At 37.4% G+C, this 121,896-nt stretch overlaps 1 protein-coding gene across 5 annotated transcripts; it reads left to right on the plus strand.

The window, feature by feature from the left end:
• The first annotated feature begins 12,791 nt into the window (after positions 1-12,791).
• LOC128514699 (1-phosphatidylinositol 4,5-bisphosphate phosphodiesterase beta-1) lies at positions 12,792-118,913 on the plus strand. 5 transcript variants are annotated; one of them, XM_053488517.1, is made up of 34 exons: positions 12,792-13,125; positions 18,690-18,767; positions 48,387-48,455; positions 67,317-67,457; positions 69,494-69,573; positions 72,798-72,851; positions 73,194-73,269; positions 74,958-75,058; positions 76,111-76,277; positions 79,232-79,378; positions 81,951-82,108; positions 83,820-83,902; positions 84,267-84,351; positions 85,848-86,022; positions 87,419-87,505; positions 87,954-88,021; positions 88,910-89,006; positions 89,160-89,244; positions 90,732-90,856; positions 91,403-91,557; positions 92,301-92,465; positions 92,586-92,685; positions 92,899-93,003; positions 94,492-94,607; positions 95,165-95,300; positions 96,072-96,125; positions 96,218-96,437; positions 96,677-96,848; positions 97,970-98,046; positions 98,162-98,251; positions 99,965-100,022; positions 100,133-100,219; positions 100,339-100,363; positions 115,684-115,914. In XM_053488517.1, exons 1-34 carry the CDS (start codon positions 13,027-13,029, stop codon positions 115,767-115,769), a joined length of 3,621 nt encoding a protein of 1,206 aa, XP_053344492.1. In that variant the 5' UTR covers positions 12,792-13,026; the 3' UTR covers positions 115,770-115,914. The 5 variants fall into 5 exon arrangements, with proteins under 5 accessions (XP_053344492.1, XP_053344493.1, XP_053344490.1 ...); XM_053488518.1 differs by lacking the exon at positions 115,684-115,914 and adding an exon at positions 100,577-100,708; XM_053488515.1 differs by lacking the exon at positions 100,339-100,363 and having other exon boundaries at positions 115,684-118,913.
• The last annotated feature ends 2,983 nt before the right edge of the window (positions 118,914-121,896 follow it).

The following is a 121,896-nucleotide window of genomic DNA, read 5'->3' on the forward strand; positions in this document are numbered from 1 at the left end:
GAGGAGTTCATCATCAAAATGAGGCAGCTTGGTTGATAGGGTGTTAAATAAGGTGTGAGGCTGGTGCAGGATGTGTCACACCAGAACTTGAGTTCCGCTCAGTGTTTGACCTAAAAAAGCAGTAAAGTGGACCTGCACTCAGATACGGTGTAAGGTCAGGTTCAAGCTACATTCATAAAAAAAGGGAAGGGGGAAAAAGCAGCAGCCCAGCTTTCATGAATGGAGCATTGTGATGTGTGGCAGTCTTGTCGGTAAATGTTTTCAATTGCATTTGATCCTGTAGTGAGGCTGCTAATTGGTGAAGCATGTTTCCCAGGTCAGCATAAGGTTTTGTCCGCTCATACACACACTCCACTGTAGATGGCCTTCAGGATCTGTAGTCAAATACAGAGTCATTCGGATTTTCACTGTAAGTTAATCTATCTCAGGTGGACAGCCTGGACATACATACATACATACATACATACATACACACACACACACACACACACACACACACAAACACACACACACACACACACACACACACACATACTGTACATACATAGATACTTACTTACTTACTTACGTACTTACTTAATCACTCACTTACTCACTCGCTCACTTACTTATAGGTGTCAAGGGTCCATATCAATACAGACGATATTAAATAACACTACCAAAATCATTTAATTACAAATTATCATCAAATTACCATTAAAAAACATAAAGTAATTTCTTAATTGTTTCCAAAAACCAGAAAAGTACCTTCCATTTATTATAGAGTCAGTTAAAGCATTTTTAAGTAAGTTTTTTTGAATTAGTTATTCAACATATGAATTTATACCATTCCTAAATTTATAACATTCCTTACCAGAATATAAAGCAGCCACACTGTTAGTCACAAATGTACACTTAACGTTTGTCAATCTTAAAAACATTAGCAATATCCTGAATTCAGCATTATGTGCCACCTTTAAGCTTACTTTATTGTATACAAGCATATTAATTTGTTTATATTATTTACAACATTGATGCTGCAGCTTATTAGCTTATTTACAGCCTATTATTGTTGTGGCTAGTTTGCAAAAAAATATCTTAGCATTTGAGAACATAATATTATCTACTGTTACTCATAAACCAAATATATTATTAATATGCCTATTTGTAAACAAATATGACATTTTTAAGCATTGCATTTTCTTACTCTCTTGACATAACATTTAGCTTCTTTCTAGAAATTATTACTTGAAATTAACAACATTATCTCCCATTTAATTAAAAACATTTAATGCTATAATTTTTCAGATTAATCAAATTGTTTTAATATAATTTTTAAATAAAAAGAAACCGTGGATAATTTTGAATAGACTTGCTAAGGTTTTTTTTTTTTTTGTAAAAAGGGGTTTTTGTAAACACTGTCCCTTGTGAACACTGGCGAGTTTACATACATTCATTAAGTTTAATGGACCACACGATCAAAGACTCATTGAGATTCATTGTTAAGAATATTACGCAGCAGTGGGGGAAAAAATCTGGCCTAGTATAGTTTAAGGAGATAGGATATAGTATGTAGTAGGAAGCACTTAATGTGGCAATAAGGTAAAGAATTAATACAAGTTGTTTGTTGTTTAATTAAATTGTTCAATTAAACTGACTTATAAAAAAAAAACTAAAATAAAGCTGCACTCAAAAACTCCATGAGTAACAGTTACAGTGGAGGAAGAAATTGGGCTCAGCTACTGTAACAGGCTTGGCTATGAAAATGTAGTGCAAGTTTTTATTTCAGTGCTTTCATGGGGTGCCATCCTATTTCATGGCACAAACACACACACACTCACATGGTTGGTCACACACACAAACACACACACACACTTGGTAATTTGGAGATGCCAGTCAACCTAGACCTGTCAGGGGCGGTCAGAGGTTTGATCTGGGAGACGTGAAATGAGGGGTTTATCCGACGCATAGTGGAGGGAAGACCGAGTCTGACCGTGCAGGGGTTGATGACTTTAATGATTGTGAATGGGCCAAGAAACCTGGGGGTCAGTTTCCGAGAGATGGTCTTGAGGGGGATATTACGAGCGGACAACATGACCCTTTGACCCACCCGATGTGGGTAAGGAGTTGTGGGCGTATTCGATCCACGGGAGCATTCGGCTCCAGGAACGTGACTCCTTTGAGATCATACAACAGAGGGCTGTCTCCAGGTCCTGGTTGGCCCGCTCCGTCTGGCCATTAGTCTGAGGATGATACCCTGAAGATAAACTGGGTGTGGCACCGATAAGTTTACAGAAGGCAGCCCAGAATTGAGCTGCAAACTGGGGCCCACAGTCCGATACCATATCCGTCGGGAGTCTGTGAAGCCAGAAAACATGAGTGACTAGTAGTTCTGCCGTTTCCTTGGCAGTGGGAAGACTGGGCAGGCGAACGAAGTGAGCCGCCTTGGAGAAACGGTCCAGTACTGTGAGAACACAGGTGTGACCATCGGACTCGGGGAGTCCGGTGATGAAATCAAGAGCAATGTGGGACCAGGGTCTATGCGGGATTGGAAGAGGTCTGAGATGGCCAGCGGGCGGCTTATTGCTGGTCTTATTCCTAGCGCAGACAGCGCAGGCACTCACAAAGCGGCGGATGTCGTCTCTCATGGTGGGCCACCAAAAGCGCTGCTGGACAAGGGCTAATGTGCGTGCTGCCCCCGGGTAGCAGGCCAGCCTCAAGCCATGCCCCCATTTCAGGACACCAGGTCGTTCTGCCCCTGGGACAAAGAGCTTGCCTGTTGGTGTCTCTGGGGGACCGGGTTCCTGGTTGAGCACCGTCCTGACTCGCGACTCGACATCTAGTAATGCGGCCCCTACCAGGCATCGAGGATGCAAAATGGTGGCTTCGGATACTTGGTTCTGGAATGGAGAGAACTGACGGGAGAGTGCATCTAGTTTAGTGTTCTTTGAGCCTGGGCGGTAGGACAGGGAAAAATTAAAACGCGAAAAGAATAGGCACCACCTCGCCTGTCGGGAATTGAGGCGTTTGGCTGTCCTGAGATACTCCAGGTTTTTGTGGTCTGTCCAGGGTCTCAGTCCCCTCTAGCCAGTGTCTCCACTCCTCTAATGCCAGTTTCACCGCCAGTAGTTCTCGATCACCAATGTCGTAGTTCCCTTCAGTGGGCCAAAGTCGGCGAGAGAAAAAACAGCAGGGGTGTAGCTTGTTGTCCTTGGGTGACCGTTAAGATAGTACCGCCCCTACTCCAGAATCTGAGGCGTCCACCTCGACAACAAACTGAAGGGAAGGATCGGGCTGTTGGAGAATGGGGGCCGAGGTAAAGCGCCTCTTTAGTTCCAGAAATGCTTCAGCGGCTTGTTCTGTCCAGACAAAAGGACTCTTTATTGACTTATTTATATAGGACTTATTTATTACAGGTGAGTGACATGGCTACCGAGCTATAGTTGCGGATAAATCGCCTGTAAAAATTTGCAAAACCCAAGAAGCGCTGGAGGTCTTTACGGGTGGTTGGGCGGGGCCAGTCAGTGACAGCTCGCAGCTTGGTGGGGTCCATTTGGATCTTTGAAGGGCCAATTATGAAGCCCAGAAAGGAAACTGTGTCGCGATGAAATTCGCACTTCTCAGCCTTGACGAAGAGCTGATTCTCTAGAAGCCTCTAAAGCACCTGGCGAAGGTGTCTGGAATGTTCCTCTAAGGAGCGGGAGAAGATTAAGATATCATCCAGGTAAACGAAAGCAAATACGTTGATGAAGTCCCGAAGGACGTCGTTGACCAAGGCTTGGAAGACCGCCGGGGCATTGGCTAGTCCGAACGGCATTACAAGATATTCATAATGTCCGGAAGGGGTGTTGAAGGCGGTCTTCCACTCATCTCCCTCCCTGATTCTAACCAGGTGGTAGGCACTGCGAAGGTCCAGCTTGGTAAAGATTTGGGCCCCCTGCAGGAGGTCAAAGGCGGTAGACATCAGGGGTAGGGGATACCGTTTTTTAACTGTAATGTCGTTAAGCCCACTATAATCAATACAGGGACGCAGGGACCCGTCTTTTTTGGCGACGAAGAAGAAGCCAGCCCCGGCGGGTGACGATGAAGGTCGGATGATGCCGGCGGCTAATGATTCGGAGATATACTTGTCCATGGCCACCCTTTTGTGTTGTGAGAGTGAGTAGAGGCGTCCCCGGGGTGGACTCGTGCCTGGAAGGAGGTTGATGACACAATCATAGGGTCGATGTGGTGGAAGAGAAGTCGCCCAGGACTTACTAAAGACTGTTCTGAGATCCGCGTAGTCATTTGGGACCGAGAAAATGTTAGGGAACTCCTCGGAGGGGATTGTTACTGAAGCGGGGCTGAACGCAGACTTGAGGCATGAGAAGCGTCCCATCGAGAGCTCGGACTGACATTGGCGGTCCCAGAGGAACGTTTGGTACGCGCAGTTCCTCCTCCTTAGAAGCACTAATTAAGTTCTGGTCTGAACCGGAGTCGACGAGGGCATGAAAAATGCGGGAACAATTCTCCCAGAAGTGCATGACGGGGAAAAGGGAGCGGCACGCCCCCTCCAGTGTGCCTAGGTTCACTGGGGGGGCCTTGCTTTTAACGGGCACTGGAGGCGTATATGTCCGAGCTGTCCGCAGTAAAGGCACGCGCACGCCTGAACCCGGCGTTGTCGCTCCTCCGGTGAGATCCGGGTTCGCCCGATCTGCATGGGTTCGGCCGGAGAGCCGGCGGAGGTGGTTGGAGCAGGAGAATTGTTGGTCCTGGGCTGAAGTTGGCTAGGGGCGCGGCGCCTTTGTCGGAGACGTGCATCCACCCACCCGGCTAGATCCATCAAGCCATTTAAGTCTTCAGGAAGCTGCTAAGAGACTAAATGGTCTTTGACAGCCTCATAAAGTCCATTCAAGAAGGTGTCATACAGGGCCTGGGTGTCCCATTCAGTAGCAGCCGCCAGGGTCCGGAACTCGATGGCATAGTCATAAGCAGACCTAGAACCCTGACGAAGCTCCAGCAGATGCCTCGCGGCCTTCCTTCCTGCGTGAGAACGATCAAAGACCCTCCTCATCTCCTTAGTGAAGGCGCTAAAGGTGGCACAGCAAGCGTCGTTAGCATCCCAGACTGCAGTCCCCCACTCACGAGGTCTGTCTGTGATGAGGGTGATCATGTAAACCACCTTAGAGCATTCGGTGGGAAAGGACGAGGGCTGGAGCTCCAGTGACAGTGAGCACTGAGACAGGAAGGAACGACATGTTCTGGGATCGCCATTGTACGGTTGGGGGTTGGGCAGACGAGGTTCGTGCGGAGTCAGGGGTGTCGAAGTAGAAGGGAAAGCAGTGCATGCCTGTTGAAATTGAGCTGACAACTGAGATAGCACCTGGGAGATCTGCTGGAGACTCTGCTGTTGAGAATTAATCAAGGCTCCTTGTTGAGCGACAGTCTGGTGCAAGCGGGCGTCAGAACGGGCACTAGACCTGAGCTGAAGTCTGGTTTGAGGGCTATGTCTGGGGCGAGAAGCGTCCGCTGGGTCCGTCATGGCTGCAGTATACTGTCAGGGGCGGTCAGAGGTGGCTGAACGGAAATGAACCCAATAGCAGACAAACGGTGATTAAATGATAGAAAATAGTGTATTAACCTTTTTTTTATAAACTGAGGCTTGGGTAGCAGCCGCAGCAGGAGCAGGGAAGAGAAGCAGTGGCTGTGTGTGCTTAGTGACTGGGAGAACGGGGAAGCCTTTAGTGACGAGAGAGGAGGCGGGGCTATGACGCGAGGGGATCTCCACAATCCCGGTGTATATCACAAAGTCAGACGCGGGGGATCCTCTCGGGTTCTTGCAAGCGATCCTTCGCTGTCAGTCCGCTTAGCATGTATAGGTTGGTGGAGGGGGTGCAGCGGTTTGTCCTCTTCGGCGAAAGTGAAGATCGCCGCGCGCCGCGAGCGTCGTTTCTCTGTGAATATGGAAATGCTCGAATGCGTAAGTGCTTGCGTCGGTGGGAAAGCCGAGAGGAAGTTGAAGTGGCGGCTGGAAGAATCGTCTTTGTCCAGGCAGAGGTCGATATCCGGAAATCCAGCAGCGAGAGCGAACGAATCCAAAAACGTTAGTGCAAATCCGTAATCCTGGGAACATGCGAGGTTATACACATTAATCAGTCCGATAACAACAGAAGTACCAGGAGGGGCGTAGACGGGAGAGAAGTCCGAAAAACAGACAGGGTCGATAACAGGCTAGATAACACTGAAAGCTGCTTGACAAAATAGACGTGAGGCACACGAGTAAGATACTGCGGCACTGAATTGAGTTCAGGTGTGCGTGAGTGGCAGGTGAGCTTGTAGGAAGAAAAAAACTGGAGTGGAGTTTAGGGTCTGGAGGTGCTGGGTTGGTCTGGCTGGCGTGTGACAAGACCACATGTCCTTAGAGTGTTGGAGAAACTGGAGTACCCAGCGTAAACCCACCAAGCACAGGGAGACCAAAAAAATGTCAACAACAACTTAGATCATTCCATTTTTAACTGCTTCTCCTACAGTACATGACATACATTTCATTGTTGACTGGATCTTCAAATGACTTATAAAAATGTTTTACAACCAGATTAAAAATGTGATGAGAGCATCATTCTGGTGAATTTTATTTTCTGAGCTCTTCTGGTATTTCCTCAAGGAATGAACACACAGATGTAGTGGATCACTGCTACTGCTGTATTCATCAACAATCAGGAAGGACTTGAGGTACTGATATTTTTGTGATAATATCCTCCACCTGAACACATACTTAGTCTTGTGTATAAATTGAATGACTGTCTAATAAAGGATTAGGATTTTAGTAATTCATACTGTAAGAACCAGCCTTACCCACAGCTCTATAACTCCATCGTGTGGTTTCACCATGAATAACATTCAAATATTAATATTCTTAAAGCAGCATTTACACACTCTTTTTCTCCTTCTGACATTTTTATGCACTGATTTCAGCATACCTGGAATGCACCTCATCATAGACATCGGCTCACCAGGACTGAGCTGTGGTGGATATCCCTGGAAATACATGTCCATGTCAAGATTGTTTAATCTCTCAACTAACCCCAAATGACAGTGCACTTACCGTTGGGGTGGTCTGCGGACAGTCTGATGCTTCACCTACTGCTGCTACAATCTCAGTCATGCAGACTTCTTCATTATAATATCAAGAGGATCCAGCCTTTCCTGTCAACAGAGGTCCCTTGTCATGTCAAGTCACAGCAACTCGCTGTGGGAACTTGCCCTACTGTACACCAGGCCGCTTCCACATAAGTTTGCCTCACGTTTGCCTGGAAAGTAAAAAACGCGCCAATACCTACCATATTAAGACATTTATCACACCACAGTTTGCACCACCTTCTACAGCATGGATTGTCCTTCAAGACACAAGGAAGACATGTTCTCAGTTCTAGTATTGAGTACGTTTTTAATTCAGAAGATGTAAATTCTAGTTTCTTAAAAATTATGACCTGATACAGCTCTCTGTTATGACAGAGATCTTTAATCCAGTCCGATATATTGTACAACACAGTGTTGTTCAGTGTATTTAAAGGTTTTTGTTTTGCTTTAGCTCTGCACATAGTACTTACATGTCACTAGGTGGCGATCATGTTTGTACAAGAAAGGGACACCAAACTATTAAGTGGCCTCATGCAGTTACTGCTGTGTGCGCTTAGTGATAACACTTCAGACTAATACTTCAGCCTCCTTGCAGTATCCACTTTATTTGGAACACTAGAGTAATATTAATTAGGGCTTCCCTTTTCTCTCATCCTCAGTTCTAGAAGACGGTGGAAACATTTCTTTGAGATTCTGGCCCATGTGGACATGACTGCATTATGCAACTCTGCTGATTTCTCAGGGTGTATTTTCATGCAAAAAATCCCAAAGATTTTTTTTTTTTAATCAAATCAAACAAACTGGTCATGTTTATGTTTGATGATCTAATCTTTTTTCATGTAACATGGTGTATTATTATCATACTAGAAGTAGCTAGTAGAAAATGAGAAAGAATTGCACATTTCAGCAACAATACTCAAATAGGCTGTGGTATTGAAGTGATGATTGATTAGTCTTTAAGGGCTTCAATGTTTGCCAAGAAAATATTCCGTACAGGCACGTTGAGACCATTGATTCATACCGTTGGTGCCAAAATCTGACCCTAACATTTGTAAACCTCAGCAGAAATTGAAATTCATCAGACCAGGCTATGTTTAACAAGTTTTCATCTGTCCAGTTTTGGTGCGTCTGTGTCCACCGCAGCCTCAGCAATCCATTCTTGGCTGTTGTACCTCATCCGCCTTAAGGTTTGATGTATTTAGACACTTTTCTTCTCAGCACAATTCTGCACAGTGATTATCTGACTTACTGTAGCCTTTATGTCAGCTCTAACCAGTCTGTCCATTCTTTGTTGACCTCTTTAATCAACAAGCCATTTCCACCCACAGAACTGTTTCTCAATGAATGTTTCTTTTATTACGCAATTCTGAGTAAACACTGGAGACTGTTGTGTGTGAAATATCCAGGAGATCTGCAGTGTTGAAAATACTATATCCAACTTACTTCCTCTTGCCTGCTACTGAATCCTAGTGCTTAAGTTTTTTCAGTTTGAAATTGTATCTACATTCAGAAAACGCACTTAATACAGAAAGTCTGTTTTTGCACCTAGCAGTTGATTAATGAAGGAAAATCGCATACTCGATCGATTTTTTTTATTATTGTGTGCTTGTTTGTGAACGACCACCTGTGCTGTGCAGAAATTTCTAATGAGCTTTACCAAGTACATCCTGGCACTTTAGCATCAGTCATTTAAAATTAATGATGATTTAATCATGTTTGTTTAAATGTAATTTAATTTGCATGTATTTTAGCCTGTGATCAGTCCTACACAACAGACATTTCTGGAGCAAATAAGCTTATTGTCTGAGATTATTGATTTGTTTTCTTTGACAAAATTTATAATAGATAGTCAATGAAATTATAAAAAGCAAACACATTTTTTTCCTGGTTTTGTTCCTGATTGTGTTACCATACAGACCTGGTGTCAGTATGCATGCTTATGCTGTGTCAAGGTACTGCATCGGGCTTTGTTAACACAATAAAATTAACAGTACAATTTTTAGTCAGTGTCCTGTAAACATATACTTAAGTTGTTCTTAATTTATCCTTGAATAATTGGATCACTTCTGTCCTCAAACAGACATTCAAAACAATCAAGAGCGTTAGAAACCTGTGTTTGATCCTGAGATTGTGTTATTATTGGTTTTGCGTTTCTGTGCATGCACATTGTCCTTGCGTCACCATTAATTTTCTTCTAGATTCTCTACTTCTCCTCCTCATAAACATGCCAGTTGGTAAAAGATGTCTAAGATAAACGTGTGCCCCAAGGTGTGACTGAGTGTGTGTCTACATGGTAACAGTAACCTGGGATACACCGCTACCCTCGTCTCCTGTAAGGGTCAAACCTGGAAGCCTGTTGCTATAAGAGGTATAAATTGTATTGTATAAATTCTATTTAAATAGCTACCACAAGCTATATGTAATAGATATATAAACTAGCAGACTATTATACAACTGAACTAGCAAGTCTCCAACCCTCCTATATGGCTTTACAGATGGTGACCCTAGCATTAGCGCTGCCATGTATAAGTAGCTTTAAAATAAAGTAAACTACCGCCCTCTAGTGTGTAACCAAGGGTAATGCACTCTGTTAGAGCACGCTTTAGTGAGCAAGCATAGTTATCCATGTGATGTAACTTTGCTGTTTTCGATTCACATACACTAAATCCTCACCCTTTGATAAAGGCCACTGCTTAAATTGGAACATGTAAATGCTCCACACCATGCGTTTTTTTACCCATGAGTCCTGACACTGAGGCAGCCACATGGGACAGAATATTTCCACTGAGCAGATTATAGCTGCCAAATATACTGTAAGTGTTCCGCTATGAAGTTAGAGTAAGGCCATTAGAATTTTTATTAAATCTTTTTATGTTGAAAATTTTCAAAATCTGACATTTAATTTAAAGCTGAAACTGAATTTAGTGTATTGCAAACAATATATATGTATATATATTTTTTTTATCAGATTTTTTTTAATTAACTCTTTTTTAAACTAAATTTATTAAAAAACATTTTTCTATTTCAGATGCTATGGTTCAATTAAAAAAATAATACTCTTCAAATTCTGTATTCAGATTTAAATTTTAATTTCTAGTGACACGGTTTTTTAATAACTCTTTTTTAATCAAATTTAGTGAAAACATTAAAATTTATTTGAAAATTCTATTTCAGATGCTATGGTTCAATTAAAACAATAATACATTTCAAATTCTGTATTCAGATTTAATTTTAAATTTCTAGTGACACGATAAAAAAAAATTTATTAACTCTTTTTTAATTAAATTTAGTGAAAACATTAAAATTAAGTTGGAAATTCTATTTCAGATGCTATGGTTCAATTAAAACAATAATACATTTCAAATTCTCTATTCAGATTTAATTTTTAATTTCTAATTACACAATTCCTTCTGCCTTCATCTTTACCGACTGAGGAAATTGGAGATGTAGAGTTTGCACTGTTCAGATTTTTCTTTACTGAAAGTTTTTTAATCAATCAATCAATCAATCAATCAATCAATCAAAATACTGTTTTCCTATCACCAAAATATTTTTTTGCTTCCAGTAGTCTTAAACTATATTTTGTATCTGTCTATTCACTTGTTTATCTGTTATATATATTTGTCAGATTATAATGCATAAACAACTACTATGCATTGGCAATAGTTAAACAGTAGAGGGCGATAATTCATTTCATAAGTTACATAATAGGGTTCATGCAAGGGTCACTGGAGTCTAGATTATGAGAAAATGCAGTAACCATTCCTTAAAAGAGAAATACCATATAAAATAGCACATTCCATATACTACACCATATGCAATCACTTTTAAGATAAACGTTTTTTTTCATGTTCGATTTGTGTTCTATATGTAATGGATTCCATGACTTCTTCCTATTTGCCTGGCTATTTCTCCATGTAATTTACTTATAATATGCTACTCACTTATCTTCATATACTGTACCTCGAGTGGGCAAGAATATATATATATATATATATATATATATATAAGGCAATTTAATTGACCTTTTACATCAACATGGTGATGGGGAGAGAGAAAAGGCAGATAGCCTGGAGGAAACACACAGTGACAGAACATTTTAAACTTCATACAGAAAATAATTCTAGCTCACAATTATTATATGCTTTGCAATTATAACAACTGAAGACTTCTGATGTTTTTCATGGCTTCAAGGATATATAAAAAAGGATGTATAAAAATAATGAAACTTTGTTTAAAGGATTGCTTTTATTGATTATCTATCAAAGCTGGAATAATCCATTGGAGGTCTTGACACTGAGGTTTAAGTCAATTATAAAGCAAAGGCAACATTTCAATAAAATTTCTTTCGGAGAAGGGAGAGTATAATATGTTAATTTGATTCTGAGAAAGACAAAGTGCGCTATTTTAACTCTGACAGTTGTGATGCCACAATAATCCATGACTGCTGTATTTGACCTTAATAATTGTTATAACTGTACTTACATGTAACATTTAAAGAAATAATAGTTATAACAATTAAACAATAAATGCCAATCACATCTTAGTAAATGTATTATAGGGAAATCCTTTGGCCTCACTAACATTTTATCAAGTTTTGTGGGCCATATGATCCCCCTTCTTAGACCTGCTACTAAGAAAAAATCCATCCATGTAGCCCTGATATTAACAAATAAATAAATAAATAAATAAATCAAAAGTATTTGTTTAAACCTGTTAATTATTAATTTCAGGTTTTTTAAACAGGCCCCCTCCCTCCCCAGTGAAGGGCAATCTTAATGCTTCATAGACATCTTGGACAATTCTATGCCTCCAGTTTTGTGGCAAGTTTGGGTAAGGCAATTTTTTATTTCAACATGACTGTGCCCTAGTGCACAAAGCAAGACTATAAAGACATGGTTTGATATGTTCAGTGTGGAGGAACTTGTGTGGCCCGCGCAGAGCCCTGATCTCAATCCCATCAAGCACCTTTGGGATGAACCGAAACAGAGATAGTGAGTCAGACCTTCTCATTCAACATTAGTGCCTGACTTCATAAATGCACTATAGAATGAATGGGCATGAATTCCCACAAAAACAAAATATTGTGGACAGACTGTAAAAGGGGGGCCAACTTCATATTGGAGGACATGTGTTTGGAGACAGTGTTATTGCAGGTTTGGCCAAATACTTTTGTCCATGTAGTGTATGTATATACAAAAATGTAATCATGATGTAAGAAAGCAAGCATGAGGAACATGAAATGAATTGCATTTAAAATGACACTTAATTGACAATATTTTACAAATATATAGCCAAGGACGTGTAGTAGGTTTGCATTATAATTGCAGAGAGCTTGAGAACCACCAGCAGGTATTATTTGGGCAGTGGATCTTTTGCGTGGTTCCTGGCTTTTAAGAAATAGGAACTGTTGTTAATATTCGGCTACAAATACAGTAGAAAAAAATAAAAACTTCCATATAATAAAGAAATAGCAGCATATATCTATGTGTGTAACACTTTGACAGTGAAATCATACATTTTTGAATAACATTGATTTTTCGGTTTGAGAATCTGGATATGCGTGGATACCTGCGTGACCAGGATGCGCGTGTTCACACGCGGGGCGGCGCCACATCTCAGAGCGCGCGAGCCTTCACGCTTCATAAATGGAGGCGCGCGCACTCTCTCAACAGTATAATGCTTTAGTTTGCTGCAGTCCGAAACAGCGGGACAGCGTGTGAACCACCATCCTCTCCCACTCCCGTCCAGGAGCACAACTAAAGCGCGCAGAGCGGATGAAGTATGGACACTAACGCGCTGTAGTTTCCTACGGACTGGCACTTAAATCCACTTCTTTTTTTTTTAAATGCCTTTAGAGTTTTTGTTTTTTTCCAGTGGACGGGAAATTGTCAGTAGTGCCATTGCTGTGAGAATCGGCGCGCTCAGATGGCGGGGCCACAGCCGGGAGTTCATGCGCTCCAGCTCAAGCCTGTGGCCGTACCGGAGAGTTTGAGGAAAGGGAACAAATTCATGAAATGGGAGGATGTAAGTATTAAACCTTGATTAATGCTCAGGGGAGGAATAGTGGATGCGGTGTCATCTGTTGCAACTGATAGTTAAACTCCGAAGCGTGCGTGCTGCTGCTCTGTGTCGGCTTTTTACGCAATCAGAGTGTTTACAATCCAAGAATCTAGGAGTACAAGGCGATATGCATTGTAGGCAATAAACGTAGAATTGTTTATCTAAGTATCTACAAGTTGGTCTGATGCTGGTCAGTAACTGGAAGGCATGCATTAAGTTTTTGTATATTTTTTTTGTTTGTATATTCGAGTCGCGTCTGTAGAAGGCTCAGCTTCATGAGAGGTCCTTATGTCATCTCCACCAAAATGAGCTATTGAGTATGAGGACTTTTGGGATGCTTAGAGTTTTAATGTCTCACCAACAGGTCTCCTGCAGTCCTACCTGTGCCCACTGGGATGTCTCATTTTACAAAACGTGAACATCTGGATTGGGAATCGAAAAATGAGAAGTGTTTTAATATTTTGTAACCACTTGTATTTGGCACTGTAACATTTTAAAATCAAAATCAATGTGCTGTAAATTGGAGATTAACAGATCGGTTTGTTGCATTAGCCTGGGCGTTAAAGTCAGGGTTACAGGAACATTTCTTCTAGCCTATGCCGAGAAACACATTCAGAGGACTGGCTTGTATTTTAATGTTTAAGTGAACAGAATGACCTTTCCCATCACATGTTCCCAAGGTGAACATAAATCAGACTAATCCTACAAGTTTTTTCTCTGTCGATGACTGATTGTTCAAGTTCACCGTGTACTGAATGTGAATTACTATCCAGTCGCAAACTAATCCGTCATGATTTGTTTGCTTAGCTTGCACATTTTTTATCTCACAGTATGTAATGGACGATCATACGAGGCCAGTATCTGCGACGCTCTGTAAACTCAGGCTATTTAGCAAATCATGGCGAACTGGAGATAAAGAGATGGAGATGCAGCATTGTGTCACTTACACACTTAATTTGGCAGCATTGTCTCGTGACTATAGATTTTGATTGTGTAGGAGGACATTAATAAGGGCACAGCCTCAAACAAAATTGAGTTGAGAGGAAGTCACTATTGATGTATGCTGTCGGGTACAACCTATGGAATTTTCACTGTAATCTCTTAATAGGGGTAACATTCATACAGCATCCAGTCTTGCTGCTAATTTTTGTACAGTTTTAGATGTAGAGTAGGTGTGTTTCTTATGCCAAGGCACTTACAGTAAAGGACCAGCAGAGATATGCAGCTTTGTGCACAGCATGTAAGCCAAATGGATTGATGTCTCAATATATGAAAAGCATAATTCTTTTGTTTTTAAAGAAATATGATAAAAAAGTGGAGAACAAAAAGGCAACCCAAGTGAAACTAAATTGTTCATCTTTTATTAGTACTGAAATTGTTCAGAGCTGGTTTGTGTAAGCTGGTTTATGAAACCTGACTACCTGGAGGAAAACACAACAAGCATGGGATGAATATGCAAACTTCATGCACATATACTGGGAGCAAGATTTAAATACTCAGCCCTGCAGGTGGGAGGCAACTGTGCGAACCCTCGAGTGATTTTGTGCTAAATATCAGCTCAGGCTGCACCCTCATGTCTACAACCACATCACAGCCATGCTGATGTTCATCACACAGCACTCCCTCCCATGTGATATTGCTTATACATTTCATGGCCAATGGTGCAATGACACAATTACACATTGGATGGCCAAAAAAATTCACACTCTGATATTTACTTTCACCACTATTTGCTTTGTTTATGGCATGCCTTCACCATGTCATTGTTTCGATAAGCTTATGCAATGTCACAATATTTATTACGACTCATTATTTGAGTTGCATTCATTTCTCTCTAAGATCTTCTAAATATTTTCAGTGGGGTTAAGGTCTGGTGCCCAATCCCTATGTGAAAATGTTGTCTCATGCTTAATAACCCACTTTCTCACAATTTGAGCCAGATGAATACTGGCATTGTCATCTTAGAATACACCGTCATCAGGGGGAAAAAAAATCCATTGATGTAAAAACCTGGTCTTTCTGTGTAGTTCTGACATTTTTCTTAAGCACATAACATTGCTGAACCCAAACCTGACCAACTGAAGCAAGCCCAGATCCTAACGCTACCTCCATAGACTTGTATCGTAGACACTAGGCATAATTGGTAGATCATTTCATCCACCTCTCTTCTTATCCGGATCACTTTGGAACAGGGTAAATCTGGACTCATCAGATCACTTGACCTTTTTTTTTTTTTGCTTCACAGTTCATTCTTTATTCCAACTACCAAATTTTTTTAGGACTACACAGCTGTTAAGTCCCAATCCCTTGAGTTCTCTTTGCATTGTACATGTGAAAATGCTCTCATTTTAGACACTTATTAACCCAATTTAGATAGTTTTAGCAATCTCCCTAGTTATTGTCTTTGCTTGATGCGCGGCAGTAAGGAAACAGAGTAACTTCTTTGCCACGCTCACAGGAAATATCTGACACAGTTGTTTAAGAAATGAGATGTTTGGGTTTAATAACTTGTTGCCAGCTGAAACATATTAATCACTTCAGTAATTATCCAGTAAGTAGGTCCACCTTATTCTGCCAAAATAGCTGACACGTTGAGGCACAGACTTTATAAGACCGCTGAAGGTGATTGTGGTATCCAGGACCAAGACGTTAGCAGCAGAACCTTTAAGAAGTAAGGATTGGAAGAGGTTGCATTATCAAGAAAGTCCTCAATTAATGGCTGTGCTGTGGTGTTGTTCTTTGTCAGTCTCCTTGAAACCAGTGTACACTCTAACACCTACATGAGTTGCAGCTTACTGGAGTGAAATGAGTAATAGTGTGATGGCAAACACCCTCACGAGCAGTAATCTCCCAAGTGTGGGAATATTTCGCTGGTAATTTGAGCAAAACAGCTGCTCGAATCAGAACTTTGTGCTGTTGGTGCATGAACGCTTTGTGACTGTCATAAGAGTCAAGTTAGTTAGAAAGAATTCACACCTGAAGAGGTGTATAATTAGTGAATGTGTGTTGCTGTGAGTTAGATTTATATTTCTAGTTTTCCTTAATCAACCCTTTTAAGTGAAATTCACCCTCACAAAATATTACTGGCTTTTCAGCGCTGCACGCACCTTCTCTGTCTCACGCTGTTTCACTCTTCTCTGTCTTCAGCTGCTGCACGTGTGTTTGCTCTTTCTCTGGCTGTTGTGGTCTCCACTTTTTTTCAGCTCACAGCAATACACACATAGGCATACACACATACTTATGTGTGTATTGTAGCAGAGGGCAACTTACATAACTGCCCTCTGCCATCTTTAATTTTAAGTTAATAATTGTATTGTATTGCTGCTACTTTGATTTTCCTTGGTTTTAGTTTTTGCTTCATCAGAAAAGTTCATTAAAAGACATATTTTACATTTTTATTATCTTCATTGTTAGTTACCAACTCAAATTTGAATTCAAATTTATAATATAATTCAAATACTCATTGATTACTAAAAGTATTTCAAATTGTATGGGTTTTTATATTTTTAATGTATTTTTTTTTTTACATTTCCTGTGTAAAAATAAATCATTCAGCAGGGATTCATCAAAACAGCACAAGGAAGTTGTACGTTGTTCTTTCCCACTGTCCTTTCCTGGATTTTTGTGTGTGTGTGTGTGCACGCAAGTGTGTGTAAAGCTGTCCATGTGTGCGTAGAGCCATCCATCAGCCTGTGGAGCTCGGGTGGTGGAGCTGCGTTGCCCTGTTCTGAGCCTTGGCACTCTTTCCCCTGTTTTCCCAGTATGCATCTGGGCGTGGGCCCTCCTACAGTGCCAGTCTAAACTACACATCCAGCAGCTTTGTCCAAAATTTCCTCTCTGTCGAACATTTGTCCAATGCACTTTTTACTCCTTTCCTTTTCACCAGCCACATTTTTTTTTTAATGTTTGCTTTTACTAGATTTTTACGGTAGTATCACATGTTCAGTTGATTGTACCACATAAAATGATTGTTGGTGTTTGATATTTGGACAATTGCTTGTTGTCAATTATGATAGTTAGATTACTGTATTAAAGAACCTAATAGGAGTGTGTTTTTTTTTTTTTTTTTTTGCAGTTTTCTTAGCCAGAACAGTCAGTTTTAGCTTAGAATATGAACTGCATCTGACACCATGGCACTCAATGTGCATCATAATCAGAGGACGTTAATAATTGGCCTATACTGTACATCCCTTCCAGCCTGTTCCCAAGAGCACGATTGTTCATTGCACTATGACACATTGTCTCTGGGGCTTTGGCTATTCAGTGCCTCCCCGATACGAAACGGCCCTTCTAATTAGCTAGTGCTCTGTTTTCAGATAGAGAGATTGATTTCCTATATAACTGTCTACATATTGAAACCCCTCTAGCAAAAACAACTGCAGCTCGCTTCTTTGAATTCCCGCACTGTATCACAAGGATCAGTTAACTCGACACTTGCTCCGTCGCCAACTTTATCTCTCCCTCCCCCGTGTCATTACGGATGTGTGTAACTGAACCTTGTTACCAGAAATAGAATCATTCAGTCTGTTGTAGGAAGGCTACACCCGAGCTTTGTTATCTGTGTTATAATGCAGGAAATTAAAATAAAATAAAAAAAGGATTGATTTGCTAATCTAGCCGGCTTACTTAGTCTGGTGTTTTGAAAGTACCAGTAAACGTCAGTGCACTTCTTCGCCGGTTTTTTATGGAGTGGTGGAATCATTTAATCAAAACCATGTTAGCCTCAAAATAGCAGTCTAGCCCCATCTACAGGTAATAAAGTTTTTTTAATAAATAAAAAAACACCCACAGAGCAGTTTTTATAGGCAGTATTCTCAGTTAAATAAAATTTGAACAATATCCGCTCACTATTTTAAACTATTTTTGATCACCTTCTAGTTTTTCTGTGTCAGAGATCCAAACATCCACATTAAATTGTCTGTAGCTGATCATTAGTGCTTAATCTGGGACAGAAATGATAAGAAGTGGTTATTTTTTCAATACAAGTATTCAGTGATGTCTTTGGTTGCTAGATAATGGAGCTTTAAGATTCACTGGCACAGCTATGTGGTATGTTATAATGTGCAGTCTCAGCTCTGATGTTTTTTTTATTTATAGGCTTGCACATGACAAAGTTCCTACTGGGGTGGTTTATTTCATTCAAAGCATGGTTCCTTCTGTGGAATCAAAACTGTATGTCCTCCCAAACCAAACATTTCACATCCACTTTATTTTTCAAGTACTGTAAATGAGGCAATTATTGCATTGCCTAAAATTGCATATGAAAACATAATTGACTCTAATATTTTATGGTACCATGATATGTGCCTGTCATAGACTCCAATACAAACTCCAGTGAGGCCTTTAGCTCACCCTTTAAAAAAAATATTAGTCTGCTCATTAAATTAAATTCCTTGAAGGTATTTCATAAAAAAGAGTGAGGGTGACATAATTTTTTCATAATTTTATCATTACTATTAAACCAATCCCTGTCGGGTTGTAATCTAATACAGTCTTTAAACTTTCTGTTTGTCTCTCTGTGCTTACAGGACTCTACCACCGTGACTCCTGTGACACTAAGGGTTGACCCTAAAGGCTTCTTCTTGTACTGGACTGATCAGAATAAGGTAAACATCTGAAAAGCACATTAACTTGAATGATGTTCACAGAAGTATAACTCAAGAATATTCAACAATAACATAAATTATTATGTCATTGTATTAACATTTATGTCATTGTATATTTCTGAGTTAAAATCTTACCATTGATAAGAAGAGCAATCTGTTCCTTAACCCAAATCACACTGTAGCAAGGGAGTCCCGGCAAGTCACTGAATCTGACGAGCCTATCTCCCTTGACAAAGTCTGATCCCATAAGCTATTCATCTCTCTAGAGGTAGTAATAGGACAGGTTGAACTAGATGAGTTGATCAGGTAGATCAGGTTGCTGAAACAGAGACCTAATAGAAGGCAGAAATTTGCTAATGGAAGTGCTTTGTCATGATAGATCCTAAACAGTTGTGTAAACTAGCTTTATTCATTCACCTGGTTTTTCCTTTGCAATAAGCACAGTATGTGGCTGGGACAAATAATGCTGACTAAAGTGTTAACTGTAATTTAATACTATAATGTCATCACTTTATTTCAGATTTATGGTGCCTTTAATCTTGTCTGGGAGAAATATCATAAATCAACACAATGTTTATTTTTCTGAGAATGGAGGTACTGGATAACCACACAGCTTGTAGAGGTTTTCTGGTTATGTTCATGTTGTCATTCCCACCATCACTGTGTATTTACATATATATTAGAGACCTAAGGTAAAATTTTTAGTGTTTCAGTTACTAGGTGATACTCAGTGTCCTTTGTCCTTTTGATTCCCAAACTTGAAGGGGTAGCTCAGTGGTTAAGGCATTGGCCCATGGTACAGAAGGTCCCAGGTTCAAACCCCACAACTGCCAAGTTACCACTCCTGGCCCCTTGAGCAAGGATCTTAACCCTCAAATGTATATTGTTTTTTTTTTTTAAGTAAGTCACTCTGGATAAGGGTGTCTGCTAAATGTAAATATATCCTGAGAGAGAATGGCTGATGCTGGATACTGTACCCCATACCTTTATGGTTCCCTATACTAAGCCTACCTAATTATGGATGGATGTTTTATGTTAGTTGTAGAACAGACCATGTTTGGAAAATTTCAGCACTCATTAACCTCTACCAGATAAGATCAATTGAAGATGTGGCAGTGTTTTTTGATTTGCTGTGCCTGGAATCACGAGAGCAATAGTCTGAAATGGTGGACCCATCTGGAGATCAAGACTCCCTTCCAGACATAATAAACTGTTTGCTTTTGCCAGTTGTTTGCGTAAACCTGTTGTTCTACACTATCCAAAGGATGTTGAGGACACCAACGTTTTTGACTGAACAGCTTGCTGAGTAAGTTAGGAGTGACAGTGCAGCAGAGTCATATTTTTGTCAATTTCCTCATAATAGCCTCTTGTTTTGTGTTGCTGTTGTGTTGCTAACTAGAAATAAATTGCCCTGTGGCTTTGAGCTGTACTGTGCAATTCTGTTGGATGATAGAAAGAAACAGCTGAGTCATTCTTTAACTTGGAGTTACATTTCACATAGGTAAAAAACTTACAAAAACAATGTTTTTTCTCAATAGAACAAATATTGGTGTAAGTTAGTAAATTTCTTCAGCGTAACATAAATGCTAATTGCAAAGCTTAAATGTTAACCATTATAATTGTTTGTTGGATTTTTAAAGACAACTTTGTCAACTATCTTACTAACAGTACTTCATCCTGCACATCAAAAGTGACTGGCATCACATGATGCCGTTTAGTTCTGTGGCAGTGAAAATGTACCCATATGAATAATGTGTGCTGTGACATACAGTATGTAGGCTAATAACGTTAACAATGTAGAAATGATGACTCATTATTTTCCTGGGTAAGATTTCAGTGTTAGGACATTGGGTAAGAGTTCAGTGTTAGGCTGACCAATTCTCATTTTCACGAAAAGCGATAAACCATTTCAGAACTTTTTCTTTGCTTTGGATCGTTGTCATGCTAAAAAAAATCAAGTATCTCTTCATCAAGGTTTTGTGCCAACATTGGTATTTGGGACAGTTTATAATTCCCTCCAGCTTGTCTAAGGCCCCAGTTCCAGCTAAAAAAAACAGCTGCAAAGAATGATGCTGCCACCACCATGCTTCACTGTGGTTATAGTGTTCTTTTGTGATGTGCAGTTTTGTTTTTGTGCCAAACTTTATTTCCGGTTAATCAAAATCACTTTAAATAATGACAGGTGTGTCAGACTGACTTCTATTTAACATGAGTTTGAACACAGCCCTATCCACAGTTACAGTATAAGAGTGTGTGGCAACTTGTGCAGCCACATTCATTTTATTTTTATTTCCCCTTCCCTAAAGGATTTCAGTTTGTTTTTCAGTAGATTTTTACAGGGTATATGCCACATTTAAGGTTAAAACAATATGAAATTATTGATTGTAATCTATTTTTTCTACATTACAAAAACCTTTTAACACAGGTGTATAGACTTATACAGTATCCACTGCATGTGAAACATAAGACATTCATGATGTTTGTGTGATAACATGCTTTCTCTTAATAGGTAAAATATTATATTTTTGAAGAACATTTTATACTAAATATATACTCATCATCGACAGACACGGAACATACCCTCTGCCATCAGAGTCTTCCACTTACAGGCAAATGTTCAGATGACAGAAATTACACACGCAGCTATCTAACACGTTGTTTGGCACCATAACAGATTTGACCATTTAACTAACATACAGATACAGCAGGAGCTACAAGGCCATCTTAAAAAATTAATTACATCTCCACTGATGTTGATTTTCAGTTACTTACTCACCTTCAGCTCTTTCCAGCAATTAAAAAAAAGCTTTACAGCTGTTTATTTTTGGGCTTTCATCCCACTTTTGCTCAGGGTCATGATGGATCCAGATCCTATTTTTGGGCAAAATCCTGGAGAAAATGACATGCCAGTCTATCACAGGTTAAAATGCATGCAGATAACAGAAAATTAGCCAATCTGCCACTTTATTTTATTTTTACCCATCCTTTTACTCAAAATTTAGTCTTAGTCACTTCCTACTTCCTAAGGTATCTGTCACATTACCCTGGACAGCAAACCATCTGGGAGGGAAAAGGTCAGCATATGCCTCCTTGTTTCATTTTCTTTTTCTAATCGTTCAGGGTTTTGGGTTTGAGAGAGTGTTGATAGCCTATTCTGTTTCACTCACTCATCATTTATACCGCTTTAACCTGTATTCAGGGTCGCGGGGGCCTGCCACCTATTCCATGAGGTTTTGGGCATGAGACAGGGAACAAATTGGACAGACTCACACGTACAGGCAATTTGGAAATGCCGATTAGCCTAATGTCTTTTGACCGTGAAAGGAAACCGAATTACCCGGTGGAAACCCACCAAGCACAGGGAGAACATGCACACAGAGGCGGGAATCGAACCTGGCTGGGAACCAAACCCAGAGCGTGGAGGTGCAAGGTGACAGTGCTAACCACTAAGCCATCGTGTTGTTATCACCCTAATCAAAGGTGGAGAGGGCACTGTAATCCCTCTGAGGCAGTGAGCAGCAGTGGTAATGTTCTTTTTAGTCTTGCAAGTCTGGTACATATTGACAGTAAACATGACCAAGAACTTTTGAGGAAGAGGCAATCTAAATGTCACAACAGATGACCAGTTATGCAGTTTTTTCCCCTGTAGCATGTAAGATTATCTTGTTTAGTCATCACTAAGTGCTTCACACATCAATCAATGGCCTATTTCAGTTGTACACGCGTATTTTTAAAATTGAGGTTTTTGTTCCTTCGGCTTAAAAAGCTTTGTTCCCATAAAAATGAAGGAAAAAAAACATGCTGTCAAGTGCATGCCAAACAATAAGAAGGAGATATAACTCTTAGCATAAAGCCATGGCAATTAGAAGCATAAAAATGTTGTTACTATGGCACGTTCTGACATCAAACAGAACATAATTATTTTCCTGTTCACACATCTAAATTTCAAGTTTCAAAAAACAAGTTTTTAAATATTTTTACCCTGAATATTTGTTCAATCAATATTTTAGTAAAAAGGTTAATTGTCAGTTGTTAAAGCTGTTAATTGTGTTTGTGAAAACTAATAGTGATCAAAAGTAACATACTTGAATGACTTAATAGACTTATATCTAGGGTGTGGAACCGAGACCATGTCATACAACAGAAAAAAAATATCCAAAAACATTTATGTTTAATATTCTGTAATATGTGGACGATATGCTTAGTAGAACTGAACTGGACAAACTTCTTTTGTTATCCTTGCTCATGATGGGTTTTACAGAATTAAGATATCTATATTAACTATTAAGATCTCTAAATTCCTGTGATTAAAAAAAATTTTTTTTTTAATAAAGTTTCAAGGTACTGCAGGATAACATGTTCATCATAAAAGAGTTTTCAACAATTAACAGTCATAACCAATACATCTAACACAATATGTTGTCAATATGTTACAAAATAACTTGCTCCTTCCCAAAGGGCTGTTACAGATAATTTAAACCCAGGCTTTTTTTTCTGACTTTTGATAGAAGTGCTTTGGGCCTCTTTGCTTTACACTAAAAATTTCAAGAGCATCTGTAGTGCAAAAGCACAAGTATTTAGTCATGATAGGATTCTGTTATTAAGAAAGAATATACTTGCACAGATTTACATGCACTAGTAAATATATTTATTTGCAGATATCCTTTGATTTACAGTGCAAGCATTTGTATGTATTTATATACATTTGTATACTTGTGGTGTGTGCATGTGTGTGCGTGTGTGTGCATCTGTGTGAGTGTATGTCTCTAAAGCAGCCCTATGTCCTTCAGAGCAGCTACATACCACAGATGCCTCAGAAGCACGGCTCAGTTCCATGCTCTCTAGGGTGTTCTCTAGGGTCTAGCCTGGCTCGCCCAATCACATTGTATTGCTCTTGAAACAGTCACAGCATGAATATCCTAAAACAAGTCACTGCTCCGAAAAAAACATTTAATCACTCTGTGGCACTGACTAACCGTGAATGCAATGGAAAATTTAGAGACAAAATATACGACAAAATAGGATAAATATGTTTTCCAGCATTTTAAGTGTTTGGCTCACAATCCTTTGGATTATATATCATTTTCTATTTGTTTATCTCTAAACTATGCTCTTAAACATACTCAATTTTAATTTTAAACATGTTCAGAAGTAATTCAAAGGGAGAGGAAATGTCTTATAATTAGAACCAGCAGAAAAACACAACTGTCATCACTGCCAGCTTTGTGTCGATGTTTTTTTTATGATTTAACACTGCTAAAAATCCTGTTAAATATAAGCTAAAAAGTCTTGTGCATCTGAGGTGGGCTGGTTGTACCACTGGTACAGACAGTCACTAAAACAGCATGGTGGAATGTAAACATCACATGTTTGAGCTGGTTTCCTAAGCGGGTACTGCTGTTGTGTTGTTGTATTTTTTTTTTTCGTGGTTATGAGATTTTTGAAAATGTTTTGTAACATCATCAGACAACTGCACAGCAACGCCTCATAAAATCATGAGGCAAATTTAAAATTTAAGCCACAGATGACTGCAGCTAATTATGTTTCCTATTTCAGCTTTTTAATTTAGATTGCATGGTGATGTAAGTGTACTATACAAGAACCAAACTATTTAATGATTCATCCCTAAGGCTGTAGAATGAATCAGATATTAATCAAAATTACAATTTGGTCCTTATGTAATCACTGAAAGCTCAGTGCATTCAGTGTATAGTTGTATGCTAAGTACTGACAATCAAGAAAAATATGTACACTATCTGGCCAAAAGTATTGGGCCAAACCTGCAACGACATTGTATCCAAATATACTGTATATACAATATCTTTTGTGAATTTGTGTACATTCATTTTGTAGAGCATTTATGAGGTCAGGCACTGATGTTGGATGAGAAGGGCTGGCTCACAATGTCCATTCCAGTTCATTCCTAAAGGTGCTTGAAGGGGGTTGAGGTCAGGGCTCTGTGTGCCTAGTCAAAATCTTCCACCACTAAACCTATCAATGCATGTCTTTATAGTCCTTGCTTTACTTGCACTGGGGCTCGGTCATGTTGAAATAGAAAGGGCCTTGCCCAAATTGTTGCCACAAAGTTGGAAGCATGACATTATCCAAGATGTCTTGTGATGCCAAAGCATTAAGGATGCCCTTCATCTAATTGAATCACCTGAATTCAATAATCAAAAAGTTTGGCCGAAACCGTTTTGTCCATATAGTGCCCTATTTTCTGTCTTTATTGTGTTGCCATAGCAAACAGCAGAAAGCAGTCCCCCCCTTTACAGTATGTGTAGAGTTTACTTTGGAAAGTTGAAGGCAAAAAAACAAAAAAATATTAAATCTCCATACAAATGTTCATGCATTTCTGCGTCATGGTGTTTTATGTGTACTTATCAGAAAAGTCTGACTAATACAATTTTGTTGGCAATACAGGAACAGTCAGTATATTTTAATTATATCAAATTCCATAACTGTAAGTATGGCAGCTTGTTCAGTGACTTGTATAAAGCAAACAGACCTTCCATTCTGTCTAAAACTGTCATTGAGGGGAATTTGCCTGAATCATTTACATAATGCAGAAGCAATAAACTGATAACTGCCACCACAGACAACAGTCAACAGAAGGCTTGTTCAAACACATAAATACCTTGATGGTTTCTCACAGAATCTTAATTTTAATGCACAGACTGCAATGAGCAGCTCAGGTGCTACACCGGTATGAAAAAGTTGCAGGTTAGAAAATGAAAGCAGTAATATACTGACATAAGTAAAGCTCAAACATAACTAGAGAGCTCTTGCATGTGACATCAGATCTGATGTAAAATGAAACCGGTCTCCATGTTCTCTTGCAATCGGTCTGTGATTATACAGTAATGGACCCTTGTTGTGCTTGGCACTGCCATATCGTACGGGATCGAAAACTTTCCCACTGACAAAAAAGTGGGTTTCAGCTATCCATAAGGCAGATGAGCAGAATTCTGGTCAAGAAAGTAATCACCATTTTATCTCGAGTAGCATAATCATGAAATAAATCTTTGGTAATTTTAACACAGTAAATATCCTATCTAACCGTAATTGTGTTGGTAATTTAAAGTGCTGGAGCTGTCGTTATGTTTTTGGTTAGAATCATCATACTCACTTGGCATTTACTTTATTTGTTATGCTAAATAATGTTTCCTAACTGCTTAATTTAGGTAGATTCTTTTCAATCTAGTCTTTTAATTGCACCGGTTTTATCATATACACAATGGCGAAATCCAGCAGTGTAAGTGCACGTGCCATGATCTAAGTTACTCCTCAGACAACACAGATCACAGTGTGAAAGATGGATGGCAAGGTAGAGAGAAAAATAAGTTTTAAAAAATGGCTTGTTTAATAACAGAATGTAAATTAAACTTCAATTGTGCTTTAACAGTGTTTCGGTTTTGCTAAATGATTTCTTAACAACAATAACTGTAAATATCATCATATACAGTAATAAACCTGCCAGTGGTTTTGACTTCAGTGACTGAAGTTTATCAACATATAGGTGACCTGTTAATTGTGTATTTAGTGAAATCTGCAGGAACAGATAAACCAGTGATTTGTTATTTTTAAACTGGTGTTTGAAATTGTTATTTTTTGAACTCTAGTTTTTTATTGGAGTTATTTTCACACTCACAAAGACTGAGATGAAAAAAAACATCCCTCATGGTCAAACTTAGTATACTGCACTAACTGTGAGCAAGTTAGCTCTAGACTTTTTTTTTTTCATTCAGTACCCTTACAGTTCAATTCAACATTGTAGTTGAACAATTGTATACAGCAAAAAGTTTTAAGAATGACATAAATATTAAACTTCACAAAGCCTGCTGCTTCATTGTTTTTAGATCTTTTGTCAGCCGTTACTGTAGTATACTAAAATATAATTACTGTACACGCCTATTATAAGTGTCAAAGACTTTTATTGAAAATTACATTAAGAGTCAATATTTGCATTTGTTTTGACCCTTCCCTTTCAAGACCTGATGGTAGCGCTTACCTTTCCCTTCTGGACAAGCTTTTTCCCGGATTCCGAATTGGAAAGGGGATTCATCAGAGAAAATAACTTTACCCCAGTTCCCTACAGTCCAATCCCTGTTCCTTTTGCAGAATATCAGTCTGTCCCTGATGTTTTTCCTGGAGAGAAGTGGCTTCTTAGCTGACCTTGTTGAAATGTATGAAGGTGAGCGCTACCATCAGTTCTCTGTCATGCCAACAGTAAAGCATCCTACATCCATTCATGTGTGGGGTTGCTTCTCAGCCAAGGAAGCAACCTTACACAACCCCATTCTTAAACAAGTTCACTTACAATTTTGCCAAAGCACACAGCCATGAATAAAAAATGGTACAAAAACTTCCCCCGAGAGCAACTTCTCCCAACCATCCATGAACAGTTTGGGGATGAACAATGCTTTTCTAGCATGATGGAGCACCTTGCCTTAAGGCAAAAGTGATGACTAAGCGGTTCGGGGAACAAAACATCGAATTTTTGTGTCCATGGCCAGGAAAATTCTCAGCCCTTAATCTAATTGAGAACTTGTTGTCAAGAGGCGGTTGGACAAAAAAAAAAAAAAATCTGACGAACTGCAAGAACTGATGCAAGAATGGGCTGCCATCAATCAGGATGTGGAGCAGAAGTTGATTGACAGCATGCCAGGGTGAATTGTAGAGGTATTAAAAAAGAAGGGTCAAATATTGACTCTGCATAAACTTGATGTAATTGTCAATAAAAGCCTTTGACACTTATAAATTGCTTGTAATTATACTTTAATATACAGAAGTAACATCTGACAAATAGATCTAAAAACACTGAAGCGGCAGACTTTGTGAAAACTAATATTTGTGTCATTCTCAAAACCTCGGTGATGGCTGTAGACTGGAAAAAACTTTAATAAGTGACATGTGACTTATTATTTTTATTCTTATTATTTACCACTTTTACCCTAACCTTTAGCATTCATGCATTCATGCCAGAAATAAATGCTTTTTAAAAAATCTGCTTTCTGTAGCTAAACAGAACTGATGGACTCGCCCAACCAGTCAAGCTGTGTAAAGCTTAAACTTTATATAATTGTGAATTGGTTGACATCAATATTGCTAACTAGTTAAAGGAGACAGGTTGGTCATAATTAGAATCAGGGGACAAGATATTTTATATATGATGATAGGAATTTTGAATTTGGACCATGAAGCAGAAAAATGAATTGTGCATATAAACCAGGCAGTTAGATAAAGAATATAAAGTGTTTCAAAGTGCTGCTTAACACTTAATACCTCTTATACATTACACGAATTTGGATACGAGCCTCCTTTCTCTTGGAACTAATGACTGTGCCCCAGCTTCCTCCTCCGCTTCATCCTTTCATTTCTTGGCCAGGAATTGAAAGAGCTGCATTTGCTCAGCTCTGCACTTTTTCTTTTGATTAGCCAGACAGGCCCCCCCTCAACTCACTCACTTTATTGGAGTGGACAAAGTGTAAATCCTTAGCCAATCTCCTAACATCGAATTGCACTCTATGCCAAGCGAGGACTGGTGATCACCTTTTCTTCAATGGAAAAGAAGTGACGGAGAAGTAATACCTACTTAACATGCATGGGATTTGACAAAAAAGACAGACCAAGAAGGAGAATAGAATAAATTAATAGGAATTGCGTCTAGTGCTGGATATACATTTGGAATTTCCATTGCCGTTTGTGTGCACTGGCCTGATGGCCTCAGATTTATCCCTTGATAGTAGTTCTTTTTCATTTTCTCTCTGCAGCATCAGACACCAGATGTGTCATGGTTCATTTGTTTAATGAAACCATCACACTGCATTACTTCAGCTGATGAATGAGAGGCACTGTGTTTTGATTGCTATTTGAAATCTGACCTTTCTTCACAGCTGATTATGGTGATCAGACAACATGAATAGAACATTTGATTGTCAGTTTTATAACCCCATTTCCACTTAATTTTAGATAACTTAAGTAAGATAAGGACAGGTATGTAGAAAACAACTACTGCTAAGATTCAGAAGCTGCAGGGTTTTCCCACAATGATACCGAGACTGGAAAAGTGTATCAGCGCCATAGCATGCTTCTTTTCACTGTCAGGGAGATGATTGGCTATATATGAATATTTTCAAGCTGGAAAGCATCAACTGTGACAATGTTCCAAACAAGTCTTTTCTTTCTATAGACTTTAACTCATTAATCCGTCAAGGACTGCCTGAACAGAACCCCTTAAAAGATTTTACTGTGCCTCTTCCTCTGGGACAAGAGTTTAGTGAGACACTTGGCTTCCAGCTTGCACTGCGCACTTGGGTATGGTTAAATGTGTTTAGAATGCAAGGCACACACTTTCCACCAGATCCTTCCTGTTAAGTTCAATGAAATGGATTATAAATAATTCTGTTATAAGCTGTGTCCGAATCTGTGCCGAGAGAGCTCTTGTTTGTACTTTCTCTGATAAAAGTGCGTAAAGCAGTGGAGTGTTGACCTAAAAGTTGGGTGACGTTTATGATTTCTTTTGCTCAGATACTCAGATCATGCCATTTACACAACATAACACAGTCTTCTTTTTTTTTTTTTTTGCCGTAAAAAATAATTCTATGTTCAATTCATGAAAAAGGAAAGAGAAACCTGAAAGTGAATACAGCTCTGGTGTACATGGTATCGAATTACTGTGTGATCTACAGTTTAGAGTTTCACACGGGGTAGCAAGTGAAAACGTTTCCCATGATATGTTCATAGAGGCAGTCCATTAAAGCATTGACGGTAAACTTAGTGGAGTATTGCTGTAAACTTAAATAAATTGAAGTGTGATGGAAATCAGTGGGAAGTAGTGCAGAAAATTGGAGCACATCTTATTTATCTAAGTTGGGGAGTGTTTAGATGTTTTGCAAGGGAATGAACCAGCATGATAAGATGTGGCTCAGGGTATGAGCTGTCTCTATTCTTCCCAAATCCTTCAAAGTTGTTGCATATTTTGGGCCTTGACTTCTGGGTCGGTTTAACAACATCCTTGAAATCATGATGTTCAGCGTACAGTAAGTGCAAAAGTTCGCATCTAACATGGCTTTTGTGTGGGAACAAAATAACTCAGTTTATCTACAGAAATGACTGCTTTGTTCTTGTGTTCTAATTGGAAGAAAATAGTGGACGATATCTGACACACATGTCAAAAATAACTGGCAATAATCTGTCACAAAACAGCTTATCGACATAAATTTAGTTTTAGGAGTATTTTTTAAGAGTTCTTTTGCACTAAACTGTTCTTGTTTCTACACTTTACTCATATTAACTCAAGTCACTCGAAACCTTTTTAGGAGCTGTTAGTTTTTTATGCTGTGGTTGAGAAATATCCCTCACTAAAGCATTTCATGGAGCTGAAATATAATTATCGATGTACTTTCTTCTGCTAAAGGCCTGGTGTGATGAAAATTTGTTGTGTGGTGTCTAGAAAACGCAGATTATTTTTTATCTGTATGGAACAGACTGGCTCATTATGCCACCTCATTTATTACGGCCTTGTCAGACTTTTTCCTCTACATCTACAGCTACAGTATGTGAATGAATGTGTATAAATGCACGTATGTGTGACACTTCAGAGATGTTTATATAGATAACTGGATTTTGACAATTTACTTCCTGAGTCTGACTTCATAAAATTAAATTTTATGAATTATGTGCATTATGTTTTTCATGGAGATTGTTAAGATATCAACTGACTAGACATTTCATTAGGACCATTTGTAGGACCCAATGTATGCCTCTATGCAATCCTATTTTTTGCAGTAATGCAGTACATAAAATCAAACATGGTTTGAAAGCTTCTAATCTTAACATCAAGCATCATATTGGGGTAATGCCTTAGGGGGTGGTTTGAGTTTTTCATAAACAGCTGGTCTCCTGAAAATTTTACACACTACAGTCTTTAATATTTACAAAGAATTGTGCAAAAAAAAACAAAAAACATAAAACATTTTCTTGGTGAGTAAGCACAACACCCACAAGTCACTGAGATCACATGACTTTGTACTACACCGATGGAGAGGCTGTCTCATTCTACTTCGACACAGGGACATTCACAAAAGTTCTCCATTTAAATAGATTCAAATGTGTGCGACAGTAAACGGAATGTGGCGAACACATATTTGCATATCATGCATACTGCTGACAGACACCATATTTGTTTATTGATTAATATAATGATTAGCAGTCTACAGTTGTAGTTACGGTTTAATGAAAATAAAAATAATTCTAAAAAGTTTGCATTTAAACAAAAAACGAAAATTGTTACATGGTAAAATTAAGTGAAACGTACAAACATTGATCCAAAAGCACTGACCAAACAGCCATCATTAAAAAAAATTCTGGCATTCAAGTCACTCAAGTTATCTCTTGTTGACTTTGTGCTATTAATAATAAATGTATTTTTCTTATTCTCTAACTAGCAATAACAAGTTAATACAAGCAATATTGGCTTTATAATAGGACATGGGTATTAAAAGAAATCTGATCTACATACAGTATTTAAATCATTACCTGGGAAATTTGTCTGTATAATATCAGTATTGTGAAAATATTTTCATATTAAGGAAATATCTTTTTTCTTCTTCTTTTTTTTTTTTAGAAAATGAAACCATATTCTAGATCTATTACACATTAAGTAAAATATTTATAGCTTTTTTATTTGAATAATTATGACATGCTGCTCATGAAAATCATAAATCCAGTTTCTCAAAATATTAGAATATTTCCTAGAATCAATCAAAAAAAGGATTTACAATACAGAAATGTCCAAATTCTAAAAAATGTATGTTAATTTATGCACTCTACTTTTTTGGGTATCTTAAACATGAATTTCTGCAAGGAGGCGATCACCCTGTGGCACTGCTGAGGCGTTATTGATAACAGCCTTAAGCTTGTCTGTATTGTTTTTCATCATCCTCTTGACAACAAACCCTAGATTCTTTATGGGGTTCAGGTGAGGCCAATCAAGCACAGTAATATCATAGCCAGCAAACAAGACAGTGGCAGTTTTGGCACTGTGGAGAGATGCTAGGCCCTGGTGAAAAAAAGAAATCATCATCTCCATATAGCTTGTGATCAGAAAGAAGGATGTAGTGCTCTAAAATCTCCTGGTAGACAGCTGCATTGACTTTGGACTTGATAAAACACAGTGGACCATCACCAGCAGATGACATGGCACCCTAAATCATCATCAACTGTGGAAACTGGACTTTAACATCCAGACCAGTGGACCTTGATTTCAATGACTTCCATCTGAAAAAAGAATCATTTGGACCATTTAGCAGTGGTCTAGTTCTTTGTCTCCTTAGCCGAGGCACAGTATAATGCTTCTGATGTTGGTTCTGGATCCGGAGTGGGTTGATACTAGGAATGCAACACCCGTTCCCTGAAGATTTTTGTTTGTGGTGGCTCTGGATGCTCTGACTCCAGTTGTTTGTGCACCTTTTCCTACTTCACGTTTCCGTTTCAGTCAAATTTCCATGATTATGCTTTGATACAGCACTCTGCAAACAGACAGCCCTTTCAGCAGTGACCTTCTGTATCTTGCACCCATTGTGGAGGCTGCTGACGATCATCTTCTGGACAGATATCAAGTCAGCCGTTTTCCCATGATTGTTGTGTACTGAACTAGACCAAAAGATACACTGTATTTATACTTTGTAAATAGAACAATTATTCTTTACATGAAATAGATTTAGGATATAGGAGAGTTTCACTGAATTATAAATAGAAATCTTTTCCACGATATAAATTTCTTTTTGTAACAACATCTTTTTTTTGTCACGTGTTTTTTTTTAATTTACAGTTAGAAACAGAATTTAAATGCAGTTAATTATATATGGATTTTAAGTGGTTAGCACTGTCGCATTGCACCTCCAGGTTCCGGGTTCGATTCCCGCTAAGCAATCTGTGTCTGTGTGAACGGAGTTTGCATCTTCTCTCCGTGCTTGGCAGGTTTCCTCCGGGTACTCTGGTTTCCTCCCACAGTCCAAAGACATGTACTGTACTGTGGATAAGGCTTAGTGGCGTTCCCAAAAGTGCAGATAGTGTGTATATGTGTCTGTGCCCTGCAATGAATTGGCACCCTGTTCAGGGTGACCCTGTCTCGTGCCTCTCCTTGGATAGTGACCAGGTCCCCCTGTTTACAGGATAAAGCGGTATAGATGGTGAGTGAGTAATACATTGTATCTTTCATTCTAGTTCAGTACACAAAACAACAATTATGGGTAAACTGCTGGATATTTGTTACACCAATACTTTGCAAATGTATGCAGTATCATGAGATAGAAATGTTTTAAAACATTAGATAAAATAATCATATGATATTTTTATCATCTCACCCAACCATACTATAAACAACATACTATGAATGTTAACTGTCAGAAATCTTACACACACACACACACATATATATATGAACTCAATAAAAAGTAAGAAACATTTTTGCATCTTGTCTAGGGGTGGGATGTACTATAAAAGTGCACTGAACACTTCTCAAAGTTGATGTGGAAATGGCAAGAGAAAGGATCTGAGCAACTTGGAAGAGGGCCAGATAGTGGTAGCTAGACAGAGTGTCTTTAAAATGACATATTAGTTAGTATCTACCAAAAGGGGTCCAAGAAAGGACAACCATTAAACCAGAAAAGCTCTCGTAAAAAAACTTGCATGATCACACAGAAGAGTTACTATTACACATACAGTATTGCTGAAAAACTTAATGCTGGCTATAAGAGGAAGATGTCAAACACACAGCGTATTACAGGATATTGCTGAGTATTGGGCTACATAACCACAGTCCAGTCAGTGCCCAAGCTGAACCATCTCCACCACTGAAAGCTCTTACAATGGGAATGTGAGCAACAGAACTAGACCATGGCTTAATAGAGGAAGGTGGTCTGGCCTATTGAATAATGCTTTCTATAATGTGGACAGCCAAGTGTGTGTGCACCACTTCCACTGGGGAAGAGGTGCCCCTGGGATGCATTGGGGGAAGAAGGCAAGCCAGCAGAGATAGTGTGATGCTCTGGTTATCGTTTTGCTGGGAAACCTTGGGTTCTGGTGTTTATGCGGATGTTACTTTGACACAAATCACCTCTCTAAACATTAGGAAGACCAAACACACCCCTTCAGTATTCCCAAATGGCAGTGGCTGTTTTCAACAGTTTCATGCGCAATGCACAATGCAAAAACTATTTGGGATTGTTTAGACGAACAAGACAAAGAGTCCAAGGTGTTGAGTTGACCTTTAAATTAATCAAATTTTAATCTGGGTAAACATCTGTGGATGTGTTGGACAACAAGTCAGATTTATGGACGCCTCATCTTGCAACTTCTTCTAAAAAATATTGGTGCCAGATACCACAGCAAACATTCAGAGGTCTAGTGGAATCCATGTCTCAATAAGTCACAGCAGATCTTTTTGCACACAAGGGCCACTTACAGTATTAGGCAGGTGGTTTTAATGTTATGGTTGATCAGTTCATATGTACTCGTTTGCATTGAAGTCGGATTAGCAGATTATCATACACACATGCTTTACCACTGTGTGTGATTAAATTAAGATTATTTGCCCAAATGAAACAAATAGTCTAACTAATACAGTTAGCGTGTTTGAGTGCAGAAAAATCATGTCAGTACACAGCTGGTATAAAAGGTAATGTTGGGTAACATACTCTAAGTGTTCTTTGCAAGCAGAACATTTTTTTCTTTTACTAGTAAAACAGAGTGCCACTGACTCGTGATTAACCATTGCCAACACACGAATATGCCCATTCATAGTACGCTGGATGTGAAATGTATGGAAAGATCAGCACAACATGCTGCTTAACTCAAAACAGTAAATATTAGGTGCATCTCTTTGTCCTCATGAGGTGTTAATTAAAAAAAAGTGGTTGTATAATTTTCTCAGTAGAGCAAGCATGGAAGGTGACCTTGTTATTACATGGTGATCACAGACTGGCGGCGTTGGGAGAGAAACATTAGCTCCTTCAGTAGCAGCGATAATTATGAACAAAGCATGCAGAACGCTGGCTCTCTTAGAACGATCATAGCAGACGGAAGGAGGATCAATACCTCTTTCAGAAAAAAAGTTTAATTGTGAAGGAGCACCACAGGGGAAAAAACATGCCTTGTTTGTGTTCGCTACATGTCCTTAATATTGCCCCTCGACAGTTACAGCTACTGGTGAGGACTTTTTACATAATGAAAGCAGCAGAAAAAAACAGATTTAGTAGACTTCTTTCATTTCCAGTACTATTGATGGATCATGAACTAAATTTACAGGAAAGGAAATACATTTCTGTGCTCTTGTGGATAGTGTTAGGTTTCTGGCTTTTTAATGTGAAAACATAAATGTTAATTCAAAATCATAGGTTCTTTCTGAAAACTAATACATGTCAAATGGTGGCAATTTATTAAGGGGTAAAAGTAATTAAAATTTTATTCAGCCCTGCATGATTTTTTTTATTTATCGCTTATTATTAAAGAATATGAGGTCATTTAGTTCATTTCATAATCAAAGAGGGTTCTTCCACTTTGGGAACCTGTGTAATACAACAGCTGCAAGTAACAGCAGGAGGTTGCTGTCACTGTGTGCATGGGTCTTCTCTTCTATTCAGCATAATAGTGTACAACTTGCTTGTGCTCTTATAGTGTTAAGTTATCATTTAGGCAGCATGCACAGACTCTTTCATGTTGCACAGCATCGTCTATGCTGCCAAGGTGATTATGATCTCTGCGGTGGTTGGCAGTGCTGTCAGCTTAGGTGCCGTGCGGTGGGATCGATGTGGATATGCAATAACAAAATCATACCAGTAAAGAAAAAAAAAAAAAAGTGTGATTTCATGCTACTGGTACGTATATTTAATGCTCACCAGTTATACTACTTTATAAATAGGTTAACATACTGTAAGTTTTAAAGGTCTCCAAAATATGCTGTAAAACAACTTAGGTGCATTCTGGCATGCTTGAGTTACTTGTCTTTAATTCATTTTTAAAACTGATTTACCATTTCAGTGGCCGTAGTTTTAAATGCACCACTGTTGAACGTCCCCTTTGCTGATGTGACATTTCGTAGCTAATCAGAATGCAGAAACCAGAAAAGTGAAAAATAGCGAGTGATCTAAACAAAAACAAAGAAATTTGCAAGTGACCCCAACCTTTTGAACGGTAGTGTATATTTAGGGATTTTTTTTCACCAATGGCATCTTCAGTGTTAAGAAAACAGATTAAAACAAAGGTTAATCGTTCAAGTTTAGCAACTAAGTTACCCATATTTTGTCATTTTTCCACCTTTAGCATGCAATACAAGCTTAACAAACAATAACTCACAGCTTTACTATTCATACCTTAACTTTTGTATTTTTTTGCAAAACAGTCTCAGAATTGTCCCTTATTGAGAAAACGGTCAGATGTGAGGTTTACAGTAACACAACCCCCATACAAGTTTCAGGAGAGCTGTCAGAACATTTCCACTATAAATAAATGATAACCACTGCTGCTTTTCTTAGAAAAAACATAAAATGGCGACTCCTCGGTGGAGCTGAGCACTGATTTAGAGGTTATTGCCACCTATTTTTCTCAGAAACATGATGAACATTACATTTAAAAGACCAATCAAAAGAGCAGGAATTTAAATCTTAGACTACCAAGAACAAGCGAATGAAGAGAAGAAACGGCATGTTTTTTTTACGCACAGTAGAGACCTATGTGACTGTAAAAAAAGTGAGTTATGCACAATAGGTTCATTTTGTGTTTGTGCCCTGAGATGGATTGGCATCATGTCTAGGGTTTACCCACTTACAGTATGCCCTGTACAGTATACAGTATCTCCTGGGATAGGCTCCAGGCCTTCCGTGACCCTGTATACTGTACAAGATAAAGCAGTATAGGCAATGTGAGAGTGAGCACAAGTCGGATCCATGGAGGTATCTGTGAAGTCATCTACACAGTAGAGTAGCAAATAATACCCCCCCAGCTCAGTAAAGCATTACTGTACAAGATCCACAAGCACCCTATTAAATTGGATCTAGCCAGTGTAGCAGAACTGGATTTGTTGCCCCTAATAAAACACTAAATGGCTAGCTCTGTGTGCATATTTTTTATTCTTTTAAACATGGGAAGAGGTTAGTAGTTAAATTTTTTCTCTCTGTTTATTCAGTGCTTATGAATATAGTGATAGCACTTTATGTAAGCAGTGTGGTTTGTCCATTTCTGTATCCCCTGCATGTCCTTCTGTTCAGCTCCATTTCTGACTTCATTATTAAGTATGTCAATGATGTAGGTCACTTGTCTTTTTTCCTGTCTGCAGCCAATTCAATTTTGGTAAAATGATAAAACAGTATCAAATTTAAACGCCGCTCAAGTGCTTTGAGACAAGGCAGAGACACAGGAGTCTGCCATACTTAAAATACCGGCTCCCCTGTGCCACTGTTCCTCGAGAGAGAGAGAGAGAGAGAGAGAGAGTGAGAACAGGAAGTACAAATAGGTTGCTGATAGATCAGGACAGTGAAGAAGGTAATGTTAGTTGACTTTGTTTAATTTGAAAAAAGGATTTATGGCATCATGCCACCTTCTTTTGTGACAATTTCTGGGATCATCACTTACTGGATTTACACATCTCAGTAAAGACAACCAGCACAATCGAAGAAAGGTCACCTGCAAAAAATGAAAAATTTTACCATTTAAGATCCAGCCAATGAGTGATTACACTGTACGTGATTAACTGCTATAGCTACGTTATTGTATGGACCGTCTGTTTTTCAAGTTATGTTGAGTGCTCTCTTTAATCTTATACACTGCAGTGCTCTGTCTAGGCCTGGACAATAAAACGATAACGATATATGCTGTGATAGACATTTCGTCAATAATGCTTTAAATACATAGCATTAGGAGACCACTGGTGTGCTCCACTTGGGGGGGCTGCATCTTTTGAATCATGCATTTGAAGGCCAATTATGTCAAACCGTCGAAAATTAGGCTGTCACATTTTAAAGGCTTCATCAAATGTGGCCTGTTTCCCCTGAAAATAAAGGTTGTAATGGTCTGTAATTTATGGGCCAACATATCTCAAGATTCTTTGCGAGCTGGGGAAGTGACTGAAAGACATGATGGTGGATGCAGGACCCAAGGATATTAAAAATGAATATATTGTTAAAAAAATAAAATATGACAGTTTTTGCAACAAACTAATTGTACAGTTACTTATACTGTTGTATTTACTGAGTTTATATTAATAGCATTTATTGTAGCTCATTGATGTTAGGTCAATTTACTTATTGATTTTACTTGCTTTTTTATTTAATGTAATTCAAGCTTAGATTCTTATACATTTTTATTTAAGGTGAGAACCTCTCCGTCCTTGTATAAAAAATGGTTTAATCAAACATGTTTTAATATATATATTGTGATAATTTATCTGTCATATCGCCCAATCTTAGCTCTGTCACAAAAGTTTTGTTCTGGTGCATCAGGGACATTTACTTACTACATTTACAGGGTTTTTTTTTTATCTGTAAATGTGAATCAGGCATCTGTTTTCATACACAAACAGATTTCATACACATGACTTAGATTTGATTTCCACTCTAGCAGTGGACTGAACAGTCTGTGAAATTGCTTTCTAGGTTCTTGCTGTTGTCCTAGTTTCCAGAGACCCTTGGATAAAAATATAATTAAAGCTGATACCTGGACAGTTTCTTTGATGAAACATCTTTTATCTAAAAACACAGTTGGAATTTTGCACCCTTTTGTTAAACCATTTTTGATATGTAGTTGCTGGATTTATGATGCTTTCGAGCTTAGATTGCTTTTTCCTCCTTTATAGCCACTCACTGACTTATTTTGTAAAAATTCTTAGAAAGATCTATTGGAGTGTGGTTTAATTTTTCTGTTCTCCTCAGCCAACACAATCAATATTTTCTGTGGATTATCAACCTGAGGCTCTTATCATCTACTTTGGTCTAGTTTAATGTCTGTAAGTGGCTTTGGATGCTAAATACCATAAATGTAAAGCCTGTTGCACATAGTCATGATTGTGCTTTAAGGTTTAAACTACATAAATCATGCATCAATTTGCGTGTATATGGGCCAGATGAATGAAGTATGCATCCATATTATGTATATGACTCAGAGTTGCACTAACTTCAAGGGAATGATTACGAATCTCTGTTGCCTAGGGAATAAAAAGACATGTCTCTCCTAGGCATCGTGTTTAAACTAGAAGATTGGTCTACAAAATGAAGTACCCGTCTCCAAGGAAAAGCTGTGCAGAGCAAGTGACTGACAAGGACATGCTTTCCAAGAGAGTGAAGACCACTTCTAGAAGCTTCTTGCCTCTTGAGAATTTTTGTCATGGATTGATGGTTTCAAGGCTTCATATTAGTGCTAAGCTGATTGTTAGTTGAAAAATGTCCAGGGTTATTATGTAGGTATCTGTTATTGGGATAGGTATCATGAGAACTGGTCCATGAGCTCTTTGACTGATGGTCTTGTACTTCAGTTGTATTGTACCATCAGTCGTCTGCATCACAGGCCTGTGAGCCAATCATAAAGGACGTGGTTCAGGCTTGCTTATCTTATTGTCTATGGCATAGTATCGTGTGGGCAGAGCTGATAGTCATTATCAGGACTGAAGCTTTCTTCCCATCTGTTGCTCTTGCCTGCATGAAGCCATGAAGCCATTGACACTAAACTCTTATCTGTCACAGCAACTCCACAAATGATAGAATCACACAGGTTTAAGGGTGCTATTGAACTGCACCCATGACATGACTGATCTTTCACAGTGCGACTGCAGTAGAGAGGATATCGACACGTGCAGTTACAGGATATGTGTTTATTTATTGCTCTGATTATCCAAACATGCAAATAATTTAACAAGAATACTCAGAATGCAAGTGCAATCTTCAGAATTGCTGTATTTACACATACCTGTTGCTCTTGTAAGCAACCATATCATGTTTGCCTTTTGGCTTGAGACATGGTAATTGTAGCAAAGGAAATCTGAGTGGATGCCTTCATTAGTGTTCATGAAGTTCCCCATGTCATCAGTATCAGTGTCCTTGCTTTTCTTGATAAACCCATTAATCTACTGATAAAACAGATGGAAGGCGTCACTTCACCCAAAGAGAATGAGCCATTCCTGGTTGTGTGTACAGTTTGTTAGAGCATAAACATTTACATTAATTGTAAATACAAGTCCAAAGCCTGACATTCGTTTTCTTCCATCTTGTTCATAATGTGAATGTAAGTGTCTTTTTTTGGCATTTTTCCTTATGATTTGTGAGAAAAGGGAGTATGACAATAAAGTCAACCCCCCGCCCGCCCCCCCTCGCTTGCTCTCTCTCTCAAAACATGTTATGGGGAGAGGCTCAGTGTGCGTGATACCCTGTTTGACAAGGTTTATTTTGGAACACTGGAGGGTGAGGATCAGGGTCATATGTCATACCTTTCAGGACTAATATAGACTTAGATACATGAAAACATCTGGTTTCTCTCTCTTGGTCCAAAGCCATCCTTATACAGAAAAGAACTCCAAAACACTCGTCAGCTACATTAGCTACTTCTGTTATGTAACAAGGGAGTCAGGGTTCCTGTAAAGTCTGGTTTGTGCTGCATCGGAGACACTTAAAAGAAAATGCAAGAAACAAACTTCTGTGAAAGCCTGGAACACTTGGGGTCTTTTAGAACAGAAGTTGTTTCTTGTCAATTTGCTGGCTGTGCTGGCATAAAGAAGGCAATAAGTAAAGAGCAATTTTTGCATTAAACTGCATGTAATTTAGTTAGATCTGGCATCCCATCCAGGGTGTATTCTTGCCTCATGCCCAGTGTTCGCTATATAGGAGATCAAGGAAATACTGAATGAGTGTGAGTGAGACAGTGAGTTTTTGATATGTAATCAACCGCTGAAGATGATGCAGAATTAGACTGTCTCGCCAGAGTTAGGTAAACTGCTTTGGAAATGTAGTGTACAGTAGTTAATCAAGTTAAAAGTTGCTTTAAAAAAGCAGTCTAATGGATACAATCGCTAAAAATATTGAGTAGATCAGGGCATTTTCTCACCTCCTAAATTTCTCAAATATTGTGTATCCACCTCCGACTACCATTTATCTTCCCAATGTCCACCTAATGACTAATGTTAATGCAGCTTTACAATTTTCTAAAGTTAATCCTAAAACTGCCCCTCCATAACTTGGGTTATTCATATAGTTGATATGACAGTCTAATATGTCTAATACATGTATGTCTTTTTATTTTGCTGCTACTTATAAGCAACGTTTATTGCCTACTGTTTCTACTCTTACTACCTCAACTCACTACCTACTATCATGTCATGTTGTCGCGTTGTCACTTTATCGCTCTTGTTTGCACATGCACTTTATGTTGTCTCTTTTGTATAGGACTTGGTTTTTTTCTGTTAAAGGACTTAGTTTTTTTGTTACCTTAAAATGTCAATCTGTCCTGTCTCAGCTAGACAGCTAAATAGGTCTCTTCATTAGCTAGTTAGTTTTTGTTAAATTATGTTGTTAATTTATGTTATATGAAGCACCTTGGTTCTGAAAGGAAAGTTGTTTCGTTTCACTGTGTACTAAACTGTTTACGGTTGAAATGACAATTAAAGCCTACTTGAACTTGAACTTATGACCAATCAGATTGTCTCTTGTGTCAGTACGTTGAACATTTAATATTTGACCACATGGACATACAATGATTTTTAAAGCGTGGAAATGGCAGTACTGAATGGCAATACAGTGGAACCTTGGATTATGAGCATAATTCTTTCCGGAAGTGGGCTCGTATTACAAAACACTCAGAAACTAAATTAAATTTTCCTCTAAGTAATAATGTAAACTTAAATTATTCGTTCCACAGCCCCCCCAAAAAAATTAACACAAAATATAAGTAAAAATAAAACAAATTAGTACATGCATGCACGGATGTTGATTATACTAGTGAGAGACGAGCACTAAGACCCAGCAGGGAAGACTATTACCCACAATTTCCCAGTGCAAGAGAGAGAAAAACCGTTTGCTCAGTTATGATCTCGTGATGCTTGGCGTCAAAGCAAGAAGTGCATGCGTGATACATGATATTTGGTGCTCGTAAACCAAGACTTGCTCATTTTTCAAGTCAAAATTTATTAAAAAACTTTGCTTGTCTTGCGGAACACTCGCAAAATGTGTTACTCGTAATCTGAGGTTTCACTGGACTGCTGGTGCTGCAAAAGACCTCAAAAATGAGGGGGGAGAAAAACAGCATAAAACTGTGTTGTAAGTTTTTATTTATATTAATATAGGGCTATCCAGGTAGTGATGTGATTTGATTTATGTCACTGGACAGGGTGACAATCCCTCACAGCGCACACACACTACAGGCAGTTTGGGAACGCCAATTAGTATAATCTTCATGTGTTTGGACTGTGTGAAGAAACCAGAGTACAGAGAGGAAAACCCACCAAACGCAGACAGAACATATGAACTCTCCACACACAGACCTGAGACGGGAATCGAACCCTCAACCAAGGAGGTGCGAGGGCACAGTGCGAACTACTATGTCACCATGCCATGACCATTTTTCTCAGTGAGCTCCATGACGGTCATTCTATACTGTCATTTTTTTATACTCTTCGTGCTTCATTAACTTCATGGACTTTAGTTATGTTTATTCCTCTCATGTTGTTGTTTTACATGAATTTCAGCTTCAATTATAAACAAATTCCTAAAAAAATAATAATGTTTTAACCGGTATGTTGTGGATAGCCTTACCCTGATCACATAATTCATAATTGACCCAATGTTGTTTTTTACCACTATATACTTGGGGTACGGTATACTATGAAAATTATTAATGTAGTTTTAGTAATTCTGCCCAGTCAATTAACTACAGTACCATACTTAATTCCAAAGGTTTAAATGCTTCCTTCAATATTTAAACTGCTTAAACATTGTGTTTTGAATAACATCATGTGTTTAAGATGTTTAACATGTATCGTCCCAGCAGCAGAGTTAAATTTACCAAATGTGTTAGCATACATTACTATTGGCCAGTCACTACAGTGATGGATGGCAGTGAGTATGGTGTTTGTCCTTAAGGCCATGTGCATGTATTCCATCCATCTGTAATGAGAATGGTGCTTTAAATAGACATTGGCTGACATTGATAAAGCAGTTAATGACCATTTTACTACTACTGTAATGGTGACTACTGCTCTTGCCGATGCTGGCTCAATCTCGCTACTGATAGTATCTGTGATGGCAGGTGATGATAGATAGTGGTGCTAATGAATCTTAATTGATTTGCATTAAGTTGTAGCACAGCTGGAGCAATCAATGCTTGCATTTCAATTTTGGGCCAGACACAAGGGAGACCAGCTACATGAATACAGTTTATCTCTTCTAACAAGGAGTAGTATTGTCCACTACAAGTGTTCTTTATTACACTGGGTAGAGAGTGATTAAATGGAATTGAGAGTCATTGAATGAAACAGGTTATTCATTTTCTGTATAAATAGCTTTGAAGACATGAAGATGATCCATGGTGGCTGATAAAAATGGACTAGCCATGCTGACCGGGTTAAACATATTCCTCCCACAGCCCTGTAACCAAGGCCCTTTCCCAACACTGTGTTTAGTATTTGAAAGAAACACAGCATGTAGAAACTGTATTGCAGCTCTAAAAAACTAAAGAATGCAGCTGCACATCTGTCTTTAAGTGTGCTACATTTTGCCCCAGATTACATGCAGTTGACGTTTCACTAATGATGTAGTGACACGGATACAGGAACTTCATACACATCTGAAAGTGAATGTAAAACAACACGAGAGGTCAGAGCCACTGCAGTAAAATTTTTTGCTCACACATAAAGCAAAAAAAATATTTTTTAGTTGGTTTTATTGTGAGAGTCTGATCTATAGTACAATTCAGGGTTAATGATTAGGAATGCAAAACCAGCAGTAACAAGGTTGTTGCTTTAAATGCAGAACATGTCTACGATAATGAGCGGGAGCATGTGATCTACACAGTAAGTGATTACTGCCTGAGGGGTACAGGCCTCACTGTGCTGCTCTTTCCTGAGGCTTCGCAGCTTTCGCTTCACACAGCGTGGCTTCTCTTTATACACACACTTCAAAGAGCGGCTTTCATATTGGAGCTGGAAATGCTAACCTTTGACTCAAAGCATCTCACACTGCAAACAGGGGAGTGTTAAATTGATTTGAGGAGAGAATGCACTTTACATGTTTTCAAATAAACAGCTTAAATCTATTCTACCTTATGTAGTTTTTAAACACTATCAAGAATTAAGAATACATTTTCCATATGTGAGCGACACCATCCAAAAAAGCCACTATTTATTTGCATGTTCTATTCCAATTTATGCTTTCATTGTAATCATGCTCAGTCATTTAACAGAGATGCATTCCTTTATATGCAAATAGCACTGATTGATTTGGGCATTAAAGTGTCACAAATGTGAGGAACACCACATCAACCGGAACACCACTGTTTTTTTTTTTTTCTCTCTCACACAATAACATTCTTCCTGCCTTCTTCCATACACTACTTATCACATTGCACATTTATGTACATTTGCACATGGCCTACACCTCTGGGACTTTGCACATTGTTCTGCTTGTGACTGGACATTGTTTATTTTTCACACAACCTGAGTAACTTATTCTGCATAACCTATACACATAACACTCTGGTACACTTCTCTTTCAATTCCACTTTATTACACTATTTTATTACACTATTTCAATTCAGTTTTCATTCTATTTTATTACTTGTACATATTGTAAATTTCACAGCTAATGTTTTCCATATTTTAATTATTTTCCCTTATTTCATGTTTTTTTGCTTTATTTGAATACTCTATTTCTTTCTTAGAAATAGAGTCACAGGTCACAGGCAGTTGTATAAGCATTTCACTGCATAACAATGTGTATGGCTCTGTATGTGACGAATAAAATTAAAGATTTGAAACAGCTAATTTTAGACCTTCATTATAGTGTACACCGATCATCCATAACATGGACATATTAGAATGTATCATCATTTATAAACTACTAAACTAGTGCCAGGATCATGGCATCCATTGCCAGTCTATGCAGGTGCCAAAAGCCATCCCATCTATTTCTGATCCCACTGAGAAGCCAATGCAGCACAAATCGCAACACCCTCAGAGGTCTTGTGAAGTCATGCCCTGGTGTTTTGCATTGTAATGTTATGGCTGATTCGTGTAAGTAGATCAGTGTCTACTGTTTTATGCGGTCTAGATTGAAGACTTGCATATGCAACATATGGTGATAAGAGAGAGGATAGAGTTCCATGTAGTGGTCAGGGGAGCATCTCTCTCTCTCTGTCTCTCTTTCTCTTTTATGCTTCTATTACTGGATTATAGGAGCTTGTTAATACCCAGCTTAATTGTATGTCAACGTCAATTTAACACAAGTGACTTCAACACCAGAAATACTGTTTTAAAAAGTAAATATTGCTGTTACGATGATGCTGGAAATGATGGATTGAGTTATAGCAACAGACTGTTATTGTCATGCCATAATATGTTTTTTTTTCTCATTCTTCAGTCTAACCTTCTTATGAATATATGTTGGTACCAGTGCAGCAAAGTCACAGACATGAGAATGCACATACAAGAAAGCACTGAACCATCTCTTCTGTTCTGTGTATCATTGCTTGTATATTTCATGTTCTGTTAAACAGTGGAGGTTATGATTATTCATACAATTCACTCTGATGACTGAGACATTTGTCAAGTGTCATTGTTTGAAGTCGTTTAAATGCATTTTTGCATGGCTAGATTGAAAATGAGCATAATTATTTCATCTGTTCAAAAAAGTTTTAGAAAAAAAAAGTCATATATTTGTCATATATAATTGAAAACATTTTCTTCGAATTGCAAATGCGAATTGGGATTATTCCACCGAATACTGATTTCTAAATGGTATTTACTATTAACACAAATCATTTGCATTTTGTTTTATTTAAGGTATTAAAGCTCTGCAAATACTGGATGATCTTGGGTTATTTTGATGGTGTTGTGATGTCATCATTTTCATTTAAATATACACTCTAAATTACAATAGTTATATTTTGAATTTAGGAGAAGTATTATCAGCAGTTCAGGAAAAATGAAAAAAAAAAGAACAATTTTTCATCATACCAATACATGCACCTGTAAGAAAAAACAACATAAGAAACTGATTATTTTTCAGTGGTTACTTATTTGGTCTCCAGAGCTGTGTATACAGTATGTATGTACAGTATATATACAGTATATAGATAATTGCCAGCTTGCAGCAGCTGCAGGGTTTCTGCTTTCATTCTGAGTTTGTGTTATTGTTTGTGTGGATTTTTTGTGCATTTTTTAAATCTTGTCTGTGTGCGTTTCCTCTTGTTCTCTAGTTTGCTCTCAGGAACTTGCTAGTAGGCGATTTAGCTTTGCTAAAATCCCCCTAGGTGCGAATGAATATGGTATACTGAGGGTATGCGTGGTAACCTGCACTGTGCAGGGTGTATTTCATATTTAAAGACTCACAACAGGAGTCATATCCCATGCAAAGACTGGAGCTTAGCAAATAATTTAACTGTCTCAGTGTGAACATTTCCAGTTGTGTCAGGACTCACGCTTTGAGAAAACACAGACATATATAAATATAGAACTGGATGTCAACATTTGTCTAATGAGAAAGATGGCTTTCTTAAAGTGATCCCTGGTGGGCTACTCACAATCTGTACACTATTACAGCAAGAGGAATCTTCTGAAAGTACTTAGAAGAAGGTTGCCTTTATACTGTAGCTGCATCCATTACCATTTCCTTCCTTCTTGTCACCTTATTCCTCATTCCAACACAACTTTATCTTCAACTCATATTCGTAGTTCCCACTTTCATCAAATTCTGCCAAGAACCAGGGGGTAACAGCTACAGTAGCTTGGCATTACAGCCCACAGTGCTGCAGATTTCCTCTATGCATTCTTTTGGCTTGTTCGGTTGCTAACCACCACAGATTGTATAAGACCTATCTGCCAGGTATTGGTTCCTTGGAATCAAAGTTTACTTTGGTTGACATTTCTGCGAACAAAGTAGTATTTACTATTCACAGGCAAAATTTACTGTGTTCAATATAAGAGACAGCCCTAGCCTTTTAAGGACACCATTGCGTAGTCACAAAGGGGTATGTTATAGAAACACAATTCAGAACAAAAGTATCCTAACAGAAAACAAAATCGATTCAGTACATTACCTCATTTTAATAAATTGCATTCTCTGACCTTTATATACTACATTAGGCCATTATTTATTCGAAAATCTCACAAAGGATAAAAGTAAAAAATGAGAAAAGTTTTCTAAAAGCTAACAGTTTTTTATTTTTTTACATTTGGTCAAAAAAACAACCTGGGAGAATGTGTGAGAATTGCGTTGCGATTCCATTTCAAAATTACACAAACAAAGACTAAACTTGCACTACTTGAACTTGATTCAATTATGGTACGCTGATGGATCAGTTTGTGACTGTTTGTAGCTTTTGTTACCGTTCAGACCTCAATGACCAGATCCCGGAATTGTATACTGCCTCCCTTTAAATTCATTGTGGTTAAAAGCATCAGCCAAATGAATAAATGTAAATGTTAATCCAGCAACATACTTATAAAAGGCCTCAATGTATTTCTACTGTCGCTTGCTGACTTTCCTCCCATTAGCGATAAAGCTTTAGATGACTTTAATGTATAGAGTGGTCTTATCTAAAATTTGGAGTCACTGTGGCATTTAAGAAGTAGCTTTATTGTGTCTAGTGTGGCTGGAACTCCAAGTAAATTGTCGGCCATTGCATCCTGCCATTGCAATATAATGCTTATGTTTTATTAGCGTATCCTCTTCTCTTGACTCTCCACCAGGGCTTTGTTGATTTTAGATTTACTTATGCTTTCAAGCATGAAGACGTAAAACCGATTGACATTTACAGACGTCGTCAAGCACCGTATGGTGAAGAGACTCTTATCCGCAGTAAAACATTTAAATGGTGACAATCCTTGCTGAGGTGGTTTGGAGCCCACTGCAGCCATTCCCGTTAACATTCTGAAAGTAGAATGCCTGATACTTGGATAACTTGTGGCCAACTTGCAGAAGAAACTCATCTGTTTGAGGGAACTGTACACACAATTAATCAGAAACACCACTTGCACATTACAGGAACTCAGCTTGAAGTTATTGTCATACCCTCTGTACAGTCCTGACCTCTCCCAAGTCATTTCCACATGTTTGGGCCATTAAAGGAGTTCCTGGGAGGCCAGCTTTTCCGACATGAAGCAGGCAGTCCAATCTTGGTTCTGGCATACTTTCTACTTTGAAAACTCTGGGATAAGTGCATTAGTGTAGCAGGGGATTATATAGAAAAATAAAGTTTTTACTCTCTTAACTGTGTTCTGTTATTCTGCACAATCAAATGTGATTGTGCAGAATGACATTGTGCACAATGTGTTTGACTTGAATGTCTCTCAGAATTATATTCACATGGCAAGGAAATGGCCAATTGTCTACATGTCATTAAAATTGTATATTTTTTCACTGTTAGGAGACAGACCTTCTGGACATTGCTTATATCAAGGATGCTAGAACTGGGAAATACTCCAGGACACCTAAGGTAAGCTGAAGTTTTAATCAAGTGTGGTTCAAATGGAGTTCCTCAAAAACTAAAATCTGTACAAACACTAACTTCACTGCTTTCCTGATAAAAAAGCTTTAGGATTTTTGAAGGTCACCAGACCTCTTTGCTCAAAAGTAAAACAAACAGCCATGTAAATTGTATCTAGATGGGACCATGTTGATGAAACCCACAGTCCCTTTCTGCTTTATTTGCCAGGAAATTTTTACTACCTCCACAAATTTATTTGCAAACTACACAGCTTTTAGTAAACCATGACAAAGTCAACATTGTGATTAACACAGATAGATACTTTTTTGACAGATTAATTCAAATAAAATAAACAAGCTACATTCATGGTAGGTGGTGTTAGTGTTGTTGGATCAAATATAGTTATGGTTATAATAAATTGTTAACATTTGTTACTCAACAAATGGTTCGTATCCTTAAACCATACGGGCTGGAAGCAGAACAAAACTATCAGAGGAACCTCTAACCTTGAATAGTGAGCTATCTGCACGGTAAGACATCTTTTACCCATTCTCTTCAAAGCTGCTGTGCATTTCATGTTAAAGGCCGTTATGAAAATATGACATGAAACCAGACCCATGCAGAACAAGCATCAGTAATGATCCAGCACCATTACAGCTTTCAAAAGGAAGACATGCATAAAACCACATCATTTGTTACGGGATGATTTCAGTACTTTGGCCATGCATAAGCTGTGCTGCGTGAGACCTTTCTAAATCAATATAAAAGATCAGCCTTCTGCTAAACACCGATTGAATACCGCATGGGCATGAAAATTCCAATGGCCAGAGCATCAGAAATGACAAATGACAACGGGATCCATAAACATGCCCAAATCTTTTTATTAAAATCAACAGGGCTCTGCCATAACATACAGTAGTTTTATCCTCAAAAGTAGAGTCAGGGATGAGCTCCATCTTCACTAAAAAACACTCTGTTTTTTGTAATCATCATTGTATTGTAATCATTTCAGCATTAAATACTCATTTAAGCAGAGTGCATAAAGTACTAATAAAATGTTCTTGAGATCAACTAGCAAGAAATTTGAATACAAATATTTTTAAACACATAATATGTATTTTTAAACACGTAATAACTGATATAATGTGATAACACAAACTATTCTTGTGGATGTTCCATAACATGTAACTATAAATGATTAAAAAGCACAACATGATACTCTTTTATGAAGAACATTTGTAAATTATGGCATGTTGCTATGGTAATAGAGGAATTATACACTTTGGGAAGTTATGATACAGAAATTAGCTTTGACATGTTAACAACTTATTACGCCCACCCCATCATTAACCGCGTTCCCATAGCAACGTTTTATTCATTACCTAATACCTAAGTTTTAAAAGGAACCAGTGCTGTATATGAAATAATATAGAGAGACTTAGGAAATTAGGAAAATGGCCAAAGAACACAAGCTCCCTTTGTCCTTAATCTTGTCCAGGTAAGCAAACCAGTCAATCTGACTTTGCATGCGTCTTCTCATTCATTTGAGTTTTTATCTGTGTTAAATTTCCATGATTTTTCATAACCTTTTGTGTGGAGGCTAGTACAGCAGTGAAATGGGATTAAATCTTTAATGGGATGTGTAAAAAGCACATATGGATGAATAGTCAGGTGTCCAAAAACCTTTGGCCATATTATGTAGAATTAATTGTTTTGAAATTCTTCTTTGTCAAACCTGTTTAAAAAAAATACAAAGGAAATTTGAAAATTAAAACTGATAATAATAATAATAATAATAATAATAATAATAATACCTGATCGAATTCCTGTACAACTAAATAGGAAGATTTTTTTTAAACCCTAAAGAAAATTAAATTGATCTTAAAGATCTTTTATTACCATGAAAACGTCAACATTGTGATTAACACAGATAGATACTTTTTTGACAGATTAATTCTAATAAAATAGACAAGCTACATTCTTGGTAGGTGGTGTTAGGTGTTAGGTCGCGTCAGTCTGAGAAGATTAAATAAAGAAATCAATTACTTATTTTAAAACAAGTGTAAATTATGGTATATATGGTAATTTAATTGAAATATTGCATCAAAGTGGTTTAAGCAATGTGATCACAAGCGCGCTTATGTGGACATCTCATCTCATTTTCTCCTAGCAGTCAATCAGTTTAATTGCACCTTATCTGTGTCAGGCTGAGCATCCAGGCTTTCTCTAGTGTCTTATCAAAGCAAAAAAGCAGGAGCTCAGTGGCAACGGATATAGGAGGACACCAGAGAGGGCTTCTAACCATGCTCCTCATCGTACTTATCTAGATGAAAATCTTTCCTCACATTCCACACAACACAGTAGCCCCTTGTTTAGGCTTAGCTCCTTGGCTGACTAGGTGCTGCCAGTTTGTCAGAGATGGTGTAACTTTAGAAATGGCTTTTGCCACTCCTGAAATAAGAATTGGTAAAAGAATTGGTAGAAGTCTGGATAACTATGTGTGTTCCCTGGTGTTTTCTTACCTCATCTAGATGCATTAACTTTTAGCTCTGGTTCAGGAGGTTGGGGATTGTGTATTCAGTCATGTTGAACTATGAATAGGTACAGTGCTGTCATCTTTTCAAACCAGTTCTTAGAGTACAGCATGTGTTCTGCGAGCCAAGTACTGACTTGTGTCAAAAGCTTTTATAGATGTGGTAATGTCATTTATTAAGTTCAAGTTAGTTGGAGTGAACTGTCACACTCAATCACATCACAAGTAACCTAAGTAATATTTTGCATATTTAATTACCTGCCATATGTATTTAATTAACCATTTACAGTAAATTGCTGTTAACGTTTAGTACACATCTTCAATAATCTGAAGGCATGCTTGTTAGACTACAGTAATTTACTTGAGTTACTTTTTCTTACTTTGCTACCTTCACAAACAAAATTTATACTTTTACACTAGTCCATTCCTTATACACCATCTAACAACGCTATACAGTCAATAAAATGGCTTCTTATATGCTTTCTTTATTAAAACCAGTGTGACTGGTGACCATGGTTGTGCTGGTTACAGGTTTTACCCTGCAATTTCACCTGGGAAGAGGAAAAGGAAGAAGGGGGATGTTTGCTCTTTTGGTTAGTTACTATAGAGATGAAGAGGGAGAAATGGTTTATTAAGTGATTAAATGTTGTACAATTTAAAGCTCAGAGTGTGCAGTACAGAGAAACATATACTTTTTTTCAGAATTTTCAAAATAGGCAATATGATGAACTGAGTTTTAGTTCATTTTAACAAACAACCCAAACATGACTGAGCAAAAATAATAATAATAAAAATAATAATAAAAATGAGTCACTTGGGCAAAGAAATAGCACCGATACTGTATATACAATGCATCCGGAAAGTTTGTAATTTTGTTATGTCATAGCCTTATTCTAAAATGGAATAAATTAATTTTTTTCCCTCAGAATTCTACACACAACACCCCATAATGACAACATAAAAAAGTTTACTTGAGATTTTTGCAAATTTATAAAAAAATAATAAAATTGAGAAAGCACATGTACACAAGTATTTACAGCGTTTGCAAAATTGAGCTCAGGCGCATCCTGTTTCCCCTGATCATCCTTGAGATGTTTCTGCAGCTTAATTGGAGTCCACTTGTGGTAAATTCAGTTGTTGTCAGATTCATGTCAGAGCACAAACCAAGCATGAAGTTGAAGAAATTGTCTGTAGACCTCTGAGACAGGATTGTCTTGAGGCACAAATCTGGGGAAGGTTACAGAAACATTTCTGCCGCTTTGAAGGTCCCAATTAGCACAGTGGCCTCAAATCCCCCTGGCCACATCTAAACTGAGCGATCGGGGGAGAAGGGCCTCTCTCCACAGAGGACCTCTGGAGCTCTGACAGAGTGACCATCAGGTTCTTGGTCACCTTAGTCAGGGAGGTGACCAAGAACCCGATGGTCACTCTGTCAGAGGACCTCTGGAGCTCTGGAGGAATTTGAGCCTTTTTTCTTGCAGAATAGTGGCCAGGTCACAATGTGATGGTGGTGGAGGAAAACGTTTCCTGACATTCTCCTCCAAAACACCCCAAAGTGGATCAATAATATTGAAATTTGGTGACTGTGCAGGCCATGGGAGATGTTCAAATTTACTTTTATAATTATCAAACTACTCTGTCACTAGTATTGATGCATTATCATCCTGATACTCGGCACTGCCTTCAGGATACAATGTTTGAACCATTGGGTGCACATGGTCCTCTAGAATGTGTGCGTTGCAATATTTTAAGCAAAATTGTGCTATTATTCTGCTAATTTAACCTTCACACTCTGCTCTTACTGATGGAATGTGCAGTCAATGAAAAATGGCCACCAGGCTGGTCAAATTTAGCCATTAGACCTCCAACACTTAATTTGCCAAAGTTTCATTTTCATTGTCCATCCCTGTAGTTGCGATGTTTTAGTGAACCTGCTGCTACATTTTTAGTATCTTTATAAGAAGGTATGTGCTACTTTGACATCACAAGTGGGCATTGTTGGTAAGGTCGCCATACTATTTAATTTAATTTTGTAAAAAAAAAAAAAAAAAAAAAGAATCTTAATTATAAGGCATGCCAGGTAAAAAAACAAGATTAAAAAGAGCTCTCACATTTTATCCAGGCTTGAGACCAGCACTAAGGATGCCTTGCACCTAGTGGCTTAATTTGGGTATGGGCTGGGAATCGGTCCTGAGTGGGAAGCTCTCCACTGAGCCACCAGTTACCCCACTGAAGATAAAAAAAAAAAAAAAAAAAATATTAATAGTCAAGCAGATTAGGATGAATATCTCATTTAAAACAAAATCAACAGGTATAAGGCAAATAACATGTATGATTGATTTAGTAGCTAAAATATTATAGCAGTCCAGTATTCCAAATGATACTGCATTACAAAACAGGGTGACCAAGTCACTAGGCTAGTTGTATGTGTGTATTTTAAAATTTGCTTTATTAATTTACTCATATGGTGTCATGGATTTATTTTCTAATTTTCCAATTGATCAACCACATGGTTTATTGCCTTTAATATAAGATAAAAAACTAACTTTTAAGATTGGCCAGCATCGTCATTGTCTCTCAATACATTTTAATGCATCTGTACAAATTTTTTCAATATTTTACATTTTCAACCAACAGGTTTTTAATGTTTTTTCCTTTTTCCTTTTACAATGTGCCATCTTATATTTTTAAATTAGGTGCAATTACAATTTTCCCTTTTTTTTTTAAATTACACATTATAACAAGTACATAATTGTTTTATTATGGCAAACATAAAGTCTTTTTTTCACTTTAAAAGTGGTTCCTTACATCTTTCACAATCATGCTGGTGAGAATACTGGCTAAGCTAAATTAGTCCCAAGTGTGATCATGGCCAGTATTGCGTTAAAACAAGAACAGCTGCCAATGAGGGTTTTTTTTGTGATATGCTGAGTACTCCAAATGATTTAATTAAGCAAATATCTTTATGCCTGGCAAATATTGTAATCTTTCATGCATTTATTTCATTTCAAGGTATCTATATAATCATATTTAGTACCAGGTATCATAAACTTTTTGCAGCACAGGCAAATTGTCAGCAGCAAGTAAGAAGAACAGCTTGTCCCTGATTCACCTCTGATTTTCTCTGAATCCAGCATGACACATCAAATTATGATGCCACACTCAACCTCTCTGAAGCATTTTCTCATGAAAATTGCCTGTAGCTTATGGCTTATTAGAGTCACTCTGCCTCGACTATTATTCCATCTATTTCCAGCACACCATATTTCACATGGGGAGAGTTAACTGTGCGGTGGTTGAACCGATGTGTAGGTGTAACAATGGCAGAAGCGTGACCTTTCACCCTTTTTCACTCTCCTATCAAGCGCAGTGAAGCAGAACGGCTAGCCATTCCCTTGATTCAATTCCAGTCATTCAGAATATCACAAGGGAAAAAGAAAGAATAGGCACTCAGTGCTTCTAGAAATGGCCACAATTCTGACTAAATCAAACATCAGCTTCTCCAAATCTGGCCCTTACTGGCCTTCTTACTATTTCAATAGACTAGTTCTTATTGTTAACGGCTATGAAATCTCTACAGAGAAGGAGGTGCAGTTGGGGACATTCCCGGTTTAATCCTTAGTTCAGGTTACCATCTTGCTATCTTTGCATTTTCACGTGGGTTTCCTCCGTGCTCTTTAATTCTCTCACACTTCCCAAAAATATTTAAGTAGGTGGATTGGCCCCATGTGTGAAGATGCCGTGCAAGGACAGGATGGGTTTTTCCAACAATAACAAATATTACCTGGACTGCCTTCAGATTTACCATGACTAATGATGAAGTGGTTACTAAAGGTGATTTATTTATTCATTTATTTTTTACCCCATTTCTTCGCCCTACATTAGCCAATTCCCACTCACCAGCCAGCTCTCTCATACGATGTGAACCGCTGCTCATGGTTAGTAACAGACTTACAGTATCCTCCCTGTTTTGTTTATATAGACTTAAAGTTGTGTATGTTTGTCAAGTGTTGCTGTATTTTTGCAGCTATTTTTGTTAAACTGGCTTACTATTTACATAATGTGACCTTTGCTAGTGCTTAGAATAGTTAATAAAAGGTTAATAAAAACTATTACCGTTCAAAACTTTTATTGACTCTAAATGTATATTTCTCAAACTGTGTTATAGGTTGGAAATAGCTACAAATGTAACCTTGAACAATGGATATCCCCCAGTAGGCAGTGATTAGAATCTGAATATGGTTTTGTGTCTATGTGCATAAAGTATTGGTCAGTCATGCCCAGTATTTTTTTCTTTTTTTACATATAGTTCCTCACAAGAAATAAGATGATTACAAGCAAGAATATTCTTTACACTGTGGGCCAGAGCATGAGTCTGATGTTTTTGTTCCCTACTGAAAAAAATAAATAATAACTGAGCCTCGTAGTGTAAATTGTGTGCAGTCATAGCTCTAAGCAAACTTGAAATTCCTGGAACGTACACTGCAGCTGAATTAAGGAAATGCAATAAGCTTGGCAGAGCTGAGCTTTACATATATTTGAATGTAGGATTGAAAATGACAGCCGTCACCTCCAAACATCTAATTTATTTTGCACTCTAAATCCTTCAGTACTATATGTACAACTAATGCATGTGCAAATCTGAAAGCTGAGCAGCTGTTTTTATTGGCCAGTAATGAAGCTCAGCTTATTTAAGGTGGAGACTATTGTTTGGGACGCTACACAGCACTGATTCAACCAGGAATGTTCTGGGAAATGGGTCTATTTTAAATTTTTATTACCCAGGTCACAAAAGGAAAGTTTGAAATGGAAAATAGGTCCATTTACTTTAGGCATAAGCAATTAGGGACACATTTTCTGCCCAGGAACAAGAAAAAGTAGCATTTTTGTTACATAGTGTAATTCAGTTTTTCATCCCAGTAGTTAAGAAAATACTCAACACCTACATGTAACAATCACTCTTAATCACCCCCTTCCTTTAACAATCATTATTAGTGTTATTATTATTGTCCATGCCGTAAATCTCAGGATTGTTTACAGTGTAAACATGTTTGCATCAATGGAAAGTGATCCAAGAATGTTATGAAGCACATCAGCAAGAAGAAAACGGAGCCACATTCATTTTTCATTTTTTAAAACAGCAAGTGGTAAGAGGAATCAAAGTGAGGTTAAGTGAGGTTTAATGTCTATTTATTTAATAGTTTACTTCATTTACGTGTCTTTTCTAAATGTTTTGATTGTTTAAATATTTCAAAATATAATTATAGTAATGGAAATTGGTAATATTGGTAATATTTTTTGGGTGGCTGTAACAGATTAACATTTTCCTCAAAAGATTTTCCTCAAAATTTCACCTTAGGAACAGATTCAATTCAGTATCCCGAGGTACCACAGTATTTATTTTTGTATAATCACATTCTACCATTTATCTATACATCTGCCCTGATGGCACATATTTGTGCATACACTCACATATGTCTGTGCAACTCAATTTTATTTGTTAAGTCTTGTTTTTTTTGTTAGATCACAGAAAATGTGCTCTAGTTTTTTAGAAACTCTCTATAATCATTTTAGCACCTAGGCTGGTGAAGATACTCTCACCAGGCACAAGTTCACACACACAGATGTCCCATTATGGCATATTCACTGCAGTTCGTATGTGTGAAGCTGGCATGGCATGCTTACAGATGGATGTCCTCTCAGAACAGAAGGTCCCTAGAGTATAAGAGCTAATATACTGTATGTGAGTACAATGTTAGAAGGATGAAAGAGCCATAAAATATTTCCATCAAAAATGAAAAGTAATGAATTACCAATTCATTATTATTAATGTCAATAATGTCCAAGGGTAATAAAAGATCCGGTTTGTTTCTGTGGGCTAACTGGCTCTAAACACTGCACGGCCAAAAAACAAAAAAAAAAGTCACACTCTATATTTTGTTGGACTACCTTTTGCTTTAATTACAGAATTAATTTGAACTGACATCATTTCATTAAGCTTAAGCTTTATCACTACATTTATTTCCATCCGGAGTCGCATTACTTCCTTTTCAAGATCTTGTATTGATGATGGGAGAGTCGGATGGCTGTGTAAAGCTTTCTCCAGCACATCCTAAACATTCTATGGGGTTAAGGTCAGGACTTTGTGGTGGCCAATCCATGTGTGAAAATTATGTCTCATGCTAAATTCACTCCTTCACAATTTAAACTCGATGAATCCTGGCATCAATATATTGGAATATGCCCATGCCATCAGGGAAGAAAAAAAATAACTATTGGAAAAACCATTCAGTATATTTAGGTAGTTGGCTAATTCCTAATTCGCTGGCACATAATGTTGCTGAACTTAGACCACCCCAACAGAAGCAACCTAAGATCATAACATATTTGTGGCGTAGACACTAGATACTGTATGACAGCCTTTTTTCTTACCCTGACATGCCTATCCCTCTGGAATAGAGTAAATCTGGACTCATCAGACCACATGACCTTTTTTCACTGTTCCACAGTTTATTATTTAAGCCTCCAAATTGCCTCGCTGATAAATGGCTTCTTACCGCTCACAGCTGTTTAGACCCCCTCTCTTTAGTTCTCTTTACTTTGTGAGTGTTGAAAAGCAGTTCTACTGTTGTCCTTTTTTCGGATTTGATTTCAACAAACGATCATTCCAATTCTTTTCCGACAACCTTTCCTCCCAACAATTAGGCTTCAGTACTGAATCTCTTTTAGGTTTTATTAATGCATTATTAAATCTCATTAAAATAAACAATCTTTCTCTATTGGAAATCTTCAGTTTTACTTCTGACTAGCATTTCAGCAAGTTCATGAAACATACAGTATTGTTGGAACTTGTTTAAATGCACACAGTCAGCTTTTAACGTTTTCCAGTGGCAGCACATTTATCACAATTCGAAACGCACTCATTGTTTATTTTCTAATTTATTTCAAACTTCGTTAAAAAAAATCTCTTTATACAGGAAGTGCGTTTAATATCTGTCTTCAGTAGTAAATGGAGTTTGAGCAGCACCAGTCGTCTTAATAGTGACTCTATCCAGTTCTTGCATGTTAGTTTGTATATGTTTCCCCTTTTTTTCCCCATTTGTTCCTGAGAGAATTTTTTAAATAAACCACAGTTGTATCCAAAATCATTTAAACTACCTCCTGAACCTTGAGTCTGTAAAACATCTCAGTAAGTATTTGGATCTGTTGCTTTTTTCTTCTCTTCCTTTTTTTTTTGCTGAGTAGAAACAGGGCCGCAGTGTGTTCAGCTGTTCAGAGTGCCACTTCAAGAAGCATTTATCTCCTTCAGTTACTCCTACAGAAATGGAAGAGTTACCAGGTAGACACTCTAGGGGACGTGATACATCATTGCACACTAGGATCCTTTGCAGTTCTTCTGAGCAGGTTTTTTGAAACCTGTGGCTACTTTCTTGTAACATGGAAGTGGAAGGAAAAATACTGAGTAGTGCAAACAAAGGATTATTAGTATAGACGACCACTGGCTAAATCAGCCCCAGTTTGACATTTGGCTAAAAGTTAATTGTCATACAGTAGGAATCATTGTAAACAGTTATGTAATCGTCTTTTTTGTTGACTTTATGCCACTTTTTTATTATACGCTTAATAGCAGTGCAATACACACACACAGCTGTTTACCAACTCAACATTCAATTTCTCACTCACTCACTCCCTCTCTTACTCATCGCCTGTACCGCTCTATCCTGTTTACAGTGTTACGGGGTCTTAGGAGGCTTAGGGCACAAAGCCCAGTACACCCTGGACACACACACTCATTTACACACTACCGACAATTTGGGATCGCCAGTCAGTCTAATCTGCATGTTTTTGGACTGTGGGAGGAAACCGGAGTATCAGGAGAAAACCCACTGAACATGCAAACTCCATGCACACAGACGCCAAGCAGGAATCGAACCCGGAACCTGTATGCGTGAGGCAGAAGTGCTTAATTGCAAATTAATAGTGTATTTAACAACATATTATTACAAAAATTTGTGAAATATGCGAATAGTTAACCTTGTTAAAACCATGGGCGTTGGTAGAACCCTATTAATAGGTCATGTGCTCCTCAGTAAGTGAATTTTATAAAACACATTAGCACATTTCATTCACACATCAGACATTCAAGAAAACAAACGTGTAATTTGAGTAACAGGTAACCTTGTACACCAGTTGAGCTTTACATCAAGCAACACCCCCGTGTATACCCATGGTTATTTGTGCTGTATTCTGTGCAATGATTAGATGGATGATTTATTTTGTATTTATTGAGAATAAACAAGGTTATGGCTTGGCATAGGACCAGGCTTCTCCCTGTAGGAGATGTTCTAGCACTGTGTCCTGAGGACTGAGTTCAGCGTTAGTCACTGCTGATGCTGCATAGTTAATGATAAGTCAGCACATTGCCCTGTCATCAACCTGGCATTTTTCCATAATCTTCTCTGCTGGGAAGATTTTCTCACCTCAACCTTTTCTAACACTTTTTTCCACAACCTTTTCCCTTCTTCAGCCTGAACCTGAGTATTAGTCAGAGTATGGCACCAGAAAAGAGACAACCATTTTTGTACAGGCTAGCAAGGATCAGTACCAAGATTCATTACAACTGCAAAGGTTTTCTGCAGTGCTCGTTTGGACGTACAGGGCACTGTCGCAGTGTGCATTCCCCCTAGCATAATTGCACTCAGGTTTTTCTCTCAGTGTGTAGTGTTTACGGTCTGCATTGAATTTGGTCTCATCTTCTGCCTCTTACTCAATAATAACTGTGTTTAGAGAAGATCTTTTAAGTACTGTTTTTTGGAGTGAAACTTTTTTCAAGAATGTATTTTTTATGAAACAATACAATTTGCCTGGCACTATTGGCCTTGCCTCAATATTTTTCGTCACACCTGGAACAATCTCTGACCCGAAATAAATGAATGAAATATTATTTGGATTAGTTGGGTAATTTTGGCTAAGTTTTTTTTAATATAATACAGGATCTTGACATTTTTCTACACCTATTCTATTATACTAATTAGAGACATATTGAGAAAAGACAATATATGATGTATTTTGTACATGTGCCCATGAATTTGATTGATCTGTTGAACTGCACTCTGTTTTTGAAAAAGAGTCATAGATTTCCTCCACTCATGAGAAAGTAATTGTCCACTTGCAACCTTTTGTCTAGATAAAATTGGAGATCTGCTGAAGTGGAAAAGTGCAGGTTATATAATTGACCCTTTACCATTTGATAATTAAATAGAAGATGAAAAAGTCACAGCAATGATTTTTGAAGCATATACATCTTCATTATTCAAAAAAAGCCATGTGTTATTGTCCACATAAACAATGTGACATGATCTATAGCTTTAGATAGGCTCATAGCTTTGTTTGGATCTTTTGATGAATGGTAACAGCAAATTTAGATGATTTATAAGTGCAGTACTAGTGATTATAGTGAATAGTTCTTTCAGCTTAATGTAGTTTTTCAGATGGGTAACACTCCCTCGGAAAGTCGTTGTTTTTCTGTCAAACTGAAGGTTAAGTTTTGCTTGATTCTCTAAATTATTAGGTTACTGGTGGTTACAGTGGAGACATGAACAGAGTTGAAGAGATACAGTATATGCATTTTAATTATCAATGTTATTAATTGTCCAAATGTAGAGCGAGATGTCGGGACAAAGGTTTCCTCTATGGGAAGATGGAAATAAGATACTGGAAAGAATGTGGGAAAATAATTGTAGCTTTTATGACAGCCTAGTCTCATGTACTATGTCATATGAATCAGATAAAATATTTAATTACACTTAATTGGCATTTTAATGGTCAATGATTACACAGTAAATGCTCAAGAACATGTTTGGGTGCAATCTGTTGGAAGGATGTGATCCAAAATGAGAGAATGCATTCCCTGTGACCTTTCACCAAAATCGGTTTATTTTCAGAGCTGTAATACCTTCCTGTAAATTGTTGGATGCACTTGTGTTCCACTCTATTTCACCTCTAGATGTGATAATAGGAATTAAGTTAGGTAAATATATGAAGCATAAAGCCACAAATTGTGTTTGAGTGAAGGAGGGAGCAGCATTCAATTGTAGAATAATATTAGGATAAACTAAATGATTTTTAAATCATTTGGTTTATCCTAATATTATTCTACAATTGATAACATATTCTTTACTTTAAAGAAAGTAAAGAAAATGATAACATATTCTTTACTTTACCTTTTTGTTTACAGAGTGCAAGTTTACTCATTTACTACCTATAATGCACAATTCTCTGTGCATTGTTTTGTATGCGTCCTGTTGCATTGTTGAAGCCTTTTTCATATTTAACGCTGAACAAATGTTTAGAACTTTGTTATTTATAATTATGACAAGTCTTTTTTTTCTTGTCAAATATACAGAATAATGAAATTTTATTAATATTGCGGCACAGTGGCTTAGATGTTAGAACCGTTGCCTTGCACCTCCAGTGTCCCTGTTCGATTTCCACATTGGGGTCTGTGTGCATTGCATGTTCTCCTCATGCTTGGTGTGTTTCCTCAAGGCAGTCTGGTTTCCCCACACATTCAGAATAAGCTAATTGGTGTTCCCAAATTGTCTGTAGTGTGTGAATGAACATGTTTACTGGAGCTCATAAGATGGATGTAAAATAGAAATAAATGCAACGGTAATCATCATTGGCTTCCACAGTCCCTAGTTGGACTACAGAGGTTCCTAGATGGATGGATGGATACCTTAAGACAAAAATGGTTGACTGAATGGCAGCATTATTTTGTTGCACTTCAGCATACTGGATTATGCAGATCTAGTGTGTAGTACCAGTCAAAAGTTTGGACATAATTTATAACAATACAGAGAGTTCAAAACTGGGAAATAAAACATATGGCATTATGTAATTAAGTAACAACAACAGTCAGCGGTTGTGGAATAGATCTTGCAAGAACGATATTGTCAAGTACATTTAAAGGCCAGGGGTAGCTCAGTGGTTAAGGCATTGGATTACGGTTCGGAAGATCCCAGGTTCAAACCCCACAACCACCAAGTTGCCACTGTTAGGCTCTTGAGCAAGGCCCTTAACCCTCAACTGCTCAGATGTATAATGAGATAAAAATGTAAGTCGCTCTGGATAAGGGTGTCTGCCAAATGCCTAAATGTAAATTTAAAAACCCACTCCTGGTAGTGGTGACTCAGAGGGCTAAGGCACTGAGTACTGATTGGAAGATTAATGGTTTGATCCCCAGCTCCACCAGTTTGCCACAGTTGGGCCCTTGAGCAAGGCCCTTAACCCTGTCTTTTCCAGGGGTGCTGTATCATGGCTGACCCCAGTTACACCAGGATATGCTAAGAAAGAATTTCACTGTGCTGTAATATATATGTGACAAATAAAGACTTAACTTACTTCATTTGAGATTGTTCATGAAGGTTTTACAGAGCATAAATACAGAGCATATTGACATATCTCAAAGTTTTACCATGTAGGAAGAAATAAAAATTTGAAAAGACCAGTGAATAGGAAATAGGAATAAGGCGTGTAATATATATATATATATGTAGTGTATGTAAGTACATGTACATAAAGCCAATATTTTGGTACTGAGAGTGCATTAATCTCTCTGACAGTGAGACACCAGATCCTACAAAGAGTTTCTCTTTTGTCAGGGCTTTGAAGTGGACAAACAGCAGTTCCATAATGCACTAGTAAACTAATTAAATCTTTTCTCCAGAAGCAGGCTTTAAAACTCGAATAAGTTTCCTGCGTCTCTCTGTTTCTTGCCTACAAAGCAACAGAGCCAGAGAGTGACTCTATCCCTGCAATCAAAGCATTTTTACTTAGCCCTCATTCAATAAACATTATTGTAACTTTATAGACATGAGCAGTCGAGCATGATGTTGTGGGTTTGCTCACATATTTCCTCCCTTGCCTCACTGTCATATACAAATCAGTAAGAACTAATTGTGTGAACTGCTAATGTGGAGCAGTAACCAGTACACGCATGGTGGTTTTGACCGCTCTGAATCCTGCCATTAGTGAAAAAAAAAAATGCAATGGTTTAATGGTTTTTGCTCTTTGTGGGTTTTAAAGACATACATAATAGGCTTAATTATCTCCTTTATTGATTAAGCTTCTAATGCCATATCCGCCTGGCTAATTGGGTCATTGCAGCCTTGCTCTTCTAGAAATGTTTCTAGCATGCAAAAGGAACTTGGTTCTGCATCATGTTATTTGCACATCAATGTTGTTGGAGATGCCATTGAAACTCTCTAAACTGGGCTACAGATATAGGGATTCAAGGTTAGGAGTATATACTATAGATTGTAGTACCCCAATGCATTATTATGCATGGCATTTTATCAAACAGAAAGCCAAACTGTTAGCATTCAAAGTATTCATCTCACACCATGCGTTATACAGCTATTTCTGCTTTATATATTGTATAACCTGCTGTAAAAAAAAAAAAAAGTTTTGCCTTCTTTTTCATTTACTGTATATTGAAGTTTGGGACTCAAATCCCACTTGAGACCTTGAAAATGAGAAAAGTAAAACAAAATAATCACTACCTGCAGAACGATTATGCTAATACAATACCTATGTACCTTGAAGCCAATGCCTGATATGATTGGAGGGCACACAGAGGACATTTATTACTTTGGCACAGCACATCAACTCTCTTTGTTTGATTGAGAAAATTAGTGCGAGCTCATTTGCTTCTGCTCCTTAATCCTTCCCATTTTTTTGGTGTGTGCTGATTAACACAAGAGTTATTGAATATGCCCTGGTCCAATATAGAGGAGAAAAACGGTGCAATGTTATTCACTGCTTGTGCTAATGAAAAATGCATTTTATTATGACAGTTTTAACAGAATCTCTGACACTATTTCCTTTTTTTTTTTTTTTTTCATTACTCTGTCATATTGGATGGAGAATAATTTAGATTTAAATGTGCAGTTTCTTTCACAAGTAATAAGTATGACAAAACCCAATTCCAAACTCATCATTATGCTTATTAAAACATTAATGTTCATTTTGTGTCCCCAATTTTTGCCTGGTATCTAAAGGATGGACCACACCGGGAAGTCATTTTATATGTGTAAAATGGTATTAAGTAATTCATCACCTGCTCATATAACAAAGCTGAAGCTGTCGGTAGTCATTACTGTCAAGAGAGAAAAATATAATGTAGTCTATTAAACCTATTAAAATAATATCGATGGAGGGAGAGTTTAATGGCGTCTCTGTTTTTGACAATGAAAACTTTTCCTTGGTATGTGGAACATATCACTGGTGAGTTAAGGAGCCTGAGCTGGGTCGGGATGTTGAGCAATACCAGCTACAGTAGATATAGTTGGTATTACTTCCCCATATGGCTTTGGCTCTAGAACTAAACTCCTCGATTAGGGGTAGACTCTTTTCTGCTTAGGAGTTGCCAAAGGTGTGCAGTGCCAGGAAGGTGTGGGGACACTTCTTCGCCCAGCTGCACCACAGTTGGACTTTTTCCCACTATATGAGAGGGTTGCCACAACGTGACTTTGCAGAGAGAGTTGCAGAGAGGAAAAACTCACTGTTGTATGCACATATGCACCCAACAGCAGTATAGAATACTCTGCCTACTTGAAAAAAGTGGGGATGTCTTAGAAAGGATCCTACGGACTCCATTTTTCTCCTGGGAGACTTTTACTCTTATCTGGTTGACTGGGACACACCTCCTTCCCACTACTTTTCTTTACTACAGTAGGTAGTGTACGTGTACATTAATCCTGGCAGCAAGGGACTCAATCCCATTTATCACCATTTGTTAGGTTGAAGAAGCATTTTAAGGAACTTCTGAACCTGAGGGACATGCCTTCCATATAGGAGGTAGGACTAGAAGCAGAGTCTGAACCGATCGCTCAGAACTGAAGTCACTGAGGTAGTTAAACAAAGTTAAAGTTGTTTTTCATAATTAGTGTTTAGTCAAGCCTGTTCAATATGAGTGTTGAGCTCTTTTAAGGCTGCACCTTGTCTTCTCTCCTGTTTGTGATTTTCATGGACAGGATTTCAAGGCAAAGCTGCAGTCAAAAAGGAGTCTGCTATCCTTGCTTTTTTTTGTAGGTAAGAGGGAGAACCTATCCCAGATGAAGGATGTTAGGTTTCTCAAGATTTTGTTTAGGAGTGATGGGAAGGGGGACCATGTGATTGAGTGCATAGGTTGGGTGCAGCTTCCTCGGTGATGCAGTCACCGTATCAAACCTTAGTGCTAAAGAGTGTCGATTTATGTCCCTATGTCCCTCATTTATGGTCATGAAAGTTAGATAATTCCAGAAAGAACGAGATTAAGAAACCTAGCAAATGAGATTTCTTCATAGGGTGGTCAGGCTTACTCTTCATGATCAGGTGAGTTTGGAAATTCAGAAGGAGCTCCGACTAGGCCCACTGCTCCTCGGCTTTGAGATGAGCCAGTTGAGGTTTTTCGGACAGCTGGTAAAGGATGTCGCCTCGACGGTTAGGGGGGAGCTTAAGATATTTACTGGAAACAAGGGTATCTTGGGATGTCTGCGTCTCCTGTTATTACTGTAACCCTGAATTGGAATAAGCGGTATAGATAATGAGAGTTGTGACTGGCCTTGTAGTGGCATGTGCATGATGGTATAACTAATACTGTATCTGTTTTCAAAATGAAGCAAAAAATATTACAAACAGATAGACAATATTTTGTGCATGTTTTCTTCGAGTCAAAACTGTGATGAACAGAAATGTCAAAATATTATGCTAAAATACAATATTAGTCAAATGTTTGGACACACTTTCTAGTTCAGTGATTTATTTTCTACATTCCAGAACACTGGAGATTTTAAAACTCCAAAATTTCAAAAAAGAAAAGGCTGTTGAATAAGAAGGTGTGTGCAAACATTTGGCAAATCCTCTAGTTTTGGTTAAATCAATGTGAATATGTATGATTTTGCAAAATGCTTTAACTCCATCTCCTACTGTTTTGTCACAATGGATAAATCAGCCTGCAGTTGTGTTTCAAGTGTACAATTCACTATCAGCAGTATGTTAGTTAAAGTTTTAATTAATAAAATAGCAAATTCATGTTTTGATGGTATTTTTTTTATGAATCACTGGTGAAGAGAAAATTGTTGATTTTGTTGCATACTCTCCTCTACAGTACGTACAGCATTACATAAAATTTTTATAAAGAATAAAAATTCCAATGGAAAAAAACAGACATAGCAAAACCATCGGCTTGCTGCAGCTGTGTGTGTCTTGTTATTGCCTTATCCCTCTGCTTAATTGTCCTTAAAAATATTACCGTAAAATGCATCATGGCCTCTAAAACTGATGAAAGATTTGGAACTCTAGTTACACTACACCTTTCCATAATATGGTGTTCATGCAGCATGCAACTCGCAAAATGTATTGCTGACAGTAAGCGATACATCCCTGTAGTTCATTAATGAAGGGGTGACTGCAATGGCAGTAACAGATAATTTTATTAACATTTTCCAAAAATTCTGTTTTAAAATACAGCTTTTCAAAAACATGGAAGTTCAAAGCTTCTAAAAAAAGGACAAGCTTGTGTGCCAGAGAAAAATAATTTTCCAAAATGAGGTTTATAGCCATCAAACCATTCAATAAATGATGTAAAGTTTTAATAAATCGGAAATTAATGCAAAAGATAATTATTCCTTCATCATCATTATTATTATTATTATTATTATTATTATTATTATTATTATTATTATTATTATTCTGCAGTAGTTAGTGTAACAGTTTTCGCCCTTCACATTCTCTTTTGGAGAAAAACTGTGTCAATTACTAAGTAAACTCTGTAGGTTTGCACCTTCATTGCCATCCTCTAGTTAATATATTAAAGAGTGCCTCATTAAAATGTCACAGCACGTTAACGTTGTAAAGTTCAACCAGGTTCAAACCCTCAAGCACTTTCTGTGAGCAGTCTAGAAAGAGCTATTGTCAAACGTAAAACTGGAAATACTTACTCTTGGCAGAACTAGAGAAACATTTAAAGATATATGAAGGTGTTGAGGGGTACCATTATCAGTGACAAACATAACTCAAGAAATAGAGAAATAGAGCCAGAAAGCAAAAAATAAGTGACAAGAAATAAAAAAAAAAAAAAAAAAAACAGGAGACATTACGAATGCCTTAGGGGCAAGTTTAATGACATTTTTATAGTTCTTCTTTACTACTGAAATATTAATAATGTAATATACATATGTAAAATTTCTGATTATTCTGTTGATTGGGATTCATGTCATGTTGGTTCCATCATTATAAAGTATGGGTCTTTACACTCAACCACATGTACAATCAAGCTTGTCCTGTTTTTACAGGATGCTAAAGTGCGGGAGCAGCTGGGTTTGGCTGGTGTGTCAGGAAGGATTGAGAACAGAATGCTGACAGTGGTGACTGGTCCAGATATGGTAAACATCACCTTCCTGAACTTCATGTCCTTCCAAGATGAGGTGGCTAAGGTAAGCATTGCATAATCACTTTGTATGTACAGTGTATGATTCATTATATCACCGGTATGCTACAAGAGAAGACAAACTATAGACTTATTCAGTAGCCTACCCGACAAGTTCAACCTCCAGTGTGCAATCCATGTTATAGTTTCCCAAAAGTGTAATTGAAGGTCAAGCTGCAAACAGAAAGGGCAAAGACAGATATTGTGAACAGGAAAACACACAAACCCAGTAAAACAGAAAAGCTATACAAGGACATGAAAGGCTTGTTAAAAAATCATACATGAAAACCCTGATCAGTTACCTCTCAAATTATTTTTGTGAATGGATTTGTTTAATCCTGTGTGCAGGTGATCTACACCTTTGAATTAAACAAATAAATAAAAAAAAAATAAGTCTGCGTTGTTCCATATAAGGTGCTTTGGCCCGTTTTTAAGAACTCGGGTTAGGAGGTGTACAACAGTGCTGAATCCTCAAATGAAGCATCTGTAAAAATCACTGCAGCGTCTTTACAGTTTTGGGGATGGAGTTGTCATGGCAGAAACCTTGTTCTAAAAAGTCTAAAAAACTCTTTCATTGTAAATGATGTATCCTGGGAATAATAAAAGGGAACATGGTGAACATGAAATTCACATTTATCTCCTTTTTATAAACTTGAAGCAGTTCTTGAGCAGTGTCTTAAGAAAGTTTTTTTGTTGCTGTTCCAGCGCTGAGGGGACTAATAACTAAATGACTAAAGGGGGTACCTTTATTTAATGGTGATGCGTTTACGTTCAATTCCAGCAGTCAGTGCGAGAACACAGACTGAACTGACGGAGGCGGGAGACAAGAAGGGATAAATATGCAATCTCTGCTGCAGTGCCTCCTGATTATCATCAATAGACACATGTTTAAGAGTTTGATATTCAGTGTGGATTCTGTTCTGTGCAAAGCTTTCTGGGCTCTCAGCAGTTGTTTAAGTAAGTACAAGCTGTGGTGCCGGTAGATCCACAAAAGCCCAGGATGATGATTATTGTGACTAGAAATGAGAGTGTTCATGATGAAGAGCACTGACTAGGAGGAGGATGGGTCTGGTACAGAGTTACTGTGTACAAGTGACTGATTTTAGGTGAGTGTGGTCAGTAATCAGGTGACTGAGAGTGTGACAGTTGCTGGGACGTGCAATTTTCAGAGGAAATATTTGTGTCCAGCAATGTGTGCTGGGAAGTGGAGTCTCTATTGAACATTGTGGTTGTGCCCTGGACAAAAAGTCAGCAAGTCTCTGGACAGGGTCTTGACTATGCACTTTGTGTTTTTTTCACTGCATTAAATGAAAACTAATGATTTTTTCCTGCGACATCACTTCTAGGTGATGCGTGTTGTTTTATAGAGAGCTATATAATGGCTTTGCATTGTGTATAGTGTTTTCTATGTGTTTTCTGAAAAGGTTGTACACCATTTGTGCAAACCCTTGGCCAAATGTCATCCATGTGATCCAACCAACGCAGATAAGCTGATATGCAAAATGTTGCAGGCAGTGGACATTAGAATGAGTATCTCACTTTAGTATCTCAGACTATAGATACAGATTCAAGATGAATTACCCCACTGTAAAATGCATTTGGCTTAAACACACATAATAAAAATAAACAAAAAAAATGCTTTGCAGTAGTTTATAGTGAATAGTTTTTCTTTTCCTGGTTGTTATATAGTAGAAGTAAAAATAAAAAACTCAACCACTGGCAACTAGGAATACATACATATAGCCCAGACATAAAATGTGGTATTATAAAAGTGAATTACAAATATAATAATTAATAGGATGACAAAATTATAAATAATAAATAAATGAAACATTTAAAAAATACAAAAAAAAACCATTAAACCCATATAAGGAATTTTAGTTTAAGATTCTAACAATTGAGAACAATTTGCTGTATAAAAGCCACCCAGTTAAAGACTTTGTATGTTGTAATATACAGTAGATTGTGTTGTATATTGTGTGCACAAATATGCAAAAGAAAAAATTTTTTTTTTGACGCAAGCCTTATTTTTGCCTTATGTAGGAGTGGTCAGATGAGCTCTTCGGCTTGGCCTCCAACCTCCTGATCCAAAACGTGTCCCGGGAGTCCTGTCTAGAAAAAGTGTGAGTGTCCCCCTTTAAAATACCTCATGTTTCTTTCACTACTTTAAGATCTGTATGCTATTGGTCCCCCTTAAATCACCGGTTCAGATAAAGGTACTCCTGAGGCATGCATTATGTGAGAAATGAGCATTTTCACTGGATCTAATGATTTATCTTCAGTTTCAGATTTATTGGTCACTTCAGGACCATTTTAATGCACCCTGTAGAACTATACTGCCGCCTGCATAATAATAAAAATGCTATATAGAAGGAGAATCCATACTGAGCAGTAAATGTTCATAAATCAATACTTGGCCGACAAAAATTGGGACAAGGTTGAGGACTATGTCCAGCTAGTACCCCCAATGTAAAATGTATCCAGTGTGTTGTCTAGAGAGGTACAGTACTGTAGTATTAAACAAAACAGAAAGCCATACTTTTAGAAAAGTCTCACACTATATGTTCTTTATATAATTTTACAATCATCGGCATGTACAATTAATAATGTGTAGTAATATTATTTTTATTGTTATTTATTATTTTTATTATTACTTTAATTTTAATTTATCCCCTTTGTATATTTTGACAATTCTTTATGACCGTCATTCATTTTGCTTTATGTTTTCAGGGAAAACTTTTATTAGGAAGCTATAATTTAGTACTTTAATAATAAAAAAAAGTATACTAAGAGAATTACAATACAAATCGAATCAGCACCTGGGTATCGCGCTAATAGTATATTGGCTGGTCCGTAGTGATTTCTATCCTTACTGTCTAGTCTTCACATCAACAAGGTGTTTTAACCCTGTAAGTCTGCCACCAGCTAGATGCATTTTGCGTTATGCAATATTCTGGGTAAACTATAGTCTATGAAAAATCTGAGAGAATCTGCAGTTTCTAAAATACTTAAAACTAAAAACAAGAAAAAAAAACACCTAGAATCATGCTATGGTTGGTGACTGAGATCACACTTTATTATTTTAATGCTGGATGTGAGTATTTGCTGGCACTCTTAATCTGTTTTTGCCTTAGTTTATGAATTAAGCTGCCTCCATATTTGGATAATTAAATGAATTAGTAGGTGTAAAGTTGCTTGAAATAAAGTGAATAGTGAGTCTAAGTGATTATTAAAATAAATATTGTATAAATATAAAGATAACCATCATATTTGACTTTCACTTACTGTTAGCTCATGTTATGAATTTTAAACCTGTGCTTATATTCCACTGTCATACTGTACAACACATTTACAGTGATGCGGATTGAGAAAATGCGGTATTGAAAACTAAAAACCTCTGGGAGTGAATAGTGTCTGACTTGTTAGATGATGTGTCAAACAACCCTTGCTTTTTTCCTAAAAATAAAATTTCATTCTAGAATAGTGCCAATGCAGGAAATTCCAGCATGTGTTTTGGAGAAAATGTGAATAAACATAACAATGCCAGATGTCTAGCAAAGTTCAAGTCAACGATTAACATGTGCACATAGATGATGCACCATATACGTATATAAACAATGCACAATGAGAGCTGAATTATAGATTTTAGGAATATATTTAGAACCAAGAACCAATGAAACTGTTCAGTTTTTAAATTGTTTTGGGATATAACTACATTACAAAGTGTAACACATCTGTGAAACATGTGGGTGAAGCTTTCTATACAGTATATATGGCATATTCAGTAAACATATGCCAAAAGATGTATTATGCCCAGATACAACCTGCTGACTGCTTCTATGAGAAACAGAAAACTTTGCTTTGGCAATTAAATAGTATTTTTTGGCTTTAACCATACTTTTTAATGTCAAGTGAACACCTCGTAAATTTAATGGGGTGTTCATTTTTCCATGCTGATAAAGGTTTGAAGAATTTGAGATGAATTTTAGAGTAAAAGCTGTAACCCTACCAGTAGGGGAAACTGAGAGAAATAGAGGCAGGGAGCATGCAAACTGTCTAGATACTGTATAAAACATATAGACTACAACATTACTTAAATTTTTAATTAAATGCATTTGGCAATTACAATATAAAGTAAATATATATGTGTTGAGAGTTTAAAAAATGACTATGAAAGTAAACATTAATAATCTCGACACTGTATGCTTTGTACAGTATATCACAGGCGTTCAAGTTAAACCACGACTTATGCCTGCACAGAATAATATAAGAGAGTTATGAAATGAAAAAATACCATTATTTCTCTATAAAATTCCCTGCCACACTATGCCATTATGCCACTATTGCTTAGAGGCCAATCAAGGTGGAACACTTTCTCAGTATGAGGTTGTGCATTGTTTCTGCTAAATGGAACGCCTTTTGTGATCAAACCAGGCTGTTTTTCTTTCCATTAAGGGCCATAAAGTTCCATAGTTCATTCTAGCGTACTGAGAAAACTTGCTGCTAGTGAACCACTGAGATAAATGCATTAATGTAGCGGCGGGTGATGTAGTAAAATAAAGGTAGTTTTTGCTCTCACAACTGTGTCCTATTTAAAAGTGCTACAGCATACTGTATGTTCTTCTTCATTTACCCCAGACACCTTTTTTTTCCATTTGCACAATTATCATTAGTGAAATATGCACAGAGCCACAGAAAAAACATGTGATCATCTGTTACTACAGCAGCAATTTTGATGTTCTTGTGCTGTGGACTATTTATGCAGAGTGTGACCAGGGTTGGCGTTTAAAAAAGGGTTCACTGAGTTCAGAACGTTCACACTGATGGTTAATAAATACTAGCATGACTTTGGCAGTCAGTAACATGTGCATAATGGTCATTAATAATTTGCCAAAAAAAAAAAAGACATTGTCCATAACAATAGCTCATGTTGCATTCAGGCTATTTTTAGTATGTTCTCGTGGTCCGGTGCTGATGCAGAGCGTCCTGCTATGAGTGCAAAAATGTAAATACCTGCAGTGCAAACACACACACACACACACAAATACACACAGACACACACACACACACGCACACATACAGACACACACAGAGGCTATAATTAGAAACACGTGGGGACAGATATGCACTGGTGCACGCACGAAAACAAACTCTTACAGAAGGCTTGTTGAGGTTAGGCAAATGAGGCTGGCTCATATTCATGCACAGGGATATACAAAATGTCATTAATATTTATAGAGTGAAGCAACAAATGCCTCTACAGTTTATGACTTTGTCCAAATGGATAGCACTATTTGTAATTTGCAAAAAGTGACATATTCTGAAAGGAATTCATTTCCTTTTACAGGTATACTAGATTAGTGCTGCAGCTCACGCCTGAGGGTTCCATCCCGGTCAAGAAGTGAGTAACACAACACAACCTGAGTGTCAGTGTGTGCTGTAAGAAAAAAAAAAGTATGACAACATGATTTTCTATTCAAACTAGATTTCATCCACAGCGACATCAACCGTGTTCTATCACACCACCTTAAAATAATTTGAAAATAAAGAAAATTAAAGTCAATAGTTTATTGGATAGTACTGTAGATATTACAGCTTCTTATGTGTCTGTGTACAGTGTATCAGAGTTTTATATGTAAAATGTGGGGTTAGTGGTCTGTAGAATGTATTTTGCTGCTGATTTATTTTTTTTGCGCCATGTTCTACACTTCCCTAAGAGAGCCTCTTGTGTGTTCTGTTCTAGTATCTTCCGTGTGTTTTCGGCAGACAGGAAGCGGGTCGAGAATGCGCTGGAGATCTGCGGTCTTCCATCCGGCAGAGTAAGCTCTGGTTTATGTCTGTCAGTGCTGCTGAGTTTGTTTACTAGCACTGAGATATATTGCAATGTGTAAATGTGTAATAACATGATTACAACGTTCAGCTTCAATTCTTCAGATACATTATGAGGTAATGGTTGGAGGTTGATTTGCAAAAGACAAACAAACTAATAAGACGTTAAAAAACTATTATTTAATCAAATATAATATCTTTGGGTATCCATTTTGCATGCCATGCTGAAGTCATCTCCTCTGGGGAAAAAAAATCTTATAAAACTGTTTACTTGTGATGTTGCCTCACACATTTAAGGTGAAAAATGTTAGTGAATATGCCATTGTTCCCACTGAGCTAAACATCTGCCTCTTTAGTCACATACATCTGATATGTAGCAACGCTAACACACACACACACACACAGTACGTACAGTAGAATAGTGCCCTGTTGTGTTGAATGCTAGCTAGGATTATTATTACTTGTTTTTGTTGTTGTAATGTTGAGTTGAGTTGAGCTAAATGTCAGCACTGCTAATCCCTTTGCTAACCGTGTCGTCTTTCTGTGAATGTGGCTCTGTCTTTGCTCTGATAAAAACCTGCATGACTGAATCATTACATAAACAAGACATAGCGTTCAAGATCCAATTTTTTAACCTACTGTTAAGAGTAATCTTACTTTTTTTATTTGTGCTCCTGTTTCTTTTTTATCCTGTTAAGTCTCACATTCTCCACAATAGATAGGCACTATAAGGCATACTGACTAAAGCAGTTAGTGGTTAAAATACAGTACTAGTCCTGTATTTCGATTAAGTTATAGCAGTCTAGTTTGTTTTAATTGAGACAAATTGCAACTTCTTTTAATTGAGTTAAACTGCATTGCTGAAATGTAACCTTCTTTCTTTTCTACGTAAAGTCATCCAACAAGCAGTAGTCAGGCAATGTGTGAAGTCAAACAGGCTTACTTGGGTAAAGGCAAAGACATAAAGCAGAAACCAGAGACACATCATCATAACCATAAACACTACAGCACGGAGAATACTACAGCACCGTGGGTGTTGGAGTAGTGTATATTATAGTATATATATGAATATATTTGCTGTTAAAAAGTGTGCTTGCACTTTTTATATGGCAATGTCATATTTTTTCTCATACTGTACATTGAGGATTCCAGTAGAGGGCACACGAGAAAATTAAATCAGAGAGAATTTTGGATAAAGTAAAAAAACTTGTACAGTGGGCACAAGGCATTATAGGTGCATCACTTCATCTTCTTACCCTGTTGCAAAGGGGTAGGTGCCCATTCTTTGTCTGAATTTCTTGGTTTATTCCAAGATGACAATATGGAGATTCATCGGGCTCAAATTGTGAAACAGTGGGTCATGGAGCACGAAACATTCTTAAACATGGATCGACCGCTACAGAGTACTGACCTTAACCCCCTTAAGAATCTTTGGGATGTGGTGAAAAAGGTTTTACACAGTGGTCCGACTCTCCCATCTTCAATCTAAGACTTTATGCAAAATAATGCTAAATCTTTTATTTTGTTTGTTTTGGGAGGGGTCATAAAACACCTTTCCTGTAACTGTCTATGTTGAGTTTTTACTGTCTTTCTTTTTCTTTTAAATTAAATTCCACTCGTGCTACTCTAGAAATAGCACTTCAGAGCACTTACTATCTCTTTTTTTTTTCTTCTCCAGAATGACTCGATCCCCCAGGACCAGTTCACTCCAGATATATTCAGAGTGTTCCTCAATAACATTTGTCCCCGGAAGGACATCGATACCATCTTCTCAGAAATGTAAGCTTATTTTATGGTTCATGCTGAGTCCAGGTTTATTGCTGTGTCCCTCCAAATTGGAATGTATAGTCTGCTGGAAGGCTGCAATAGTCCAAGAAAGATACACAGATATTCCCATCAATCTGAACAGAGCAAGCTTGCAAATTAAACCCATACATTAAATCGTGTATTGGATAAATGATATGATATGAAATAGATTTTCCTTAACTGGTTATATATGAAATATAACCAGCTGTAGCATCGGGTTATATTGGTTATAACCAGTTGCTGAATGGTGAATTAGCTGTTGTAAAATGCCCCTTGGGGTGAAGTAGTGTATATGGAAATGAATCATGTTTCCACTGGAGAGCCATCGTCAGTCTGACGGGAGAATAAATCAATAATTGTCTGGTGCATCCCACTACTATGTTCACTGTTTTCCAATATCATCATATTCCAAAGGGTTTTCCTTCTATACAACAGCACTAGGCAAACAAGTAAAGTTTTCCTACTTCATTAATAAATGTCATACATTTAGTATTGTGGCATGCTTCTGAAATGTTACAGACAAATCAGAATGCATTCTGTACTGACAACTCTTGTTTAGCTTACAAACGAACATTGGAGACTTGCATAAATGTTAAAAAGCCCCTTAAAATCTTAAATAACCCATATTTTTATAATATTTATTATATTTACTAATAAATATAATAAATATATAATAAAAAATAGGGGTTATTTAAGATTTTCTGCAATCTTTAAGGTTTTTTGTTAAGGCGCTTTTTTACGATTCACCATACAAGTCTCTCTTAATTTATTGTTTCTGTGAAAAAGATAATGCATCACAATAAATTTAATTATAGCCGGAGTTATTGTCTATGCTACTTTACTCTATGTTTGTAAAAAAAAAAAAAAAAAAGACTCAAACTAAATGAAGTATTTATGCAATTGTATACCATCTGAATGCAATATATTTTTCCATGACTTTTTCTGGTCAGCCATCTGTTGGTGTTCACATACTTCAGCCACTCTGTATCACTTATTTCTCTCTGTCCTTTACCCTGCCTCTGTAGTGGCGCTAAGAGCAGGCCATACCTCACAGTAGATCAGATGACAGACTTCATCAACAACAAGCAGCGGGACCCTCGGCTGAACGAGATTCTGTACCCACCGCTGAAGCCTGAGCAAGTGCAGGCGTTGGTGGAGAAGTATGAACCTGACACTATGCTCTGTCAAAGAGGTTAGAGCAGCCACAGGCTACTAAAATAATGATGATGCTTTAAATTACTGCTATGTGATGATTGAATAATCATTTTTTAAGTGGCATATAAATACATGTCCTAAAGGATCACATAATGAACAAATCAAATAGCAATTTACAATGTATATAGTTTGCATTTACAGAATTGAACTTTTATATATATATATATATATATATATATATATATATATATATATATATATATATATATATATATATATATCACATACAGTACTCTATGTCATTATGTCCAGGCTAAAGTTGTTTTTTCCTTATTTACCTGTGTAAGCAAAGTCTAGGACTCAGAAAATTAATCAATTGTATGCTGCACATAAATAAGTTATTCGCACATACTATATTTGTATATATTGACATAAAACTAGTCTAGTTACAGTACATGTAAAATATATGAATTGAATTATTATGAATCTGATTTCTTTCACAACATGTACAAGGGCCATGTGTGTTTTTCTCAGTAATTCAACAGAGCCGAATAACAAATACCTTACAGATTAACTTTTTTTGTCTGATTTCATTCTCATCTCGTGCTGAAATCAAAGCTTATATTTGTAAGGAAAACCAAAAATTTTTGGAAAAAAAACATAAAAATAATCTGGTTAACACTAGCAATTCTGGCCAGGAGTACATCACTCATCATTGACATAACAGTTTGAAACATGTTTGCAAAATGTATTTAGCTCCTGGAGGCACTGCTGCTGTCTGTGTAAACTTGCTTATACATGCTCTTCTGAAAATCTTCTCAACTTTTTTCATGAGCTTGTGCTTTGATCCATACTTGTAGAAGGCATATGGCAAACTTATGGCGATCTGGTACAGAATTAAAAGTGTGAGGGACAGAAAAAAGTAAAAAAAGGTAGAGAGTAAGGAAGAAAAGAGATGTGAGTTTTAAGTAACGCTGCTGACTGGTCAGCTGTGATTTACGTTACTTTAAGCAATATCATATTAATTAATTAAATATTTCTCAATAAAAAAGTAAAGTATTACTTACTTATGCTTTTCTAGCAGAAATAATAAAATAATAATTTTACTTATACTGTATAACCTTTCCCAAGGTCGTCTTCCAATTTAAACAGAAGATAAATGATAACATTGAACATGACATGAAACCTACATTAAATAAAACAAGAGACAGTGTCATACTGTAATCTCAAGCATTTAAAACCAAATGGAAATTCAATTGGAGATTTGAGTAATAGAATCCCGAGGAAGCCACACTCACTTAATAGCACTTCCGCGAGCTTGTTGATGATGTTGCTAAGGCTGCTGCTGTAACCATCTCCAAGAAGACCAATTTTCCATTTCAAGCACAGACGAATGGTGTGATAGACACAGTGAAAAGTCCCAGTGGAGTTTTAAGAAATATACACAGTCTTGAAACGTTCAATCAAGCAGTGGACTGGAGCTAGTTGATGTACAATGTATTTTAACAGAAAAGTTTCAGACTTCAAACAGATAAGAGTTTAAGCTAAAGCCATTTTTGTTTGTGATAAAAGGTTTATAGTTTTAAGGCGATCTAAGGATAGTAGTGGCTCAGCATTCATGGGTCTTAACTAAAGAGCAAAAGGCAGGCAAGGCTTTTAACCTTCAAGTCAATGTGAATGAAAAAAAAATCACCTGTCAAATTAATAAAATAAAATGTAAACGCAATAACTAGAGAAAGATGTATTTTCAGGACTCCACTCCATAATGAGGGTTATTACAATTAAATAGTGACACAGTCAGTGTGATCTACATCCACAGGTGCTTTTCTCACAAGGCTGAAAAGGTGAGGACCTGCTGAGATGAAAGTCACCCACCATTGCCTCATTATAAAGACTGTGTTCATATGTCAGAGGAAAAAACGTTGTTAATTAGGCATTGGAAGTCTTCCGAGTGCATGGCAAGTTTAATTAGTGCAAAGTGGCCAGAGGGACTGAAGAGATCTCCTGTAGACTGGAACTCTTCCTGAAGGATCTGGTGGTGTTGAAAACCACCTGTCCATATTTTCCCTGGAGACAAGACACCTAAATGTTCAAACAGCTTTGGCTGTCATTGACCATCACACTAATTGGCTGGGAACTTGGACTAAGTTTGTGCTAGTTGCTGTTGAAGTCTTATTAAAATATGTTTTTTATCTAAAGTGTTTGAAATTATATAGTTGTAAGTTTATAATAATAATAATTATTATTATTATTATAATTTAATAGGCTTCAACTTTTATTTTTCCCTTATATTAGGTAAAGTACTGTATATACTGTAGTCATTACAAATCATTTAATTATTTCCCATCAGTCCAACCAGGTATTACTTGTCAGAATGGTTACACTGTTTGAATGATGATGGTGTTACGATAGTTTTTTAGGAATTCTGTTAATGTATGGTTGTTATTGGACTTTGCATCTTTTTTTTAGATAATTTAATATTAACTACAATAGCTTTGTGAATTTTAAGGTGTTTGGTGGGAGTACAGAGCTTACTGTTTCGAACAAAAATTGGATTTTCACCTCATGAGAATACATTGTACAAACAAACCTGAAAGTCTAAAACTTTAATAAACCTATTTAAAAAATGTTATTTCATCCAAATACTAATGTTGCTAATGCCATTAAATTAAATAAATAAAAAGTTTTGCACTTTAATCTCATTGTTTTTAATAGCTATTTAATAGTTATTTTTGCTGCATACAGCAACCCCATTAGTATCTCATCCTGTCTTACAAAAGACTAGGGTTTGATTCCCTAATAGAAAAACCTAGCAGACGTGCACAAGTCCGTATACTTATACCAGTGCGGTTCCTAAGGTGTGATAAAATCGGGAGGTGTGTGTCAGGAAGGGGACTTGGTGTAAAACCCATGCCTGTACAATAAGTACTATATAGACTGAAGTATTTCTTTCATATCTACTGTGTGTAAACACTCTATCTTGTTCCTCAGGGCAGATCTCTGTAGAGGGTTTCGCCAGGTATCTAAATGGAGAAGAGAACAGCATCATTCCTCCTGAGAAATTGGACCGAAGTGAGGACATGACATTTCCTTTGTCCCACTATTTTATTAACTCCTCCCACAACACCTACCTCACAGGTCAGTGAAGCAGACCGAGTACATGAGTGAGTACATGTTGAACAATTAAACAATTAAGTTGTACTTTAAGTATGAGTATTGTAGATTAAAAAAGTTTTTTTTTTCATGATGTCATTAAGTAAGAGCACCAGTATTTTAAAGTCTACAATTATCCTATAATTACTTAAGTACTGTACCTAAGTAGCTGCGAAATGTTCAGGACACATAATTGTCTTTCCCATAGTCTTGCCTTTAAAATGGTAATTAGAGAAACATAAAAGCGCATGCCCTCTTTTGACCCTATAAAACATTTGTTTGTTCCATTTCTTACTGGAAACATTTATAGAAAAGTAGGTGTTTAACTTGATTTCCTGTGGCATTGAGAATTACCAGCATGTAGTTCACGCCTCCAAGCCTGCCAGAAGGTTCTGGAGTGATACGTTTTTAACTGTGTCTAGGCCACTACGTCAAAAAAATCTCAGAGAATCTGACCGGTGGCACAAAATGCAGACAACAAAAACAAATCACATTTTGTACATTTTGTACATTTAGCTCTTTTGTGAAAATATAAAATAAAATAATTAACATTAAAAATAGAAATGAGATATCAAATAAAAATAACCCTTCTTCTATTAGAATTTTGTTAAATACTGCATCTGATTTATCTAATGTACTGTTTTAGTTCTAGATAAAGACATAAGAATGTGTAATTGCAGGCAGTTATAAGGAGACAGTATATCAGAAGATAAGACATTTCTGGAAATAACGCAATGCATTTTCTGAAGAAAAAGAGCTAAGAGGCGTTTGCCAGGAAAATGACCCCTCAATTGTCTCAAAAGCTTCTTGCTCTGCTGTAATATTGTGATACTAATAGGGACATAATTGCTTTGCTAATGATGGTAATACATTCAGAATAAGCCCCATTAACTTCCATTCTTTCCAAGAATTGTCACATGCAATATGGTCTATTTGATTGGAAATTTTAGACACTGAACTGTTTCTTTCACAGCCAAGACAAGTTGAAATCCTTACAAAACAGAGCAGTGTTATTTTTGATGTACAATAACTTCATAATTTTACTTAATTTTTTTGCATACTTGTCGCACTTTAGTGATTCAGATCATCACAAATTTTAATATTACACAAAGATACCTTGAGTAAATTATTTGATGATTTTGTTTATTAAGGGTCCAAATTTATTATTGTTATTGCTGTCCAAACCTGCCCGGATTCCAGGTAAAAACCTAATAAAGCTAATACCTGGTTATGCCACCCTTGGCGGCAACAACTGCAATGAAGCATTTGAGTGACATGACAATGAGTCTTTCACATTGGTGTTTGATTGCCTCACATTTGACTAGGCCACTCCAAAACTTTTTTTTTTTTAAACATTTAGAGATGAACTTGCTGGTGTGTTCCGAATCATTGTCCTGCTGCATAAGTGCGCTTGAGCTTAAGGTCACAAACTGATGCCCAGACATTCTCCGTCCAGTTTTTCTGGCAGAATTCAAGATTCTATTAATTATGGCAGGTCATCCACATCCTGAAGCTGCCAAGCAGCCCCAGACCATCACCCTAACATAATTACATTACCACCATTACCATGCTTAAGTGTAAGATATGATGTTTTTTATGAAAAGTTTACGCCTAATGTAAAGGGACACACACCTTCCAAAAAGCTAAACTTTGGTCTCCTCAGTCCACAAAATATTTGCCCAAAAGTCTTTATGATAATCAAGATGTTTTTTGGGAAATGTGAGACGAGCCTTTGCGCTATTTTTGGCCATCACTGGCTTTCGTCTCAGAACTTTTTAATGGATGCCATTTTTGCATAATTAATTATTATTGTCAAATCATGAACACTGACCTTAACTAAGGCAAGTGAGGTCTGTAGTTGTTTAGATGTTGGTCTGGGTTCTTTACTGAGCTCCTAGATGAGTTGTTGTTGTGCTCTTGGAGTAATTTTGGTAGGCCGGCCACTCATGGGATGGTTCACCACTGCTTCAAGTTTTCTCCTTTTGTAGATAATGGCTCTTACCTTTATTTACAAGAGTCCCAAAGGCTTAGAAATGGTAACCTTGGGAACCCAGCTTGACACATGTTAATAAGTTTGTTTCTTATTTGCTCTTGAATTTTTTTCTTTTTAATATCTTTTAGCATGCTTCACTTTGTCGATTACGTTCTATTTAAGTAATTTATTGATCCAAAAGTCAGTAGTCAGGCCTGGGTGTGGCAATTACTTTTGCAGGTGTGGCCAGGCACCTTAATAAAGGGAAAAAAGCTGTAAAAAAATGCATTAGAAATGCATTTAAAAACTGCATTATGTACTGTGTTCACTCAGGATGTCTTTGGGTAATATTAAAATTTGTTTGACGAGTGTCACAAATATGCCAAACAATAAAAATTTCAGGGATGGGACAAATAGTTTTCATGGCACTGTTTTTCATCTCTGAGGTATTTTATGTAACATGTTTTTATAAAAAGATGACTTTTCTCAATAGGTCCAGCCTGATGTTCGAATGCTGCGAATGTTGCACTTGATGTGTGTTCTGGTGTCTCTGCTGGAGTCTGAGTGTCAGTGTGATTTGTGCAGCGGGGCAGTTGGCGGGAAACTCTTCAGTGGAGATGTACAGGCAGGTGTTGCTGTCAGGATGCCGCTGTGTTGAGCTGGATTGCTGGAAGGGACGCACAGCTGAAGAGGAGCCCATCATTACCCACGGCTTCACCATGACCACTGAGATCTCCTTTAAGGTAAACTAACACTAATAATTGGATGATCAGAGCCTGTGAGAGCATGTGAGAGATACAATGAAGGTACATTGTGATGGGTTGCTGTGCTAGGTTCTTGTGGATTGAATAACATGCAAGAAAACATTTCACTTGGTGTCTTCTCAGCAGCAGCACAGGGAATGTCACTGTGTTGCCAGCTAATAACTAAAAAAAATAAAAAAAAGCAAAAATATCTTAAGAGTTTTAAAAATAGATTGTAAAAGCACTTAAACTTGTGTATGTATTACAAATCCTGCAATAAACATGCACATGCACACTTCATAGGTGTTCTCCAGTAATACTACAGCTCTGATTATTTTGCAAAAAAGAATAGGTACAGTGGGTATGGAAAAGAATCACTCCCTTAAAATAATCACATTTTTAATATTATCACACGGGTTTTGTTTTACCCAGCTGCATTTTCTCAGTGCACCTTTTAATATGCAACTGAAAGATATAACTCATGTGAGAAAAATATTTTAAGGAGAAAAAAAACAATTACTGATATGGACAAGAATCACCCCCTCATCTCTTAAAAGCATGACCTACTTAACTAACAAACGATTCAAATGCAGAACAGTTACTACTGTAGTCACACTAAATTTTCTAACAATCAACAGAAATAAAAACAAAGAAAATATGAGCTCACTGCTGCTGCTTCTTACTTTAAAACTAATTCTATTTTTCTTTCCTCTTAAATGATGAAGACAGCGACCTAATCATTCAGGTTATCCTTGGTCTTAGTAAATCTAACAGCATATTCTTTTATTGAAGAAACTGTTGCTCTTTAAGCAATTTCACCCACAGTTGCTGTAGTGATGGGAGTCTGGAACCATTCATTAGCAGATTGATTAAACCAGTTGGTGATCGATTAATAATTGGTTTAACAGTACAGTGTTTTTTAAAAGTTTGGGTCATTCAAAATTGTTAAGGTTTTTTGAGGTGCTTTACTAGCTTACATTCTGCTGCAAGCCATGCTGGTTAAGTTTGTTCGCCATTTTGACTAAGTCACCAACAGTGTCACCAGTAAATCACCCCCCAATAATTAGATGATCACACCTTTTCCACTAAGGCAATTCGATGCATGCAAAGATATTTGTTGCTCCAGTTTATTTTAATTATAAAATGCTCAGAAGTTGTTTAAGTGTAATAAACACCGTAATGTCTGAACTCTATGAAAAATCTATATTTCTGTTTAGAAAATTTACTACACCACACACACCTTGTTGCTTGGGATATGTTACAGTATAACACAATCATAAATCTAGAGTTTATGCAAAGATTCCCATTCTATTACCAACCAAAACAACAATTAACTCTCATAATGCATATTACAGTAAATGAAACAAAAAGGAAAAGTGCCATACAGTACAGTATACATAGACAAAGAGGAGAGTGCTGGAAAAAATGGGGTAAATTGTCTAAGCATGTTCATACTCAGCAAATGCAATGGATTTGAAAAAACCCTATTTGAAGATAATTTGCACTCTCTTATTAGGTCATCATAGCTAATCTCCCACTTCTGATGAGACACACACACAGATTGACTGGTAATAAGATTGCATTTCCATCTGGAGTGGCATAAGAAATATCTCATTATCAGCATTCATCACTGCAGCACGAGGTCTGTGATGGATCCTGAAAGTGATTTGTGGCTTGATGATGATTGTGCAATGCCACATGTCTTTTTCAGGAAGTGATTGAGGCCATTGCTGAGAGTGCTTTCAAGACATCCCCTTTTCCTGTCATCCTTTCATTTGAGAACCATGTGGACTCGTAAGTTAAACGACAATCCTACTACACTCAGACTACGTAGTTCTCAGTTTCTCAGACCATACTGTTCTCCCAAAAGCATTTGATGATGAGGCAGAAGTAATCTGCTAATAATTGTTTCAATGACTCACCTAGGGTCCTGATCAGTGTTACATAGAGACAATGTGAAATAAAGTGGTCTTAGTTATTGTAGAAGACCGGTACATTGCTCGCTATATGTCATTTTAAGAGCAGATGTGTAAATAAGCTTTGCCTTGACAAGGACAAGAAATTTAATTGTCTTTTGTCAGACAGCAGAGAGTTAATGTAAATGTCTGAGGTCATGGCCATAGCACTGATTGTCTGTCTTTTTGTCTTGTCTTTACAGCCCCAAGCAGCAAGCTAAGATGGCTGAGTACTGCAGATCAATATTTGGAGATGCTCTGCTTACAGAGCCACTGGAGAAATACGCAGTGGGTTCATATTCATGTTCTACTAACCTTAGCTTACCTTCAGGATAAATTTTGAATTTGTAAAATTGTAGAAATTGGCTTGATACCTACACCTAACCAAGCCCCTCTCATCCATTACCAAATTTCTACTTACACATACACATGAGAACTCCAAACATTTGCATAAACACAATATTTATGCAACATAATGTCTTTTCTGTCAATTTACACCATGTATCTGGTGAGAGTTCCAACATTAAAAATGGTAGGAGGAAAGAAATACCATTAATCAGCCGTACAGTACGTTTATCACAATGCCAAGCGCTGTCACTTGGAGCAGATTAAATGGAAATATGCCAGTGGCTGATCTAAATGCTAGTGCTTGGCAAACCTTTATCTGTACCCCCATCACAATCCTCACCCCCCAGTTGTCATAGCAACCAGTTCAAAGCATGCTTTGTGCTCCTTGTAGAGGGACTCTGAGCCCCTGTTTTTTGTCCTTACGTAACTGATTTCCTCCTTTCATCCCCACTCTTTGACTCATTAGGAAAGGTTGTGAATGACTTGTGGTAAAACACTCATTGTGCTGGCTAGATTTATTGCGAGAGGGAAGGCCTGTATCTTGGCTGCACTGTCACTGTGGCCTTTGTGCAGGAGACCATGTGAAGTTAGCCTTGTCTCTGCAAGCCAGGCCAACTGTCCAACTGTGAAGAGCTTATTGGAATTAAGATCCAAGTTATCTCCATTTTCCCAAGCATAGGATGGGAGGGCCCAGAAGAGGGAGCAGACTTTTGCACCTGATTATTCCTTTAGAAATCATCATGGAAAGGTCTGAGTTTTAAGATAAAGTTAATTGCTTTGAGTCACATGTTTCACACTTGTTCCGCTCTCCGTTCTCTCTCTCTCTCTCTGTCTCTAGCTCACTCTGTTTTAATATTAATTAAAGTAACAAAAAGTACAGGAATTTTTTTTTTTATAGAAACATACCCAAACTATATTCTTTCCTGGACTCTAGACTATGATTTATTCTGTAACATTTCTTACACTTTGCTATGAAAAGCACCACTAAATCTGCAGAACCATTTCAAATTATAAGAATGTATTATTTTTTACTTGAGATTTATTTTTATATCATTCAGAATGAAGAGAATGAAGTTTGTAAAAAAAAGAATAATCAAAATTGTGTTTTATGCAACACAAATATTAAGGAAATAAAAACAAAACAAACATAAAAACATGGGATAAGAATGCTAAATTGAAAAAGAAAAAAGCTGTTTTATTACTGTATTGGTATTTTTCTGTCATTATGACATTCTAAGAAGCCTGTAAACATCCAAATGAGTTAGTTTTAAATATGACCAAAAGCATGCATGTACTAGACCTACTGTAGAAAGATGTTAGACTGTACATATATTGCTCAAATGTAGTGTTATGCGTTTATACCCATGGTAATTATTGGTAAGTTGATATCGTTAATATCCAGTTCTGACATGCCACTGATATACCACTGGTTTTAGCTGGAAGCGGGAAGCCCTTTGCCCAGTCCCATCGACCTCTTAGGAAAAATTCTCATCAAGAACAAGAAGAATTCCCACAAGGGCAATGGCAGCACAAAGAAGAAGCTCTGTGAGCAGACCTCTAATACGTACAGCGATACATCCAGTGTGTGTGAGCCATCCTCTCCAAGTGCAGGTACTTGACTCTTTATTTTAACATGTCTCAGCACTTCCCTTTAATTAGTCACTGGTTACATGTCACATAGGCATCTTTATCACTAGAATGGTTCCATAGGTTTTACATGTAAAAAAAAAAAAAAAAAAAGTCCTCTTAAATTCCTGTTTTTTTCTTTTTCCTTTGTTCAGTACTACAGTTGTTTTGTAGGACTGGACAGAAATTTGTCTTTTTAACAATATGTGGATAGCTTCTGCAGAAACAGAGAATGCTATTAAAACAAATTAAAATAACACACTGATAATTTGTTCTACACACTTGCCCTCCTACTAGTTATGTTAGTTTATATTTCAGCTGCAGCTGTGAAAGAAGCCTGTAATTACGTTTTCAGCAAGGATGCTTTTGGCTGCCATTTGTGCTGAAGATCCTCAGGGGGTGAATGATAGCAGGCAGCCTGGTCGATATTCTCACTGTTAGCTATCAACCTCAGTCACAGAGAGCTCCATCAATAACCCTGCTGAAACTAATCATCTGCTAGCCTGAGCTGATACTGCCCTCTGCTGGGCAAAAATGCTCCAACATATTACCAAGAAACATCCAATCAGAGTGAATACTCAAGTATAGACTAAATATGACTTTAGTTAGATATAAGTGTATTGATTAAATGAAGGTATTTAACACTTGAGACTTGAATGTCCTCATATATATATATATATATATATATATATATATATATATATATATATATATATAAAATAAATGATTCCCATGTGAGGACTGTTGGAGTATTTTTTATTTTTTTTGCCAAGTCTCTGTGTATTGGATATTAATTAACTTGATAGTCATCGGCTGCTCATAAAAAAAAAAAAAAATAAAAAGATTTAGGAGAAATTCCATTGTCTCAACAGTAGATTCCAAGTCGCAGGATAATAAATGAAAATCAAAAGAAAAGGCATGCTCACAGTAATGCCCAAACAAAAGTTACATTTAGTGCCAAGTGACTCTTGTGTTCACAATAAATTTTTATAATAGCTTTCATTCTCTAGAATTACAGTATGTCCGTTTTATTTCTCTTAGTATTTTTTTTCTTTCATTTGATGATGATTTAGTTAGTTCTTTCTCTCTTCCGTATTTTTTTCAACTGAAAAAAGCCTGATATTGCTAACAAAAAGAAGGGGATTAAACTAATGGAAGTAAAAAAAAATGGAAGTTCTATCAAAGAATGAGGAAACTGATGGAAACTCACGCATTTCACCAGTAATATAACCAGTTAATAGTACATAACATAAGTTGATTATGAGATTAAAAACAAAAGGAACTAGGTTTTTAAAATCTGTGTAAAGGAAAATGATCAATATCCTAATAGAGAGGATTTGGCCTTTGCATTGGAAATGACTGAACCTGGGCTTCTTTACAGGCTCCACGAATCATGACATGCCAGACTCCAGCCAGCCAAGCTCAGAGACGGGCAGTGACAGCAGGCTACAGGGAAGAAAATATATTGGTGAGATAATGTTGAGCTACCCTGTGGACCACCACCCAGAAAAATAATGTGTTTTTTGTTTTACACTAAGAAGAGTAGTAGTAGAAGTGTGTAGTATAAAGCATCACATCTGGAATAAATTGAAATGAGTCATGGAAATTATATATAAATATTTTAAATTATTATTTTCTCCCTGTTTGACTTCAACAGCCTTCGTACTGTATATACAAGATTTCACCCCTTTTTTTAATGTTTATTTTCTTATTGTAGTTTGCACCACATTACCAAGACAAATTCTTTGTTTCAGAAAAAAATATTGATTCAAATTCTTATTGTGTATTTATTATTAAACATTGTATGCATGTATTAACTAAAATATTGAAATAATTTGCCTTGATCTGTTAAATTGCATTAAGCTATCCATAACATTTAGAACACAAATAAATACTAGCATTTTGACTGTCATCAGGTGAGGTTGATGGAGAAAGCGAGGATGAGGATGAGGATGATGACGACTGTAAAAAGTCCATGGATGAGGTAAACACTATTATCCCTGTAGGCTTAATATATTTTAACATACCCTACTGTTCAAAAGTTTGGAGTCACTTTCTAACTCCGTGATCGTTCCTGATATTTATATATTTCTACATTGTAAAGGAATGCTGAAGGCGTCCACAAATGCATTAATCTCCTTTAAACAGTTAATGGTGAGATGTTTCTGCTACTTATGCTCTGTAAGGACTTTATAACACCTCTAATCTGAGGTGCTGTTAATTTGTCATTTTTTAGGCTGATAACTCTAAATGAACTTCTGGTCTGCGACAGAGGTAGGTTTTGGTCTCGCCCTCCTGGGATGGTCTTTATGAGAGCCAGTTTCATTATGGTGCTTGACGGATTTTGCAAATGCACTTGACAATACAGTTCTTGCAAAAACTATTACAGAAAGGCTGACCCCTGTGTCTTAAAATAGCAACTAACTGTTGTTTTTCTTGTTTTTACTTAATTGCCTAATTCCATATGTGTTATTTTATAGTTTTGAAATCCCCAGTATTGTTGTAGAATGTAGAAAATAAATCACTAAACAAAAACAAAGAAATTTGCAACTGACCCCAAACTTTTGAACGGTAGTGTATGAAAATACAGTATATACTATCGTATACTTTAGCTGTTCCCATAAATCTCTGTGGCAAAGATTTAGTTACACATATCCACCATCCCACTTACACACACTTGCACAGAAAAGGGCGTTTACTTTGTATGCACTCAGCTGTTTATCACAAACATGTACTAGCTGTGCACATTTAAAAAATATATATATATATATATATATAATTAGCTTGATTCACTTTTTAATATGAAGCAGTATTAGGCATTGATGTAGGTTAAGAAAGTGTGGGTGCACTGTTTACCATGTATCTTGTTTAGGGGACAGCAGGAAGTGAAGCATTTGCCACTGAGGAGATGTCCAACTTAGTCAACTATATCCAGCCAGTCAAGTTCACGTCATTTGAAGCATCTAAAAGTAAGTTTGTTAATTTATTAAGTAAAAAATTTAACGCATGCAGTATTTTTACATAATGTGCCATAGTTTAGCAGGAACACATCATGCCTTACACTGTAGATGCAATGTTTTATAAGCTTGATCATACACACATTTATGTTATCTTTTTTACAGAGTCAAATAAAAGTTATCACATGTCCTCATTCGTGGAGACAAAGGCATTAGAGCAGCTGACGAAGGCTCCAGTGGAGTTCGTGGAGTATCCTTCTGTGCAGATTAAATACAGAGGAACTTTTTTCCCGGTGTCCAGGCTAAAATAAAATGTAGAATTAAACATAACACAATGTTCTGTTATAGAAAAATATAAACGATGAAGCACTGTTATACTTCTCAAAGTGTTTTATTCCTTTTAATCCATCACATTTCACAAACGAATACGCATTGATTTTTTCAGTATAGTTTTTATCTGTGTATAGTAATATTTTGTTAAAAAGTAAAATCCATGGACTAAGCTGTCTCTTAAATTGTAGTGCCTGGAAAGAGTCATTCCTTTCCCAGTCTCTCTTTTTTTCCTTTTCTTTCTCTTCTTGTTTGTACTGAAATTCATAACATAAATAAGGTAATTTGCGTCTGACAATAACAAAACACTGCGACTGGAGTGTTTTTGCATAAATGTTAAATAATCTCCGTACAAAAGGTTGAGAAAGTTTAGTTTTAGCTTAAATTATTTTATCATACAGGTTTGTGTGAATGAGTTGCTGTTTCTATAAGAATAATAAAATTTAACGTCTCATTAATATATCAATCTAGCTAATCTATACATATAATAGAACTGTAAAGTCTGTACATTGAAGATATTTGTGAAAAAATAATTTAGACGGACATAAGATGAGTAGTAGAACACATTAAGTAGAATTTTTGTCTTGTTGTTTGTGCACACATCAGGTAAAAACTACTGAATACATTTTAATAGGGTTTTGACAGGGGAGCTTGAGGTAACATGTGGGTTTTGTTTCATCACAATCGGCTCACGGGAACAGAATATATGCTACCTTAAATTTAAATGAAATAAAACATCATAAAACATATCATAAAAACAATATTGACCTTAAAAAACTCAAAATTCAACAGATAGTGCTATACATTTTAAAATAAGCGCTTATAAGTGTGCAATTGAAATCTGCTTAATAAATGCGATCTCACACATTCATTTCATGAGAATTAAAAAAATTTGGAATTTTAGTTCATTCCAATATTCAACAGATGGCTTTTTGCATTTTTTTTAAAACACACTTATGAGAGTGCAATTAAATTCCACATGAGAAAAGTCACAGGCACATCTAGTAAACTAAAACCAAACTAATGAAATGTATAGACCATATAGAGAATATATCACAACAATATGAAACCCATCCTCCTGTATGCTTCTGAATGTTGTCGAATAGTGAAAAGCAGCCTGAACTAGACAGAGACATTCCACAACAGGGGACTAAGGACAATAAAAAATGCAACAATAACTAAATATCAACTGAAAATGACATGTGATGTGAATGCCCCAAAACCTCATTACTGTATATCGGACACAACCAGGGTAAGGAGACGAAAGGGTGGCTCTGTCCTATCACCAACAGAGAACAGAAACATCACAAATCCAAGACTGCCTTAACACTTACAGTAGTGATACAATTAAGCAATTAAAAAATTAAGCAATTAAATCAATTATTTCTTTAACCAAGTCCACCACAGGTATAACAAACTCCAGCTTAGTCGAATCTACCCCAAAGGTACAAGAGTGGATTCCTCCAACTACATGCCTCAGGTGTTCTGGAATGCTGGATGTCAGCTGGTGGCATTGAACTTCCAGACAATAGGTACAACAATTATACAAATTAAAGTAAGCAGTTCGTTAAAGTAAGCAGTTATTCAATTTGTACACTGAAAAATGGATTGTAGTAAAATTAAATAGGAATATTTACGGAGTGTGCAAATGTGCATAAATGTGTAGATTTGGTATGTCCATAATGTGCAATGTGGGAAAAATGAAAATACGAAATAGAAATGTCTAGGGGGTGTGAGAAGGTGCCTGAATGTGCCGATGTCCAGGGTGAGTGTAAATGTACTGTATGTGAGTGTGCTGATCTGCAGTGATTGTAAATGTCCATAAATATGCAATTTACAAAAATGGAATACAATGTGCAATAATGGAAATATGCTTAGTCCTATGTCCTAATGAAAATACATATATATGTATATATTTACATATTTACATATTTCAGTCTCTCAGCCTAATTATTTCCCCTTAAGCCTTGGCTAAACTTAACTGACTTTTCTGACATTATTCCAGAAGTGAAAAGTCTTGCTGAAAATGATGCATGAATGTATTTCATGACTCACTGCACATGTATATTGTTTGACAGATCTGGCCATGCAACTGAACCTTGGCATGTATGAATACAACGGAAAATGTGGCTACAGGTTAAAGCCTGAGTTTATGAGGAGACCTGATAAAAATTTTGACCCCTTCGCTGAAAGCACAGTGGATGGGATTGTAGCGCACACACTTTCAGTAAAGGTAACCCCTTTGATGTATTGTGTGTACAGAGCATGCTGTTTCTTTTTTTTTCTCTGTTTTCTGATGTTGGCTTGATGTTCTGGAGCTTGTGCTTATATAATGAAATAGACCGGTGGTATTTTTACTGTTTAAAATGTCTTTAGTTTCATGTCAGTTACTTTTACTGTTACCAAAGGTTAAAAAAAAAAAGTATGTTTACAAAAAAGGTGCTATTATCATTGAAGTACAATTTAAACAAATAGGTATAAAGATTGTTTAAATCAGGCTACTATTTGTTGTTATTTCATATTTTATGCAGATTTCATTTTAATATGGTATTACTGACCCCAAAATCTGACCTTTTTTATTAGGGAAATTTATTTTGATAGTTTATTTAAACCTGCTTCCCATTAAAACAGCATGATTTAAAAGCAAATTCGTTGTAATAAAGCATAGTACAGTAAATGGGGGATATTTGTTCAGTTTGTTATTAAAGTGGTTATAGAATTTTCACTACAAAATTGAATATATTTCTTTTAAATACTGGGGAAATTCCATCATATTAGACCAACTTATTGTTTTTTTCTCCCACTGGTTTACCCTTAACATTTCATATTTCTACTTACAAAACCAAAACGATCATGATAATGATTATGAATAATGCTAAAATCAGAAAGTAGAGTCTCTGATTCATTAAATATAAAATGTAAGACTTGATACTACTAGACAAGCGGATCATTAGTGTCTCACAAAATATTTAACAGATCATATCAGGACAGTTCCTGTCCGATAAAAGGGTTGGCACGTATGTGGAGGTGGAAATGTTTGGCCTCCCAGTGGACACAAAAAGGAAAGCATTTCGGACAAAAACATCCCCAGGCAATGCTGTTAACCCTGTTTGGGATGAGGAGCCCATCGTCTTTAAGAAGGTAAACTTAAAGCATCTGGATTTACTACGCACTTTCAGTGTTCTTCTTGTGCTTTATAGCTATATTTCAAATCTGGTCTTATTGATGGTCGCCCTTTCTGTGCTTGGTGCTTTCTTTAAGGTGGTTCTTCCCACTCTTGCGTCTTTGAGAATAGCCGTCTACGAGGACAGCGGGAAGATTATTGGCCATCGCATCATCCCGGTGAACGCCATCAGGCCTGGCACGTAGCTAGATTTTATATCCTCACTTTATTCTGCTTTACACCATGGTCACAATGGCGTCTGTACTGTGCACATCATGATTTTCTACTGTCTGGAAGATACCTCTTACAAGTGCTTAAGCTTAGGACATTACTTCTTTAAAAGCTGCATAGTACTGTGAACAGCCATGATAAACAATCTGCCTCTTCTCTCTTTCCTTCACTCTGTTTCAGGTTACCATTACATTGGGCTGAGAAGTGAGAAGAACCAGACACTAACACTACCTGCTGTTTTTGTCTACACTGAAGTCAAAGACTACGTCCCTGACACTTTTGCAGGTATGCGTTCAGGCTAGAATACTGCATTTTTGGCTTTCCTAAAACAAGTTTAGCATAAAAGTTTCACAGCAAAACGCAATAAACCATTTTCAGACTATTTATTTTACCAAATTCCTCAGGCACACAAAATTGTCTATAACGAAACGATTAATTTAAAAACTAGCCAAAGATCCTTTTGTTAGAAGCTTTGAACTTTCAACTTTTAAGGAAACCATAATATGGATTGGCAGCAATAATATTTGGCAGCAATAGTTGCAATGATGCATTAAAAAAATCTAATTACATAATTTCTTTCTGTCATGTGATCAGTGAAGAGAAAATCCCTCCAAAACAGTGAATGCTGTGAATGAACTAAGGCTACAATATAAGCCACACTGGTCAGATCAGATTTGCATGTCATCATGGTCCATGTTCATAATTGACTATTATCTGACTCTAATATGGACATGTCTGTCCTCTGAACAGCACAGAAGCACACAGTCTTGCTTACCTTATCTCGGTTGAAATACGTCATATCTGTGCAACCACTTATTTGTTTTAAACAATGGATGTGATTTTAGCAAAAAGAATTGCTGGGATTTTGCTATATAGAATGGCAAGCAGTTAGTTGCCTGTATTTGTTGAGGTCCAGAAGAAGTAAGAAAGCCAGATGCCTTGCTTTAGCTGTTTTAGCAGCTGAGCTAGCACTGTTGTGAATTGCCGATGCTGACTGACATCAGCAAGCACCCTGTACATGCACATATGGAAAAAGTCGAATGAATTACCGATCTGCTCGTTCTTATTCAAGTCTCATGGCCACATAGCAAATATATATTCGATCTAGGACCCCATGGGAAAATGACTGAAAAACATCAGATTTGCGTTCAGACGGCCATGAAAAAAATAAGATCTGTGTCAAATTGGGGTAAAAAATAAAAGGGAATTGAGTTTGATTTCTGCATTATATGTATAACAAATCTTTATGAAAAACACTTTTTCTCCTGCCGACTTTTTAGGCTGATTTTTATTTGTGACAAAACTATGGAGTTACAGCATTTTGCTAAAATCATACAAATTTCACACTGATATAACTAAAAGTTTTTTGAGATAATAATTTGGCATATGGGTTTATTAATGCACCTATTATTTAATATATTGTAAATACTTATTGCTTCATTTAAAAAAAAAAGGCATATACGGTATATGATAGCACCTGCATATGAAATTCAGTAACATCCAACTCTTAATCTATAGAGTTTGATATGATGTTGGCCCACCCTTTGCAATTATAACAGCTTCAACTCTTCTGGGACTCTCTGGTGGGATGACAAGATAGTGTGTGTGTGTGTGTGTGTGTGTGTGTGTGTGTGTGTGTGTGTGTGTGTGTGTGTGTATGTGTGTGTGTGTGTGTGTAAACACTGCAAAAATGTAGTTAGCTCATTTTTCTGTCAAATTGTTCGATTGTGATTACGCTTTTGAATGTTGTAACGTCTGATATTGCGTGTGCAGATGTGATCGAGGCGCTGTCAAATCCTATCCGCTACATAAACCTGATGGAGCAGAGAGCCAGTCAGCTTGCAGCTCTCACCCTGGAAGAGGGAGGACAGGAGGTTAATAACAAAGAGGTCTGTACTATGTTTGTGTGTGTTTTAGAAATATTCTTTTTAGTTCCCCTGTTACAAAACAGTTGTCAGTTGAAGCATGAGCTGATTGGTTGGACCTGTGGGACCTTTCTGTCCTTCAGTTGTGTCTAATCAAGCTGATGCAGCAGTGGAAGAGGCAACTGATGAGCTAATGCTATAGCAACTGTTTTCATAGAAGCTGTAGTCTTAGCTCAGTTGTTCGAACCTTAATAAAAACAGAGAGCAGGGTGAAGCCAACAACAGGCTTAGAGGCTTAGAATTAGTCATGATGAGGGTGGGGTACCAGCGCTACATCTATAAAGTCTGCACTGGATTGGAGGTAATTCATGAACTTTTAATATTAGTATTGGTGCATGTTTCAAATGTTTTGAAAGTTTTTTTATTTTTATTTTGGTAAAGGTCAGATCAGCCTTTAGTGGGTCAGCTGTCCGCACAGCACTGATCAGACTTCTATCCTTTTAATTTCACATTAATCTCATGAATTGTCGTCAAGCTTGCCAGCATTTCTGATTTCTTTTGATATCCTTTGTGTGTTGCAGATAGATGCATGCAGGGAGCTTGTGTCAGAGTCGAACAGCGAGACTCAGCGTCCTCCAGCTGAAAATGGAACGAGCCATACTCCTCTCATCTCCCCCAAACCGCCTTCAGTCGTCAGCCATCATGCCCACTCCACAGGTACATGAGCCACAGTTCCACTTTCGAGCTTCAGAAATGATTTATTTTAAGAGATAAATGTCCATTTGTAATAATATGTGTAACATTTGAGTTGTTATGGTGGTAAATGTTGTGTCTTTATTGCCTTTAGCACAACTTGTAAACTGCTAAAGAGTTCAACTAGAATAAATACTGTACATTATTAAGATGTGTATGAATCAGTCATTTTTATTTTCATCCAGATGTGATCAAAATGTGCACTTCTGGCTTATCTTAGTCATATTTTCACAATTACATATTAGAGCCATTCACTTACAGAGCTTATATAGGATTAGGATTCGGTTGACAACAATTATGTCTCATCTTTTAATGCACCTTATTAGTGTTAACTATATCTGCCCTGTGCATCACCCAATTCTTTGTCTCCATCATGGCAATAAATGTCAAGTATGATTTTAATTTAATTTTGTTAGACGTTTTATTAATTTTCCAGTGTAATCAGTAACAAGTACTTACTTTTTGTTGCAAGTTAAATAATTTATTCTTTTTATGAAGTTTTGGGATTGCATTTAAACTAGGATAGCTCCCAGGATATTAACAAGTGGTAACACAAGCACAATTTTGCAGCAAAGAGAATTTGCAAATCCTGTCGCTCTAAGACAATGCAAACGTCAAACAGCCTGTTGCAATACACCATCAGCGTGTACTGTACATGTGTTAGTGTGTGTGTGTGTGTGTGTGTGTGCATATGCACCTATGTGATGCTTATTTTATATGTGCTGTTTGTTTCAGGATCTGTGAAACCAGTTGTTAGGACTGAAGATGTGATTCAGAGTGTTTTGACAGGTACCATAGATAACAAATTCTCAACATTTTTAATCAGTGTGATATGCTCTGAATGCACTGTATGTGTGTGTTTGTGTGTGTGCGTGTTATAGAGATGGAAGCTCAGACACTGGAGGACCTGAAGCAGCAGAAGGCATTTGTTCGGGAGCAGAAGAAACAGTATAAAGAGCTGAAGGAGCTGGTAAAGAGGCATCATAAGAAAACCACAGACATGATCAAAGAGCACACAGCCAGACAAAGTGAGCTGCAGGGCGAATATCATCGCCGGCAATCCGCCCTGCAGAAGAGCGCTAAACGAGATGGTAAGAAAAGGTAGGTTCCCCTTCACTAACACTCTCTCTCTTATCCCTCCTCTAATTCAACTTTTGAGTACTCATGCTTTATTTCTTGTAATTATTTTAATCTTAGTTTTCTCTCTCAGCTTCTCTTTAGGTTTCTTCATAGGTTTATTGTGATATCACATTAATACTGAATAGTATAGGCAGATGTTTTGAGAGCTCCTTCAGCAGTAACTCAGTCTGTGTGTATGTATGTGTGTGTGTGTGTGGTAGATTAGGTTCGGAGCAAGCCATGTCTGCTGTGGCTACGGAGCTGGCTGCTTTGGAGGAGGAGAACACACACAGAATGAGCGAGCTGAAGGAACAACAACAGCATCAGCTGCTAACTCTCAGACAAGACCAGTACTACAGTGAACAGTACCTCAAAGGCAAACACATCAAACAGGTACTGAGCATCAAATTCAGCCATTACAGCCCAAAATTTTACTGGTTAACAACCTGCTAGCTATTGCTGAAGTCAACCTAGAACTTGTCTATCCAGGACCGCAAGCGACACTGATCAGCAATAACATTAACATCACATGACATTATCACTTCTTATCAATTATACATTGAGTAAGCTGGTGAACGGATCATGGGCACCCAAGGCTCACCCATGCTCCCGGGGAACAATATCCCATTGCCAGACACCACAGCACACCCCTAAAGGAGTTGTGGAGTCATGAACTGCCCCGATGGCAGATTTTCACGTTTTTCTCCCTACGTAATTTAGTCGTATCCAAGTACTAAGACTACTTCTGCGGAGACGCGTAACTGTTGGCCGTTACGCGTTGAGAGAGCTCGGCCAGTCAGCTCTCTCTAGGCCCCCGGCTGTCACCCGGGAGTTCAAACTAGCGATCTCCGGATAATAGGGCGAGCACATTACCAATGCGCCACTTAGGGCGCCCCTGGGCATAATGTTTTGTGTTGTAATGTTATGGCTGTTCTGTGCAGACTTGAGAACAGTTGACAAGCATGTCGACAATACTGTATATTAAAACACTTAATATTAAAATAGAATACAATACTGTATATGTGTCCAGACATTTGAATGATGCTATATTTACATTATGAGATGTAGTTGTGCAGATTGTACTACATGCTTATCTTTCTATAGCAGTATGAACAGTTTATATCATACAGTATCTAGCTCCAAAATCTGGCTGCATTTCTGGTCAATCTCTCGCTATCTAAATAAAGTCTGTCCACATAGTGCTTATCCTGGCAAAACTCCTGAGCAGTTATTTTCAGTCATACAAGACAAGACCTTAATCTACTTAAAAGAGGGAGGAATGCTTATACTTAAGGGGCATACACAAACAACTGGCATGTTTTTGTCTCCTAATACAGTAAACAAAAATCTATATTTTTTATTCCATTTGTCTGCACATAGTGTACACATGACAGTTCGGATGTAATGTGTAAAAGTACCAACAAGACAAAATATAATATAATACAAAATGTATTATGTGTGTGTCTTACTCTCCTCATTTATATGTGTGTTTGTGTGTTGTGTATCTACTCTAGCTAGTTGAGAAGCTGACCTTTGTAGCTGAAGAATGTCAAAGTAACCAGCTGAAGAAACTTAAGGAGCTGTGTGAGAAGTGAGCACTGTATAAATAACCTGAGTTCAAGCGAAGCTCTTTCTTTTATTTTTTATTTTTTTACTGCATGACCACTATGCGACTTGTCCAACACTTTTCTGTGGTTTATCTCTAGAGAAAAGAAAGAGTTGAAAAAGAGGATGGACAAGAAGAGGCAAGAGAGGATACATGAGGCTAAATCAAGAGAGAAAAATCTAACAGAAGAGTAAGTCATTGTGCTGTGTTTGAGAGGGTTCACGTCCTTTGAAATATACAGTACAGTGCAGGTCAAGAAAGTAGACACTGACCCCCTTTGTTCCCTCTCTTTCTTCCATATACACTATATTGCCAAAAGTATTCACTCACCCATCCAAAACATTGAATTCAGGTGTTCCAATCTCTTCCATGGTTACAGGTGTATAAAATCAAGCACCTAGGCATGCAGACCGCTTCTAAAACATTTGTGAAAGATCGGGTCTCTCTCACGAGCTCAGTGAAAAGGCATCGGATGCAGTAGTGTAAAGCACGACGCCACTGGACTCTAGAGCAGTAAAGACGTGTTCTTTGGAGTAAAGAATTACGCTTCTCTATCTGGCAATCAGATAGACGAGTCTGGGTTTGGTGGTTGCCAGGAGAACGGTACTTGTCTGACTGCATTGTGCCAAGTTTAAAGTGGGGTGTAAAGTGGGGGAGGAAGGGATTACAGTAGGATGTGCGGTTGTTTTTCAGGAGTTGGGTTTGGCCCCCTGGTTTCAGAGAAAGGCACTCTTAATGCTTCAGCATACAAGACAGTTTGGATAATTTTGTGCTCCCATATTTGTGGGAACAGTTTGGGGATGGCCCCTTCCTGTTCCAACATGACTGCGCACCAGTGCACAAAGCAAGGTCCATAAAGACATGGTTGAGCAAGTTTGGTGTGGCCCAGACCTCAACCCCATAGAACATCAGTGTCTGATCTCATAAATATGCTTCTGGAAGAATGGTCAAAAATTTCCTTCAAGACTCCTTAACCTTGTGGAAAGCCTTCCCAGAAGAGGTAAAGCTGGTATAGTGGCAAAGGGTGGACCAACATCATATTAAACCCTATGGATTAAGAATAGGATGTTACGCAAGTTCATATGCATGTGAAGGCAGACACAATACTTTTGGCTATATATTTTATTTTATTTTATTCTCTTTTAATTTGTTTGATTGATTTTATTTATTTTTTACATCATATCCTAAAAACATGAGCTCCCTACTTATTTTGTGAGAAATATATAGAGGGGCATTTAATTCATCCTGTGCAGAATAACAGAGCACAATTATGAGAGTAAAAACAACCTTTATTCCTCTATATAATATTCTGGTACACTAATGTACTTATCCCAGCATTTCACTAGTGAATAGATCCCATCAAAGCTTTCTCACTGTACTGGAGACATGAGCAGACTGTCTGGTTGTGGATGTAACTCCCAGCTGACTTCCTGTAAGGTTTAAGTGGTGTTGGTAAATGATTGTGTGTACAGTTTCCACAGACAGATGTGTCTTCTGCAAGTTGGGAGCAAGTTATCCATCAAGTAATCCATCTGACGCCTAGTATGTGAGAATACAATACTGTAGATTTTCTAGGATCAGGCATTCCACTCTCTGAATGTACGTGGGCTCTGAGCCACCTCAGCCAGGATCATCATCATTCGTAGATGTACAGCCCTCATTATACCTCGGCCAAGATTTTCATTACTGTACCGTGCTTGAAGTCTTCTGTAAATGTCAATAAGTTATGCCGTCATTCGCAAGAAATTTCAACACCCAGTCCCAGTTTGACTTGAACGGCCCCAAAACATTCCCCATAATTAATATTAATAATAATAGAGTAATAATTGAATAGTTGGATAGGTGCTGCATAGCACTTGAATTTAGACTGCTTTTGTTACAGCATTCATTGTGTCTCTTACAGAGAGAAGTTAGAAATCAACAGGTCACATGTAAATGAAGTTGTACAGTATATAAAAAGGGTAAGTTGAAACCCTTATTACACAGCACACATGCTTCAAACAGACCTGTTAAACACATTTTGTGGAAATTAACAGCTTGTCTCCTTCATTTATGTTTTGTCTTTCTTAAGCTGGAAGATGCTCAAAGCAAAAGACACGAGAAGTTGATTGAGGCGCACAAACTCATTCGGCAGCAAATCTTGGAGGAGAAGCCGAAGGTATGAGAGAATCTGTTTTTCTTCACCATCACACTAAATGTGCCATGAAATCACTCTGCATGTCACCCAAAGCACACACGGGTAGTGTGTGTATCACCTCACTGTCACTGTTATTTTAGGATGACTGTTCGCAAGTTGGAGAAGGTAAGCTGCTTTGCATCCAAGCATATAATAAATCAAAGCTCTAATACTGAATGCAGTCCTACCAAAGCCTGCACAGCTTCCTAACCTCAGAATAAGTGAAGGTTTTCCGTTTATGCCAATTACACCATCTAACATCTACCAGCAGCATAACCTTAACCCAGTGATACTGTATAAAACTCTGCTCTGTTAAAAAGCCGTTCTCTAAATTGCTAGGCTGTGCCACATCTGGGACAACATCTGGGTGCTGCTATTATTTGTGCTGTGGTTCTCCTGTGTCTGTTGGGTTGTGTTGATTTGAGTTATATAAATCTCCTGTATCTTATTATACTAACAAACAGACATATTTAGATTATAGTAAAATATATAATGCTTGTTTTTTTTTACCTTTCTATACGACTAGTCATTGTAAGCTGCTGAGTTCAACATTTAATTTGTCTTCTTTTTTATCTATTTCTTTTCTGACTGTAACATACTATTGACTAACCAAAGCAAGGTGAGTTTAATGATGCCCTGTGCTTCTGCTGACTAAATGACTTCCCCATCACTAGTCTTAGATGGAATGTGAAGTCATTTCAGTGTTTTGCTTCATGTAGAAGTTTATGTAGTATTTTTAGCCAACCATGCTGTCCATTAAATTATATTTATTATGTAAGAATTCTATTTTTATGCAGACACAGCCATGATGTAGTGGTATAAGTAAGGCATATTGATAAGTTGATTATACATATGATGTATAATTTTGCTCACTTTCTAAGAAGCCCATGTGCATAAACCATTATAACTGTGCTTGTAGTTCCTTCTAAGCATTTAGAATCATAAACTCTAGTAAAGGTAAAAAAGTTATGCAACACCATTCAATAAAATGTCATGTGTTGTACTGCATGTGATGTATTTAAAAAAGAGTTATAAAGTAGGTGTACTATTCATTAACAATTATCAAGATTTAAACTTGCATAAAGTACATGTTAAATCATTAATTGAAGGTTAGTTGTAAAACACTTTTATGCTGTAATTTTTTACTTTAAATGATTTTAGATTAACTACAGATACAGCAAATGGCAAACACACACCTATTTAATCTTGGAGAAACTTAAACAAAAACACGGGTTATTATTAATCATGAAGGTATTGGATTTTATTACACAGTTATAGAGTAGAAGGGATTTATTTATGATCGTAATATCCGGGCCCACTCAAATGAGCATGGATTCACTTTTGAGTCTGGTTCCTTTCACTGCTCCTCATGTCATCTCAGGGAGATTTTCCATGCGATCATCGCCTCTGGTTTGGTCATTAGGGATAAACTGATAAAGCTACAGTATAAATTTAAACATTTACAGAAATCTTGCATTTATATTGCTGTAAAGCTGCTTAGTGACAATATCCGCTGTTATATGAATGAACTATCAGATTCAAGCTTTGCACAAGTTTTGTGCAGTGTTGTATAAAATGTAGTGCAACATTGGAACAAAATAAAAGTATGGACCAAAAATTGGAAATATATCCGCCATGGTGGTGGAGACATAAACAACAGTGTTGGTCAGAATAATAGTAAAAGTAGCCTTGTCATATTTACAGGTTCTGTACAGTTTTACACTATGGACTGTGAGTAACGTGTTGACATGTGAAACAGGGTATAGTCCAACTGTGTAGTCCAGGATATAGTGAAATAGGGTCTAGAACCACCAGGGACCACCCGATACGATATTTCCTAATTCTAATAATTCCTACAGTGGTTTCCAATTTGATCTGTGTTGTTATTCTGTAATAACAGTATCATAATTTCATATCCCGATATTTTTAACCTTTTTTTTTTTAAACAAATTTGGCAAATAACTTGCTCCAACCACACAGGTTGCTGTGGTACAGTATGTGATCAGTTTAGAGCACACCACCTGTAGGACTATAGAAAAAAAAAAATGTATTTCTTAAAAAATCTATTTTGGAATCAGTGTGGCAATACATGAATTAAAACAAAATAATTCCAATACGTGACTGAATTGATTTTTTTCCACCATCTACATATAATAGTCACATCCTAAGAGACTGAATGCATCATAGTATTACTACATGACCTTTCCAGGATGTACCTAAATATACTGATTGTACCCTGGGTACAGCGTGATTATAGGTTATCAAGCAAATTCCTTTTGTAATTAGTCTATAGACTTAAAACGTTTTACAAGTACAATTATGCAATTATTAAATGCATATGGCCTTTATAGAAAAAGTTGCCCTGATTTCTTTCTCTTGTCATCCTGTTGCAATTTTTGTGAACACAAATGAAAGTGCCTGTCTTAACCTGGGTGGAATATTACAAACAAGATGTATGGTGTTTGAAATCTGCCAACACAGTTACATCCACTTTGGTCTAAGGTTGAGTCTGTACATACTCTGTGCCAAAATGTATAAATAGGCTGTTTTCCCAGCTCCTTAAAATATACTACTGACTCAGATATGTGACGCAGTTGATGTGCCATTACTTACAGAGCATAATGTATATAACAGACTTAACACGATGTCTAACAAAATGAATTGATAATAGACTTGTCAAGAGTCTGTCATAATAAGGAGAAGAAATTATCTAATGACTGTCAAAAGTGAGTGACTTTTCTATGAAGGCAGAAAATGTTTATGGTGTGTTGAGACAGTCAGCTGGTTGTTGTTCCATCTACAAATTTATATGAATAAAAGAAAGATTATGTCCGTACATTGGTCAGAACTCGCTCTTTCAATGATATCTTTACTTTTCATACATAGGAGGACCCGAAACCAGTCCTAGGAAAATTTATGTCTGTATGTCTGTCTATCTGTATGTCTGTCCAGCTAGATTTTGTCACAGCATCAAGTAAAACTAGCTAGACAGAATTTAATGAAGATTTGGCAGAGCTTAGGTATTTGTCTGACATTAAACCTGCGCCATAAACTAAAGTGAAGCTTATTACTGGGATTAGTAAATATTTTACCTCTGAAATAACAGCACTGATGTGGTATAAGTGGAATTTTAATCCTCTTATTTTTTTATTTTTCATCTGTGACTCGCTCTCCAATTTACCGAACACTGACTGACAATAAAAGAAGTACAATTTAACATAAACAAGGCATAGGATACTTAACCCTACAAAGTTGTATTGCTTTGTATTAATAAGTTAGGCCGAGAGTTCTGCTGTTCAGAAAGAGAGTCAGACATGTTCATAGGCTTCATCCTGAACCAATAATATCACTAAATACATTAAAGCTGTGATCAGCTTATTTTAACCTTTTATCTATTTCTACAAACTCTTTTCATGTCAACGACAGGTCCTAAAGCTAGATTAATAAAAATCGTGATTCTTTATGTCATTAAAGAAAAATTACGACACTTACTGTAGTAAATGGCATACAGTTTTTAAGAGGCACTCATTGCAGCAGCATGTTTGAACAAATCTCTTGGTAAGATATTCTTTCAAACCCAAGCGCTTGTTTGGATAACGCTGCTCTCCATCAGGTTACCCGCTTAGCTGCAGTGCTTTAGTGTTGTAGTTGCATCACTAGGGCTCACGAGGGCACTACAGCACAGCTTTGGTGCTAAAGCTTCCCTTCCTCATCTGATAGCAACATGTGCAACAATATGTTAGATTTTCCTCTAGTTCTTACAGAAGTTAGTGAAAATCTATTAATTAATTCCTTGTTTTGTGATTTAATGTGCAAATGTTTTATTCACATTCACTCAGTTTATATGCATCATTTAAGAACCTTAAACAACTGTAAGTAGAGGTAAACACAGTTGAATTATGCTGTAGGCTACTGTCCAGGGAATGTTTCAAGTAACACCATAATATAATGTTTAGTGTGGACAACATGTGGTCGTCCATCATGCAGCCTATAACGGCTTGTTTTGAGTGAGCATACATTTTTTTAACTGTGCAGTGGTGATTTTCAGCAAGGCACATCGAGTAGACATAAGTCAATTAACTAAAGTTCCCGTGTTCAACTAGCTCACAAACCACACAAAAGTCCTAAAACTATACATGGATTGACCACGGAAGGCTAAGCCCTTGTGTAGGACTCACCATAGTGCACACGCATTTCTGATGACAAACCTAAAACACTCCATTAGTTCCTCTTTGCGTTCTTCTAATCTTTGAGATTAATGTTAGTATAGAAATGATTCTGTAAATCACAGACGTTCTGTCTACACTCACACTTTGCCTTTGTGTTTGCAAAAATGACATAGTCATTACCTGTCTTGTCCGCTGCACCTCCTCCACCTCCTGCATGGGGCAGTATGATGCCTTTGCTTGATGCCATTAACATTTCTGATCACAAATTCTATGGCACTAAAGGCTTAAACCTGAAAGACGAGCAAATCAGTAGGTTGGAGCATGCTTGGAAATGAAACATCAGTCAAATAGCAATGTTTTTAAATCATTGGGCTTTCAAAGAGATACTTATGTCAAAATAATGTTCAAATTCGAACGTATGAGGTCTTGGCAATTAAAGTTTAACATTTGTTAAATGGCTGACATACAAGCAAATCTGCCTCGGCTGCTTTTATGAACAAGATACTATTGCTTTTAACTGTATATTTTCAGTTATCTAGTGGTGGCACAGGTAGAGCCCCAACTATGCACAGTTTAAAACTTAGGCCACACATATCTAAAGCAGATAAGGAAAAAAAAATCTGCCTCACACCGAAGCAGGTCAGACAAATTCAGCTGTTTATTTGTAGTTGAACCCTACACCAGCAGGCAGAAATAGGAGGGAGCAAAATTAACCAGGGCAAAGCTTATATCCTAGAGAGAGGGAGAAAGAGAGACTGTGCATGTATGTATGTATGTGTGTGTGTGTGAGAGAGAGAGAGAGAGATGTAGTCCCGACCCATTTTCACGCCTCAGAGCAGCCACTAATGGACAGCTATAACCATCCCTAGGTCTTTGGAGACCTGCTGGAGAACGGTCTCTGGACTCTGCTTGCCTTGAGCTTGCCAAGGAAAGCAGATAAGAGAGCGAGAGGAAGAGGTTGGGGGTGCAAGTTCGGGGTGCGGGGCATAGCGAGACCGCAAATTAAAATCAGCAGCAGTCGCTCTATTAGCACTGGCTTTTAGATATCTTTGCAAGCATTTTACATATCAATTACATGTTCCTGTTTGAATCTCTACACCCGCTATCACACCTTTAACCATAGGGTTGCAGGGATTGCTTGGTGCCCAACAGAGTGAGAGAAGAGGAGAAATAGGGAATGGCAGATGAACGCAGTCGCACCTCGACGTGTGTGCATACAGGTGACAGTGTCCTGCTAACGTTCCAATCAAAATGGTCACCAGGGCTCCCAGCTCCACAGCATGTGGCATAAACTAATGAGCAGTGACCTTCAGCAGCACTTTGAAAATGTGAACGTGACAAGGGCAGGTTGCGACAAGCTGAGCATTTTGATCCTCATTAAAATAAGACAGTTCACATTCCAGCCAAATGAATTTGATCTCTTGTTTAGTTAAATCTGATCCGATCTCTTCATAAGTAATTGGGAGTGCTGACATTTCATTTTGTATGATTTTACAAAACATGGCTTCTCTAATGAACATTATTAGGATATTGGACTAATAGAATTTGCACAACACTCCTGATTTACTACCAAAGTTGAAATGAAATATGACTAATTTAACATAATTTAGACATTTTTCTTAAAGCACACCAAGTAAGTTCTCTGTTCAGGGTTGTTGGTTTGTTTAATGGACAATTTAAGTGACTCTGGAATAGATCTGCAGAGTTTGATATGTCACACCAAGAGTAGTTTATTACCCATTGTTCTCTTCTTATGTCATGGGTTACTCAGCTCTATTCTGTGATTCAGAGGCCAGACACAAATACAAAATCTGGTACAAAATGGTTGTGCATCTCCACACACAGCAGCTCTGTGCCATCTCCATGGCAACGCTCATCCTGGCCCTGAACCCATCTTCACTCAACAGCTTGGCTTCTAGGACAAGATATCGCACACTATGACCCAAGTTGGAGATAGAGGTCAGAGTATGGAGACAGCTTCTAAGGGCTAATACATAGATTAGGTCCAGCACACGAATACAGTACAGGAAGATAGACAGAAAGATATGTGAATACCGACAGAGACAAACAGCCTAGCAAACATGGATACATAATCTAAATGCAAACAGAGAGGGATACAGTTCAGACAGATAGAGACTAGCACCCAGATTCAGTCAAGCACACTTATACAGAAAATGACATAGTTCCAGTTCAAACAAGCATATATAAACAGATCAATACATGAATCTGAATCACTTGAAAATTGTCTTTAAAGTTGTATAGGAATACCTTTTAATCTTCCTGAACATGTAATCACAGATATACAGAACATTAGCTGTAAGGATGAAACTTGATGAAGGATGAAAATTTCCGAAGCAAGCAAATTACATGTTAGTACCAACCTTTATTAATTCAGGGTTTTACCTGTTTACCCACATTTAAACGGGCAACAAAAGTTATCAATGACCCTTATTCAATCATTTAGCTTTTCTTTTTGTTATTTATCAGGTGCTTATCTAGAGAAACATTGAAAACATTCAGTTAAAGAATTTAAGAAGCAGAATTCTATTAAATATTTGATGATTGCCAACAACATTATTTAGTGATTGCAGTGGCTGATGGGAGGTGTAGTCCACACCTTGGCACTTTGGCATTTCCAGAACAGTCCACTCATATCCAAGGCCAGCATGCAAACATTAAGCCAAGCTCCCTTTAGATGAACTGGAAAACAAGCAGAGAGTAGCACCAATCAAGGTAAAAGGGAAGACTAAAGCTCTTTCTCTTGCAAGCAAAGGGTGGCGGGATGACATTCTCAGGAGGATGGGGTCGGGGAGACGATCACCTCTTTTGCCTCTGGACTTAAGCAGGGCAGTCAAGACCACCCTTTCAACCCTTGGCATTAGCTGGGCTGTGGAGCTGCCCTGGGCTGCCCTGTTGGTTTCAATCTGCAGTAGGAAGTGGGAGATCACTCTGTCTGCCTCAACCTATAGCCCTATGTAGGAGGCCATGTCATCAGCTTCTACCTAGAGTTGTGCATTGGAGGCCGCCTCATTATATTCTGGACTGGGCACTGCTGGAGATTGGCTGCATCCGCTTTTTTTTTTTTTTTCATTTAAAATCAATTTTTCAAATTCAAAATTCAGTTAAGAACTGTACATGTCCTAACAGTAGATAAAAATAAATACCCAATAAATTAAGGTTGGAATTATTATATGAAATAGAGACCTAGAAATTGTGCAACATTTTGAATATTAACTTGTCAAGATGTTGCACATTTCCTTTTTTTCTGGAGAAAGTATGTGTAAAAGCTTCACTTGATTGAATAAAAAAAAAATACGTCTCATTATTTAAAAACCACAGAATAAAAATAATTTTACAAGATCTTAAAATAATAACAGTACGTATCTATAATGACGTATGGATTTTTACACAGATATGGCCTAATATGGATATAGAGAAATGGGGTCTCCCAAAGATGGAAGAGTCCTATAGAGAATGAGGAAAAAAGAGGTTTTTAATAGCATGGGAGACAGATGGAGTTTTCTGTCTCTGCACGGACATGGACACAGAACAGCTTGTGACCCCTTGCATTTCGTTGTGCATCCAGAAACAGGCAGATAAAGAATGGTATACACTTCACATGATTTCCACAGACCTCACAGATTTCCTGGCAAGCAGCTGCAGTCCTCTGTACTGCCTCGTCCATGCTTTTCCTCAGTAGTACTCACCAGGCATGTTTCATCTGAGCTGGTTAGCATTAATAATGCACATGGCCTGCCTTTCTCCGCACACCAGGGAAACCGCTGTCATACAATAGATACCAGCGGAACCCAAACCCCCGGGCCAACCACCATTGGCATTCCCGCAGAGGGAAGAAGGCTCTGGAAATACTTTGCTTTCATTCCACTGCTTATGAGGAGAGCATTTGATCCCTTCCTTTTGTAGAGAGAGTTTTTTTTTTTTGCTATAGCTCAAATGGTTATTTATTTGAAAGTAAGTGGGACTTGCCAAAGAGATTCAGACTAAGGTACATTGATATGGAGCTTTTTCCCCAGACTATTAAGTGTCTACAGTAAATCCTATGCTAACATCCACAAATAGCCATTCCAATATGCAGAGTACTTGTAGTTTTATGAAAATCTCTCTGTGGTGTTGGCATTGGCATGAATACTGTTCATTTAGAGACAAGTAATAGACAATTTGCATACATATCATCTCTTCTATCCAGATTGCTTACAGATGCAGCTTATTTGCATTGTAATAGCTGTAAATGTAGATGTAGACTTAAGGTTTGGTTGCTAGAGCTTAATGACTGCCTTAAAACCTTGAAGTGCCTCACTCAGGAATGGCAGGAAACTAACATATTTGGCTTTTTTTTTATTTTTTATTAAGATCAGAAATATTTGGCAAACACGTTACTATACTAGATGAAAGTATGTGGGCAAATGGCAGTCATAACCTTATATGCTTTTTAAACATTTAAACTAAATTCAAAAGGTGCTTTTAAACCATCCTGATTTAGTGGTACAATCTTCTGGGAAGGCTTTCCACTACTTCCACTACAGTGTGGCTGTAAGGATTTGTTCATTCAGCCGCAAGAGCATTAAGGAAACAGTTCATCTAAAGTAGGATTGACAACAGAGCTCTGTGCAGGCTACTCATGTTTTTCTAACCCAACTGTGCACAGGGGCATTGTCATCCTGGAACATGTTTGCATCTTTAAGTTTAATTAAACTGTTACCCTAGTGCTAGTATGCATGAGGATAGTTGCATTCTTACCTTTCTGGTATTTCCTTGGGGAAGACCCATACTGTATATGGATGTGATGATCAAGTATCCACTTACATTTGGGAATATTGTAAAAATTGCCCTACGGTGCTGATCACTGGATGGTACCTTTATGACATCCTAGTATGTCTCATAAGCTACCAAGAATCCATATAAAAATAATGGCGGCAAGAGTATTTTTATTGGACCTTACACCCAGTCCAAATCCCAGATGACTTCTAGATTTGTATACACTGATTAGCCACTAAACTAAAACAACTGCCATGTGACTTAAATAGCATTAATTATTAATTACATACCAGTAAACTTATGATAGGGTCATGGGTACCCAAGGCTAATTTATGCCTTTGGGGATCAATGGCTAGCCCATTTGGTCCGATCCTAAAGAATAGCCATTCCTCACAAGTTGCTGAAAAAAGTAATAGCTGGCTACGACATGAATGCACCAGAACACCCAGGGCATCACAGATCGCCAAATACGATCCTTAGCAAGGAAAGAATTCAAGGTTGTTGAGCTGGCCTCGAAAAATTCTCCAAATCTCATTCTGATCGAGCATCCAAGGAATGCACCGGACAACCAAGTCCGATCTGCGGAGGCCTCACCCTGCATCCCATAGCACCCAAAGGACCTGCCTCAACTTCCCGGTGCCAGACACCACAGTCATTGTGAAGTCATGCCTGTATGATGAAGGATGTAATTGTCTTGTTAACCTACTGTGTGTAACGCAATAAAATTCTGGAGGTAAGTATTTGATCAAATACTGGAGATTCAGCATGAGAAAACAACATACAGTAAAGTTGCTGTTGTTATTTTTTTCTATTCATCATTCTATTTTAAAATCACTTTTTGGATAATTGATTCATTATGAATAGTTTTTTAAATGACGTGCATTTATTTAATAAATGCAAACTTGTGTGTTTGGATACACTCTACAGTATACTCTTGCCACATGTTATACAGGGGAGAATTAATGATTTGGCTTGTTTGCTGTTTGGTTTAACTTTTGGTTTAACTAAAAGTTAAGCTAATAAACAGCCAACCAATGAACTAAAACTCCTATTAGTTGTTGACAAGTAAGCCTGAAAATGCTTTGGCTACAGAAATCATGGAAACAACTGAACACAAGTAGTCCAACTAGAGACTTGGGGGCCAAGGGTGATTATTATTATTGTATTTATTCCCATTTCTCAAGCACGGGGAGAACTGGGAATACAGTATGTGCATGCAAACTCCATGCACACATGCAAACTCCGTGCACATAGGGACGGGAATCAAACCCGGAGCTGGAGGTGCAAGGTGACAGTGCTAACCACTGAGCCACTTTGCCACCACTGAATAAATAATTAAATAATAATATCAATAACGATTTTACAACAATTTTATACAAACCATTTTTCTTTTATATGGTCCAGATATCCAAAACATATGATATCCATATCAAATTTCTACAGCATTTCAACATGTTCTTACTCAGAGTGTGGCTTGTTTATTTGTTACTACTTTGCATTTAATGAGAAATTCTGTCCACAAGCCAAAATACACAACAGGCTTTCAGAATCAAACTGTTCTAGGGTTCTCCTGGAAACAAACAAATGCCATTTAGACTGGATAGACCTGACATTTGGTCTTTTAAATATGTAAATAATATGAAAAATCTATGGTAGTGCCTTTGCTAGTACAGTGCCAGGAAAAAAAAGGCAGTGAATTAATTTGCAGTTCAGTTTAGTGTGGAAATGCCTCTTTTGACTCACTGGTAGCTTAGAATTAGGACAGATGTTGAAGAAGGTCATCTTCCTCCCAAAGTATTTTAGGCGATCTGAAGAACTGGATCTGAGGCTGGTTAGTTGACAGATGACAAGCCTTTTGAGGGAAGACATATTTAACATCTCCTACTCAAGAGGGAGTGGAAACTAGACTGTGTCACGCTTTCATCGCTCAAGATCACTTTAGGTGAGCCAGTTAATTTGGTTCATCCTGTCCAGAACACAACACCCTGCAGACTGCTGCCTCAGCGCTGGGCTTTTTACCCATAGGCTGCTATGTAACGGCTGCTGTTTCAGATTAAAGAAGTTTCATTCGATCACGTGACCATGAAATTGTTCATTACACCGTAGGAATACAGTAAGAGAATGCAAACATATCAGTCATAGAAACCTGTCAAAATCGAAATGCTTTGGCTTGAGTCTTTATCCAAGGAAGTAAAGCCAAGCCCCATTTTGATCCTTTTGTAAATATGAAGCAGGTGGCTAGTCTGTTTCATGTTTACCTAATGACTGCAAGGATACGTAGGCTAGCAACCAACTTACCACATATTCAGATTGATTGATAGTTTAAATGTTTTTCCTAAAGCCCACTGGCTTATGAGGTTGAATTGTTTTTATTTTGGTAATTATTTAATTTTGAAAGTTAAATATAAACAGGGGTTTTGTGGTTCTTATGAGTCATAAATACCCAACACAGGTGCCTTCAAGTCAGATCAGTTACATACTAGCGCAATTCTCTTTGCATTATTAATGATTTCAAAGCTGAATGTCAACTCACGAGTGATGTCTTAGCCTACTGTGCATGGCAGGCCTTTACATTTAGTAAATAGTAGAAACCATACAAGCAGTTTTGTCAAAAACAGATAATCAAAGTGCTTTTGAAGTTTGTCTCCAGCATGGCCATGAACCTTTCACCTTTCTCCTGAGTTTTAAGTACGTCTGCTATCACACAACCACCCCAGGCGATAAAGAGGTGGCATGCACACACACACACACACACACACACATACAGATTTACGCAAACACAAAGCCTGCCATGGACAGTCAAGCCTGCAGGTGACTCAACTTACCGTCAAACGCAGTTGGGCATCCTGGCAGTCAGTTGCTTCACACACAGCTACATTTTATGCACACATACACAGGCAGAATAAGGAGTGCGTATAAGGGTTGAGGTGGCATTTTTAATCCGAGCGTCTTTGTGCCCAGGCCGGCAGGGGGACAGCAGATGTCCCTCACCTAAGTAGGTCACGCTTTATGCGGGACGTCTGTGTGGAAGCAATCTACAGCCATCTGGATGCTCCCTGTCACCATCAGCTGTGTGAAAATATGATTTCTTACAAGATATCTTGAGCGATAAAGGGACCTGTGAGGACGCCACAAATGATTATTCATATATTATACATATTGTCACAAGAATCTCTACAAAGCAGAACATTTATATTCTATATTAAAGTCTGACACAATATGCAAGTAATAAAACACAACAAGCCATTTTGTTATAGAAAAAAAACTCCACAATGAGCAAAGATGAATGTAACAATACCCTGCAAAGAAATGTTTTCCTCTTATATCTTGTATCAGAATGTTTTATTCTTCTTTCGTTACAGTGATTTGCCTTCAATTGCAATGTACAATAATTTATTAATTAACTACACATCACACTTTTTAACCATTTAACCCATTTAATTAAACTTCCACAAGGTACAGTAACTTATGTCAGAGCTGTAATCAATCAATCAATCAACAGCTTTTATTATTATTATTATTATTATTATTATTATTTTAAAGTTAATAAGGTAAAACTGCAGATTGTCAGGTTACTGCGAAACTGAAAAGTTATTTGTCCTGAAGACTCACCTGTGATGGAAAACTTACTGACCTATGAAAAGTCCTGACACTCATTTCTCCTTTAAGTTTAGATAAACATCTGAACCAAATTCTTAACAGAAAATAAAATTTTGATTTAATAAAACATTTAACGGAACACCAATTCATGTTAGATGATATTTATATATACATTGGAACCTTGGATTGGGAGTAACTTGGTCTGCGAGCGATTGCAAGACGAGCAAAAACTTTTTCTTAAATTTTAACTTGATAACAGAGCTGTGAGGTCTTAACATACGAGAAGTATTTATGCACTTTGTCTGCCGAGCACCACATGATCACAACTGAGCCAAGGGTTCTTCTCTCTCGTGCTGCAGGATTATAGGTAATCGTCTCAGTGCACATGCATCACTCGTATAGTCAACATCTGTGCTTAAAGCATTTTTGAATTTTGTGTCCAAGTATAGTGACTGTAATATAGACCCTGTAAAGAAAAAGGTTAAAAAGGCAGTAGCAGTGTGGGAGATTATTCTGTTTAACAATGATGCAATGTCATATTTCCATAAAATCCTCTCCCTCCTCTCTCTTCTTTTTTCTCACTTCAGCCTTGATTCTTATTTTTACTTTATATTTTGTAATAATTTTTTATATATAAATTTCATATTTTTGGGTTGTGGAATGAATCATCTGAGTTTCCATTATTTCTTATGGGGAAATTTACTTTGATATATAAGTACTTTAACAAGCAGCGTCCGGAACAAATTATGCAAGATTTAACTATATATATATATATATATATATATATATATATAATCTGCACTCATAAAAAATATAAATATATATGTGATTATGTTTGTAAAATTGATGATGCAATCTGTATTTAAAATGACTCAGTGATTAAAGCAGCAGAGCTCAGTATGTGAGCACTTAAACGCCTGCCAATGTGCAAATGAGGTTATGTAAATTCTAAATTTAAGCTGGTCACTCTGTGTAAAAGTTTTTGGTAAACAGTTTGCATGTTTGCCTACGTATCCTTGAAATGTATTAGTTCATCTGACACTAATAAATTTAGTTATTAAGGTATTATGTCCTTTTTCCCTTAAACTTTATGGTCAACAAATATTTTTATTCACACAATTAAATAGATTCATTTTTTTTGCCGAAAACTATGTCTTAATGAAATAAAAATTTTAATTGAAAATAAAAACGCTTATCCTGTGTTGAGTTATAGGGTGGCAACTATGGTAGTAATTTTTATGTGATTTCACTTACTTTTAGGTACCCATTGGAACATAATAGTCATTCTCTGTAGTCAATTTGAGAGGTGCTTGCCTAGGAATCCAAGCTATACATAGGATGGGGAATCGTAGGTGCAAAAGCTAACCATATAAGGCCTCCTGGAATGTGCTTGCCCAGGAAGGTGAGGTATACATAGAACGGGGGAATTTAAAGAAACTCAGCTGTTGTGGAACAATCACTGTATACTGAATACTCCATTGTATCAGAGGGTATTTAAACGAAAAGCGTTCAGAGCTCAGTGTGACACTGCAGTCTCCCCCGGCCGTTATTGCATGATAAATAAAGGTCGTTATCTTCTGAAAACCAAAGCCTGAATCTTCAATTAATTTCCACGACACAACTCCACATGGCACAAGCACACCTTTACACAAGCTACAGAGCAAGCATACAAACTCCGCCCACACAGTCCAGACCAAGATTCAAACCCCCAGACTTTAAGGTGCAAGGCAACAGTACTAACACCATCCCATCCGAAGTGCTAACCAGACTCGACATTGTGTACCAACAAAAAAACAAAAAAATTGCTTGTGTAAATGATTCTTTAAATTGGCCACTGGGTGTGTACAATGTGTGTGTGTGTGTGTGTGTGTGTGTGTGTGTGTGTGTGTGTGTGTGTGTGTGTGTACATGTGTGCGCCATCCAGGGTCCACACCACTTCGTGCCCTGAGTCCCCTGGGATAGCCTCCAGGCCTCCCGTGACACTGTACAGGATAAGCACAATAGATTGTTTGATAATGCCCACGTGAATGTATATTATAATATAATGTATTGATATATAATTACAGATATAAAGTTGACAATTTACCAATATTTTTATATAACCAATATTTCATACAGTCATATGATAAGACTTACTGTACAGTATATGTTAATGAAACTATATAAAAAAACTCAAGGTCTTAATAATGTGCTTTTTTTGCCTGATGTTTCAAACATAATTAAGCACAGTAGTAGCTGCACTTTTCTTTCACATTTTAAATGAAGCATCCCTAAACATTTGCTGATGCTGGTGACATTCTCAAAAAGCAAAAAGAACAATGAGTTTGCTTCACAGTCATTTCCTCTGACACAATTCGTCTTTGGTGCTTTTCTTTAATTACAATGTTCCCAGAAGACTGAGCAGGGTAGTTAACTAGTTGAATAAGCATTAACGCAATTATTGGGTCAGAATGAATACAATTCTGTCATGTTTAATCATTAGGGGACTCTATGCCTGGGAGAAAAAACACATTTTGCAGAAGCGAATTCGGAGAAATGGCACAGGACGGAGCAATACAGTGACATGGCTATCATTTTAATTCAATTCAATTTGAGTTCTCTTGAACTCTCAGTGCTCTTCAGTTGCATCGTGGGATACTCCCAGACCCCAGTCTCCTCTTATTCTGTATAACTATTAAACTGCTAAATCACCCAAACGAGGCTGTTAGACACCGTTTATAAACCTTTTAGCATCTTGGTTAGGTCTCTGAGGATGGCTAAAAAACATTCGGGCTGAGTTCATCTGAGTTAAAGATAAAGTTATTACAATGTATGCATTAGGTTATAGAGAGTGAGTGTAATCATCTGCAAAAAATTAATAGCTTCCTATAGGCTTAAATTGTCTTCTGGTCATTTTCACAGCTTCAAAACGAGCTGGACCAGGAATACCAGGACAAGTTCCGACGACTCCCAGTGGAGATCCAAGAGTTCGTACAGGAAAGTGCTAAAGGCAAGCTAAGTAATGAATTGGAATCGAGCTGCCTTAGCACCTCATCCACAGCCGAAAACCTGAACCACAACTCAGGCCAGTCAGAGGAGGACGCAGATGAGGATTCTGCAGAGAAGGTGTTCGACACTCCTTTCTGAACTGCACAGGAGATAAACATCAGCATATGTAAAGATTTTGGAACATCTGTGTTCCTGGTGTTGGCTCTCATTTGTCTGATAACTTCTACCAGTCTATTGAAATTTCTCTTTGCCATTCAGTTGTTACGCAGATAGAGCTTAACTGTTTACTGATTATGTATAGTAAGTATAGTAAGATGTGTGCGACAGAATGTTGAGATGTTATACTTGAACAACGACAAGAATACTTCTGGTTTCTTTATGACGTTAAGATTTTAATTTGTACATTGTTGCAGTAAACTGACAAATTTGATGATGCTGCTGTTTGGGTTTGGTTAAGCACTAGGGATTATGTTGAAATTTTCATTAATAATGAACCCCAGCCGGGGCAGTTCTTTGTAAAGCAAGTAATGCTGTATAAACAGCTTTAAACACTAAAAGCTTCAAGATCTCTGTCCCATATTCACCACTACAATATCTGCTACTGTTTCTTTTAAATTAGCACAAATTACCACAAGCCTATTTTTTTTTTTTTAATAAAAGGTTAAATATTTTATTGTTTTTTTTTTCTTTTATCTTTTTATACCTACACATAGTCCAGGAACACTTCAAATTAATGTAACCCAAGGAATGTCAGGTCAGTTGCATGTTTTTCTACACTTGTATATGTTAAAAATTTAGCACGTAGGTGGAAAAAAGTGCATATTCATAAATGTAAATATGATTTTAAAAAAAGACAGTTATACAGAAAATTTGTTTGCAGCCTTAGAGGCTGCGCTGTTTAAGTCTTTGTTTTGTTTCAGTTGTTTCATAATTTTAAGTGCAATGTAAATATTTCTTAAACATTATGCTGTTGTGTCTGCCTTCTCTATTCTACTTTAATGTATAGATATGTATCAAGGTCTTGGGTCTAGCTGTCTATGTCTGATCAAGCAAGTATGTATATACACCAATCAGCCATACATTATAACTGGTGAACAACATTTTTCACCAACTGTACACCAGTATACTGGTGACAGGATTAAGCAAAGCTCACTCAAGCCTGCGGGGACCTAATGCCAACCAATCCGATATCATAGAAAGGTCAATCTGTCCATGCTGGCCATGATAGAAAGGCATAAGAACACCCAGTGCACCACAGACTGCCAGAGCCTAGCACAAGGCCCAGCCTCAAAAAATCCCAAGCCAATCAAGCATCCAACAAAAAAATATATAATCCACAGAAGCCTCACCCTCAACTCAAACACCCAAAGGATCCGGTGCCAGTGACCTGGTGCCAACCAGCACAGCACACCCCCTGAAGCCCTGCTGAGCCATGCCCTGACAGACCAGAGGCACCTTGATGGCACAAGGGGGACCCAAACCTTGGTGAGTTTAATGTTAGTGTTCTTAATGTTATGGCTGATTGGTGTATACAGTGGCAGGTGTATGACTGTAGCTATAGGAAAATTGGAAATATTCAAAAAGCACAAAGGTTACTGCTAAATGGTAGAGGGAGTAAGTTGTGATGATTTGTATTTACAGTGCTTTGGGAAATCCCAGATCACCTTCACAAGCATGGAAAATATAGCATATGAAAAAAATAAACTAAATAAAACAAAAACAGTCCCCTTTCTTGGTAAAATGTTTGTGCCAAACAACAAAAAAGAAATAAAATCACAAATTCATGCGTTTCACTAAATTACCTTTTGACTAAATTTTGCTGTCTTACAAACACATTTGTTACTTATTATTCTTATTATTAACAATATTTTCCACTGAATATTCTTATTATGTAAATTGTAATCAGTTCTGTTTTTATAGTCACTGTTTTTATGTAAAAGCAATTATTGCAAAACACATACATGCTGTGATAACCACAGAACAGTCTCCTGTACAAAATACATTGTACATTTTTCAGTATAGGGTGATCAGTTATTTAAATGCCCTTTTAACTTACATACTGAAAAAAATGTTTTAAACTAAAAATTTGTGCAAGCTGTATATTAAAATTATTTTTATGGCATGTTGATTTGTTAAACCCCAAATCAACAATACCAATGTAACTGTGTCCACATTGGGTCAAGCACAGTTGGAACATTTTAAAAATGAAATCATTACTGTTGCAACACAAATTATTATTATTGTTATTGCAAAACACTGATGTAGTCAGTTTATGAGAAACTAACCCAAATACAAGGTTGATCCGGTCTAACCTTATCCCTAACTCTAAGCTTAACCGTTGCACCTAGTCATGTGACTAGTCAAGTACATTGTTGTGGATTTGATTTGTATGTTCAAAGTACACCTGATGACAAATATGCAATGATAGAAATGTCCTTCAAGTGGTTATTCGGTCTTTATAAGTAGAGATTATTTGGCACAATTCTTCTCACTCTAGCTAATGTTTTAACTAACTGTTTGTTCAGTTTCTTGATAGGTAGATAAAATCACGAAATAAATTCGTCTGTATCAGTGCTTGAATTCCCAAAACAAAATGACACATGCTCTGTAGTGTATGATTGTTACACTTTGCCCAGTAAAAGTGTTTGCCTAAACTACTGTACAACATGTTTATAACCTGTAGTGCCGCAAAAAAAACGTAACATTTGGAATGTTTATTAGACTTGAAATAACTTAATGAGTGTATAATGTAATGATTTTTTTCGTACATTTGAGGGATTATTGCCATGATGTAAGTTCTGTGCCTTTCTATATGTTTGCCTTGTTAAATGTTTGAAATGCATTATGTAGAATGTCGATATATGTTGTATGTTTGTATGTCAACTGTTAAATAGATTATGTGCACTTTTAGTACCATAACACTACTGAGTAAAGTTTATGACTAGCAGTATTACAGAGGAATGTTCTATAAATAATATGATGGATTTTTTTTTTTTAACTTCACTACCTGTTTCTCGTCTTAGAAATAACGGTACTGGATATATTGTATGTATTATGCATTTTAAAATGTGAGCAGAAAAAAAAATATATATATTAAATGGACAATTAAAGTAGAGGGAAATGCTTGTAAATAAAATAAAAGTTGGTGGTATATGTTAAGCTGTGTGCTTGGTGGTAATTCAAAATGTAAATTTCAAAATTCATAAATGGTATAATCAGATGGCATGGGGGAGTAGTAGACTTCCCTGGGGCCTCTGGTTTCCACCCACATTCCAAAGACGTGTAGATTAGGCTAATTGGTGTTTCCACATTGCCCATAGTCCAGGGTGTATCCCACAATTCCTGTGGGATCGACTTCAGGCCTCCCATGACCTTGTACAGGATAAGCAGTATAGAGTAAATAGTCTACATTTTTTGTTTTTGGTTTAAACCAATTTAACTTCTTTGCAGTGTCTACATTACAGACAATATATCTGCAGACTGTGATCAGGGAGTTCTGCTTGGCCGCTCAGTCCTATCAGCTGTAAATCTGTGAATGAGGTGAGCCAGTACTAATCCCTTTGTTTGGGAATCAGATATACTGTGTACTGTACACCAGATTTTTATTTAAAAAGAACTGGAGCTGTACCAGCTGACCTTGATATGTAAGTGAAGCTGAAATGGGACTTCCTCTTTGCAGTAAATCATACAGTCATATTTCAGATTGCTCTGTCAGCGATAAAGTGGGAAAGGCTAATCGTGTGTGTGTGGCCTGTAGATATCCTCTATGGCTCATTGCGTTTAATCTAAAGTGTTGTCCAGCCTTGCTTATGAGGAACGTGTAATTTTGAGGGATATTTTGATTGCATGGGCCAGTTGTTTCGGGCTATTTATATATACTGACATGTGAAGTGAATAACATGAATTATGTTATTACAATGTCACCTTTCAAGCTGTGGGAAAATATTAGGCAGCAAGTGAACAGTCAGTTCAAGTCGATGTGTGGGAAGGAGGAAAAATGAGCAACTTTGACAAGGCACAAATTGTGATGGCTATAAAACTGAGTCAGAGAATGTCCAAAGCATCAGCTCTTATGGGGTTTTCCCAGTATCCTCCTGAATGCAATATCTATCAATAGTGGCACAAAGAAGGACAAACGATGAACCAGTGACAGGGTCATAGGCATCCAAAACTCATTAATGCAAATGGGGAAAAAAGCCTGGCCAGTCTGGTACAATCCCACAGATAGGCAACTGCAATACAACACACACAGTGCAGTACAAGTTACTCTGTATATGGGTGCATAGCCACAGACCTGTCAGAGTGCTAATGCTGAGCCCTGTCCACTGCTAAAAGTGCCTAGAACTCACCCATGGCACAATGGAAGAAGGTGGCCCGTGTCTAATAAATCATGCTTTTTTTAATGTCGCATGGACAGAACGATTTGTGTGCACCACTTAGCTGGGCAAAAGATGGCACCAGGATGTAGAATGGAAAGAAGGCGCTTAAGCCGGCAGAGGCAGAGTGACACTTTGTGCAATGTTCTGCTTTAAATCCTTGGGTCTTGGCATTTATTTGGATTTTACTTTGACATCTATTTAAACATTTTTTTTGCAGACTAAGTATTCCTCTTCATTGCCAGTTGCTGCTTTTAGCAGAGTAATGTGCCTAGCCTAGAAATGGTTTGAAGAACTTGACAAGGAGTTTCAGGTGTTAGGGGGCTCCACCTAACGACTTAAAGGATCTGATGCTTAAGTCATATTGCCAGGTACCACAGCACACGTTCAGAGGTCTTGTGGAGTCTATGCCTTGAGGAGTCAGAGCTGTTTTGGTGACACTAAGGGCACCTGATATAATATTAGTCAGGTGTTTTTAATGTTCTGCCTGTAGACCCAACCTTTCTGTCTTACAGATTTTATGTAATATGTAATTATAATCACATCCTGAACGTGTAATCCAAGTGCCTGACATTAGTGATTTAGGAGGATGTGGATGTAAGGTGTGAGCAAAGACATGAAAAATGATAGGTAGAAATAGATGGGAACGAATGGATTTAGAGAGACACAGCACAGATGAAAGAGAATAATTCAAAGCAAAAGCCGGCTGTGATCATGGTGCAGCTGTGGCCTTTGCTCTGATAATGTATCAAAGCTCAAACCACATGTGTCCATCCACTAGAGGGGAGTTTTCTATAGTGTACATACTGTGCTTCATGTGGCAACAGTTTCCATTTTTTTTAATGCCAGGACAATCAAGCTTGGACAGAAAATAACATGATTAGCCCAGTTTCCATTAGACGCTCTTTCATGATTTCTTGGAATGTAAAGAGAAAGTCCGGAGACACTGTGCTACTGTATGGTGTCATGCCTTAAGGCACTTTGCTGTTGGGTCTAACTGAAGAAGCTAACTTGGAAAGTTGAATGTACCTTAAAGTCAGGCAAACCACACAATGTTAATCAAGATAAAAATAATTACAGATATGTGTGTAACCTTGGTTGAGGGCTACTTGTGTGTAACTGTGTATAGACCTTTTTAAAGCAATTTTCCCTGTCATTAGATGAGGCTTTGCTTAGCAGTATAACAGACAATGTCCAAGCCTTTGTTGCATTCCAGCAAGCAGGAAGTGGGTTAATTAACTTTGTGCTGTATTCAGAGCACAGATATTCTTTTAATATCTATAATCCTGGAAGTTACACAAGCAGTGACCGTGTCTCCTCTTCTCTTCAATATGCTTGTGCTTGCATTGGTCCAGAAACGACAGGAGGTGTTAGATAACTGCTTTAATGAATCCTATCCTCACGAGGGTGATGGTGAGATAGTGTTATGTTAATATTTGCACAGACAATATACAGCTGTTCTCATTTTCCATTTTTACAGGCAATACACATCCGGGTAGTAGCCAGCTAAACTCTGAGCAAGGGTTTGAAGGGCCATTAATTAGAAAGCATATTTTAAGCAGTGGAGGTCCCAACAGGTCCATATTTGGAATCACTCCTTAACTAGGCTAAAGATTTCACTGCAATAATGATTACTGTATGGAAGAGAGGAAATATATATAGTTTTTTTCAAAATCTGTGTTTGTTTTTATTTGTTTGATTAACAGTTTGCCCACAACTAATTACACTGCCACTTTTACGCCCACACCGT

This window comes from Clarias gariepinus, chromosome 27, assembly GCF_024256425.1.
Source record: "Clarias gariepinus isolate MV-2021 ecotype Netherlands chromosome 27, CGAR_prim_01v2, whole genome shotgun sequence".
Classification (NCBI taxonomy): domain Eukaryota; kingdom Metazoa; phylum Chordata; class Actinopteri; order Siluriformes; family Clariidae; genus Clarias; species Clarias gariepinus.

Excerpts from the sequence above, each read along its gene's own strand:
- LOC128514699 (XM_053488515.1), top strand. The coding sequence starts at position 13,027 with ATGGCGGGGCCACAGCCGGGAGTTCATGCGCTCCAGCTCAAGCCTGTG. Across the intron at positions 87,506-87,953 it reads ACAGGGAAGAAAATATATTG|GTGAGGTTGATGGAGAAAGC; the intron begins GTGAGATAATGT and ends GACTGTCATCAG. Across the intron at positions 91,558-92,300 it reads CGCACACACTTTCAGTAAAG|ATCATATCAGGACAGTTCCT; the intron begins GTAACCCCTTTG and ends AATATTTAACAG.